Source organism: Gymnogyps californianus, chromosome 4 (assembly GCF_018139145.2).
Source record: "Gymnogyps californianus isolate 813 chromosome 4, ASM1813914v2, whole genome shotgun sequence".
In the NCBI taxonomy this organism is placed as follows: Eukaryota; Metazoa; Chordata; class Aves; order Accipitriformes; family Cathartidae; genus Gymnogyps; species Gymnogyps californianus.
In genome coordinates this window covers 66,457,756-66,601,934 of record NC_059474.1, presented here as the reverse complement: position 1 = coordinate 66,601,934, position 144,179 = coordinate 66,457,756, and the positions used below count along the sequence as shown (strand labels likewise).

Here is a 144,179-nt window from a genome sequence, read left to right as displayed (position 1 = left end):
GAGGAAGCCAAACCCTCACCTTGGTGTATTCTCTACTCAATCTGAGCTACTTCAGAGAAACATTAACTATATTGATCTCCTTTTATAAAGAAAGATCACAATTTAAGACACTTATAGCTAGACGAAAAACATTTTTCCAAGTACATTATTTGCAATACACACACACCTCCTCTGCTTCCATTTATCTAAAAAAACCAAAAAAACACAAACCGAAAACCAAACATTCAGATCATCGTGTGTATTTGAAGCATATATATACACACACGTGCTTTACTTAAATAAAAATAGGTTATAGCTTTAGGTGGTTTAACTGATCAGTAGGCTATTCCAATTCACACCAAGAAATCGTACAAGTAACTAGGAAAAAAAAAAAATCCAGCTACTAATATAGCATATCCAGATTCCCATCTCCCTAAGTACAGGGACATCACCAGCGAAATTGCAAGGGATTTCAGAAAGCAAGGAAGCCTTCTTTCCCCCCCCCCCCCCCCGCCCCGATCCAACACTGCTAGGAACATGGTTATGTTCCTGGTAAGAAACTGAAAGCAAAATATTTCTGTCTCCAGAAGTTACTACGGTCAAAGTAAGAAGTGTTGCTACTGTGCCTTTACACTCTCTAATAATGAAAAGCTTGAAGACATACTCCCTGGTTACTTCATGACCCACTCAAAACCTAAATTAAATATTCTTCACTAGCTTACTCTCACCGCTCAGAACTGTGAAAAAGAAACTTTTGCAAACCTAATTAACAAGCAAATTCGCATCCTCTTAGATCATATCCACAGAGACTTTGTTTTTACACTTCTGTTGTGGCTCACTGCTCAACTGCTACTGACTCAAGTATTAGCATTTAATTTGCGATGCAATACCAAAACTGTTTCTATGTCTATTCCACATCACTGCTTATAAAGAATGTTTACTTCTGCGTGTTCAGAGATGCATTCTTTCTTCTGCACGTGTAAAGAAACTCCCAAATAAAATGAATTTCACTCCTCTTCAGTCACTTTATCAGACAGGAAACCAGTGATGACTAGAGTATCGCCAGCTCTGACCACATCCTTCTCAATCTCATCATATTTGTAGCATCCCAACTCCGAGCATTTTGCCATGTGAAGATTCCAAAAATGTTGTAGCCCTCACAGTTATGGGAAAAATTTGACAACTGCAGGCTCAAGGCTCAAAAATCCAAAAGGAAATCCATTTATTTCATGCTTTTAATGCTTTAAAAGCTGTAACTTGAGTCAATCTCACAACTGAGGGCCTGCACAGTGACATTTCAACTCTTAGGTTAGCAACCCTGGGAATATCAAAATGAACTTTTACATTAACAAACACACTCGTTATCTGCTTTGTCTGTCATTCTACCATGCGATACATTCTGTACTCTGTGCACCCATGCAAATAAAAAGCAAGGCCTTGATCTCATCTCTGGCTCTCACATGAAGACCCAAGGACCTCCATAAAACCCCATTACAAGTAAGTCTTGGCAAGAATACAACTGCAGAGACAAGTCCCAAGACCATCAATGGCACTCTGAATGCTATGGAGGTGGTGAATCTTAGCGCAAAAAGAGTAGACAGCGGTCCTATTATCATCAGCCTGCAGCGAAATCACTCTTCTCTCCTGTTCCAAAGTCAGAGCACCAAAGCCCACCCTTTCCCATTCAATGGGGATTCAAAAGCTTCTGGCATTAAAACAAACACGCACAGAAAAACCCAAAGTTCTGTAAGTTTCTTTCACTGTCAGAACAGTAAGGCCCTGGTTCTACAGCAAGACAATTTTGACAGATACACAGCCTTACAGCATTAAACCTGAAGGAGCTGGGAATTCCCAGCTCTTGGTTCTCATTACTCCTTTGGCTGTCCTCAGATAACTCTTTTGTTCCTTTTTTTCAAAAATTAAGGATCATTTCTGAGCTTGCTGCAGTAATTCCATACAACACTTGTCCCCTGCTCTCCACAGTTTGGGTGCAGGAACCGCTTAAACTAGTATTGCCACTGAAGCCTCCATATCATCCAGCCAAAGCAAAAAAAAGCTTTCACTGGTACAGTCCACCTACTATGAACAACTCAAAGGCCAATACTCTACGCCAGTCTAATAAACCTCAGACAAAAGCTGAGGCTGATTATGCCAAGCAAGCGCTCTTCTATCTGATTAACCTTCTTTACCCTCCCCTAAGGCATTCTGCACAGTCTTTCCCCCTTTTGGGATTGTCCATCATCCAAGCACTTGAAAACCCTTTTACAAGTTTTGTTACCAAGCCAAGCTGATATTTTGTCATATTTTTAATGAAAAAGCACATGCATTCTCTCTGTGTGCATTTTTACTTTTTTAAACAGCATACCTTCTGGACACCCTAACCGTTTTCCTAGCCCTGCAACTTCTCTTTCTATTCCCCTAATCTCAAATTATACAAAAAAGGATATACTTACAGTGCCAAGTAACCAAACACAAACTTTAGGAAGCCCCTGGTGTACAAACCCCTTCTTTCTATTAAAGCTCGTCTGCAAGTTAAGATTTTGGTTCTCAGCAAGAGCTAGGGGCAGCAAGCAACACTAGTTATCACCACAGCATTCAAATACAGTCCACTTTCTGAAGCAACATCCCATCAGCTACTAGTTTACACAAATCAAACCACCCTGCTTTGAATTATACTGAGATTTTTACCATGTCTTCACTTGAAAATAATAAATCATCTGGTAATGTAAGAACATAAAACATGGTTCACTTGCACCTGCACTCCATCTGGCAGAATGATACTGAGAAAAGTAACAGCAAGACTATTCAGGTAGAGTTACCTTCTAATACCCAATGCATGGTGATGCCTCTGACAAAACCAGCAGTGAAACAGAAAGCCAGATGAACATTTCTCTCGAGAGCTCCTGATCCACATTCTCACTGAAGTCACACCGTTCCAAAAACGAAGGACCCTAAAAAACATCTAAAGAACATGCAGGAATATCTTCCCTTTCTAGCCATGTGTCTATCTCATCACTACCAAATTGTCAGCTCTGAAGGTTTTGCTTTTCTCCATTTGCTTATTTGACACAGCTGCTTTAAGTTAAGCATCGATTTTGGTAACTCCCCCACTACTCTGAAACCCTTCACTAGAAAGCCTCAAACACACATCCAAAACCAAAATTGGCGTGGCCATTAGAAAGAAAATGGATTATTCAAGAGAGGGAATAACTTCTTTCACCAACTAGGAAGTTTGTAGAAAAAGTTGCCGGAAAAAAGTAGGCAAAAGCCAACTATAAAGGGTCTGACTTCTCTAGGATAGGTGTCTTAGAATTGGGATAATAAGCTTAAGTTAGGCATGTAACTGATGAACATCCACCCAACCTGAAAAAGTATGAGTTTAACTCTTACGTACTTTCAGTGTAATATGCGATTTCTGTAGAGCAAGAGAGAAAGGGATGAAATAAGCCATCTGGAAAATCCACTTCTTCCATGTGTTTTCAAATTTACTATCGTCTGTACACTAAGTTAGCCAACCTGCTTAAAGCTTTTTCCTTGTAGTATTGTAATAAAATGCATGACATGGAAATAACAATATTTGTGAAGGTATAAGAACTAAACACTATTTTCATGCATATCTGATTGTTATAATTCAGATGCATCCATCTTATCTTTCTCCTACATTTCTTAATGTTTACCCAAAAATATGAAGCCATGTGCCTTCGTACCATTCAACATTCTTTATCGTTCATTTCTTCCACACAATTCACTCTTTCCTAGCATAACACAGTTCTATTGCTTTCGAAATTTTAGAAGATACTCTTTTTACATGTGCTACAGTAAGTTCTGCAAATCTGTTTCTATTCTGCAATATGACAGAAGCATTAGAAGTCACATGCTTAAGACAGGCAGAAATCCATCACAGGAGATTGAAGAAACACCAAAACCAGCAAAGCAATCAAAACCGTTTTCCCTCAAAAGGGAAAGATCCCAAAAGATGACATGTAGCTCTCACTGGAATAATCCAATTCCAAAGAAACGTCAAATAATTTTTTTCCCAAATCTCAATACAGACAATTCTACTTCCACACTCACAGCTTTGCTCAACAGGTGGGGAGAAAAAAAAGAAAAAGGAAAAAGCACACCATAAAAAAAGCCAAAAAGATTCCCTGCTGTTATTCAAAATTCCAAAACCATCAGCACAATTGTCAAAAATTACATCAATTGCACATTTCCACACAGAACAGAAATCAGAAAATTTTGCCCCAGAGCTGTTCATGGGAAAAAACAAAAGATGTCATCTTCACTCACAAAAGACTTAAGGAAAAAAAAATACCTCCTGCACATTTAGAGCAAAGCAAATAGAAAAGGAACAAGACCTATTCTTCCTTCTTTGCAGCTACTAGACAAAGCTGCACTTCACACCTGTTTTGAAAGCCTCAGAGCTGGCCAAGAGCTCCTAGGAGGTTTAAGCCAGTTCCCCCAACACTGACACCAGCACCTGAGACCGAAGCCATGGCCTCTTCACCAGGCTGCTGCTATCTAGTCCTCATGGCAGTCACCAAGTCCCTTTTTGTTGCAGCTTCTGGAGAGAGAGGAAAAAAAAGGTGCCCAATGTGTGAAAACCTATTTCAGTTGAGTACTTCGCAATCTTGGATACCTTCTGACTAACCCTCATGAAAAAGGAGGTATGTTGAGCTGGGCAAGGGGCATGGGGAATAACCACAAATTCCCCAATACCCTTCAGCTACCTTAAAGACCAAGTAGAAAAGCCAAGTTCCTGCGACCCTTACAGTTATGTATTTAAATGCTTTATAGGCATGTATACTACAATCGAATTAGCTAAAGATTGTTCCCCCTTCACCGTTCATACAAAAATTCCTTTTAATTACAGGTGAGTATCAAATCAACATAGAGGGTTTAAACAAGCCACTTTGAGTCAGAAAATGCTACACAATACTAACTCAACAGTTTTATACAGTATTTCCTATTCCTCCTTCACCTGTTAAGCTCTGACACAGTATTAGCATAAAGATCAAGCAAGATATGCAACAACTGTGCTACAGATCATCTAACTTTGCTTAAATAATCATCCCCATCATCTGATAGGTGACCTAAACACAAAGAGTCTGTAGGTACTGTGTTATCTTTCACTGTCAAAAAAAGGAAGGTGCTGTATGCACTTACCTGTAGTATCACAGAAGAACAGGGGATGCAACAAGCAAAAGCTTGCACTACTGCATCACGAAACACGGGTTGCTTGCCAAACAGATGCTCTCAAGGCTGGATCACCAATAATGCATATGCAGTCTTGCAAAGTTTGCAGTGCTATCACCTGAGCCAAGATTCTGCTCTCACGTCCACACCAACAACTTCAGTTAAAATGTTACAAGCCACTAGCAGAATTTTGTGCATAACATCAGAAGCTTTGGCAATGAGAGTGCAAACAGGAATATAGGATACAGCAACACTTTCTATACTGTCTGTGGCACAGCTGGTTAAAACAAATGTGCATAGGGGACTTATAATTATGTCCTGTCTTCTCCTACCCAGCCTGAACAAGGTGTGAACAGCCCAGTAGCAGGATGTAAAGTCTCCAATAGAAGATAACAGGAGCTACACAAGAGTGAAACTGTTTATTACAAGATGAAAACTGTAAACCAAATTACAAAGTTAAAGAAGCAAGCTGTTCAAGGAGATGTGACAATCTTACGTCAGCACACCTCAGTCCCTTCAACACTGAAGGGTGTGTGAAGGCTTACAGTTATAACTCAAATTGTAGGTCCCTCAGGACACATAAGTAACAAAAAAAAAAAGTATTTTTAAAAACAATCAGCATTGCCAATAACTCAAAGAAACTAATAGTGTAAGTATTTGTCACAACTTGGGCATTTTAAATGCTGTACTATTGCAATTAGCAACGTCACCAACAACAACGAGAAGAATCACGGAGGAAACCAGTAAAGTTAAAAGCTTCAGTATTAAAGCCATGAAGAAATCATTTGGTTTCCCCCTACACACATACCCAAAAATTGTACTATGGACCAACAAAAGATTCTATTTCCCATTTCAAAATGCAAGTTTCATTCCAGTAACTTATCATAAGAATAGACTTCCACAGTTCTAATCATCAGAAAGGCAAGCACTAGGGGGTAAAATGTGATTAAGATGTATGGTTTCTCACAGCATACCGTATCCGCCCTCTCCAAAATCTGTTTATTTTGGACAAATGATACAAGACTTCCTTATAGCAGGAAGTCCTGCAAGTCAAAGGCCACTGCTGAAACAGTGTTTCCACTATTTTGCAATAGGAACTTAAAATCACTTACAAACATGAACGAAACTGTTAATGAACATCAGCAGATTTGTCCTTCAGCAATCTAACCATCAGAGAGGGAACTACTGGCTTTTCTTTACATTCTTCAGCTTAGCACATCTTCAGAAACCCAAGCAAATCCCCACAACCCAATGCTACAAAACAGTTAACATCAACATTCAGGAAGTGAAACACTATGTTCCAACACCAAAGTTTCCAAACAATCTCATGACAGTCCTGAGCATTTCAAAGGGTAAGCAGAACATCTGCCCACACTCACCCCATACTCCGCACGTGAAGCATCCCAGAAGTTTTCTGTATGCTAAAAAATCCAACTGAACACTTGCAGAAAACTATGAAATAGTTAAAGACCAGCAGATGTGAAACACGTTGCTGAATTCCTCTAACAGCAACATACATCAGTACATCCTGAAGACCTGCTTGCCTTATATACTACTTCTGGCAGTTTAGCTCCAGTAAACCAGAGCTAAATACCAAGGTTTTCATACCCACCCCAGATGGCTGTTAGCATACCTTCTCAGCCGATTCATGTAGCAAGATGCAACAAGATAATGTTAGCCTTCTGAACTAAGTTTCTTCTTTCCAGGTTGAAAATATTAAGAATTATAATAATTTCGTTACTTAGCATCTTTCTGTTCCTGTTTTGAAAGCAAGAAATGAGAGGTCCTTTCCCATAGTACTGATACCACACAATACTATGAAGTAGCTGATCTTGATGCACCAAACTGCAAATAAACAAACAATCGACTGGATGTACTAACCCTTACTTAAACCTTGATATAAAAATGTTGTAATACATTTTTAAATGGGTGCTGAAGACATTAAAAATCACAGCAGCATTGTGCTTAACTTGCTTCAATTTGAATCAAATAGATAATCAGCTGGCTAAGACCTGCAATATAATTGTAACTGTATAACCCAAAACATACTACATTTTTATTCTAAGTCTAGCAGCCTAAAACTGCCCAGCAAATTGGAAAAGCAAACAAACATGTCCAGTTCCTAGCAAACACATACCAAACTGAAGAACACCATTCACTGATCTCTAGTCTACCACCACTGATATTTCAGGCATTCAACATTGCTGTCAACGGTGCTGAGTATTCCAGAGCTGGCTCCAATTGAGCTCAACAGACCCACACCACATAGTGCGGAGATACACATTCATAGTCCAAATATGCAGCCAAAGTTAGATTACCAGCACTTCTTGACCAGGATCATGGAGCAAAGGCACAATGCCATATTAACATGGATGCACGTTTCCAGCACCCAATGCATTCTGCTTCATAAACATGCCTGCCTATAACCTAAAAGCATAGAGAAGGATTTGGTTGACTTACTGCAATTGACCAATTCACAAAGCAGTAAGTTTCATATTTGTAAAAGCTGTGAGTCTACCAACATTGCATAGGACGAGCGAAACACTGCAGAAACGCCAGTTCACGCAAACTGTACAGTTTGTTCACATAGCCTACTTCAAGATACCACTAGCTTGTCACCAAAATGTGCCAAGGATGCAATCAAGCTGGCTCTCTGCAGAACCAGCCTGGATCCATGGGAGTCTGTGAGCTCAGGAACATCACACAGCTGTATGTCCATAACTGGGCACAGGGGCACGCACAGGCACCACGTAGCAACAGTTCTGGTGCAGTTTATGACTTAGACGGTCATTTCTGTTTGCTACAACATGCAAAATTTACTTTTCTTAACAGGAAACCTACCATTTGTTTTCCATAGTAAAATGTCATGGTCCAATACACGGACACGCACAGACCTTGTCACAAATCTACACTGCCAAGTAACCAAAATTCAATCACTAAATTAAGGCCAAGACTCGCAGGTCTACACTGAAATCTTGGGAGTTACTCTAGTTAACCAAGAAATTTCAGTTAGGTTATTCATGAAACTACAGGTCAAAATAGATACATTTAGTCCTCTGCACTATGTCTTCCATAAGTCTCTCTCTATGCAGGCATACGTAAGCACAGCTAGAAATTATGGTCCTAATCTTTCAAGGTGAACATCACACAGGGTCTCAGCACCCAGCACTACTGACTGGCCTCTACGACAACATCTATGCGGATCATCTCCCAGAACTACAGGGCAAAAAATCACGTTGAAGACAACCAGCAGGTACCTCAGCACCTCCGCAAATCCCCCCACACCATGCTCCAGACCCCCCGGGAGCCACAACCGCGCCGTCCCCGGGGAGAAACCCGCCGAGTACTTCAACTTGAGTGTCCCTGCCGCACCACGGGGTCGATAGCTCGCGGACTACCGCCAAAATAACTAACTACATAAAAAATAAAAATAAAATTGAGGGGAAAAAAGCGACCCCGCGCTGGCCCGGGGCGGCGGGCGCCCCCCCCTCCTCCGCAGCCCGGCTCCCCGCCGGCCCTCCCGTGCACCCAAGGGCTGGGGCCGGCGGGCCCCCTCCCGTAACCCCGCCGGGGCCGGGGCTCCCGAGGGAAAACCGCCCTCCCCGGCCACAACAAAGGCCGCCGGAGCGGCCCAGCGCCGCCGCAGCGCCCGCGGAGCTCCACCGTCCCCTCCGGGCTCCCCCCCCCCCGCGGCCGCGCCAGGCCGGGGCCGGGGCCCCGGCACAGCCCCTGCCCGCCAGGGCGGCCGAGCCACCCGCCCCGCAGGCAGCCCTGCCCCGGGGGCAGAAATAAAACACTAAAAAAACCGGGGGGGGGTCGCCCGCGCAGTGACAATGATCCATCACCCGAGGCACCTGCGCCGCCACCGCCCCCTCCTCCAATCCGGCGGCGGCGGGAGGCGGCCGCCCCCACGGCATCCCCGGGGAGCGGGGCGGCCGCCGCGGCCTGCGGCCGGGCCGAGCCAAGCGGGGCCAGCACCCCGGCAGGGACGGGGGCCGCAGCCCGCCGCGCCGGGCCCGCGGGGCGGCGGCGGGTCTCCCCGCGGCGCAGCGGCGGGTCTCCCCGCGGCGCAGCCGGGCCCGGCGGCGGTGCAACAAAGCGCCGGGGCCCGGGGAGCGGCGGGCCGGGCCGCCAGGCACTCACCGGGAGGCGGCGGGGGTCTCCGTCGGTGCCGCCGTACCCGGCCCGGCCCGCCGGGCCGGGGAGGGGGCAGCGAGCGGTCTCTCTTCTCGTCTCCTCTCCTCCTCTCTCCGCTCCTTTCCGCAGGCACAGCTCAGCCTGGGGGGGGGGGGGGGTTACGCGACGGGGTGGCCGCGGCCGGGCGGTGCGGGCCGGGCCGGGAGGGCGGCTCCCCCGCTGCGGCCCGGGCGGGCTCCGGCGGGAGGCGCCGCCGCCGCTGCAGCGTCCGGGCGCTGGGGTCGTTCCGGCCCCATCAAGGCCGGGCCGGGCCGAGGGGGCCGCGCGAGGCGGGGCGGTGGGAGCGGGGCCGCTCCCCGCGGCAGCTGGTGGCCATCTTAGTCCTCCTCCTCCTCCTCCTCCGCGGCGCCGAATGCCCCCTCCCCGCCCGGCTGCCAGCGCTGCCTCCTCCCTCCGCTCCTCCTCCCGGCTGGCTGCGGTTGCCGCCGCTCCCGCGGCCCGGGAAGGCGGCCTGAGGAGACCCGGACCGTAATGGCGGGCCGCGGGAGCAACCCCTCAGGCACCGGCCCGCCGCCCCCTCCCCTCAGCGTGAAGGCAGCGCGCCGAGGGGCTCCTCTCCTCACCCAGACCGGGTCGGCTCGACAGACACACAGGCCCCCTTCGTAGTTCTGGAGCTTCTTACAATTATCTTAGTTTTTTGAGCGGTGGGTTTCCTGGGCAGACACTTGGTGGGTTTGGTTTCTCCCCGTTCTCTGACAGAAATCCCGCTCCTCTAGCCCTGAAAGCCGGTGTCCTCTCCTCTCTGTCCCGGCCGCCAGCCCTGACACCAGAGGCCCCAGCAGCTGACATGCTACCCAGCCTGCCGAGAGGAGAAGCCGTCCCAGCCAGGAGCCTGCGTGTGGGATGAGGGGAAGGAAATGCAGGTCAACGCAGGAGCAAAGAAGCCACCTTCGGGTTGGGGTTGAGGTGCTTTCCCTTAGCTTTTCGTCAGGTGTACATCTAGGGAAAGTCCACTGGATATCCCTAGAATTGACCACAAAGAGGATTGTACACCTGTACTGGCCAACCGATCTCATCCATACGATCCCAATGTTTAAACACAGAAATAGTTACTCTTTTCCTAATTAATCCAGAAGTTCAGTTAAATTCCCAACGGCCAAAGGACTCCTTTTTGTCAGCAGGACAAAGCATCAGTTTAGCCACGTGCTGGGCACACAGCGCAGGGGGTCACTGCAACCCTGGGGCAAGCTTCATCCGCTCGGATACTCCTGGGGAATGGTGCAAAGGTGCGTCCGCACACGTGTGACCAGATAGCCTTCTGCCTTTTCCAGTCACTTACAAACTTACCTGCTTCAAGAAATCAGCTGCTAACAGCCATTCACCCCCTAGCAGTTTTGTTTGGGGTATTTTTTCATTTACACAATCCCTTCTGAAGTCTTCACTGGAAAGACTAAATAGCAGTTTGGAGAATCTGGCTGCAGGGGTAAAAGCTGCAATAAACAATGCACAAACCATCCGACACCTCTGTGTTTCATTGGTAAATTATGACAAGCACCAGGAACCAGGACCATTGCCTCTTGCCTCTGCTAGGGGGTCTTATTAAATGAAGCTGTGTACTCTGTTGTACTTGAGGACAAATGGAGTAAACACCATTTATCCAGTCTTCCTCCTCTGGCCGTTAGCATCAAACATGTAAATCCACTTAATGTTTTTAGTGGCTGATGTACTGCTGTTCAGCTGGCAATGGAAATCATCCCATTCCCATTTAGGTGGAGGAGGCCTCCGCTTAAGACTCATGGATGTCTGGAGTGAGGCTAACATTCAGCTGCTAAGGAGCACTCACTGAAGACAAAAGTGTAAATCCAAACAAACAAACCCTACTTCTCCCAACTGAAAAACAAAATAAGCAAGGACAAGTTTATAACCTCCTTGTCTACACAATACAATGCTGCCTTTACTTGTTAAAGGTGTCTTCAGACATCCCTAAATTCACTATATTAACAGGAGCAAGATTTAGCCCGACTCAGGAGAACAGCCCGGGCTATAGTTTGGGTTGGAATGGGGCCGACTGGCCCTTTACAATACCTGTATTTTTTTCTGTGAAGGATAATCAGTGAAGAATAGGCACCGAGAGAGAAATCATGCACAGTATGTCAGCCATACTCCTATCACGGCAGCTGTAATATGATCAGTGGCAGAAGGTCTTAGACAGTTGGTATCCTTGTGTCCCTGGAAAAAACTTAAATTCTATGCCATGTGTATCTTGTTTTGTCCCTCCTAACTGAATGCCTACTTTTCCCCACTTTTTGGACACAGAGCATTTTAACAACCTCTTCCCCAACCACTTTCTCTCTGCCCTATCGCTCTTTGCAGCCTCCTCTTCCCGCATCATATGCTAACAGAAGTAATTGTCTCTGTCTGCTATGGAAAAAAAATATGATTGTCTACAGCTAATGCCATATGAGAAATGTTACAAGAACAGGAAGGGAAAATGAGGAGGGTCAAAATGTGAAACTATAGATTTGCTTTCAGGGGATGCCTTTTGAGGGCACTCACCATGTTTTCTACACATCATGGAGTAATGTATACACAGAAGCAAAAGTATGTGTGTTGAGTTACATTCTATCACATACCAGACTGAAAAGATTTGCACCTGGAGTGAAGGCTAAGCTTGAAGTCAGTGGAGAGTGTGTTTGTGCTACAAAACAACCAAGGTCTGTATCTGAGTCCATCCAAAGCTAACATGGACGTTTCTTTGCACACCTAAATTTTTACAAGTGCATTCTGCTTACTTAGTAAGCCATACCAGTCTAGAAGCAAAAACATGATGCATGCTACTAGGCAGAATTTGGCCCCATTTGGTATATTTTCATTCTGGACTGCAGCAAGGGGAAGCACTGATTTCATCAGCTTGTTCCTACAGTTATTTCACTCGCTGTGCAAGATGCAGTCTGTGAATGGTACATAGCAGTTACACTTGACAAAACAAACAAACCTTCTCTCTGTAATTTACGTGTAGGAGGATACTTGCATCTTTCATATGTAAAGGATTAACAAGATCTATCTTAGCCAGCTCTGCTGAGTAAGAATCAAAGCTTACAGAGATGGTGCTGTTCCGAATTCTTTATCGGTAGAGGTAAACTTAGTGGGAAATCACAAAAATCCTGCAGGATAGCAGTGGGAGTTGCACGGACAGCTGTACACCAGATACAAGTTTTGCTGCTTGCCAGGTTATGTTGCTTTTTTCTTCTTGCGCAGTTAATGCTAATTGCATTCCTATTTACAGTCCCCATGTTCCGGTCAGTTGTCACAGTTCCAAAATAAATAATGGCAAGCTGTAATGATCCATACTGAGTGACACCAGACACTCTTTTTACCTTCTCAACATCTCCTCTCCTCCTGCAAAGCTCATCACGGGTCTTATCTTTCTCAGAGAAGATGGTAGTTAGTAATTACAGTGCTATAGTTAGACAAAAAAGTATTTACATTAAATTTTTCTTCCACTTTGCAAAGCAACTGTGCACAAGGGATTGCATCAATCATTAAAAACTGTGGTGATATATTTAAAATTCTTTGCCTCCTTTATTAGAAGGTAAGGTGAAACCAACACAATTCTTTTTCAGTGGTGCAATGCTGCTCAGCTTTCAAGTAAGATGCTTGCATACGTCCATTGCATTTAGTTCATACATCTTGGGCAGTAAAGCTACTTCTGTCTTGTTTGCATATATTAGCTAATACCAAAGTACAGGCAAATCCAGAACTGGAAAGAAATTGCTAGAAGAGAGTGAAAGAAAATTGAGGGAATTTTAGCCTTTTTTCTCATTAGAATATTTTTAACAGGAGAAAATAGCACTGTTTTCCAAATTTACACAGCCTAACATTTTCATCATACAAGATTCTTATGACTTCCTTTGAGAAGTGCTCTTCCCTCCCTCCTTCCTGCTTGCTTATAGATAACTTTTGGTATTAAATAAGAGGAAGGGTGGAGTTGTGGAGGGTCTAGTGTCCCTGTCCTGTGACGCTCACGTTGAATTTGGCTGAAATTTGAAAAATTGAAAAAAACAAAACCCTTGTCACATATGTTCTTCAGAAAAATGATGGGCAGCTTCTCAGAAGTTAATAAATTAAACAATCCACAAATAGTCTACTGCTGAGCTCATAGCATTTGTAAAGCATTAACAGTGTCACCACAGCAGAATCCAGCCCCATTTTGGATAAACAGCCTTTCTTCTGCTGTCTGTTGATGTTAGTCACATAGTTCAAGTAAATAAACATTTGCATCCCAGTGCTGCAGGTTCAGAGTTCAAAGGTGGATGATTTATGATTAGTTTGTTACAGCTGAACATAATGTGGGGTTTTTTTTCTTCTGACAGAACTACTGATAAAGCAGTGTTGGATTTATAAGCAAGAACACGAGGATGAGGGGAGGAAGCAGGACAGAGGATGGTGCGACAACAGAATTCCCAGCCCACAAAGCTTTAGGCCACATCCGTAACTGTAAAAGAAACCATAGCTTGCAAAGTTAACTTCTCAAAATCCCTGCCCTTCCTCGGATTATTTGTGCAGAACAGAGTTCTTGCTACAGAGGTTAGTAGCCTAGTTGCACATAACTAGTCATAGATAACTGGTGTACAATGAAATATTATTACAACGTTCAAAGAATAAAGTGTTGATAGAAAAGAACATACACAAAACTTGCTTGTAACAAGAATTACATTGTGCATGCATGTACACAGGAAAGAGCAGGTAGTCAAAAAGAAAATCAAATAAACTGTATGCTACTTAATATTTAGAGGATATGGAAAATTTAAAGCTCAGAGCCATATTCACTGGCTCTAAATTTTTACATGCCTGTATGCTCATGATTCTTATGGACTCTCAGACCTGCACAGGCAAAAGGCAAACTATGATTTCAAGGGCCTGGATTGCGTTCAGGCCACCTGAATGTGACTCCGCACGTTCAATGGAAGTGGGAAAAAGAGCAGGTGGCGACAGAGAAGGTGCAGTTCAGCTGAGGTCGTTGTGGCTTACGCAGCCTCAAAGCCTGATGATCCCAGGAGTGAATCCGAGCGGATGAGATCACGCTCGGAGTGAGGGAAAATGCTGCCATCTGGTGCCTCTGGAGAAATTAAGGAGAAGGGGAAAAAAAAAAAAAAAAAGGCGAAAAAGAGGGTTATCTTGGTGGCATGCTTCACCTGCAGTGGTGTCAATGCTGCTGGTTCAGTTCTACAGACCTCCGGTTGTCTTTTTGTTGTTCAAAGGTGTTACCGTTCTGCATGGCATATGAAAGACTACCCTGTGAAGGCATACGTTGAATCTCAAAACAAACAGGCCGAAAAAGTGCATTTTACGGTGGTTTGCCCAGAAGAGAAATACCTTTAAGTATTAATGTAGTCTTTAAGGCAGGTGATTTTAGGAAAGATGGTTTTAAACAAAGTCCCTTAGGTCAGAGAATAACACACACCTTGTTTATTTTGTTGTAGTTGTGCATGTTCACACCAAGAGATTGCAAAATGCTCTTCTATGACAAATCCTATATGTACGTATTTTACTACTGTGTATCAGAAGAAACTTGAAATCTGTACAGTACATCTGAAAAAGAACCAAGAAGCTGCTCTTTGCTATCAGGTTTTGTGAAAAAGTTTAACACAACAAGGATTCAACGCGTTTCTTTTGCAGAACTGACTTTGACCTTGACAGTCACTGCACAACCTCTAGTACTCACTATTTTATCCTATGAGCATTGTAGATTATCCTTAGTACGTCAGAAGCCTCAGAGGATACAGGACAAGACACTAAACACCGCTTATTTTTATGATTCGCCTTTTACAGCAGCCTATTTCAGATTGTTGTTGATACAGCCTTAGAGGATGTGCCAAATATGTAGTGAGACATTCCATGGTGTTAGAATGAGGGAGTGCTATTTTTGTCTAAGATATTTTTATTTTTACAGGCTTTCACAGAAAGCCATAATGGTAACTTGGAGAGATTGAAATGACTGACCAAATAAAAGCCCATACATTGCTCGATTTTAGAGGTAGCAGTAATAGATAGCTCCTTCTGTAAACTTAAATTTGTTTGTCCCTTCACCAAGGCATAGGAAAAAATCCAAGGCCCACAGCTCAGCTTCCCACTGGAAGAAAACTGAGTGAAGTAGGTTACACACCTTATTTATTTTTAAACACATCATTTTTGGAATAAAGTGGTCACAAAACCTCAGGCACGCAATCCACTCTTGCAGATAAACAAACTCCTCCACCACCATTGATTTTGCAGGAAGATACTCTAATCCAAGAACAGATTCAAGCTCACAGAATAATCTAAGGACCAGAGAGTCTTCCACAGGGTTTCTTGTACAACTCTCCAGAGCAAAGAGAAGGAACATGTTTATAAGCAAAGGGATTTGTAAAGCTATAACTAAAAAAGCTTTCCCGTAACTGCCTTAGCATGTGCTTTCCCACTTCAGCTAAAGTATCTGATTTATCAAGATGCAAATTCAGTGCTAACTTTCTCTCTTCCAGTGAGCGACTGATGCAACCGAACAAAACTTTTGCCACCGCAGGTTTCCTTTATGCATACCTGCAGACAACCTGAGTCTGCCATGGCACAGACTTCAGCAAGTACAGAAAATGTGAGACCAAATAAATTTAGAACACCTTCATTTCCTAAATCACTAGGGGACTGCTTTTATTCCAGCTTTCAAGGAGTGGACAGATTAACAAGGAACATGTTAGTTAAAAATATTTATTATTACTTACTGTTTATTATTATTTACCATGCCCTTTGAAAACAACAAGCCAGGTTAACCCTTTGGCTAAATTACTAAAGTTCTATGGAAAAAAGGAAGAGTTACTAGATGAGCTGTATGAAGCCTGATGTCACTTCAGAAAGGCTGTTCCAAAAACTTACTGTTTCCGTGGTAAGATGCTTCTTCCATTTAATTCTTAGCCTTAATGTATTTACAACGACTTTGTACACATTTGTTCCTAAAAACCCTACGTTTTCATTCAAAATGGAGCTAGATCCTCCTATGACTAATGCTGCACTGGAAGAACTTGGAGTCCTTTCCTCTTCGACATCATTACAATTGCTTGTGGGTACATAGAGGGAGTCTGGAGCTTTTAGATGTGTATGTAGCTTACTGTAGAGAAGGAGTAATTTCTTTGACAGTCTCTTGCCCATGAACAAATCAGGCAACTTGAAGCACTTCTAATATTATTAGTCATGTAATATAAAACTAGTTTTAAGAAAAAACAAAAAAATCTTGTCAGTGCCTGTGGCAGCCTTGTTAACAGCAACTTCCACCATCAGTCACCCCTCAAGTTACAGTCTGGGAAGGGCATTTCATTTCAAACATAAAAGCATTTTCCGTGCATCCTCCATCTCCAAGCAGAATAATTGTATCACATTGGCTAGGTAATCCAAAGAGACTTCTTATTAGCCAAACTTTTGACTATTCCAAAAGTAGATGATGAGAATTTTCTGTAGTAGATTGCTAGGTGGCTAAGGGCTACTTCTGAGCAAGCCACGTGAAACATGACTGGAAAGAGCCCATGCCTTGTCAGTAGGCTTAAACCCAGTATAGAGGCTCCACATCTCCACTGGATCCTTCTTTAGGAGTCTGCCTATTGAGAAAAGTGGAAAAACACCAGGTTAAAATAAGCATGACATCCAGTGTCCAGAGAGGTGAAATTGTAGTAGAGATAAGCTACAGCCCTTGATATATTTGTGTGGTCTCGAGGATAATAAAGCACAGTTCATACCATCTATAATCAGAAGTTACCTGGTGCTTTTTAAATGGCTAGATGTGTTGGTCTCTGGGCCCATGTTACCACAATACCATGCGATTTCCTTACAACCCCACTTAGTTTCCCAGAATATGCTAGCTATCAGCCTACAATCATCGCTCAGTGTACTCGTGCATTGCAAAACCTCTACTGCAGGGTTAAGAAATAGATTTAATGTGTCTTAGCTTTTCATTGATTTATGCAGACTGGTACTGATAATTATCTGTCAGCAACATTGTCCATCTGTACATTAGCATGCGCTACTTTAAACATGTAAAAATGACACTTTACCTTGAGTCACAAGAGGAAAGAAGCAACTCCTGGCTTTGTATGGTTTCATCATTTTGGCCAACTAGTTTCTGCAAAAAGGTTTTTTGGATAGGCAAAATGAATGCTTAACTGAAAGTTCTGGAAGAAGCCATGCACGAATGTCCTATGGCAAAACTACCACCAGCTCAGACCTTGGGTGTCAGCTTCCTTATGCTCCTAATTTAAACTTTTCATACATAAATACTGCCTAAAAGAATGGGTTTTTCTCTCAACACCCAATTGCCACTATCAGACGTAAAATGTAGGCTTCTGAAAATGAACCGGAGCCCCAGCTGCAGTGTCCAGAACAGTACCTCCTGAGGCAGAAGAAGTGGTCGCGACTTGATGTAATCCACTGTCGTGGTTTAACCCCAGCCGGCAACTAAGCCCCACATAGCTGCAAGCTCACTCCCCCCGGTGGGATGGGGGAGAGAATTGGAAGAGTAAAAGTGAGAAAACTTGTGGATTGAGATAAAGACAGTTTAATAAGTAAAGCAAAAGACGCGCATGCAAGCAAAGCAAAACAAGGAATTCATTCACTACTTCCCATTGGCAGGCAGGTGTTCAGCCATCTCCAGGAAAGCAGGGCTCCATCACGCATAACGGTTACTTGGGAAGACAAATGCCATCACTCTGAACATCCCCCGCTCCTTCCTCCTCCTTCCCCCAGCTTTATATGCTGAGCATGACATCATATGGTATGGAATATCCCTTTGATCAGTTGGGGTCAGCTGTCCCAGCTGTGTCCCCTCCCAACTTCTTGTGCACCCCCAGCCTACTCGCTGGTGGGGTGGTGTGAGGAGCACAAAAGGCCTTGACTCTGTGTAAGCACTGCTCAGCAATAACGAAAACATCTCTGCATTATCAGCACTGTTTCCAACACAAATCCAAAACATAGCCCCATACTAGCTACTATGAAGAAAATTAACTCTGTCCCAGCCAAAACCAGCACATTCTCCACCCCTTATTCTGTACCATTTATGTCATGGTCAGGTCGCACACTATCCAATACAACCTCATTAGCCACTACCACCCTTCCCATCCTTTGATACAATACACAGATATCATTCCCTTAGTCTATGGACCACCCTTGTGAAATGTCTGTAAAATGTCCATGAGTGTCCACAAATGTCCACAAAATGTCCACTGAGTTCATTTAGTCCATGACTTTGGGCTCCATCTGTTATGATGGTCATTCAGGACAGGAGAGGTGGTGCGTTGCGTGGAGTTACTGGCCACCAAAGCCACCTCAGGTCGGGTTAATGCTGCACTTGCACTGTTTCCTGTAAGGCTTGTCCTCCATTGGTTCAGGTGGTTCCTGCTATAGTAATTCCCATAACATGCAACTCAAGTCCCAGGTTACAACAATTTAAAGGTATTTCCATTACAATCTCCACCCCTGGTCCCTTTGGACCAGACCACAGGGTTTAACATTGCAATGAACTCCTCCCCTTGCCCCTGCTCCGGCTTGGATTTATCCACAGACTGCAGTCCCTTAAGGGTGTACTTGTTCCAAGTGGAGCCTTATCTATGAGCCACAGTTTCTTCAGGAGTATACCTGCTGCAGCATGGACTTATCCACAGCCACAGCTGCTTTGAGGTGCACCTGTTCCCACATGGCCTTATCCATGGGCCACAATGCCTTCAGAGATGTACCTGCTCCAGCGTGGCCTTACCCTCAGCCACAGTCTCTTCAGAAGTAAACCTGCTCCAGCATGGCCTTACCCATGGCTGCAGTCTCTCCAGCGGTGTACCTGCTCTGTCATGGGCTGGTCCATGGCCACACACTTTGAGGTGCTCCAGCATGACCTTGTGCACAGCCACTAATGCTTCAAGGTGTACCTGCTGCAGCATGGACTTATCCACAGCCACAGATGCTTTGAGGTATACCTTCTCCAACGTGGACTTATCCTTGGGCCCCAATCCCTTCAGAGGTATACCTGCTGCAGCACAGACATAACTACGGCCACAGACACTTTGAGATATACCTGCTCTGGTGTGGACTTATTCATGGCCACAGACACTTTGGGGTGTCCTGCTCCCACATGGACTCATCCACAGGTCACAGTCCCTTTGACTCGAGTTCAGACTGGAGTTCCAGCCTGTCCAGTAGAGCAGCACAGAAACAGCAGTGATGCCCTGGCCATCTGCCAGCCCAGGCGCATCGTCATTGCTGTTATCAAAATGTTCCCAGGCACAGCACACTAAGATGATAAGCAGTACAGCAAGCAGCAAAAGCAAAAAGCAGCCACTAACGAGCACTAGACTCTAATATACAGTGAGGCAAGCAAGCCCCATGGCAAGCACAGGAGCCTGCCAATTAAAAGCTAAACAGCAATAACAGCTATAAATTCGATCTAGCACATTCTAATCAAATCTGTCGTTATCTTGAACCCTTCAAGCCCCACGCTGGGCGCCAAAAAGGACTGTCGTGGTATAACCCCAGCCGGCAACTAAGCCCCACACAGCCGCTCGCTCACTCCTCCACAGTGGGACGGGTAAGAGAGTCGGAAGGGTAAAAGTGAGAAAACTCGTGGGTTGAAATAAACACAGTTTAATAGGTAAAGCAAAAGCCACATGCGCAAGCAAAGCAAAAAAAGGAATTCATTCATCACTTCCCATCAGCAGGCAGGTGTTCAGCCATCTCCAGGAAAGCAGGGCTCCATCACACGTAACGGTTACTTGGGAAGACAAATGCCATCACTCTGAATGTCCCCCGCTCCTTCCTCCTTCTTCCCCCAGCTTTATATGCTGAGCATGACATCATATGGTATGGAATATCCCTTTGATCAGTTGGGGTCAGCTGTCCCAGCTGTGTCCCCTCCCAACTTCTTGTGCACCCCCAGCCTACTCGCTGGTGGGGTGGTGTGAGGAGCACAAAAGGCCTTGACTCTGTGTAAGCACTGCTCAGCAATAACGAAAACATCTCTGCATTATCAGCACTGTTGCCAGCCCAGATCCAAAACATAGCCCCATACTAGCTACTATGAAGAAAATTAACTCTGTCCCAGCCAAAACCAGCACATCTACTTCTGAAGTTCAAGCCAGCCACACGGGTCAGTCAGACAGGATGGGGTTTGAACACTACTTTGCCAGATGTGCATTCACCCCAACAACGTTCATAGCTAACACGTGGATTTATTTTATTGCTAATGGATAACATGTCTGAAAATAAGACTTGGGTATGAAAGGCAGCAGTTTCCCTGCATGATTTTAAGCTTACTTATTTTTTTTTCCTTAAATCAGCTGATCAAAAAGCACACAAACTAGCTTGCATATTCATTTTAATCCTCCCATTTATTCTCCTGCCTCCTTCTCCTCCATCATGTGATCCTTTCTTCCTCAAAACACCAGATAGTTTTGTACATTGTCAGCAGTAAGAAACCAAGTGCAGGACTCTGGAATTTTATAGGCCTCTGACAGAAGAGAGTCTTGAGTGTTATTATACACACGTTGTCACTGCATGAGCCACCCTCCTCTCTCAAAACATCCAGCAAAGGCTTCTAGAAAACAGTCCTTTCCCACAAACTCCTCCTGCTGGTGTTCCCTCATGTGGAGTGCAAATCTTTCCTCTCAACAGATTAGCTTTCTCTCCCCATCATTTCCTCTTGTCCCCCTGAAAAGAAAAACCACAAACCCTGCAACTGATTTTATTTCCGCATTCAGGTACCGATCAGAAAGGTGTGGGGATATACTTTTGTCAAGTCATCAGCAGAAAACGCTGACTATCACTACTGAGCAAATAGAGGGCAGTTCCTGCAAAATCTGTGTTCTGGGAACTGGGAAGTGGCCAACAGAGCTTGAAAAACCTCTTTTAGCTGGTTAATAGGAATATTCACTACATGTGTCTAAAACATTACATTTTCCATCAGATGCTACAGGAAGTAAATCAAGGTAAAGGAGTGGTATCTGTAAGGAAAATAATCCCATATTCAACTGCTTCTAAATGTTACAGAGATGGACCTGTGCAGACAACACTTCAGCTGTTCCTTTTCCATGTCACCTAATGAGAGAACACGCAAGGAGATTTTTCTTCCCCGTTTGAAGGAAAGCCACAAACCACCTTTTTAGGAGAATAGGACTGCCCTGCTTAGCTCTTCTTGTCAAAGCCAAAGAGGTAAGAGGTAATGCTTGCAGAAACAGTCGCTGCAGTAATTCCATTCTCCAGCATTTTCAAGAGGTGCCAATCTTCAGCCACCCAAAGCCTCAGTTATCCCTCATAAGGAGGTCTTTGATCTAGATTTTTCTATGATTTGTGACACAATGCTGAATTATTACCAAAATGACTCACCTTCGGTCAGAGATAAGGACTGCAGGAGAAAACATGCTGGACTTCAGCCTCTGTGATACAGACTTGCCAGTTACAGATGCTTATCTTCTCATTCCCCTCAACTGGGAATCACAGCTCGTTCTCAAACATACCTATTACAAGTTTGAGGATAAGACTCCCATGGAAGCAGTCTTTGGTCCAGATTATACTAGAACAACTAATGCAAAGGAAAAAATGAAGCAAATTTAAACAAGTACCGGGACTAAAGCATAGAACATCCTGAATTCACAGCACAATTCATAGTAAGAACCGAATTTGTGGTAGACTGGCAGTATTGGATTAATTTAGGGCACTTTAACCTTTATAAATGATGCAACCTTAAACAGGAAATATTAATTGGGGGAAAAAGAATCAATATAATTTTAAGTTACAGGATTTGTCTTTTCCTCCATGACTGTCTAAAGACTGGGGGAAGACAAGACAAAACAAAAAACTCAAATTATGTTGGCTCACATACCTCCTAATACTCTGAGAAAGGAATCACACTTCTGTGACAATTTTCCAGTAGCAAAATAGCTTCTAAATTCAAGGTGAGATTGCTTTGTCAACAGGACTTGACAGTATAGTTGTACCTGCTGTAGGGGATTGCATTACACGACCTATGAATGCTATTCTATTCCCGTTTCTCTGTCGCACAAACCGCCCGTCAGATTTACCTAAAATTGAAAGGTGACTCAATCTCCCTATCCAGAAATAACGTTGATATTTTTTGCATGAGTGTAAGCTCTAGCTTGCACTGTGATGATAAACTCCTTCCTGAGACACCCAAGGAAGATCTCTACCACGTAGGAGTTTCCATCGCTGTTCCTAGAGGCTTACTGAGCAATTCACATGCTTCCCACGTACCACATTTCCACCATCTGCAGCTTTCACATGGTTTCCAGATGTCCTATTGCCACTAGCAGCCATTTGTAAAGCAGCCTCCAGAGCAGGGCTTTCTCACTGTTTCCAGGGCAATGCCGAGACGGCCACATCATAGCCCCAGCACACCAAAACACCATGTCCAGCCTAGGCAGCATCTCAGCACCTTCTCACCACCAGCCAGAAGGCTAAACTCAGGCCAGACTCATCTTGCTTTAGTTGCACAAAGCTGCTTGGCTTCTGATTTACAGTCACACCCTGCTTTTCTGCCTTTTGCCAGTCCATTTGGCAAATTCGACCTTTCCCAGTACCACCCCAGGATTTTCAGAGCTGAGTCTGCCCTGCCCCGCGGCAGCAGCAGGCAATCACACACACCGGGCCTGGAGAGACTTTCCCTAATTGCCCTCCTGCAGGTGCTATAGGGGTGGGAGTGCCCTGCTGCTGCACACACACTCCAGCTTATGGGTTTTTCTGCATGGGAGTGATGATTTGGAGCAAAAGGAATTGTGTCTAACAGGCTGCAAAGGGGATTTTTTTAGAGGTAGGAGCAAAGGGAGAGAGCTGTTTGAAAGAGCTAGGTGCAGGGAAGGGCACAGAGCTTTTGGGGGAGGGGAATGTTTTGTAAGTTGAGAAAAAAAATGGAGATGGCCTGAAGAGTTTCATTTGTGTGCTTGAATAGGTCCAACTAGGCTAGCCAGCTTCTGTTGGGAAAGACCGTGTGCTCCTTTCCGGGGCCAGATGCAGCACACTGGTGCATGTGGGCAGCACAGATCAGGGGAACAGATCTCCAAGTTGGCTATTTTGCACAGCTGCTTTCATTTTGGGTCATCTCAATCCATATAGAAAAACCTCACCCCCTTCCCAAAATACACAAAAGGCTATTTTTTTGTCTCAATGAGCAGGTGAGAAGCAAAAGTGGCCAATTCAGAAAGACGGTCTGCCCAAAATTGCAGGAGACATTTGCATGCTATTGTGAAAAAGATGTGGCGCCTGGATAGATTACTTTATTTTCAAGTTGTTGTGCCTAGACGAGTCATAAGTCAGAAATTTACTTTGTATTTTAAATAGCTAATTCCGGGAAAATATCATCTTTCCCTCAGGTTTGGGTTTTTGGTCTGTGAATACAGCTTATTTAGGCATTACACTTCAGTCTCTCGACTAGGTGGGTGTTGGATCAGGTGGCTCTGTGGGACCACCACGCGGGTGCACTCTGCAAGGCCACCCTCTGTGCCATGGGCTGCAGGCTTGCCTTCAGGGCAGCTGGAACCTGGGAGTGGCACCTCCAGCACCTGACACCCTAAAAAAAACAACAAACCACCAAAAAAACCCAAAACAACATTTTCAAGCTACTGGCTCCACTTTGAAGCTTTTTTTTTTTTTTTTACAAAGCCTTGCAGAGGAGATGCCTGCCACAGTCTGTGTTTCACAACTGAACAGGTGGATGCTGCAGCAGGGCTGCAGGTTGCAGACAGTTTGCAAGGGGGGAGCTGACTGCATGTAGGAGGAGGGAATTGGTATCTGCTCTGAAGCTGCAAGTAGCTTCTTCTGAAGGCAGCTACACAACCAAACTCCCTCCTCTCCTTTCTTCTTGTACTTGCAAAATCAGGCAGCGTTCAAAAAAAACTAGCCTGGGTTTTGTGGAATGAAGGGCCATACTCTAAAGACATTGGGAGGAGGTATAGCATCTAACTTGGTCCTTTCAGTCAGAAAAAAGGCGATAGGTTTCATTTGAACTACCAAAATATATTCCAATTTGTTAGTCCCAGGCAAAAGTACTGTTTTTCAAAATATTGCATTCAGCTGTCAGTCTCTCAGGATCCATGTGAATGCACTTCATTTCTAAGTTTCTCCTTAACTTGTCTCTCAAAAGTAGGGATTTTCGCTTTAGTGTTTTGTGTATTTGTTTTAAAATAAAAATAACAACCCCCCCGACAGACAGCTATCTTTACAGCCTATCTGAAAAGGCATACAAGTATAAAATAACCCATTTACTAAGTGTTAGAGAACAAAGCTTAACGCTGATAAGATTGATTTATAATGCATTTTCCCAAAAAACAATCACTGAAACAAGAATGTGAGAACCAGGCATAAGCAATGGAGAAGTTGCTATATTAATCCTCAGTAAAACAATAGTTTAGTCCTTCTGCACTCTAAAAGTATACTGGAACTACAGTCTGAGCAAATGTGATATTGTTAACCCAACTGTATTCTCACTTAGGTCAAGGTTAATTAAGGCTTGTCTTAATTCAAACAGTAATATTGCATCTCTGATAAAGAGCAAGTTAAAACCCCCCTTGCATTGAATACCATCATGTTCCCAAGAGTTTCAGTGTTAGCTCAAGTTAATTATGTTTAAATTATTTCCTTTGGTGTACTGATGTAAAGATCATCATCTGACCCCTTAGAACAAAAGCAGCAAATCAAAGCTTTCTGCCACTTACAGCGAAGCCTGCCTTACTACTGCACTGTCGTGGTGGAGTTTCCCTGCCTTAAATTTTAACACTGAAGGACTACATCATTAAAAAAAAAATCATTGCTTAGTTACATTGCTTGGCTTCCTACCTCTTAAAATTCTTCCAGGGAGGTTTTTAAAGTCCTCACCTTCCAAATACCTTTGTCTGGCAATGGCATGAAAACAAAAATCACTGCAGCCTTCCTTTATGCTTTTGCTCATGGCTCATCACACTGAACTTACAAGCCACTGCAAGTCCTCAAGCTTTTAAATCTAGAAAACACATTAACTGTGTTGCTAGCTTTCACTATGATGCCGGTGATTTGCAATCACTGCTTACTCAAACTTAGTAGTGTAGCAGCAGCAAGCTTAAAGGCAGTAGCAAAGGGGTCAGCTGGTTTTCCTCACTGCCTTGATGGACATAAGTGCAGACAATCTCCAGTGAGCAGTCGTACTTGGGCATCACAACTACAACTCTGCGTAAATGCTCGCCTGTGGAAGTTTTCAAGCATAGGCATAAGTGTGTAAATGGAAGTAATTTCTGGCTACAGCACAGTTAAAGACAGATAGCTTCCAAGTGAGGCAATTAAGAAAAAATCCTGCATTTCTTGGGTAGCATTCAATTTTGCTTATGTGTTTTTAGATGAGCCCTTCAAAAAGGGAAGGGTCAGGAGTGGAAGAGACTGGGCAAAATTGCTCTCAATTAAATCTGTCTTACAAGGAAGTTTTCAAAGTTTCTAGTCTAGGAGCATTCAACTTATCAGGCAATTGGGACCTTTTCCACATACTGGGATTATACAGATGCTCCAGCCACAAAATCAAACCACCATGAACCAGAAGAATTTGTCTGAAGTTAGTGCGTTATTGAGCCACTGTGAATAAATCACCCTTGTGTTAAAGACATGCCAAATCTCTGCACAAATTAAAAAGCAACCATGAAGTATACAAAGGGACCTTGTCCTATTCTGACAAATGCTCTCTTCTGAACTTTTGCAGTATGTGAGTTTCTACAGACTGTAAATAAATTTAAAAACGCATTTAAAGCTTGCTCCTAGAGATTTACAGTTTGTGATCTAGTGGCTAGAGATGATGCCACCTGCAGCAGACAGGCCATTCTGTTGTCATGCTGTACACGGGTCTTCACAGAAAAAGCTCATAGGCAGCAGAAGTATACAAGCTATTTTTTTCTATCTTACAGCCTCTGTTCAAAAGGAGTGGTATTACATTTGCTGTATACCAGATGAGATAAATATGATAACCTCGATGCTGACAAATTATTTAGAAGGTAGAAGACATACCACGTTGTTTTCTAGCCAGAGCTTCGGAGGACATTGTCCTCGGTTTGAAGTGAGGTCAAATACAGCAACGCCTACAGATTAGCACTCTTTTCAATGCCACCCTAGCAGAAGCAGGGTTATCTACTGAGTCTTACAGTGATTTATTAGATTAGTAAAGATCTTTTGGTTTAATGGTTAGTGCAGTGGAGGTTTGTGTCCCCACTCAGCGACATTCTCGGCCTTAAGAGCTGCTCTGAATGTAAGTCTCTGGGCTTCTTTTATAGCTATGCCTTCTGTTTCTCTTTGGATAGGAAGTGTTTGTAAACATGTATTTTTGCAATGCGAAATTACTTTGGTTGCGTAATGACTATAATTTGTCAGTTTACAACAGAGCAGGCTAAGGTCAAAATTACACTCTGCTTTTGAAAGTACGTCTGGCATTAGAAGAGGTGAGGATGCTGCAAGCTGAAGGAAAAGCTTCCCCTGACCTCCATTCGCTTTGCCGAGTGGCCTCCCTAGTTTTTGTTTGAGGCTGAAATTAGCTAGCTTGGGACTGGTTTGGAAATGTGTCTTTGCTGAAGAGAGGAGGGTCATTCAAGTGTTGGAAAAGCTGTTTAATAACAAGGTGTCAGATCACTTTGAGCCCAAGTTGAAAATCTAAATTTTTCCTTTCTATTTACTAAGTGTATTTAGCCTTGAAGTACTACTGATTGCATGGGGGCAATTTGGTCACTTTGCTCAAGTGTCTGGGCATAAAAGCCCTTAGGAGAAAATCTGTCAAGGTAAACCGAAGGCTTTCAGATCAACATGATGTGTTTTGATTAAGCCTATTCCAGTTAATGTGAAAGCTAGAGTTAGCAGCCTTTGCTGCATTTTGGGAAGCCATATTCTCAAAATACATTTGAAGTTACTTTTGCTCAGACAAACAAAAAGGTTGTGGGGGATTTAAATACCCAAATCCAGATTTGTGCTCTGCAGGATTCCTGTTCGGCTGCTAACTAACCCTGAAGGTTTTTGAAAACGTAAATGCCTACGCACTTTCAAATTAAATCTCCCCAGGTTCACCAGCTTCTTCTTCTGGGACTACTCAAAACATGGGTCTCCTTCAGCCTGAGGATTAGCCTGCAGATCCACGCTCATGCCGAACACACCAAGCCTGCATACATGGCCTTCCACATCCTCTCCTCTGGAGGTGCTTGGCATGCAGCATCTGCCAATGCCAACTTTTTCCAGAAGGGAGTGGGAAGACATGTTTGCTTCCCAGCACAGAAATGGCACTGGGAGCTGGGACTGAGAGCTGCAGCTTTGGAGGTGAATGCCTTGCCCTTTAGGATAACTAAACATGCATTTTCCTCCTCAGACAATCTCTGCATCAAAGATTTGTGCCACAAACAGCCACCATGGGAGATAAGGAGGGTCTCATTCCTGACATAGCACAGAGGTGCTCTCAAAGACAGCAAGGAGACCAAACCCTGAGCTGAGCAACTACTTTTCTACTGCTGTATGCTGGAGTAGACATGGAGGGGTGACGGCTGCGCCCCTGCACCTTTCCTGGGTGTGGGGGGAATTATGGTCCTTGCTTGGCTCGAGAGAGAGAAGAATTTGTTCTCTTCAGCAGCAGGCACCTCACTATAAATCACAGTAGCAAAAGACACTGTATTCTGACCAGAAATTTAAGGGTCTCTAGGATGTAAAGAAAGTTTTCTGCAGCTAGCTTTGCCAGTCCCCCCATTCTGAAACACCTAATTCTTACAAACATTTCAAAAATTACCTGATGCCAAGATTATCCTGAAGTCCCCGAATACATCTGGACATCCAGCCTTCTAGCTCCAAAGCGGTGTACCCGTGGTGAAACTGAGAGTCTGCTGAGACACAGCTTGCTGAGTAGAAGCTGTCCTTTCTGCCTGTGACCTGTGCCATGGCTGGCTGTCCCTTGCTGCGCTTGCCAAGGAAAGCCCACGGCAGGGCAGTCTTCTCCCCCAGGGAAGGCTGGTCTCCTGGGGAAGCGAGCACCGGGGAAGCGAGTACCAGGGAAGCAACCTGGGTGGAGATGCTGAACTTGAGCAGGGCTTGTTTGCTTGGGTGTGGACCCTCCAGCCCAGACAGTCTGCGTATCTGCTGAAGCCAGCATACTTGGTCAGCTGTTTTTATCTGCTCTGGTTTCCTCCACGCGATAGCCATTCTTCAGCTTCCATGTTCTCCTGTTTGTTTTGAGAAAAGCACTCGGGGAAAACTGTACAAATGACGGCTCTAAGGGGTGGCGAAGATCCTGTGACACAAAGGCTTGTTATATCCTGGCCAGGAAATTGAACTCATTTTCCCTTCTGCTGCTGCTCAAACATCTGGCTTCAAGACTTTGAGCGTTAACAGAAAAATTGACATGTGGCTCACTTTGTTGATGTTTGCAGCTGTTCCACATCAGGTCTGGGAATAAAATTAATAGCATGTAATTGAGCCAGTCACAAATTTTATAAAGCATTTCTCCTGATGAGAGAGGGTTAAACACACTCTTCGAAGTACCGTAAAAGACTCATCTTCAACCTGAGTTTCAGCTAGCTTCAAATGCCACCATACTCAATGTTTTGAAAACCTAGTGGTTGGAGTACCTGAAGCAAGCCCTTCTAATCCCCAAAAGACTGATGTGTTAGCACCTCCCCTCCCAGTCAAACATGGGTGATAGGGAAGCTCCTCTTTTAAAGCACAGCCAAGGTGCTTTCTGCTGCTCACATCAATGAAGTAAAACCGAGTGGTCACCTAATGAACAGCAAACAGGCCCCAGGTGGAGACCATCCAATGCCAGGAGCTTTGTCTTCTGTGAAAGAGCTCAGCCTTCGATATTTGATCAGCTCCATATACGTATCCTCTGTCCAGAAAGCAACTATTTCTTCAAATTTGATTTGGAAAACTGCCTCACAAAAAACAAATCACTATAAGCAACTGCTTGTAAAGCTACTTGCTGCTAGAGGGTTTATCAACAAGTCACCTCATGCACACACCACCCATAGCACTCAGAGCAGGCTTGCTGATGAGGAGCAGTGCCTCCCACATTTAACCAAGGCACAAACTGGACACTCTGAGGGCTTAAAACTATTAAAAACTTACAAGTATTTTCCTTATGGAAAACCAAACTAGACATTGTCTCCTCTTACTACCCCCCACCTCCCACTTCCCCCCCTACCACAGCCACACCGTTCTGGTTTGGTCTTCCTGTCTGGTCTTGCAGGCGACCCTACGTTCACTGCAGCTTGCACCGCAGGCTACAGTTGTGTGAAGTCATGACATGGGAAGCAGGGAAAGGATATCACACACGTCTGAGCACCGCAAAAAAGTGCAGTGCGCTGCACATTCTCCAGGACTTACAGCAGGGTTTGCACCGCAGGCTTGCATGTCTGGAGGACAGCCGGCAGTTAAATAGGCAGTTCCTGTCAGCACATCCCCTTTCGCCAGTCTTTTTGCACCTCTTCCTTTGCTTAAGCAAGGCAGAAACCTTGTGGGCAACTACAAAAATGTAACAGGAAAAAATCTGGGTGAAACTTTGTTCTGTTCAGGTCTCAGGGCCAGAAGGCAGCTACACAAGCAGCAGGTTTTCAGGGTCAACATGCATAGCACTGACTGTGAAAATTGGCTGAGGGTCCTCGGGCTGGCAGTCAGTGGCTCCAGCACATGGTGTGGAGGAGAAGGGCATGAGGAAGAGAGATTGCGGTAGCGATAGAAATGTCAGTCTAAGGATACCTGCTAATGCACAGATCGTCCGCGTCACCTCTTTTCAGATCATGGAAATGGATCATAATGCTAGAAACTGCTGACTAGCTTTTAGTGGATTACTCTGCACTACTGAATTAGGGTTTCCGGAACACCGCCCGTTTTAACAGCTTACCTTGTTGTCTTGGGTTTTTCCTGAAGCCCACACCCAGAAAAAATAAATGGTAGCAGGACATGCTGTTGCAAACTGGTTCAATCTTAACTCTTAACTCAAGGTAATAAATCAGTAAGAAAATGTGGAGTAAAACAAACTCAGGGCAAGCTTTGCAATGGGCAGCACCAAGCATCAGCTAGAGTACTTGTTCCCGTGCTCTGCAATTCAGCTGCACAGTCAGCTAGCTGACCGTGTGGTCCTTGCTCCTGTTGGTATTAATAGGAGACTGGCTGGCATGACAGATGCCATAACTCTCCAGACTGTTACAGCTTCTCTATTTTTAAGCTGGTTATACGAGGGTTTTTTTTTCCATCAGAGTGATCATAATCTAAGATTGCCTCAGCTAAAGGGCTGTAGCTCTCTTCAGCACTGAGCAGCAGGAGGCTGCAGCATCTCTCTTAAGGCCACCTGTCCTGGTTTTGGCTGGGACAGAGTTAACTTTCTTTTTAGTAGCTGGTACAGTGCTGTGTTTTGGGTTTAGTGTGAGAATGATGTTGATAACACTCTGATGTTTTAGTTGTTGCTAAGTAGCGCTTATCTTAAGCCAAGGACTTTTCAGTTTCCCATGCTCTGCCAGCAAGCAGGTGTGCAAGAAGCTGGGAGGGAGCAGAGCCAGGGCGGCTGACCTGAACTAGCCAAAGGGATATTCCATACCATGGAACGTCATGCCCAGTATATAAACAGGGGGGAGTTGGCCAGGAGGTGCGGATCGCGGCTCGGGAACTCACTGGGCATCGGTCAGTGGGTGGTGAGCAGTTGCATTGTGCATCACTGGTTTTTTTTCTTCCCCCCCCTTCCTTTTTTTTGTTATATTCCTTTTCATTACTATTATTATTATATTTCATTATTACAATTCTTAGTATTATATTTTACTTTAGTTATTAAACTGTTCTTATCTCAACCCACTAGTTTTACTTTTTTTTTTTTCCCTTTCCTCCTCCCCACCCCACTGGGAGGGGGGAGGGGGAAGCGGCTGCGTGGTGCTGAGTTGCTGGCTGGGGTTAAACCACGACACCACCATTGGTTGTGCAGTCCCAGCCCTCAGCGTTTCCACATCCCCTGGCAGGGGAGGGCCCTGTGTCTGCCTGGAAGCCACAGTGCTCTGCAGAGCTGGTTTACACCTGGTGTATTCTCCCTGGTGTTCCCTGTTCACCAGCTGCTTGCTTTTTGGCTACTGAAACCTCAGGAGGCTTCAGTGCAATAAATCATCTTTTCTGTGACCATAACCACTTTGCCTACTAGAAACGTGAATTCTGTTACACGCTGATAAGCATGCTGCTAGCTGGGCAAGGAGGTGCTCTCTGCAAGGAGTCAGTGCTCTGTAGCAGGTGTCTCTGCAGAGCCGGTCCTTCCAGGTGTGTCCATTTGCAAGGAGGCTGGAGGTAGAGGCTGAAGGGAGGATGTGGAAGAGTGAGGAGGAAAAGAAATGTGTGGTTGGAAGCGTGGCAGGGTGTAGTATTGCTTTTGTCAGTCATTGCAGGAGTTACGGGCAGAGGTACTATTTTGTGCCTTGTAAAATCATGGGGGATATTAGTAGAAGGGCTTTGGTCCCTGAAATCTTCACATTTACATTAGCAACCTCTGCATTTAATCCCCATGAAGTCAAATATGTCCTTTTCCTGAAGAGCTCAAGTGTTTGGGATTACAGACTTCATAAACATCCCTCTGTGTGAACACGAGCAGTTGTTTGAGAAGCCGGCCACTGAAGCCCTGATGCAGGTGCGGCAAAGGCATTGGTTTTACTGTACCCGGCAGGGCTCCCCCTCACAGCTCTGGCCCTCCTGCTGCGGTGCCTCTCACCAAAGCTGCTTTCACGGTCCAGGCTGGTCAGTTCTTTTTCCAAACCGTGACCGCATTACTATTTTTGCTGAGTTGGCAGTCTTGTCCTATCTAACCATAGAATCATAGACTCATTTAGGTTGGAAAAGACCTTTAAGATCATTGAGTCCAACTGTTAACCTAGCACTCCCAAGTCCACCACTAGACCATGTCCCCAAGCGCCATGTCTATGCGTCTTTTAAATACCTCCAGGGATGGTGACTCAACCACTTCCCTGGGCAGCCTGTTCTAATGCTTGACAACCCTTTCTGTGAAGAAATTTTTCCTAATGTCCAATCAAAACCTCCCCTGGTGCAACTTGAGGCCGTTTCCTCTCGTCCTATTGCTCGTTACTTGGGAAAAGAGACCGACACCCACCTCGCTACAACCTGCTTTCAGGTAGCTGTAGAGAGCGATAAGGTCTCCCCTCAGCCTCCTTTCCTCCAGGCTAAACAACCCCAGTTCCCTCAGCCGCTCCTCACAGGACTTGTGCTCTAGACCCTTCCCCAGCTTCATTGCTCCTCTCTGGACACGCTCCAGCACCTCAATGTCTTTCTTGTAGTGAGGGGCCCAAAACCAAACACAGTATTCGAGGTGAGGCCTCACCAACACCAATTACAGGGGGACGATCGCTTCCCTAGTCCTGCTGGCCACACTAGTTCTGATACAAGCCAGGATGCTGTTGGCCTTCTTGGCCACCTGGGCACACTGCCAGCTCATATTCACCCGGCTGTTGACCAACACCCCCAGGTCCTTTTCTGCTGGGCAGCTTTCCAGCCACTCTTCCCCAAGCCTGTAGCGTTGCATGGGGTTGTTGTGACCCAAGTGCAGGACCCGGCACTTAGCCTTGTTGACTCTCACACAGTTGGCCTCGGCCCATCGATCCAGCCTGTCCGGATCCCTCTGTAGAGCCTTCCTACCCTCAAGCAGAGCAACACTCCCGCCCAACTTGGTGTCATCTGCAAACTTACTCGCTCAATGCCCTCATCCAGATCATAACAGAAAAATAAACGCATTTTTCTCCTCCAGTACAGGAAAACCAAGTTAATTTGCCTGGTGTATGCTACGAGCTCCCTGGGTGCAACGGTTCCAGAAAAAAAAGTCGTTTATGCTCCTTGACTAGAAGTCTGAGGTCCAGCCAGGTTTACAGCCTGGTCACTCACCCAGGTGGGGGCTTAGGAAGACACGTACCAAGGGAAAGCCCTGACTTCTCCAGTGACCCGGCACAGGCGGGCAGCTCATGACCAGACTCACGCTGACACAAGGCTTCTGCAAGACAGGCAGCGAGAGGGATCAGGCCTCCCCTGCCAGGCCTTAAATGTTCTGGGGCAGGTGTCTGACAAAACCAGGCAGCAGGTAGCACACTGTCTGCTAGGCTCAGGTAAAATTCAGGTGGATTGCAATGTGGTAGATGAGATACCTCAAAGCATTGCTAGTGCCAGTTGCGCAGGAGCTGAAAGTTAGCCTGAAGGACACTGTACAAAGAAAAGGTTGTGCACAATTAGATAAATGCAGACATGTTGGTTTTCACATTGATTTTCTTCTTCAAAACAAGTATGAGTCAACTGTCCAGAGGTTTGCCTGCATCTTAGTTGCTACAAGAAGAAAGGACCTGGCCTGTAGTTTTACAGAGGTTCCATCTGAATTTGAAGTCAGAAACTTGTTTTGGTGCAGCTGGACATGGCACAGCACGGAGTCTGGCAGAGCTTGCTTCTCACTGTCTCAGGATAGCCTACATTTGGCGGGTATGACAGTTTGTCACCTCAGAAACAAGGTCAAAGTACACAGAGCTGCACACACCCTTCAAGTACATACAAACCCCAATGATTAGCCACAGTTAGGTAGTTAATATAAGCCACTATTGGGCAATTAGAGCTCTCGCTATGTTTTCTTTAGAGGTGTGCACGATTCCTGCCAGATAGCACAAGTATTTAATTTCCTGTGATCAAAGAGCAGGGTCCTAACAGCAGAAGTAAAAAGCTATCCTCTTGCTCTGAAAGCTGCACGTCGGATTAGCTCAAAACTTGAGTCCCTGCTGAGCTGGGGGCAGCTAGCCTGATCGCTTTGCACGGGAGCAGCAACTGCTTGAGGAAGCAAACTGCTGCTATTGCACCTCGACTTAGGCAAGTGCAAGTGAACTGGTGGCAATTAAATGGGGCTGAAGCTTTATAACTTGACTTCCCTATGAGAATATGTTGCTTTTTCATACTCACTTGCAAAGGATACGTCTGTGCTAATGAAATCCTAATAATACCAGTCTTTCTCACCTGTTCTTTTAGAGATCAAAACGTGTCCCTGTAAATCGCAGAACAAGCATCAGTATTGGGAAGTCAGGGTGCAATATATATGCAATGAACAAATCACTGTAGTATTCAGTGGTACATTAATGGTGGACTTGGCAGTGTTAAGTTAACAGCTGGACTTGATCTCAAGGTTCTTTTCCAACCTAAATGATTCTATGATTCTATAGTTCTATGATTCTGTGATTCTATGTTTATGGGTGACACTTACATTACTGCCTCTTTCTGGAATCCTGTCAGATACAGGACTTACGTCTAAGTTTATGCAATTTGAAATTGCTAAACCATGGAACTGACTATCCATTTTATAATTGAGAAACTATTTGCAAGAGAAAGAGCAATTATACCTTAGCTATGTGCAGGTTCTACTACAAGCTGGACAAAGGGACTTGGCAGTCTGGCTTAAATGTTATGTAGGACAACTGAAGTCAACATAAAAAAAAAAGTCACTAATTCCCTCTGCTGCAACTGCACAAACAAGGATTACTTTGGCTGTCAGGCCAAACATGCTATGCTACTATCCCTGAAAGCAGCTCCTTCCACCCGCCTCAGCGAGCATGCCTTGAAAGGGTTTTGTCTGGTGAAGGTAAAAATTTCCTGTTTCTGTGCAAATAACAGTCCAAAACATTATCTGTCTAGCAGGGGAAAACTCACCACTAGCTTGCCGCTGCCTTTCCTCAGGAGAGCATCAGGAAGGGGATGCAGACCATGGGAAAGCTCCCTCTGTGCTTGTCCAGTAGTTTTCTAAAGTCCGAGGAGGCGCGCAGCGCAGACATGATTTGCTGATGGTGAGTGTTTAACAGATGTTACAGTCTTCTCTGTAATTTAGAAATGAGGTGCGTTTGTTACCTGGCTTGTTTGAGGCTGCAGGAGGTGAAGGGCCCAGATCCAAGACTTAAAAGGGAAGGAACAGGAAAGCAGGGGAGAGGCAGCTGGCAGCTGCCGCCCCATCATCCCCACGCACAGTGAATACTGACAGGCCTGTGCCGGCAGCGCCAGGAATAACGAACAGGAAGTGGGGTTCCAAAGCAAGAAAATTTCACAACCTGTGACACCAAGAAAACTGAAAGGTTACTAGTGTTTCCAGAGACAAAATGTGGCAGGGTGGGAAGAGGAGTCACTGAGTCCTCCCTGAGCAGGAGCTTTAGTCTTGGCGTTGCCACACCCTCCTCTCTCTGCCATTTCTTTGCAGATACCTGGAGTGGAAGCAAGAGGGACCAGTGGCGGCCGGGAGCAGCACTGCCATCCTTGTGACACAGCCAGGGCCCGGACGCCAGAGGAAGTCCCGCCTGGCCGTCCCAGGAAGTGCCCCTACGAATGGAGCTCGCCCGTTGAGCAAGTGCCGCGCTCACTGCAGCACTTCGGTTGTTCGGTCTAGCCCAAGTGAGTGACCTCTCTTACTGGTTGCGAACCACGGGGAGAACCAGGAGAGCCAGGATCAGGCCTTGACGCCTGTGGCAGCCTCTTCCAGCCTCTCACTGGCGTGCTGTAGAGGCCGCAGGCAGCAGTATTTCCTACACGGAGGGAAGTAATTGCAGCAGGCAATGAAAGCGTCGCTTTTCCATTCTGTCAGCTCCAGGTAACTGCAGTAGCCACGCTGCATTGCACACTGTGCACCATCCACTTGGGGGGAAAAGCACACGATGTTGAAGTGAGCACCTTTTGGAAAAGGTGGCAAGTTTGCATGTCTTTGGAGATGAGGCACATCGTACAAGTTGCTTGCAGCAACAGTCAAGGATGGCCTGAAGTCTTGAGGGGCAAGAGGTAGGAAACGAATAGCAGGCTTTGCTATTAAGAACACAACTTTAACGAATAATATAAAGGAATATATATTCTTGTTAAGAAATCTCCACCCATTGTGCATGCTATAGGAAATAAAAGACAGGAGGATTTCTGTCCCAGTTTTATTTTTTTTTTTTTTTTTTTTACAATGCCTGCTTCAATGAAAGATTGAAACAGTCAAACTAAAACAGACATTATATGCTCATACCATTTACAATATTTACATAATATACATTTTTTTTGCTCAACAAGTAATTATAGCTACTTGGAACAAAAGTGCAAGTGAAAAGAATCACTGGTGTAAAAAGTTAAACTTTCCTGTTGATGATGTTGCAATGCTTGAACTAACAGAAGTAACAAGTCGGGTAAATGCACTTCAGAGTAGGCAAGCGTAGTTGTCACTTCACAGTCACAGGTCCTGCTGAGCTTTATTTACACCAAGCCTAAGCCAGCAGGAAGCTATTACTCTATCCAGAAAACTGATGAGTGAGTTCACAAGTGATCCCTTCTTCATTTTAACATTGAACAGCAGAATCGCAGTGTTGAACTTTCTATTGTGCAAATAGATAGCAATTAATTTCAGATGCTCTGTTGTATTAAATGCTAAAATATATTGTAACTTCCGTATTATACATGCTATAAAATTACACAAAAAAGTTCAAGTTTCCAAAGTAACAGTTACTTTTCTATATATATATTTTATGTATAATTTTTAAATTTTTGATTTATTTTTTTTTTAAACACCCAGGATAAAGATATACCTGCTCCAGTATGGCTGTGTTTTTTCATAAGCATCTACCAAAGTCCCGTACATAACCAAAGCCTCATCTAAAAGTAAATTTTCCAGGTATGCTACTTTGGTCACCCTCTCATTTTCCCTTCCCTTCTTTTTAAAGCACCTTTCCACCTATCCCACTCCCTGGCTGTGCTACCTTTTAACCTCCGCCTATGCTGCCCTTCTGGTGGAAGGGCTGAAATTCAGTCCCCTCCAATTAATAAGCCAAGTCGCATGGCCACTGATGGACAAGCAGCTGGCGACATTTTTCACCTCTTGGAGTGTTCCTTCAATAGAGTACTGCAGTCTCCAGGTCAGACACAATTTAATTCTGTCAAATACCTGACATCAACAGGAATTGCTTTAGACCTGGATTTCGTTTCATAGCCATGTACAGGGGTGCTTTTCCATACACAAGCTGTACATACGCTACCATGGCCTAAGTGCAAAACAGAGTGCACGGTGGTCTCAGCTGCATGGTGTTCAACAAAAAGCAGTCTGAATTTTACAGCTTATCAGCCACCCTAGTGATTTTCTCCATGGTTTTATCCTCAAGTAGCACCAACCATTTAAAATTTTCACCTTTAAATATATACATACATACACCTTTTAATATTTTATATATACACACACACATATATGTGGCATCGGTATGTTCACCGCAGGAGAAACGTATTTACAATTAGTTGGAAAAATTAAATTTTATCAAGTTACAGTATACCAAAACAAAACCGGCATTTGTGCTTTCTGTCTGTACAGGAGTCATTTTTGTCATTTCAAAAAAAGTTTATATTTTTATTTGCATCAAGACATGTCACATGATGAAAAAAGTTAGAAAACTGCTAGGATTGAGAATTACAGAGCATCAGCCTTCCTCATATGCCCCACTAAGTCTACAGAATAGCTGCTTTCTATAAAAATTCTCCATTCAAACACCTATGTGGTTACCCAAGCTTGCTTGAGGATCTTCTTAATCTATAACAACACACAGCAGAAGAACCATGCATCCTGTCTTGCACTGAGCGCATTCATGAGATAAAAGTTTCTACCTTCACTGAGTAACACGTTAATAAAACAGCACTTAAACTTCACTTTTTACTTGGGAACTCAAAGTGCTTTTCAAAAGAAGGAAATACCCCCAAATTCTGCATGGTAGTTAAGAGGCACAAGGAATAAGGCTTGAATTACTGTCTTCAGACACTGACCAGGCCGTGGAAACCAAGAGCTTAAACTCCAGATTCTCCCCAATCTGTTTACTGGGTTGGAGAATCCAATTTTCTCAGGTAATCTCTACTCTTGGATGTAGACACTTGTTTATAATCTGTAACATCAATCAAAAAAATAGCAGCTCCACAGCCCAAACAGCCCAGCTATACTTCAGTAAAAGTACTTTTCTCTTGAAAGCATGAAATAGTTTCATAAGAAAGCTACTTAATTAAAAACAGAGCTAAGTTTAACCTTCATAGCGACTTAGTAAATACAGGTAGTCTGATACAGCAGGCTGCAAGTACCTCTTTGACTGGGCTAACAAGTATTTTCTGGCCAATTGTAACTTCAGCACTGGGCTACATAAAAGTGACCACCTGCCTCATCTGTTTATGCTTCAGTAACCACTGGAGACCAAAAAAGTATTGCTAAGATATACAATATTAAATAACTCATTAAAAGCTAACGGTGAATTTTATTTTTTTGTTTTTTTAAATACAAAGCCTGTCAGGCTGGGTGCTGGAGGAAGTCTGCTGCCGTCTGCTTCAGGAACTAAAATATACAGCACGTGTACTGTTACCTTGCAAGCATTTTAATTATTTTAGGAGTAAGAGATCTTCTGTGTCCTAATAGGAAGTCATAGCATTCACATTCATTTCAGGAAACATTCACCTCTTCCAGGCCACAAACTACTCTTCTTTTAGCTATTATCTATGTGCACATTTGCAATGTTTTTCCACGGGCTTCTTGTAAATGGAGCTATCTTCTAGTCCTCTGTTTTGACAAACTACCCTCTCAGAGATGGCTGCAGGATCCCTTTTTCGACAAGGTGAGATTTCAGGGTTTTATACACGCTTAGCTGTTGCTCAGGTTGAAGTATTAATAGCTGCTTCAGTAATTTGCTGGGATTTGGACCCCTGTCAATGAAAAAAGAAAATTTTTTTTGTGAGCAGCAGCTCTAAAGAAACTTTTCAGCAGTTTTCCATTTTCCTCTTGCTGCACAAACAATGCCTTCCCTTTTTTGGGAACACCAAGCTGTGGATTTCTCCCAGTCTATCTCCTCAGGATGCATGGGCGAGCATTACTGGCAAAGCATAATCCTTAGCTCAATCTGAACAGAAACTAAAAAGCATTTCTTGTACTTTCTGTCAAATGGGGATATTAAGAAGGCTTATGACAAATAAGATTCACTGATTCATCCTTAATCACTGTAATCAAAATTTTTCATCAACAGATCTTTTTTAGTTTAGTATCTGTTGCCAGATAAGCTGTGTACTACTGAACTAAACGGAAAGTTGTCCAAGTCGGTAAAGAAAGCCGCAAATTAAACCAAGCTTTTCTAAATAACATTTCTAGCTAGTCACTTATTTACAGTCTGCTTCTAAGATGGACCGAATACAAGGCAAAGAATCTGTTGCTGATTAGGTATCTAATAATTATTTAGCCATATGCATTTACAAAACTAAGGGCATGTACCAGTTTGGACACCGACAGCTCCTTGATCCCCCCGCCCCAGGAACTAAAATGACTGTAAGAGAATTGTCATTCCCATGATTTCTTCTTGAAAGCTGGTGTGGTTCAGGGAAGATGAGCAGTATTTTTAAGAAGTTGTCTCCTCTCTTTAACCATAGTGTCTTCATCTTAAACAGAAAATCCCAAGCCAAGCGACTGAGAAATACTGAAACTTACAGGAAGAACTGCAGTCTCGCAACCTACAGGCTCTTCAGGAACCACACAGGGAAAGCAGATGCTACAGCAAGCCTCCTGCCCAAAACCCCATCCTCATACCTCCCTGTAATCAGTAAATTCTAGTAAAACTTCTAAGAGGCTGCTACATAAAACTTTCTGGTATTTAGGGTACAGAGGTTACCTTTAACAGCAGTCACAGAAACATTACAGCACAGCTTGAACCTGACAAAAATCCTAGGCAGTGACATATGTTTTCTTGCTAGTTCGGTATTTGAAATCATTGCATAAATCAGATTTAGAAACCTGCAATCTCCGCTATGCTAACAGTGCGGAACATAACTCGTATGAAGTAACTATGGTACAGCTCCTATGCAAGCTTAAGTAGTTAATACTGTAAAAAGCCCATACCTTATGAAACTGGTGATGTAGACATGAACAAAAGTAGCCATCAAGTACTGACAATCAAAGCGATCCATTATCCCACCATGCCCAGGGATTGTGTCTGCAAAATCCTTTTGGGTGTGAAGGACAGGGAGGGGGGAAAAAAGAAAAATCATGGTCAGTGATTCCGATGAAGCACACTACGACGTATCACTTGACAGCAGCACATTAAGGCTGCAATTAAGCTACGGTTTCACTGCACTGAGCCAAAAGTGCAAGAGCTTCCTTTGCTAAAGGAGTTTTTAACTGCAAAGGTGAGTCAAGGGGTGAGAAGAAAAAGAAGAGATGAAGCAACTTGTCCACAGTATCACACAAGAGGACAGCGGTAGGTCAGGTGCAGGTTTGCCAGTATTGAGTACACTTGCGTGCCTATACATACTTCATTTTGTAGCAAGCCTCTTAAGCTAATGGCTGTCATTTCTTGCCTCTGCAGTATCTAATTCTCCTCTTTAATACTTTTATTGCTTTATCCTCTACTGGTAGCTGCTGCTGAAGAACTTGTTACCAGGGCATATATATTTGTTACAAAAGAAGCAGTAACCTGAGGACTCTTTCTACTGTCTAACACTGGCTTTGCAAGTCATACTGCCCATTCAGCTGCTGTTTTTTTCACTGGGTTCTTGGTAACCATAGTTAAAAACCATAATGTGTGCATACAATATAAATATATTTAACAGAATCAAAAAACCCTGTAGTGAAAAAATTATCACTACTCAAAAAAAAATAATTCTGATGCAAACAAAGCTTGATACACTACCTTTATATTACCCAATCTTGTCTGTAGAACAGCTTTATCAGTCAAACTACCCTCATATATCCTTTTTGTCATCCACACTCACTTGTGTACTCGCTGGGTGAAAACCCTGACCTTAGTCATGTGGCGTGACTGCCAGCAAGTTAAACCAGTCCCGTGCCAGTGCCACTCCAGTCCTCCAGCGCTGGGCAGCCGTGGAGTGTCTAACCTAACCTACGTGCTGCCTTCAGTGACAATTCCACAATATCCCTGTCTTCCCGACAGTCCTTTGGTCACCAACTTGGGGCCCAGAAGTATTAAAAAAAAAATCTACTTTTTAATGTTCTACTTTAAGAATAAGTGCTGCTTTTCAGCAGCATTTTTTTCCCCCAAAGGCCCTTCTTCACACAAACAGCCTTTTGGTACCTGGACATACAGGTACGACAGTGCACAAGGCTGTAGCTAGCAAAGTGCCGGACAAGCTGCTCGGACCGGCATAAGAAAGAGGGGTAAGTACAAGCACATGTATGGGAGTTCAGCACAGAGAGGTTTATATGCTTCTGTGCAAAGCACATGCCAAAACTGGTGGACATAGGGAACAACAACAAGAACAACAAGCAACAGGATAAGAATTACAGCAGTCCTACCAAGGCATAGAGAAGGTCGGGAGAAAATTTGGGGCTGCCCTCTTCCCATACTCCTGCTGCCACTTAATACCAGCCAGGGACAACACTGCCACAAGCAACAGCGCACACCTTGCAATAAACAGAGGTTAGCACGTCACATCATTTGCCAATACACGCTCTTGTTACAAGGCGGCACTGTATTGGCAAAGGCAGCCAAACATCTTATGCTTTGGTGAACCTGACACGTCAGCATCTGTGTACGACACAAATACTATCGGTAAAACACAGCCAGCCACAATCTGAAGGGTAAACCACTGTTGGTGCTTCTTAGGCATCTACAGATTGCCTTTCATGTCAAGTATAATATCTCACATCTTGCTTGTCTAAACCACTTCTGCAACATGACTTGGAAGAGTAATTATAAACCAAAATATGAAACCAAATTATTCTTAGATTTCCAACACGAAAGTCACATGTTGATTACGCAAAGTTTTAAGAACAACACATACATATATCTGATAAAACTAAGTACTGCTGCTGATGCTAAAAAACAGCTCAAACATCATTGCACCTTAGTAGAAACACTAGGTACTCCAATGAACGATTAAAAAACAAACAAACCCAATCCACCAATTTATCTAATTCAAAGAGAAAATCAAAATGAAACTGGTTTACAGGAGTCATTACACACCTTGATTTTGAAAGCTCTTTTAAATCCACTAGCGAAGAATCCTCCAAATGGCCCAATTAATGAGGCAAATGTTGACAGTGCAATGCTGTGCATCTGAAATGGGTACATATTCACCGTTTCCTACAAGAAAAATAATTAGCACTGTATTTCAATATGTTTGATTGTAGGCATTTTAAGCTCAAATATTTTAAAATGGCGCTGTTACAGAACAGATTTCAACAAAGCTCCAGTTTTCCTGACACAAAGCAATACTGTAAAGAAAGAAAAAGTACACACACTGTAGAAAGCTGCTGAAAAGTCTGGTCATGTGAACAGGATGAAGTATTTGGGATTGCTAGAGCAGTTAACTTTAACAAATGGTGTGGTTTTCATCCAATCCTTTAGTTGATCATAAGGAATATAACTACTAATTCCATAACGTACGATGGGACTCTTTAGTCTTTCCTGGCTCTGCTTTTCCAGCTCCACTTCCTGTAAATAAAGGAGCTTTCCACAAATTCCTAGTATTGCTCTAGTAAGTGGTCCAATGCTCTCCACAAACTTGTCACCTTCACGCAATTCATTGTCACTTCTTTCAAGTGCTCTCACAAGACAGATAGGAATTTTGCACTAGTCCGCCATACTGTCACCTTTGTGTACATACAGCAATAAGAGGAGATAGAAGGTTTACCCCCATTAATACTTTTTGGTTTGCATTTAAACAGATATTGTTCCCCTCAGCCTGTTCACAGACTTGAAATTTGTTTTGATTCATTCAAGTTCTTACAGATAAGAGAGACTTCACTGGCAACAGGTACCTATTTTCCTTCCTGACACAGATTAGAAAAAAGAGGGTTTTTTGGTTGGCTGGGGTGTATTGGGTTTGTTGGGTTTTTTGATTGGGGTTCTTTTGTTTGTTTGGGTTTTCTGGTTTTGGGGGTTTTGGAGTTTGAGTTTGGGGTTTTTTTTTTGTAACTTAGCTTTGAGCACTTTCAAGTCAATGGTACAAGCTCCAGTCTTTGAGGGAATGCTATGCTGGCCTCATCGCTGAGAGCAGAGCACACCTCACCTGGCAAGTCTTGATAAACACCATCTGTAGCTGAAAACTCCTGTACCTTGTGTTTATGATTTGCATCACAGCTGGCCAACACCAATTAACTTCTTGACTACTTTGTGCAATTATCTTAAGACACCTTTCTTTTAGGCTAAACTATTCAGTTGGTCAAACAGAAAAGTTTATGAGTTGGAATTATTAGGTCAGTTTTGTTGGGAGAACACAAAGCTCGACATCTTTTGACACCAAACAAAATGTCTTCCAAACATAACATCTGGTCATATTTCTGAGAGAGAACACCAGAAATTGAGTAACAGAGGGAAAACCAAAAATAGGCTGTTGCCCAAACAAGTAGGTTCAATTTGACTTTCTATGAAGAGTGCTAAAACTAATTCTCTCCTCAAAAGGCTTGTTAGAGCCTGGCAAAAGTACTCCAGAAGTGCACGTGGAACTACCTTCTCTTTTTAGGGTTAACTGATAGCTCTCTATTAGACTGGCACAGAGCTGGGTGTTCCCATCTCCTTGCCCTTTACCAAAATACAGAATATAGCTGGACACAGTAAGTTTTCTCTCTGCTCAGTCCACATCATGTTTTTGTGCAGAAAAATCCTTATTAAAGTTGCAATCAACCCCACAGTCCCTGAAGCAACAGTACATACATTTGGTATGAAAATATCTGAGCTCCTTCTAGATGTAATCTTGCTTTTCTAAGTACCAACTGTAGCCATTAATTACTTTTAGTCTTATGTTTGGTTGCTAGTTTCCAGTTTGTGCTTCTTGTAACCACATCAACTTTTCTCTTTCAGTGTTACACCCATGTAACCACAGGTAAAGCCCACTACCTTCCCTAGTGCTGTGCACTCACTCTCTGTGCTGAGCCACTGCACAGGAGAGGGGAGCGCTGCAGAACCCATTTGTTCTGCGTTTATCCCAGTCACCTCCTCTTTGCCTTAAAGGAAAGATAATGACAGACTGCTTTGTTTCTATTTGGTATTCTCTTCCTATTGGAGTGCCTCTGGAGCCTGTGACTTCGGAAGCACTGCTTTGTATAGTAGGATAATTGACTACCTATTTCCTGACAGGTAAAGATACAACAGCTCACTTAAAAGTATTTGCAGGCTGGGTGCGAGGAAAATGGTCGGTAACTACATTACATGGAACTATTACTGGTACTCCTTTCACTCAGCACAGAAGTAATGGCACTAACGCACAAGATGGTATGTAGTGAAGAAAGTACAAGTCCAATCCTAACAGCAGTTACTAGCTGAAAATGGAATGAAGTTCTACAAGATTACTTAAGCTTGCTCCTAATTTGGGCCGTAACAACTTTGTCCACTTTCCACAAAAATTTAAAGATTGCTCTTCAAAAATACGTTTGCAAAATGCTTAAGTGACATCCATTTCCAGCACAAAGAGAATACAGGCCACAAGAACACAGGTGTGTTTTCTCAGATGACTCCAGCAATGCATTTCAATTCTGCTTAGGTGACCACCTCCCCCATCCGAGCAACGGAGAGGCTTATGGTATTGATTCAGTTCTTACCCTTTAAGCCTTACCAACATTCATATACCTTTCTAAAAAGGTTTAGAAAACCATTCAAGCTGTGAAGTACAATTTCAATTTTAACCAAAGCCTTGGTTTTTTCCTTACCCATCCCAACACAGCCTGAAGCAATGGTGGCACAGAGTACTTCTTCATCTGAAAGAGCTCTGAAGGTTCACACTCTGTCACAAATCTGTTGGTTTCACTGTTATATTCCACAGGGCAGACAAAGTACTGATGTTGAGCCAAAAAATAGGAAAACTGAAAAGCAAAACAAGGACTCCTGAAATAGGCATTTGTTGTTACAGTCAAAAATCATACTGTAATGAATGGCTTTGTCATCGCAAGCTGAGGATAATGAAAACCTTTTTAATAACAGAGACACCCAGAACAGAGTAAAATTGGCCTGTTTAAGTTGGAGAATGCCTCAAGAAAGCAGACAAATGTGCTTAGTGATGATTTCCCAACTTGTTTTCCTTTTCATATCTCTCAGATTCATATCTACTGGATGTTTCTGCATTATAAAATCCCAAAACATTAGCCACTCATCATTTCCTTGCAGTTCACTTCTCCATTAAAACTTGAACTATTGCTTCTGCCAAGTTTGGCAGTTACGAGTTCTGCTGACCTTGGTGATAAATTACTTATCAGAACCGTTACTGTATGCTGTTATTATCTTCTATGCATATTGTCAGTGTAAACTACTGCTCAGGAGAAATGTCATTAGAAAGTATGTAATACAAAAGAACTACTTTACAAAGCATAAATAATGTTATCAATAAACTTCAGTTTCAAAATAGGGATGCAACTATGTCGTGGTTTAACCCCAGCCAGCAACTAAGCACCACGCAGCCACTCACTCACTCCTCCCCCTGCCCCCGGTGGGATGGGGAGGAGAATCGAAAACAAGTAAAAGTTGTGGGTTGAGATAAGAACAGTTTAATAATTGAAATTTAAAAAAAATTATTATTATTATAATTGTAATGAAAAGAAAGATAACAAAAAGAAAGTTAAATATAACCTAAGAAAGACAAGTGATGCACAATGCAATTGTTCACCACCTGCTGACCGATGCTCAGCCAGTCTGTGAGCAGCAATCCGCCCCTCCCGGCCAACTCCCCCCAGTTTATATACTGCACATGACATCATATGGTATGGAATAGCTCTTTGGCCAATTTGGGTCAGCTGTCCTGGCTGTGTCCCCTCCCAGCTTCTTGTGCCCCTCCAGCCTTCTTGCTGGCTGGGCATGAGAAGCTGAAAAATCCTTGACTTAGTATAAACACTACTTAGCAACAACTGAAAACATTAGTATGTTATCAACATTATTCTCATACTAAATCCAAACCACAACATTATACCAGCTACTAGGAAGAAAATTAACTCTATCCCACCTGAAACCAGGACAAACTAATAGATAAAACAATTCCAGATATAGTAACAGTAATGGCAAAAATGGTCAACATAACCTATTCAGGAGAGGTGCAAGGCTTGCCTAGCCTTTCCAGCTCGTTACGAATTGGCAGAATTCTCTAGCCAAAAAACCCCTAACTCTTAGGCTTTCAGCAGTTTGAGATGACCAAATTTGTCAGTAATTTTACTTCAAGTAAAAACAGGAATTTGAAGACTGAACCTGTACAAGGAAAGTCCTGTGGTTACTTACAATAAATCCAAATACAACTGTGGAAAAGAAGCCTCCAATGAACCCTTCCCAGGTCTTCTTGGGAGACAGCTAGGCACAAAAGAGATAGCGTTAGTCTCATCAGTTGCATCACTGAACCCTTTTTTACTCTATTTCTGGACCTTGTTTGTGAAAATTAAGCTTCTACTTGGTTTTTCAAAGGTATGTGTGAAATACTGAATGTCAGCAGCTGCAGCCACTGAACATGATAAATAGAGGAGTATGGCTAGGACCTGTCCCAGAAAAAGGAGGGAAAGCACCACAGTTTGGTTGGTGCCACTGGGCAGCTTGAGGGAATGGAGAGCTCCCTTCCCATCTGCTGCTGCTGTCCGGAGGCTGCTGCCGTCCGGCGGCTGCTGCCTGCCTCTGGCCACAGCGGACCCTGAATAAGCAGCTGAGCTCCTTCAAGCAGAAGACTTGGAAACCGGCACGAGTGCGCTATGGCTCTGTTGGAGACCTCTGCTAGCAAGTACGCATGTAGATAGCGACAGAAGCCTGGGTGTTAGACAACTACTGCTGGGGACGCTCCTCGGGAGACACTAGCTTCCTACATATAGACTGGCAAACTAATACAGCAAATAACTGCAGGCCTAGAGAGACCAGTGTAGCAAGCTATTTTCTTCATCAAATTCTATCATGTTTTCAATTTAGGAGCAGTTTACTAGCAGAACCAACTAAATACCCAAAAGTTAACATGGCAACATCATGAAAATAGTAGTTCATGGCTTTCTGTGGAGTCCTGCATATTCTACCAGAATAGCAAGATTACTACTTGAGCCCTTCTCAGCGCTACGTTAACGAGACCAAATGAGGAACAGGTATATATGACCTAGCAGCTTATTTCAAATCACAGTTTCTGCACAGTAAGCATGCAGTTAAACCTGCATATGAAATCCAAAAAGGAAGCAATTATAAATAATGATGCAATAGACTCGAACTGTATTATACTGTAATGTCAGTATTACATTCACATTAATCCCAGTTTCCACTTACAAATCTTCAGACACAGGATAGTTGATTTGTTTTTTTAGCAAAGATGTGTATCATGCAGTACAGCGGAAAGTATTTTTTCCATGAACATGTTTTTGAACAACTATCAAAAATACTATAAATTGCAAAAGCTTGTTAGTGAGGAAGTGCCTATGTACATACCTTAATTAATGGAGTTCTGCCAAAGAAGAATCCAAAAATGTAAGCGGTAATATCATTGCAGATAACACTTGAAATTGGAACCAGAAACCTAAAAGTTTCATGGAGAAAAAGAAAAGCTGTCTGAACCTAAACACAGGACAGAAATTGAAACAGCAGCATTTCTTTTTGGGAAATTTTTCTATAGTATTTAGAAGGAATTATGTTTCATAACTTGTTCACCTAGTTCCCCCATGAGCAGCATATTTAGCTACACTGGTTTTAGTCTTCAGCCAATCAAGACCATTACAGATCCATGTTAGTTCAAGTTAAAATATGATTTTAGTGCATGAGCTTAAAGCATGAACAGGCTGGATTTTTCCTGTCAGGTTTGAAGACTGGTACCACAGTTAAGAAGAAATCAACAGATATAAACATGTTAATGTTATTGGTAACATCAAAGCAAGCAAATTCCTTGTAAAGTTTAATGATATCTAAATTAAAAAAAAAAGTTTTCCTTTTTTTCATCTTGTCAGTTTGGAGCAGCCTGTGTTAACTTTCTAAGTGTTCTTTGCATGCAGACAGCACCTGAATTTGTTACTCAAGCCTGTTAACCTCTTTTTTTTCCCATTTCAAAGCAGGGGTGTCAGCTTTTGTGACCATCTACCAAATTGCCTAGCACCAGTGGAAATAAGAAATAGTAGGCTAGCAAGGCAACTAGGTTCAGTTTTTGGCACACGTACATGATCACTATAAAAAGAATTTGCTTATACAAACTTTGTGAAAGGCTTTGGGTTTTCTTTCTAACTATGAGCACATCTCTTCTGCAATAATCTCCCCAGTTGTACATGTATCAGGAAGAGAAAAAGGAGAACATGCAGTATTATGTCCTTGGAAGAACACAAATCATCTTCCACGTGCTTCTTCCTTCTTTCTCAACTTGTCATTTACCCTGCCCCTAAAGAAATGGGGGATGGGAAAACACGCCCTCTTTTTGAGGAGTGGTTTTAAGTAATCGTTTAACTGCATCATCAGAATTTAATATATCACTGGAAATGAGGCATTAAGATGACCCAACAATATCCAAGCTGTAAATTCTTAAAATATTTTAAGTAATCTGAATTTATCTGAACAGGGAAGGTGGCAGGGAAGGCAGCCAGATTGGGGATTTCAAATTAAATGGTCCAACTTCAATAGCTCTGAGCAACCTGAAGCTCCCAAGTAATTGAAAAAGAATTGCTGGATATTCATCCATTCCGTAAAATGCTATGGAAACTATTTCACCAAGCATGCAAGGAATCCTATTCCTTGCAAATAAATGAAGTGGTTGTTCAAAACTATCATCCTTGTGGCCGCCAATCTAGTTAAAGAGGTTTCTGCCTCCTCTCCTGTATCCTTTACCTCATCGCTCCCAATTCCTGACTCCCCTTCCAACTAGACATTAATGCTCCTTTAATTTGTGCTGCTTTAACTCTTCCCACGACTATTCCCTAACCAGATCTATGTAAAAGAACCAACCTTTCAATGCAATAGAGTTACAAATCAGTTTATTACTGTCCCCTTACCAGATCATGCCTTCAAAGAGATTTTGGATGACAAGATGAGATTGAGTTACAGTGATCAGCAAAGTGACATGAGTCCATGCGAACTGTTAACAATGCAACAACACAACAGTTAGTGAAAACACCGATCCGTACACCTTGATAAATACTGGCGTGTCAGCTAGAGGAGCTACTTCGGAGCTCACAGGAAAGACCAGTTCTAGTGGTAATGCAAGAGATGTGTGCACACAGTATATCACAAGTTAGCTGGCTTTCTGAAGCAAGTACTGAAACTTTAACAGGTTTCCCCATCACTTACCTCCTCCCAGAATTTTTTAATGTGCAGCTTAACATCCGATTTAATAAGACATACACCTTCAGCATGAAAGCAGCAAAGAAACGTAAGCAATGTGATATTCTGTATATGCATATAACAGACATGTTAGAACTGTAACAATAAAATGGCAATGAACTACTCATGAAAGAGTCATGTTACACAGATGTGGATATCCCTCATAACAGAATACCAGTCCTCTTACGAAACGTGAAAATTCTCAGGATTAGCGAAAACAAAGTGTTAATTTTTATGCACGTGATCATTTAAACTGTCATTTTCCTCAGTATTACTGTACGTACTTGGTGCTTATTCTGTAGTGCCAGTGTAGATTAAAGTGGTTTCCAAACAGTTTACCAGTAAAGATTCTACAATAGATTTTATTTTCCAAAAACTTTTAAATCAAGAACCGGTAGTTTTTCCATGAAACACCAAATTTAAGCACTCTAAATGTAAGGGCAATTTAACACTTGGAATGTCCTACCTCTTTAATTCTCTTATCACATGTGTTTTCCTATGGCAGCCAGCATCTACCTCCAGTTAAGACAACTCAAGAAGGCTGAAAGGAGGGGTGCAAGAACTGACTAAAGGTTTCTGAAAGTATTACCTCCTGGTTAATTAAAGCATCTCTGCAGAAAAATTTTTAGTATTTGTGCAGTGATATTGGAACACCACCTAAAACCAAATGGCTACTCTCCTTGGCTGTCCAAACACTGTGTTGCCACACAGTGGATACACAGCTTCCCTCTGTTTTACTGCAATTCTTAGGTAGTCACACCTTAATATTTTCTGGGCAGGCACCAAGTCATATGACTGACACCACATTTTTTCTGCCTACTTTCCAGAAGGGGAAAAAGAATGAAAAATTAATATATTTACCTTGTGCCAATCTGAAGATGAGGACTTTTTTTGCAGATGAGAAGATAAAGACTATGTCTCCTAGAAAAGCTGCATCTCCCTGTCAGGCAAGTTCTCCCACAAACAGGGTAAATTTTTTTGAGTAAAAGATTTTTTTACATGCTCATACAGGGCTCAGCTAAGTCCTAGTCCAGAATTAGGGAACCTCAATGGTAAAGTGCTACCTAAAGCATTGTAGAAACAGAGGGGTTAACTGCATCCCCAGAGCTTTAGGAAATCTTTTAGGTTGTGCAATGCCCTGACTGCTCAAGTTCTTTAAAGATAGGAGCTGTACTGCATTATTGTTTACTGTTGCTTCTAATCATTCCTATATAGAAGTGGGGGGGGTTCAGTGGGGGTTTTTGGGTTTGGTTCAGGGTGGTTTTTTGTTTTGGTTTGGTTTTTTTTACCTGTGATGTTACAAAATTAGTTTTCGACCTATAAGATACATAAAATAAAAAGGTTCATGCTCTAGATTAGCTACTATGCTGTTCATTAGGTGGACAAATACAAGAGATTGGTTTGTTTTAACAGATTAATGATCTATTGAGGCACAGCAGAGCAGAAGACCAGAACTGCTGTGAAGTGTCACAGAATAAATCTTGCACATAGGGGTTAACATCAAGTTCCCTTCATAGTACTTCAGTGGGGCCTCTACAAAGTAACACTTGAGTCACAAGAACCACTTCCCATGCTATGCTGAACTATTTGGCTTCAGACCTGGGAGGGAGACGCACACCCCTTTCTCCAGGAATCTCTTTCGTATCAGCCTATCACTAAGGGAAACGTATCACGTTGTATACGCACAAGGCCTCACCAATGACAGTTGTATTGACTGAAAGGCCACATCTCGTGATATAAGAATAATAAGCTGCAAGGTGAACAGATACTGAACAGCCCAACGCCACTCAATTTCATGTTACTGTCGGTTTAAGCACATTTTCCACACCCCTCTTCCCAGCTATTTTATGAACATAGGGACATGACTGTTTCTAGCAACATTCATAACATGAGTGACCACAGCAAAGTGGGTAATACACACCATGTAAAACTGCAGACGATAATGTTTCTTCACTAAACTCAAAACAAACATGCAGAAACCTGTAAAACAAAGCAAGTGTAGTTTGTACCATCTTATATAATTACATTGAACTGTGATATACCAGTAATTATCTTCCCTTGAAGCAGCTTTTAATCCCTCTGCTGCTAGGAGCGTTTGCTTGTATTCAGTTAAGTGTACATATAGAATCATTCTCATTAGAGCACAAGATTTAGTTAACATCAGTAAAGAGCATCCATTTCATTACTTAGAAGGTCCCATCATAGACAGCAATTTTTAGGGGAGGAGACCATCACCTTTAAAAAGCAGGTCAACAAGCTGGTTTTGAAAAATAAACAGAAATAATGGAAAGGAAGAGACTAGCTTGGCCCTTTCCCCCAGACAGGCATACGGCTGCCTGCAACGCCAAGCATGAAGTGCAGGCGTTGGAGAATTCAACTGACTGAAAGAAACATTCTGGGTGGCTAACAGAGCACCTCTTCTCCCCTAGGGCATCTTCCTGCGCCAGCAGGGGTCAGAGGCCCTCAAAAGACCCTTAACCCTGGGGACAGCCCCTCAGTGACCCTGCGATCCCAACGCGACAGCCGCCAAGGGGCTCTGCTGTGCTCTGCCTCCTGCTTTTGCTCATGACTGCCTTGTCTCATCTCTCCCCTCACTGCCCTTCAGCGGTCATGAGGCATTAGTTAAGTTAGTTTCCTCAAGCCAAAGCCAGCTGAAAAAGGTCAAGTCTTGCTAAGGTGGTTTCAAGTTTGTGATCTAAGCACCGAGTAGAATTTTTTTCTGGTTTACAAAAAAAATTAACAGTAGACAGACTGACAGTTCATCATGAAGATCAGGTTTCTTAATATATTTTACAAGTATTTGTAGCATGGCAGTCTCCTGTCCCTTAGGCCAATCTGATTCTTCAATTGATTTAATTTTAGGCTAAAGTAATATTAACTGCATTGCTGAAAATACTGTGGACTATGCTTACATGTTCAGAAAGCAATACCCCACAAGACTGCCAGCTTATGTCTCTTCTTGCTAGAGAAGAGGCTTTTAAAAAGTCTTTCTTTGGATAGGGAGGAAAATCTACCCATGAGGCAAGCATCTGAATATCTTGCAGAAAAAATAAAGCCTCAGGCATTTTGAATAACCGGTTTAAAATATATTGGTAAATCTTTTGCTGTAGACCTAGTAGAACACTTGCACAATAAAACATCAACCCAGCACAGCAATTACACATACAAGTCATCTCCACAGACTGCCAAAATAGCATTCATGTATTCAGGTACTGAGCCCCAGTTCTTCCGCGATCAAAATTACTTCATGTCAACTTCTCTTAAGTGCTATTAGCTCAACTTTCTCAAGATCATCTACTTGTTTAGGCTGATTTCTTCTTCTCAGTGAATGCAAAATTTATATTCATCTTTTCACAGGAAAAATGGAACTGCAAACACCTAATTTCCTCGCACATCAAGAGGAAAAAGAAACTGAAAGTGCATAAAGCTGAGGAACAATTATTTTTTTAAAAAAAGAAATAAGCACAGAAACAAATGCAGCACAAAGTTCTTTCATTTTTGCAATTTCCTACACTTACCCGTTAAATAGAGCGCAAAAGATATAAACCTGTGGTAACGAATTAGGAATTGAAGCTGTTCTCTTCTCTGAACAAACGTAGCGAAGTAATCAGCTACAGTCTCTCCATAAAAGAAGTAGTTTACACACAGCAAAAAGTACCTACAACATACAAGAGCTAGCAGTTATTTTAACAAGATAATATATATTTAGGTGTCATTCTTAAAACCAAAACAAACAAAAAACCACAACAAAAAACACCACACAAAAGGAAAACCAGAAGGATAGAAAAGACATGTGATAAAAATAAAATTGAAGTATAAATCCAGTCTTATACTTCTGGGTCAGTGTCTCCTCTGACAAGCCAATTTTTGTAATTTACTTCTTCTAAAGCAACCGCACTAGAAAAACAAACAGGATATTTTGCAGGATACGGTTGGAAAATTCATTTCATCCTTAACTACAGTATTGAATACTCCACACCTATGCAAGTCCTTTTCAGATATTCTAAAAGTACAGAACAAGTATCTGCTATCATTGATACTGACACAAGCAATTTTGCATATTCTTTTCCTGTATCCTAATAAGGGTAGTTTGTGATTTCTGCCTTACAAACAGGAAAAAAGGTACTTGCGTAACGAATCCTCTGAGGTTATAGGACAGTGAATGTGACATGGGGCTTGAGGATCTGAATTTAACTGTACTTTTGCCATCCGGCCTGAAGATTCTCATCTGAAGGAGTTACTGCTGCACCTCCTGCTCCACTCCACCTTGCACTTTCCCTTTTAGCTTTCCTGACCGAGCAATAACCTTACAGGGTTAAATCCATCAACTAACTACTAAATGCAGCTATTACTACAACTTTTTCAAAACAATTTTGTGCGAGTATGTCCACACCCAAGGTTCAACTGAGGTGAAATGTCACCTTCAGCCATCTCTTTTTGAAGGATCTTCAAAGAAATTCCTTTCAGTCAAAACAGTCAGTACGCAAGTAATTCTGTCACAGGTTTTCATTCAAGTTCAGTTACTCAGCTTTCTAGAGTTAAGTCACAATGGGATCCTCAAATGCTAAGGCAGCACTCAATAAAAACCAATAAATAGCAAATCCAAAACCACTAAGAGATGCAGCTCTCTAGGCAACATACTCTTCAGCTTATTACCAAAGTCAGCTACAGAAGATAAAAACTTGTGATTCAAGACTGGATCTCCGGATAGTCTCGAAGCGATCAGTACTCATTCTCTTCCCTCCGATAGATGTTAACACTCACTTTGCAAGGCTTCACATCTCTAAATAAGCCAAATAGTTGATGTTCAGACTACTAACAGGATTCTCTCATCTCATTGAAATGTCTTAATATTTAGTCTCAGTGGCAATATGTTGGACTGAAAGGAGCTTTGATGTTAACTAACTAGTGTGGCAACGCAGAGGAGCTGATTTTGAGCTCCACATATGAAAGTGATGGTGGTCAACTGCCAAAGCAGACTAAGTGGTACAGTGCACATCTCCTCCTCCAAAAATTCTGGCAAGACCGCAGAATCATTCATGTATGAGTCTGCTCTAGCTGTAGTTCCAAAAGCCATGGAATAAAGCAGACAATAGATCAGTCCCCTGGGTAATCCAGGAGTGACCAGAGGGGAACTGAATAGCATTTACAGAAGAGCCGACAGGAGGAATCCACCACATTACACAGTAAAGTTGCTTCTAGAAGTGAAGAAGCAATGTGACAAGAGACAGGGAATAACCTAGATATTTCAATTCCTTAAAAAAACAAACCCAACACAAAACCAAAAAACCACAACATAGGTCATGTCTGAAGAATTATGTCCTTAAGCACCTTAGAGACTGCACGTGCCCAACACCTTCCCATAACGCTGACTCTCATTGAAAGCCTTTATTTTTCCTCCCAGAAGAAGAGTTGATTTCCCCAGTTCTATCCAGCCCTGTATAAGCTGGACTTTGTCACAAGCATCCAGGATTTGCCAGAAAAATTAATCTCATCTTTTGGCTTTCAGAAGATCCTCCAACACTATATTTATGCAGTCCCATGATTAAGTGCATGATCAGAAATGGTTTAAAACTTGTATGTTATTATTTTAATTCTCTGTGTGTGTGAAGAGGAGCCTTTAAGGTACCTGTTCTATTTATTTCTTGAGCAAGGTTAACAGCCAAAAAAAAAAAAAATCAAAGCAGTTCAGGTAATACATATCAGGTGATTATTTAGCTATGCACAGTTTTAGATAGCTTACATATGCTCATTTCTGACTTAAAGCATATATGCATGCATACATATCTGTGTACATATATAAATACTTATAACAAGGAAAAAAATTGAAGTAGTAAAAGGCCAACTGACTTGTCCAAGTTCACAGGTGGAACACAACTACAGAATCCTGTATTAGAGACAGATGTCAAGTTTTATGTCCGCACATGACCTACAAAGCTATCATCCCACCATGACAGGATATGAAGAACATGAAGATTTAAGTTTCACATCCCTACTTATTGATGTTCTTTCTTGCTACTCACCAGCTGAGGGATCTAAACCATGGTAAATCATACGAGTGGTAGACTCTGTAACCTATAGTAATGATTTCGTGGTAACACTTCACTTGGATGCTTAAGACCTAAAATAAGAGAAATAAAAAACTATGTAAATATGCTGCAGTTGTTTCTTAAAGGCATTAAGTAGTACTGCAACCTGCATTAAGGGGAGAAATTATTCTGAATTTGAATTCCACACAGAAAACAGACAGCTTCAAAACAAGTTCAAGGAAAACTAAAGCTCCATTTAAAACCCCTCCAAAACCTCAAAACCACTAGGCATGCTGAGAAAAAACACATTGCGCTAGCTGCAAGAATACCCTCATGTCCTAGTTTCGGCTGGGACAGAGTTAATTTTCTTCTTAGTAGCTGGTACAGTGCTGTGTTTTGGATTTAGTCTGAGAATAATGTTGATAACACGCTGATGTTTTAGCTGTTGCTAAGTAGCGCTTATCTTAAGGACTTTTCAGTTTCCCATGCTCTGCCAGCAAGCAGGTGTACAAGAAGCTGGGAGGAAGCACAGCCAGGACAGCTGACCCGAACTAGTCAAAGGGATATTCCATACCATAGAACATCATGCCCAGTATATAAACTGGGGGCAGTTGGCCAGGAGGGGCGGATCGCTGCTGGGGCATCAGTCAGCGGGTGGTGAGCAATTGCACTGTGCATCACTTGTCTTTTCTTGGGTTTTATTTCTCTTTTTTTTATATATATTCCTTTTCATTACAATTATTATTATTATTATTATATTATTATTATTCTTAGTTAGTAGTATATTTTATTTTACTTTAGTTATTAAACTGCTCTTATCTCAACCCATGAGTTTTACTTTTTTTCCGATCCTCCTCCCTATCCCACTGGGAGGGGGAAGGGTGAGCAGCTGCGTGGTGCTTAGTTGCTGGCTGGGGTTAAACCACAACAGCTCGTGAAACAAGGGAAAGCTCCTGATTTTTCTTCATTAAAACAGTTTGGCAGCAGCAGGTCGAAAGTACTTTCTGTAAAGAAGCTCTTCTATTTCTTTTGGCTAAGTTTTATCTTTAAATTTAGTTTAAGAAATATTTTCTAGGCCCAATGAAAAAAACTAGCTATGCAACACAACTTGGGCACTCAGGTCTTCCACTTGCAAGCATCTCATTAAGGGCAATTAGCATTGATGATTAGAAGCAAAGCTCATCTAACCCAGGTCTGAATGTCACACCCTCCACGGCCTTCATTTTGTTTTGCTGATCTCACTTCAGTGCTTGCCCGTGCAAGTCTGGCAGTATGTCCTGTCAGTCTTTGGGCTCCAAAGGACTCTCTGCCCGTTTTGTCTAATCCACAGTCACCAAGCAGATCACCCTGCCCAGGTATCAAGTATTGCTAAACACAGGTCATCAGTAATCCCACGCACAGGCAGGAGTAAGAACCTACCCACACCAATTGCGCATGTCAGCATGCTAGGCTTTGCAGTATTCTCTTACCACCTGCATTCATGAATAAATTTCATCTTGCACAACGTGTGAACCCAGTTTAAAACAGTCTTACACCACTTCAGTGAGTTGATTTTGAAGCTCCCCTGTCTCGCGCTCTTTGTTCTGCTTGGCCTACGTTATAAAACTTGCTATACACAAGGGCAACATTAAAGGATTGCACCTTACAGTCGAAAAGAACACTGGGGTCCAAAGGCATGGAAACTTCTGCCTGTTACCTTAGTAGAAGGCAAATGTAAAACATGCCTCCCAACTTTTTAGAGCAGTCTTGGGGCTTGTCCTCTAAACTTCACTGGATTACCCTTCCTACAAGTCTTTGGGCATTTTCAGTCTCAGTATTAAGATTTTGTTTTAGCATGACAACTCTTGTTTAAATGTAAGCTATTTGATTCCAGTGAAATGAAATAATTCATGAACAAAACTAGTTTTTCCCTCCATTCTTCTTTTTACATAGTCTCAAATGTCAACTTTATGAACAGTTTATTATATTAGAAGACAGGGTTTTTGCTTTGTGGTACAACAGAGGAAGAACTCTATTCCAATTCTATACTAACTTTAATTACTTTTTGGTTCATCTCTTGATAGCTTTGCCCATGATTGCAATCTCAGAGTATACCACAAATATACCGAATCATGCTCCAAACTGCTTAGTTCCTTTTTGTTCGCTATCATCATTCCCAAATGCAACAGACTACTAAAGGAAGGATTGCGAAAAAAATATCTCTCTACAATGACCTATACTTTAAAGGGGCTTTTTTTGTTGTTTCTTCACACACAAAAAGGAAAATCCTCCACCAATGAAACAATGAATTACTAGTTTGTTATGTCATTCACCTGAAAACAGGAAATATAAACCAGACTAATTCAGACGTAGAGACTGTAATGCAGACCATAATACTGGTGAAACAGCATTCCAGTCTCTCAAGGCAATACAGGAAAAAAAAAGAGAGTTTATGACCTTTGGAAGAAGGGGCAGGCAACTCAGGAGGACTACAAGTATGTCATGAGGTTATGCAGGGAGAAAACTAGAAGGGCCAAAGCCCAACTAGAACTTAATCTGGCTACTGCTGTAAAAGACAATAAAAAATGTTTCTATAAATACATTAGCAACAAAAGGAGGGCTAAAGAGAATCTCCATCCTTTATTGGATGCGGGGGGAAACAGTGACAAAGGATGAGGAAAAGGCTGAAGTACTTAATGCCTTCTTTGCCTCAGTCTTTAATAGTAAGACTGGTTGTTCTCAGGGTACCCAGCCCCCTGAGCTGGAAGACAGGGACGGGGAGCAGAATGAAGCCCCCATAATCCACGGGGAAATGGTTAGCGACCTGCTACACCACTTAGACACACACAAGTCTATGGGGCCGGATGGGATCCACCCAAAGGTACTGAGGGAGCTGGCAGAAGTGCTCACCAAGCCACTTTCAATCATTTATCAGCAGTCCTGGCTAACCGGGGAGGTCCCAATTGACTGGAGGTTAGCAAATGTGACAACCATCCACAAAGAAGGGCTGGAAGGAGGATCTGGGGAACTACAGGCCTGTCAGTCTGACCTTGGTGCCAGGGAAGGTTATGGAGCAGATCATCTTGAGTGCCATCACGTGGCACATACAGGACAACCAGGTGATCAGGCCCCGTCAGCCTGGGTTTATGAAGGGCAGGTCCTGCTTGACTAACCTGATCTCCTTCTATGACAAAGCGACCCGCTTAGTGGACAAGGGAAAGGCTGTGGATGTTGTTTACCTGGACTTTAGTAAAGCCTTTGACACAGTTTCCCACAGCATTCTCCTGGAGAAACTGGCTGCTCGTGGCTTGGATGGGTGCACTCTTTGCTGGGTAAAAAACTGGCTGGATGGCTGGGCCTAAAGAGGGTGGTGAATGGAGTTAAATCCAGTTGGCGGCCGGTCACAAGTGGTGTTCCCCAGGGCTCCATATAAGGGCCAGTTCTGTTTAATATCTTTATCAATGATCTGGACGAGGAGATGGAGTGCACCCTGAGTAAGTCTGCAGAAAACACCAAGTTGGGCAGGAGTGTTGCTCTGCTTGAGGGTAGGAAGGCTCTACAGAGGGATGCGGACAGGCTGGATCGATGGGCCGAGGCCAACTGTGTGAGAGTCAACAAGGCTAAGTGCCGGGTCCTGCACTTGGGTCACAACAACCCCATGCAACACTACAGGCTTGGGGAAGAGTGGCTGGAAAGCTGCCCAGCGGAAAAGGACCTGGGGGTGTTGGTCAACAGCCGGGTGAATATGAGCTGGCAGTGTGCCCAGGTGGCCAAGAAGGCCAACAGCATCCTGGCTTGTATCAGAACTAGTGCGGCCAGCAGGACTAGGGAAGTGATTGTCCCCCTGTACTCGGCACTGGTGAGGCCTCACCTCGAATACTGTGTTTGGTTTTGGGCCCCTCACTACAAGAAAGACCTTGAGGTGCTGGAGCGTGTCCAGAGAGGAGCAATGAAGCTGGGGAAGGGTCGAGAGCACAAGTCCTATGAGGAGCGGCTGAGGGAACTGGGGTTGTTTAGCCTGGAGGAAAGGAGGCTGAGGGGAGACCTTATCGCTCTCTACAGCTACCTGAAAGGAGGTTGTAGCGAGGTGGGTGTCGGTCTCTTTTCCCAAGTAACGAGCAATAGGACGAGAGGAAACGGCCTCAAGTTGCACCAGGGGAGGTTTTGATTGGACATTAGGAAAAATTTCTTCACCGAAAGGGTTGTCAAGCACTGGAACAGGCTGCCCAGGGAAGTGGTTGAGTCACCGTCCCTGGAGGTATTTAAAAGACGAGTAGATGTGGCACTTAAGGACATGGTTTAGTGGTGGACTTGGGAGTGCTAGGTTAACAGTTGGACTCAATGATCTTAAAGGTCTTTTCCAACCTAAATGATTCTATGAATACAATCCAAAAGGTGTTTCACAGGAGGCCATGAAAAAAGTAAAAGCACATTTTGACAGTTAAACAAACTTAAGAGTCAAAAATCAAAGCAGTTACCCAGAAGTACCAATTTTGGTATTTTAGAAGCCACATCCCTGCCTGTTGCTTGCCATGACTGGGAAAGATAGTTAAGCCATTATTCAATAAAAATACCAGGAATAAAAATGATGGAAAGAATCAGTAAAGGTGGACCGGGTATGCAGGGTGTATGATGATGATGATGATGATGATGATTATTTCACTTCATGACCTAAAAATGCACTTTATCTCTGTACCTTGGAACGGGATCTAGCTCCATTCTACAGATAAACCCAAGGCCACAAGGCAGCCCTGTAGAGAAGGAGGGAATTAATGGACCATGCCTGAGGAAAGCCTTTCAGTGCCGGTCACAGACAGCAGACCAGAGCTGCCTGCTTTCCTCAGCCTTGAAAATGAAACTCTTGTGTCTTCGTTTTTTGGGCGGTTTTGGGGGGTTTTGGGTTTTGTTGTCATTGTTTTAAAACAAACCTCAAAGAATGTAACAGTAGGTGATGGGAACTGGACAAGGAAATGGATGACAGTAGTTTAGTAAACTTCAAGGCAACAATCGTTCAACTTTAGAGTTACTTTAATTCCTACTTAAAAAAAAAAATTAATTACAGTATATAAGTCCTTAATCCACAAGGCCCAGTTGTGAATCTGTCCAGTGTTTTTCAAAAGCATTTACATTTACACAAATAAGAGACAAATTGCTCTGAATTGTCTGTGCAGTTTGCTTCCAGCTGTCTTAGGCACAATGAGCTCAAATAACTCTTGCATGGCAGAATGTATTTAAACAAACTTACCAAAAGCATCAGCATAAATGATCCCAGGTATATGATCAGAAAAAACACAGAAATCATAGCTAGAGTGAGAATTCCACGAATCCACCAATTTTTCCATCTATTTAAAAAAAGAGAATAAACAGCAAGCAGTTATAAATGAAAATAAATGCCACTTCCTTTACTAACTAGAAATTAAAGTGTATTAGAAACAGTGGGAGTTCCAGAAATTTTCGTGCTTAATAAAACACATAGCAAGAAACACAGAATCAACCAACTATCCAACTAAACAGGATACACAGTAAAAGAAATTAAAGTTAGCCACCTTTCTTCTTCCCCCATGCTCCCCCCGCCCCAAACATCATTTGCAATTAAATGGATCAATCCCATCCTGAAGCTGCTGTGAAAATACATCAGGACCCTCAAAAGGCATCACATAATCAGAAAGATTGATGGGGGCCCAGCCATGTAAAGGCTTATGTAGGAAAGAAAGGCTGCCAGGTAAAAAGCATACTATTCTTTGAGGAATAATAGACAAAAAAACCCAGGCAATCACCAACTTTCTGTAGTGGCAAAGTAGCTATATTGCCAGGTAGAGGGTTATCTGTTGAAAGCAGCCCTGTGCTCTTGTAAGCACTGGAACCAGGACAGGAAAACATGTGACAATGAGGGGTGATGGGTCAAACTAGCTGTACTCTTTTGCCCTTGTAGACCTTTGCAGCTGCTTGTGGCTACCTAAGGAAAGCAGAATAGGAATTCCTGTTACCACAGAATCATAGAATCATTTAGGTTGGAAAAGACCTTTAAGATCATTGAGTCCAACTGTTAACCTAGCACTCCCAAGTCCACCACTAAACCATGTCCTTAAGTGCCACATCTACTCGTCTTTTAAATACCTCCAGGGACGGTGACTCAACCACTTCCCTGGGCAGCCTGTTCCAGTGCTTGATAACCCTTTCGGTGAAGAAATTTTTCCTAATATCCAATCTAAACCTCCCCTGGAGCAACTTGAGGCCCTTTCCTCTCATCCTATCACTTGTTACTTGGGAAAAGAGACTGACACCCACCTCGCTACAACCTCCTTTCAGGTAGTTGTAGAGAGCGATAAGGTCTCCCCTCAGCCTCCTTTTCTCCAGGCTAAACAACCCCAGTTCCCTCAGCTGCTCCTCATAAGACTTGTGCTCTAGACCCTTCACCAGCTTTGTTGCTCTTCAGACACGCTCCAGCACCTCAATGTCTTTCTTGTAGTGAGGGGCCCAAAACTGAACACAGTACTGGAGGTATGGAATGCCTTCTTTGAAAAAATAAGTTCTTTTTAAAAAAATCCAAACAACTGGGAAGTTTTTGCTGGTTTTTTTGTTTTGTTTTGTAATTTCTGGAGTAACCAAAAAGTTATTTCCCACACCCCCCACACCCCCAACTCCCTGCCCCCAAAGGCCAGTATCAGGAAAAATCAAGAGCCCAGTTAATTTAAAAAAAAAAAAAATTAAAAAACCTCATCACATGCTCCACTCTGCCATGAAAACTTTTCTAGTTATCAGTAGTCTGTATTTTACTGTTCATATTACTTTTCAGTAAGTTTTTCTCCTCTTTTGCCTGTGTTTTTCCCTTCAGGAATTTTGCCTCTAAAAGTACACTGAACCAACTAATCATAAGTTACTGCTAAACACAAAAAACCCTACTATAGCTTAAAGAAATTCTTTCTAATGTTTTGCTTTGTATCAGTCTTGTGTTTCATTGCTGCATCAGGAGATACAGCCGATTCAGGGGACACTGTTAGTTTTGCATCACACTCCAGTTTTAATGTAAATTTCAACTATATTAATTTGATTTTCAAGGATGTTATTCATCGGCAGGTTAATGGCAGCTAAAGCCACTAATTGGATTTGCCTTAAGTATCAGAACAAAGACACAACAGGCTTTATCGCAACAGATGCTTTATGTTCCTCTATGATGTGGGCTAGAGAGTAGCAGCTTGCTCCTAGTGGCACATCTATAGTGAGCAAGACTCCTTTAGAAGAATTCAACTTCCCTTAAGAATAATGTTAAAATACCACATAGTATCTTGAGGGTGTTGACAAGAGCAGCACTGGAAAGACAGCTTCAGTAAGACAACAAGCTCCAGAATCTAGGAAGCCACTTGACAAGTTTATTGTATCCTAACTCTCCAGTGGAGAGTTACAGATACTATTTCCTCTAAAGGCCAAATACAAAGAGAAACTATTTCTGAGAGTTACAGTGCAACTCACTCATTTCACACATTATGGCAACGGCTCTGGTTGAACTGCCAGTTACTAAACTAGCAGGTAATTTTGAATCTAGCCTTCATAAAGCATCAAGAATTTAATTTTGCACTCAAAGCACCTTTGTGCACCTTTGTGCAAACACTCCAATAAAGAATTTCGAGCATGTGAAACAGGAAAGGTTTCGCCCGCGCCTCTTAGTTGCAGGCTTTAAGGTATTGCCATGCAAGTGCCCTTTGGAACAGGTCTGATTTGGAGACCTAAGACTTCCACAACATTTAACATGGTAGGAGAACTCTGAAAGTGATATGAACTAGATACTCCTTGCAGTGTGATGGCAGTAGAGAACATCACATTCTGCTCGCAGCTGGTGCAGTTTAGAAACATGCTTTTTGAAACCTGGGAACAATATGTTTGTTTATAGCTCCCAGACGTCACAACAGAAACAGACAACAGATTAGAAAAGGAGCAAATCAAAAAACTGTAGTTTCACACTGCTATTGGAGATACCTACTGGAGATCATGTTTTTTAAAAGGACTTGGAAGTTTTTAATCATAGTCTGGATTGGAGGTCTTTCTTCTGACTCTTGCAAGACCTAAGTTGTGTCTAAAATATACATTGTATATTGCTTGGTTTGTTATGTTGAGCATAAGGTATATATGATACATACATTCATTTTACTAGGTAGTTTTTTGGTATACGATCTATCACACACCTAAATGCTTTCATTGCATTAGTGAAAAAAATGTAATGCAAATTGCCACCTCCAAAATGGTTTGACTGATCAAGTGTTGTAAAGGGACTGTATAAAAAATTATACTAGGAACTTTATTTGTTAGCCTCCATGAATATGCAGGTCCCCACGATTATCTGTCTATCTATACACATACACAGCCCCTTGCATTTGCTAGCCCTTAAGCTCCTGCAAACAGAGGTTGGAGGCAAAAACCTAGGTTTGAAAAGAGACAGCAGGAAAAAATTAAATATTGCTTTAAAAGGTATGAAAATAAAAGCTATGTTGCATTTAACTGTAAAGAAAAATTATTTAGAAGTGGAAATGCTGTCACAAAAAGCTAGCAAAGCTCACCCATAGAATTTACATTTCTTCCCTTTTTGTTTATACACAAACACTGACCCCCCTTAACCTTGGATGTAAGAAATCAGTTTATTATAACCCCCAGAAATAGTTATTCTGGATATCAAACCCAATGACTATTCTTTAGCCCATTTTATTGCAATGCTCAGACTGAGCAATGGTAAACATTTACATAAACTGTAGCTAGATGTTGCAACAGTTAACTTAGAAATGCATGCAACGGGCAATCTTCAGGTATATGCAAAAAATATTACACTGAAAGGACTATCAAAACATAAATAAATCAATGATATCCAGTAAAAAATTATCCTTGAATTTTCATGTGTATCATATGAAATTTAAAACTGCAGTACAATCTGTAAGAATTAAAACTGCAACATAATCTGTAAGAATTTTAGCCAGCAGCTACTAAATTTGAGAGCTGTTTCTTTTACTATACCTGGCAGACAAGCCTGACAAAGCCCTTTTGAGGATTTCTGGAGTGCTGTCTGTTGGTGGAGGAACATCAGGAACATCTGAATCACTTCTAAGATCCAACTCGACAAGTCTTTCTTCCAAATCCACTTCCTATGACCAAAAAAAAAACCAAAACCAAAAAATCCAACACAACACTCAAGATTATTAGTTATTATGTCAGAAAACAGTATTCAGAGTTATAAACATTACTTTAGGAACTGATAATATCTACATTACCTTCTAAAAAGACAACAATGGTGTACTAGTGAAACTGTAGATGTTGTAGGAAACAAATGTATCCCAATAAATGTTTGTAAGATGGCCAGTACTCAGATGTTGTGACATTACCTGCTGTGCTCAAGAAACTTCACATTCTAGGCACTTTTTCATCCCACGTACATAAGCATGAGGATATATGTTTCCAGAAATACTACAGCTGACATAGAACACCTGAGTTTAACAGAAATCCCCAACCCTCTAACACATTCCCTCACCTACATCTCAAACTAACCTTTTATGGAGTAAGGAGAAGGGTCTTCTGGTGGTTTAATGTCACGTTAAGAAAAACAAAGGAAACGGAATGTGTGAAAAAAACGTCCCTTTGTACAATGAAAAGAGATTGCTGGCACAGTCTTATACATACATACGCTAGGACTTGAACCCTCCGGCTTGAAAAGAACAATCCAAAACCAAACTGTGAAGTGACCAAGTATCCTATGGACACAGTATTACTCAGAATAATTTCTTGTATGACTCCACCACTGCAGTTGTTTCTTCAGTATTCACTAACGACCACTCAGGAAGACATCATCTAGACAGACCATGTGTCTAACCCAAATGCAAAATAGGCAGTACATATTTTGGTGACAATGTACAAGCTGTCACCAACAGTCAGAGTAAACCGTCAAGACTATTTTCCCCCCAGTTAAAGCCAATATTAAGGGTGCTGATGATCTAATTCACTCATTCTAATGTAACAAACACCACAGCTCTGGGAAGTCAGAAGGCTGCACTCAGCCCTGGTGCAGCAGTAAGGCAGAGAGCTGTCTTTAACTCCGTGTCTGGCTCTCTTGAGACCTGAGCTTCCTTCTGACCTCCCTGACTTGCCTCACCTCCTTACAATCCCAAACAGCTTCCAGCCTGCCCTGCTGCCTCACGTTCATCAGTTCTTAACAGCTCTGGGGACTGTGAAGTAACTGTGCTTGAAAACTTTTTTCACCGCTGCTATACTGCTATTTATCAGTCTCCCCCTCCTTCCAACTTCCTCATTGCAGATCACGTTTCTTTCTCCTTAATCTATTTCCATGAATGTGACTGCTTTTCTTTCCTACTTTTCCTTAATAACATTATTTTCTTCCCTTGTTCTGAGTATTTTTGGCATTTTGGAAGACACCAGAGGTATATCCTCCTTCTCACCCCTCCATAAAACACCACAGAATTAAGGTGGCCTACAATCCCAGTCATCACATGGTTACTCCATTGATAGGCTATCGCCTTTTCCTCTCAATCCGTTGGCCTTTTCCAAGAAGTTACACTTCAGCGTAACCATTGCCTCAGTGACCGACCTCTGTAAACAACACAGGTGGAAAAGATAAAGCTTTTCAAACCTCACCGTCCAAAGTCAAGGACTAAGCCTATCCGCGAAAGCTGCGCAGAAGCGGCTGTGGGGAGGGGCTGAGGGTCCGGCCCCGGCCCCCGGGCGGCCGGGAGCTGACCAGGGTGCTGCAGGCGGGCTCTCCCCGCAGCCCCGGGCGGCGCCAGGCTCGCACCTCGGACCCTCCCCAGGCCCCAGTCACCGTCCACGGCGCTCTCTCCAGGGACACTAGTCCGAGGGAGAACACCATCCTTTTCGTTTTGAAATTGTTTTTATCATTTTAGAACCCGAGACCGTGAGCTGGCACTATACACATGCACAAGGGAAACAGGTAACAACAGGAAGAGTCATTCTCTTTTTTAACATTAGGCCTGTGTTTTTCTCCTTCACTTTATGTACCACCCACATCCCCAAGATGAAACTCCTGAATGGATTTTACATCATTTACTTCTCTGAAAAACATGATCAATGCTTTCCCTATTCCTTGAAACCCCACAGCTTTAGACAGACATTAGACAATTATTAGACAGACATTGTCTATAATTAATACAAGTAAAAAGAGCAAAAATGCTAACTGTGGTCCAGACTTCAGAAAGTCTGTAGAACACCTGAAAAAGCACATAAATAAATAAAAAATTACTGTGCTTGCAACCTTGTTATTCAGAGATGTTTCTCACAGTGTTGTACCATAGCTTAGGAAATCAACTATAGATGCAATTGCAGGGGGATCACAGGTCTCTCCCAAAGCCATGTTCCAACTACTGTGACCTGCACTGGAGCGCAGCAACCTATCTGCACAGTTCTAGAAGACACTACTCGCTGTGCAGATGACAGGCAGTAATCCTGGCCCTAAGACCACGACTTAGTGTCTCTAATATTAATCCCTACTTGCACATGGAAGAGATGTTCTCTCTTTTAAGCACTCAGAACTAAGAATACCCCCAAACTTTTTTGTTCCATATTTGGGCTTTTGGTATTGCAGAGAACGTTTCCATACTCAACTGGTGTTTAAACATGTATTGGGTTTGCGTGGCAAGGTTTTGGTAGCAGGGGGGGCTACAGGGGTGGCTTCTGTGAGAAGCTGCTGGAAGCTTCCCCTGTGTCTGATAAAGTTAATGCCAGTGGGTTCCAAGACGGACCCGCTGCTGGCCAAGGCCGAGCCAATCAGCAACACTGGTAGCACCTCTGTGATAACATATTTTAAAAGGCAAAAGAAGTTACAGGGGCGTAGCAGTTGCAGCCAGAGAGCGCAGAGTGAGAAGATGTGAGAGAAACAACTCCGCAGACACCAAGGTCAGTGAAGAAGGAGGGGGAGGAGGTGCTCCAGGCACCGGAGCAGAGAGAGATTCCCCTGCAGCCTGTGGTGAAGACCATGGTGAGGCAGGCTGTCCCCCTGCAGCCCATGGAGGTCCACGGTGGAGCAGATATCCACCTGCAGCCCATGGAGGACCCCACGCCAGAGCAGGTGGATGCCCGAAGGACGCTGTGACCCCGTGGGAAGCCCGCGCTGGAGCAGGCTCCTGGCAGGACCTGCGGACCCGTGGCCCCATGGAGAGAGGAGCCCACGCTGAAGCAGGTTTGCTGGCAGGACTTGTGACCCCGCGGGGGACCCACACTGGAGCAGTCTGTTCCTGAAGGACTGCACCCCATGGATGGGACCCATGCTGGAGCAGTTAGTGAAGAACTGTAGCCCGTAGGAAGGACTCACGTTGGAGAAGTTCATGAAGGACTGTCTCCCGTGGGAGGGACCCCACGCTGGAGCAGGGGAAGAGCGTGAGTCCTTCTCCCCCTGAGGAGGAAGGAGCGGCAGAAACAACATGTGATGAACTGACCCAAACCCCCATTCTCCGTCCCCCTGCGCCGCTCAGGAGGGGAGGAGGTAGAGAAAATCAGGAGTAAAGTTAAGCCTGGGAAGAAGGGAGGGGTGGGGGGAAGGTGTTTCAAGATTTGGTTCTATTTCTCATTATCCTGCTCTAATTTGACTAGCAATAAATTAAACTAATTTTCCCCCAAGTCGAGTCTGTTTTGCCCGTGACGGTAATTGGTGAGTGATCTCCCCGTCCTTATCTCGACCCACGAGCCTTTTGTTTTATTTTCTCTCCCCCTGTCCAGTTGAGGAGGGGGAGTGATAGAGCGGCTTTGGTGGGCACCTGGCATCCAGCCAGGGTCAACCCACTACAAAACATTAAAAAAAACCCCAACCCAAAAAACCCCCTCATACTTAGTTTTATCCCTCTGATATTTAACACACAACTGTCACTTATGTACCTCATTAGAAGCAATGTTTTAGATTTGCTGTTTCCAACATCTAAATTCACAGGTGCATGGTACTTTTCAGAGTATCTGAACACCTTGAAGAAGGAGTCTGTGTTTATCTGATGTGTTTTTCAGTAGCTTGTGCTTCATACTGCCACCACTGGGAGCTTGCAACCTGCAAGTTGCATAGAACTTGGTGCATTTGGTCATTTTGTCGCTTTACATTGCTACAATAACCAGTGGGAGACAAACCCCCAACTATCTTCAACTTCCCTTTGTAACATACCTCAAAAATTACCTTGAATACTTTATTTTCCAGTTAATTGCTATAATGGCCACAACCATTTCCTGAATAAGGCATTTAATTTGCAAATTCAGAAGCCAAAGAGGAAGTTGTTCACTAAAAGCTACTTAATTGTCTTCTGCATCATGAAGTGCTTAGAGAACCCCATCACTGGGGGACAAGTCTAATTGTTTTCTTAATTATTTTACATGATTGATTATAAACATTCCAGTTTATAGCCACGAATAACAACAACCATTATGGAAGGAAACACTAACTTAATCACTATCAAAGCCCTCAAAAAAAAAAAAAAAAATCAAGAGTCTTGCTACTTCAGCTTGACCTTGTAGAAGCAGTTTTGGAATTCAGTATAAAACCAAGCAGCCCTTTCTTCTCCTGCTCTTCAGGTTTGGGATTTGGCCAAGCTGAACACACAGTAACAACAAGGACCTGCGAGGGATATTAATTGAAATGCCATGGGTTTCATACCGTGAGCAGGTATTTACAAGGTTTTCAAAGGTTAATTGAAAACAGCAGAAGCTGTACTGTCCTAAGTGACTAAGACACCTTTCAACCCCAACTCCAAATTAAATGTTTGATCCGAGGTGTTTTCGTTTTTTTCTAGAGTTCTCAAACTGCAGGTGACAGAGCCTTTTACATGCAGAACACGTGCCACTCCTGTCTCCTTGATTCACATCCCAAGTGTCTGTAACGGATAGATGTTGCAATGAGGTCGTTGTCTTGCTTCTCTTCATTTGAAGGCACATGTTCCTTCAAGACAGCCTATCTGATCAGCTCATAGAATACAAGTCCAACAAGGCTGATATGTTGCAGGCCTAACAAGTACAGAGAAGGCAAACATGACAGTTATTCACACACTACAAACAGCTCAGCGCATAATAAACATGCCTATCTGACACACTATGATGCTCATTGGTTTTCATCATTTCCGAAGCACCCAAAGACAAAAGTTTATTTAATTGTAGGGTTTTGTTTTGTTTTAATTTTGGTGTTCTTAAAGACAAGACTTTCATCCTCAAGCTAAATCTTCTGTACAAGACCACTAATACTTGGAGGAACAAATACAAAGGAGGAACTCAAACAGTTAAGAGCCTGAGCCTCCCTAACAGGAGTTCAAAACATGTGACATCTTGCCACAAATTAAGCTTCCATGTGGATTTGTGTTGGTTACTTCGCAACAGCTACCAGAATACAGCTGTGTGTCATGCAGAAAAAAATAGGCATGTCAACCTTTCATCATCTAAAAGGACATACGCATTTGAATTGCTGTTTTGTACCACATGCCCTCCATTACAATTAACACGTGCCGAGTGAACCATGCATAAGAATTATTCTAGTTACAAAGGCACTTGCAATATTTTGCTTGTGCTGCATTTTTTCCAGGACACAATAAGGAACTCCCAAGTAGACAGCAAATATGTTTTTCTTGGAGAATGCAGCATCTACATGAAGAGCAACTGAGAAAACGAAGACATTTTCCAACAGCTGATGTGAAAAAAGTTAGCAAGCAAAAGAATTTAATTATTGTCATTTTAGCTGCATGTTACTTAAAGTTTTCTCCTCCAGCTTTGACCTTTCTGCAGTCTCTCTCACAAGTTTTACAATGATGTCAATAGTTCAGTTAGATCACATTGTAGCATATTTAATTAGTTGTACCTTGATACCTTCCTCTGAAGTGAAGCTATCAAAGTGTCAGAAGATCCTGAATAATGAAACCTTTTTTTCCAAACTGTTAAAGCCTGACATATGCAGAAACACAAGCAAGAGAACTGCACACACTGAATCAAAGACTGAAACCTACAAATCCTTTACTATCTGCATTAGTACTAATTCACCACCACTTCGAAGAAAACAGAGGTTTGGAAAGAGTCAGCCCTTATTATTATCACCACACTTGTAGCAGACAGCATAGAGGTCAGACTTCTCTGTGAAAATAAAACAGATCCATTTTCTGGATATTCCAGAAGTAGGTCAAATGAAGTAACTAAGTGATCCATGACAGACTCTATTGTTCCACCATATCCCATACTGCCATCAGGAATTTCATTTCTCTCCAAGCGGGTTTGGGAGGTTTTGGGCATCAAAGACCCAAGTCCCAAACCCAGCTTCACAGGTAGGTCCAAGCAACTTATCTAGCAATTGATTCCCTGGAAGGCCTGCCTCACGGAACAGAAACAGCTTTTTCAATACCATAGGAGAAACAGTGGTCAGGGATTCCGGGCTTGTTTTAATCACAAATAATTAACAATGACCCCAGGCAAACATGCACTTGTTCCCACGGCCAGCAATGCAACATGATTCCGCTACCCCCTCCCCATCCTACTCTGACAACTCTGCACAGTACAAAGAGGAATAACTGTGTGATTACCTCCAGGATACGCTAATTTTTTTTGAAGCATTTGAAAGCAGTGCCACTTGCTTTTTAGTAAAGAATGCAAACAACTGGAATTTTAAAAGAAGCATGAACACACGCAGATCAATCTGTAAAACTTTAACTGACTTACACATATTAAGTATTTGAATGCCAAATCCTTCCTCTTGCTCCCAAGGGCCGCAGAGTATTTATGAAGGCACTTTGACAAGACATTCTTAGGAAAAGAGCGTCCAGGGCAAGCAGCAGCAAATAAGAAAGAGACAATTGAAAAAATCACTCCTGCATACCACAGGACAAAGCAAAGAAACAACAAACTCATGAAACTGCAAAGCCCTACAGGGCAAAGGCATGTTCATGGGAATTTTGCAAAAAGTCATCAGCTCAACAAGCTAGTGAGCAACTGAAAACACTGAGACTTGCAGAGCTTGGGAACTTCAGGAGGAAGCTTCACAAAGGGCATACCATATTCCTTCATACAAAAACAAGGAAGTTAACTTTTATTTGAGACGATATGGACATAGAAATGGCTACCAGTTGTTTCCAGTCAGTGGTAAAAAAACATGCAAATGAGAAAAAAAAACAGCTTCACTTAAATTCAGTAGGAAATTAGCATCTATGGACATAGTAGATGTAACATGAAAAGTATCAGATTACATACCGAAAACTGGACTAAAAGTACATAAGATAAAACCCTCCAGACATATTTAGTGTTTGTGGAGTTCTTCAGCAAACACAGAGTGCTTCTCTACTTCGGCAAACAAGGTGTTTTAAAGCATGTCGCCTTTACGTATCTGGAAGTCTGAATTAATTGGGTCAACAAGAGCAGAAGCAGCACAAAGCAGTTACCATATGAAAGGAGACAACCAAGTTTGCTCCTGCCTTACAAGTGAGGAAGAGGGTGATGTTTCTGAGCTGCATACTAGGAAGCAGTGGAAACCCACTGCATCATGGCCATTCTGAGTAGTTATGAACAGAAGAACAAGTTTTGGGTGCAAATACACAATTATGAGGCCAAATAGGTCATCTCAAGATAGCCAAAGGACAATAAGCTATGCATTTCTTGTAAAGATCAGGCAAGAGGTAGAGTAGAAAAATAACCATCTGAGAAGGTGTATAATGTGGCATCTGTGAATCCAGACGACCTGATGCTTCCCATCAAATCACCTACAGCAGACATTACCTGCGTACTCTTATTCAAAACAGAGACCCAAACTGTGACCCACTGATAGAAAACTCAGTACAAAATGCTGGTTTATCTTTACAGTTACCAACGGCACTAAAGACAGCTTAATATGTAAAATCAATCCTTAATGTCGCTGTCATTAGTCACACTAAGTCACACATTAGCACTAGTCACCGGTGCTGTGCACATCGCAGATAGGTTGAACAACTCTAATGGGAACAAGGAGGGTCCCCCAAATAATCCATCAAAAAGTCTTCTGTCTGGTAGAAAAGGCTTTCCATATCTAACAGTTCAAGCAATCATCACAAACATATGCATATTGAAATTCATCTCCTGTAACCAACATCCTAGCTGCATACACAGCAGCAGAGTCCGTTCTGTTCAACATCAGCTGAAACCAGATGAAACACTAGACTGTTGAGCAGCTAAAGCAAAAGTGCAGTAGGCCTATAGGCAAGAAGAGTGTTTTCCTCTCTGGAAGTCACGCAGGTAAACCAAAAATAATATTAGCAAGTTTTAGGTGCACCCTTTTGAGGTGCAGAGTAGAGGCTTTGAATGGGAAGAATTCTTTGAAGGCAGCTCACTGTGCACTTCAGAAAAGAACTTAGCCTACAAAATAAAGCAAACCTGAACAACTCCACAGAAAAACAGCTTTTGAACACACTGCTACAAGAAATCATGTTTAAAAGTTAATTCTCATCTACAGAGACATACTCTCTGCACAGCTATAGTCTAAACGTTACCTTATTTGATCACAGCCCTCAATGCAGCACAGTACTGCAAATTTTCAAGTTCATTGGCTTTGACTTCACGCAATCAAAGCACAGAATAAAAAACTATTGAGTTTCACTTTCCGATTCCTTGCCACAACGCCTGAGGGAGACTGCACACTCTGCAACTTTGACGTCCATGCAGGTTTAAATAGTCACTGATTCAGGAGCCCTCCACCATGTATTGCAAACTCAATTTAGCAATCAGAAAGCTTTTTTTTTTTTTTCCTCCAATTACCAAAATGAGAACATCTCTTTCATTTTATTCAGACAATTAGCAACCGTGATGTGCTTAGCTTTTGTAGAGATAAGCCTTAACTCCGCGGCAAACAAAAGAACAGCACTGTGGCTGTTTTGCCACTATAATGAACCTGATGCATAGACGTAGTATTTCAAAAATCTCTTGCCTTAGCAGAAACGTCATACTGTAAGTCCTTTCCGGGCCAGAGGTGAATGCCTATCACTTAAAAGGCCATAAAACAGAAACAGTTGCTGGGGAAGCGCTGACACAGCCTTTAACCGGAGCAGATCACCATTCCGCGCTTGTTTCTGTGCTGCCACACTGGCCCAACCACGCTGAAGCGCGCTCTTTGCCTGGCCCAGCTACTTCGGCAAAGGGGTCAGCTACAACACGCAGCCTGACAGGTCAGCGGCGTTGAGGTTTTGCTGCGGGCCCGGAGAGGAAACCGGACGCTGCCATTTCAGCCTCGCCAGGGGGGGATGGCAGTGGGGCAGGACACGCGTGGGCCCCTAACCCCCGCGCACCGGGCGGCTGAGGCCGCTTGGCACGTCGCCCTCTCCCTGCTCCCGCCGCGGAGAACGAACAGCAGTGTTACAGCACGGGGAGGGGCCGGGCAAGATTTCTTTCCGAGGCAGGGGGCGCAGCGTGGCGCCCCACGCGCGTCGCAGTCAGGGCCCGGCGATCCGTGGGGGAGGCAGCGCCGCTTCCCGGCCCCCGCCCCTCCCCTCGCCGCGCGGAGACGAGAGGGAGCGGCGCGCGCCCGCACACCTGCCCCAACGGCCGCCAACGGTCCCCGGCCGCGCGCCCTCACCTTGTCGCTACCCGTCGCCGCCTCCTCCTCCTCCGCCGCCGCCTCCTCCTCCTCCTCCTCCTCCTCCTCCTCCTCCTCGGCGGCCGCCCTCCGCCGCCGCCGCGCCGACATCGCGCCGCGGGAGCCCAACGCCCACCCGGCGGCGAGCAGGCGGGGCCGGGCCGATCGCGACGGGGAGGGCGCGGAGGCCGCGCCGCGGAGCCCGGCCGCCGCCGCCGCCTCCTCCTTCTCCTCTGAGGAGCCTGGCGCTATACCCCCCCCGGGGGAGGGGGGCGCTCTCGCTGCGGACACCGCCGCCGCCACGGCTCGGGGGCGCGGCCGGACCCCACCGCCCCGGGAGCGGAGAAGCGCCCGCGTCCCCGCGGCGGCGGCTAGGGCGGAGAGGGCGGGGCGCTGTCGCCCAGGTGCGCCTGGTGCTCCGCCCCCGACACTGGCCCCGCCCCCGGCCGGCGCAGGGGGCGGGGAGGGGCGGGGCCGCGCCCGACGGCTGGTAGCGGAGGGGGGGCAGTGACCGGCGCGGCCCGGTGTTGGCCCGGGCCGCCGTTCTCCCGGCCCGGTCCCGCCCGCGGCGGCGCTTCCCGTCGGCCAGGGGCCGGATGGCTGGTGCGGTGGGCACCCGCAACAGCGGCGCACGCCCGGGCCGCCACCCCCTCGCGTGCCTCCTCCCGTGCCTCCCCGCAAACCCCTGCACCACGGGCGTGGACCTCAAGGCTGTTTTCTCCCGGGTGTCCGAGTGGCCTCGGCACGCTGCGTGCCTGCAGTCCATCGGTGACATCCCCAGGGAGACGGGGGCAGGCAGCTCTGCACAGCCGTGGTACCAGCTCTGTGTTGACACCTGTGGATGCTGATGCTGCAGCCCACACAGGCACCACTGGTTGTCTGTGGAGTGCTTTGCTTTCCTGTGGGATACTTATGCCCACCTGCTGTATGTCCATTTAAAAAGGCAGGTTTGGTGCTTGCCCCGTTCCTGCCCCACCGATGCCACGCGCCCTGCCAAGCATTGTGCCACCGGCCTGTACAGAAACGTAATGCATCTGCCTAAAAACTCACAGTCAAGAAAAATGCTCTGCAAGGGCAGTTACACATGCTCTGTAGCAGATGTTACACTGTCAGCTCTACCTCCCTCTCAAAATAGCCACTGTTTACTAGACAGTCTACCCCAAGAGCTGTGCAGAGGGTGGGTGTGAAAGGCACATAGTACCTTCTTCACCCGAGCTGCACCTGTGTGGGAGACATGGGGGGCAGGCCTGGGTGTGCAGCAAAGCGGGACACATCCCTGTGCAGGGACAAGCAGACCCTGCTGAACATGGTGACCTGACGAGCTGTCCAGAAATCACTCGTCTGCTGTGACTTGCTACAATTTGGTGTTATCCTGGCCCTCTGTCCAGTTCAGATGACTGTGTTGGAGTGCCTCTCAGCTCTAGCATCCTGCTGTCGGGTGATCAGGAGAGCAAACACTACCTTCACTTTCCAAAGCCTGCTGAATTCCTCCTGCTGCCCTGTTGGAGTGCCCGTCCAGCTCCACCATGTTTGTATGGCTACTGACAGTCTGGCCATGGCAACAGCCGGCTACCCCAGAGCATTCCCATGAAGACATTCAGTCTAGATGTCACCTTGGTGTCCGCATGCTGGCTTACTGTGTCTGAAAACACAGGGCCAGCACCTCTTGCAAGGCAGTGTCTAGCCACGTCTGCTGTCATTTACGTTATCCCTATGGTGACCGGTTTCACTGAGCTTGATTGGGTTTATTTCATGACTTAGTTTTGTCATGTAAACAACATTATTATTATGTCCTTCCAAAGGTATGCTCGGCATGTTTTTAATGACAACGCTGCGGTTCAGGAAGTTAGAGCGAGCTGCTGTGAGTGGACATGTATTATGGCGTTGATAAACCGACTCCAACCTCACTGCCAAGAAGCGCGGACCCTCCGGTGTTCAGGAAGAACAGCCGTTTCTGTGAAATGTTTTACCCGTGCACTGGTGACAGTGTCAGGAGGTAGCATGCCTGCAGCGTCCCCAAGCACGTGCAAAAATCTGGTGTGCTAAGAGCAGGGCTGCTCCAGCAGAGGGCAAACCAGAGACCCAACGCCAGACCAGACAGGCCAGAGAGGCACAGTTTCTGCCGTCGGGTCTTTTATGGACAAAGGTGACAGCGGCAGCCTACTGCAAATCAGTGATACAGCCATATGGCCTGGATTCTCCAACATTTCAGTCTTACTAAGTATAATTTAAAATTTATTTCTCCATAAGTGAAATATTATGGGGGAAAATGGAGTCAAAACTCAGCTCTCCTTCCTCAGAATATGCAGGGGTGGGAAACAGTTCCCCAGCAGGGAACAAACCTAAATCATACAGGGTGAGCTGGGTGCAGAGTGGATCCCAATGGGTAACAAGGCATCCTTTCCACTCTCTCTTCTTTCAGTATGTTTCTACTACTGAGTTTTCCCTTGCGAGTGTTTTTCCAGCAAAGCTTTCAGAAGAAACCACAGTTTCCCTTACTTCAAGCGCAAGACGTGCATTTACTCTGTTGGCCCTGCAATGGGACTAGCTGTCTACAGGAAAGCATAAAAATTTATTTTCTCTGCACAGAGAAAAAAAGAAGTGGTTTGTCTGATCTGTGCAGCTTTGCCACCCGTGGTGGCTGTGGTGCATAGAGCGAGCAGACATCCAGGCTGTTTCCCCTGACGCACAAATCCCACAAGCAGGTCAGTAGCCTGGGGTGGGGTGGACACCAACTGCCCTACAGCCACCATAGAGCAGCTGGGTCTAGCTGAAGAAGTACATGCCTTGTTATAGACCTTCCTGGTAAACCTGGCCTAACAAATATAGGGCTGAGAATGACTAGATGCTAAGCTTTTGCCACAGAAAAGGCCCTTCTGTGGTCGACAAGACAGAGACAATGCTTCAATACCTGCATAAAGATCATTAAGCAGATCTTTATGTCCCATCCAGGAGAGGAGTAAGAGCCTCCATTTGTCCTACATCTTTGCTCCATCCTTAACCTAAACAGTGAGGGGGGAAAGAATTCACCTAGAAAAGCTCAGAGGAAAAAACATTTGTTTAGCAAATGGTGTGATGGAAGAAAGTAATGATAATGGCAAAGGAGGAAAAGGTGAAGTACTGGAAACATATTAATGAGCAGAGGCAAGGCGAGTGCAAGAAGATGAGTCACTGCATTTCGCGAATAAGAAAGAGAGCAAGCAATGAACAACTGGTGACAGTGGGGTGTGGGAATGAGCAATCTTCTGGGCAGGGCCACCAGGAGAGACAGAATTAAAAACAAGGACCAGGCTCTGGCGGGATCAGGCGGGAACCCAGCCACAGCTTCGCTCCTTCTCTCTCCCAGCCGGCTGCTCCTGCTGCTGCCACGCACCTTTTCACCCGTGGAGCACTCAGAAATGTGAGGAGGCCCAGCAAAACAGCTGTATCGCAGCAAACTGTTTCAAGTCTCTCCAACCCAGAGGAAAGAGGCAAGCAGAGCGTGGGAGCGTGGTTGTCCCGCTTCTCGGTCGCAGCCCCTTGCAGTCATGGGAGCCCAGTGTGTCTCTTGAATCACAGCTGGTTAGACTGGTCGGATGGGAATTTTCCAAGTCGACACTCTGTTACTCAGGTTCCTTTGGGGCAAGTAACTACACTGGCTGGAATGTAACATCACTTGTCCAATCGTTGTGACCCTGCGTGGTGTGGCAGAAACCTCCACATCCTCTGCACACAAAGGTAGGCATGTCAGCCGCTGACTTTTCTGATACGCAAATATTATCACCTCTCTTGTATGGAAGTTCAGTATCTTGATGTGTGAGGCCTTGGAGGTTTTTGTTGCTCTGTCTTGCCTTTGCCTTCTCCTTGTATTCCCACATGAATTTAGTGGCTCAAAGCTGCCAGCAAACAACCCAAACCTCAGCGACCTGGCCCAACATTTTCTGCAGCGCGGGAAAGCCCCTAACAAGCACATCCCTGCACTTTCCCCAGGTGCCCAAAGTTAAGACACATCACCTGCCACGGCCACGCTCCCCCCTGCCCCGCACTCCAGTTATCCACAGCAGGCAGATCTGCCTTGCCTGCTTAGCCAGGAGCTGCCTCTCTGCTGTGTGCCTCGACCTACGTACAGAAGGGGGAGTTCTCCGCAGGCAGACACAAAACTAAAGCCCTGACATTAAAACAGTTATATAAGCCCTGCGTTAAAGCACTTACATAACCTGCATACAGCCTCCCAACAGAAAGGCAGCCGGCTAGGGGCTGCTGTTGTCTCCCCTGACCAACAGAAAGCTCCTTGTGCAGGAGAGAAGCAAAGCAGGGCTGCTTCGTTGCTGCTGCAGCAGAAGCAAAGGGAAGGAACTGGTCCCCTGTCCGCTCAGAGGCTGAGGAGCAGAAGGTACCTGGCTGAAAACGCGTGCTGGAAAGAACGGCACGTCTGCAGACATAACACTGAGGAGCCCTATTACTGGCAGTCTCAGAATCAGAAGTTGTTTGCAGCTTTTGGGTTTTTAAAATGGATTCCTACAAATGTGCAGAACAAGTGAGACAAGCGGAAAATATTGATACCTACCGGTCAGCATAGACAGCAATGTCAAACGATGTCAAAAACGGCTCGGTACCCCCTCAGATAATATTAATTATGAATGATATTGTAATGTGCTGCATTTAATCAATTTATAATCTTTTCACATCCCTAGATCATTATAAAGAGGATAACCCCAAGCCAGAAAGAAGCAGAGAACAGCGATACAACAGCCTCAGATCATGCTGAGTGTTTGTTCTCCAAAGCACAAGATGAGCTATTAATAGCCTGTGCTCCCCTGACAAAACCGAGAGCTGCAAACCCTGCCTGGCGCTGCCTTGAGGCGGTGCGTGGGAGCAGGGTGCTGGAGCCCAGGTGCTCGGGATACGCTTGAAGCTGAAATTCCAGGTCAGAAGCTCATTATTACACAACCTGTGCGCTCTGAGATGAATCCTCCTCCAGCTCTAAGCACTAGACTCAGATGCTAAAAAAAAGCAAAGCTGCACTGGAATATAGGAGTGTATGAGTCAGTCAAGAGGCTGGTTTTCCCCCTCTAAATGAATACAGCATGAGCTCTAATACAGTCTTGCTGGCTTTAACATGGGTCGAAAGCCAATGATGCTTTGCCAGGGCATCCTGAATAGAGAATACATATCTATATTTTAGTAATTTAAATCCACTGTCAGCACTGAATTGTTCTTTTGTGTTTAGTTAACATGTCATGTAATCTGTTTACATTTGCTAGTCTGGCATAAAAACATCATAGTCCATGGTATTCATGGTTGAGAATTATTTGCTTACTACTCGCACGTTTGAACTTTATAAAGTAGGCCACTTGTATGCCAGAAAAAACAAAACAACAAAACAAACTGACCTCATTATTTCCAAATTAAGCACCAAAGTCTGAGGAACATAATCTAGCGACCACTGTGAAAGGTCTGGCTGCAGAAACCTTTGCCCCAGGCAGCTGTCACCTTCTGTTTGGTCCAAGCGGCTGAGTATTGCACAGCTACTAAGTTATTCTTGATCCTTCCTTCCTACCATAATCCCTGGGATGCTCTTGCTTTTTCCCAAAAAAGGGTTCATACACGGTGAGGGTTTGGCAAGCTGCTGTTGTTTTCATATAAGAGGTGAAATTAGTTCTTGAATTTACTTGTTGCGGCTGTCTGAACATGCCATAAATCTGCAACACACACTTTCTGTGCAATCTCACAGGCACTATATGTTATATTATCCATGTAGATCCTTTTTTTTAATACAAACCTCTGTTTGGAATACCATAATCTATCAGCTTGCAACTCTTTGCTGGCAGGGGTACCTTTTGCAAGGAGTGTGTGGGCATGGAAAAAGATGGGGACAAGCCTGATGAGGAAACAGACTGGCTAATGCCAGGGGTAGAGACTATACCTTTGCAACTCCAGCTGGGTAAGGCTGAAGGGGTAATCACTGGATCATTTAAAGGGACTGACGGCACCGCTCTGTCAAAACACAAGTGACTGCCAGAGAGAGAAGAGGACCTGGCTCCATTCTAGACAAGTCCCACGAAAAGTAGCACTGACAGGATCAGCTGTTCCCCACCAAATTCAGTCTAAAGTCTTTGGAGAAATTAGCTTACTCTCTGGGTGTTTTGGGCAGGACTGAAGAGCAAACCACTCTCCGTAAAGTTTTATAAGATGCTTTTAAAAAGGCCTCACTAGATATACAATAGTTCTTTCGGGTGACCCCATATCTGGGGCTGCCGCGCGGCAGCTCACCAGCACCTTCAGAGTGGTACCAGCCTGATGGAGACTCAGGGGGTGCTGGGACACCTGGTCCGTCACAGGACAAGGTCAGGAACCCTAACCCACAGCCTGCAGCGGGCAGGGCAGGAGGGAAGAAGAGGAGACCTATTGCCTCCTGCACAGCCCCCAGCACTCTGTTTGGCAAAACCTCCTTGACAGGAGAAACTTGGCCAACCAAACTCATTGTGCCCAGTGCGCTTCCCAGCGGTTTCACTGGAGGTGGAGACCATTTATATTAACATATATATGGTTGGCACCAGCCTTAACACCACAAGTGCCTGCATCTAACAGCCTTCATCTGCAAGAGATAATCCCTTCTGCATGATCTCAAGGGGACTGTGCTTGTGCCCAAACTTTATTTTCCCTTTTCAGTCTCAGGTCATTCTTGTTCTTTCTATGTAACTAGCAGACCACAAAGCTCTCTGATGGCTGGGCTTTCAGGGAAGGGGCTTTCCTACCGCACTATGAGCAATCCCCATTTCATCCTGTTGTAACAGACACGTGCTCCCCCACATGCCAGGTACGAGGCCAAGCTTCAGTCCCCTCAGTGGGTATTTTGCCATCTTCTTACGCCGAGGCAAAAGCTGTTCTGTAGTTTCAGCAACATCTTCTCCCATTCGCAGGTCAGAGTAACACTTCCATGTGAAGTATTTACTGTTTACTCGATTTGTGGTACACGGAGCACAGCTTGCGCTTGTCTCTGCTTTCTGTCACTGCATTTGCTCCCCTCCTTTTTATACTGCTTTCAAGAAGTGTTATGTAATTTCCTTTAATTGAACTCTAGTATTACCCACCCTATTACTTTCCAGTTCATAAGAAAAGGTCATCTAAGGTATAAGCAGGCATATCACCATTGATTTTTAGCAATTTATGAAATATCACTCTGTTTTGCCAGCAATACCATCTTACTATCTTATCTCAAGGGACAGGCGGAGCATTATGGCACACTTGGAGTGTATTTTATAAGTGGCGAGCAGTTGGCAGGATGCAATTAAGCCAAATATTACAGTCACGATCTGGAAAGGTTGCCCTGTAAAGTCCTGGTTTGCTGCCATTTTGTTGTGGTAGTCTTCAGATGGAAGTACATTTTGTACTTTACAAAGGTGCTCCTACATATTCACTTAGGTGAATTCTCAGAGTTATCTTCCAGTGGTATAGTCATAAAAATACACTAGAAATTACTAACTGGTTATACCTTTGGCATCTTTGCCATCTTTCTCCAAACCCTGTGGACTGGAACTGTGTTACACGAAACCCTGAGCTCTTTACTAGGGGGATACAGGTTGAGAGAAGTGTCTTCCCCTCACCTAAAAAGAGCGAAGAAAACGTGAGCTACAAAAGACTCAAGGCCTCTTCTCTTTTTTACGTTTTCAGGATTGTGGTTGAAAGACCCTCAGCAATTCTCGACTAGTGACTTTTGGATGGATGCCACAGCACTCCTGTTCCTGATCTCGCTTCTCTCCTCCCTAAGTTGCCAGCACACACAGGGGCAGCTGTTGGCAAGCTCTTCTTATACCTCTTTTTCTTACCTGGAGGTACCAGATGTATTGGAAAAGCACTTGATCCTGAACAGACAGCTTCTTCTAGAGATATGCTCTGTGTGCTAAATGGGCCAAGGAAGCTGGGGTCAATCAGCCTGTTACCTGTCTCCCAAACCCCTCAGGTGGCTGCCTGCCTTGTGCTGAGATCATGGTGAAGGAGGGATCTGCAATACCAGAAGGATCGGGTACTGGTTGCCCAAAAGAGGCACCAGTTCTGCTTCCTAGCTTTTTTAGCTCACTCTGGGGCTCTGACCAAACTGGCTGGTCCTCAGTCAGGTACTGCCGGAAGAGCAAGAGCTGAAATGGGAATGAAGAGCAACCACAGCAAGTGGCTTTCTACTGCTTCTACTGTTGTGCCAGACGGCTGCTTGCTTACCCGAAGCCTGCAGTGCAAAGCCAAAACAAGAGAAAGAATTCTAGAACCATGTGTTCAGGCTCGCTCACTCACTCTTCGATCCAGGTTTTTTTCATGCAATTGCAAACTAAAGAAATGCCCTGTTTGCCAGTACAAGAAGACTCACTTTCAGCCAGCTGCTGTACCAACACACTTAGAAGGTGCTTTCTGAACAGCATCCTTCATGCCACCATGACAGCTAACCAAAGCTAGTACTGGAAGAAATTATTTCAAAATAGCAAAGCATCAAGAACACGCCTGGAGGTAGAAGAGACAAAAACCCTGGGTATCTTACTGCACCCAAGCATTCCCTGCTGCCCTCTCCCCAGTACCACTAGAAGTTCATGCAAGCTGCAGAATACAACTCCTCTTGACACCACTGGTTATGACAGACGAGAAGGAAAGCGTGAATGTGAAGAGGAGTGGGAGCCGGTAGAGATGACTGAGAAGCCTGTAGAAAAATTATAGTTTCCTCTGTGGGGCAAGAAATGGCAGCATGCTTTATCCCAGGAGTCCTTGGCAATGCCACTGCAAACTGAGGTGGGAAGTTGGATTCAAACTCTCACAGTAGGAAATTGCCCCTTCTGGCTGCAGGCTTTTTAGCAGTCTGCATCTCCTATCCTTCAGTAGAGAGAGGAAAGCACAGGGAAAAAAGAAAACCCTGAACAACCCTCCTCTCCTAAGGATTCAGCTTATTACAGAAAAATCTGACCATCAGTCTTCCTGCTTCCCTCAGCAGCTCCCAGGCTCTGCAGGATTCTCCCTGCCTTCCCCATCACACCTCTGGAGAGCAGATCCCGCCATCCTGCGCTTCCCTACGGCTGCAGGGCCAGCCTGGCATTCCTGAGCAGCTGTGGGCCAGCTGCCTCTGTCGCACAAGGCACTTCATCCTCTCCCTTGGAGAATGGGATTGAGCCTGGCAGAAGCCACCACATCCCCTGAGGCCTCTGAAGGTGCCCCCCAGCTCTGGATGGCATAGCACTCACAGCCCCTGTAACAAAACCCCATGCCGTTGTTGGGGCCAGTAAGGTGACCTGGAGTTTGCAGGGCTGGATGGTGCCACACATCGACGGGAGGGAAGTAACTCCTTCCTGCTGCTCATCCTGCTGCCAGGCTGCTCTCCTCCAGCAAATCCCAAGGAAAGCAATGTTGCACACCTAAAGCAATGGTGCAGTCTACAGCCCTGGCCCCATCCAGGAAGAGATGCTCCTGCCCCTTCCGTTATTGCACAGCAGCCTCTGCTGGCGTGGGGCAGGCAGAAGCATCATGTCCTTCACAATTACACAAATAGGTTTGTATCCTCCCTCATTATATTCTAATAAAGTTACAAAGCAAGCAGCCGGCCTCTGTGCAGGATGTGACATGGTAAGGTTTTACGGTGGTGAGAAGGAGAGCACAGGGTCTGCTCTGCTGCTCTGCTGGGGCAGAGGGACTGGACCAGGCAGCGCGTAGTGACTCCCCTCGATGTTTGTCCGCACACTGAGACTAACTGGCCGCTTGTCTTCTTGTCACTGGTTTGTGCCAGGCCAGGACCAGCATGGCCAAGACAGCAGGGCCTTGCTGAGCCCGCCTGGGTTCAGAGAAGACGTGAGGCAAGGGCTTGGAGCAAGGGAAACTCAGTGTGACCTGAGTGCGTTATGGTGATTCACAAGCAAAGAGCTTAGGGGTGGCAGTTCAGGTAAAGTTCATTATTGAGATAAACCCCCTGTAGACCAGTTGAGGTGGTTTTTCAGCAGGCTATAAGAGAGAGGCTGAAAGCATCAAGCTTCCACCTCGTTCCTCGTGCCTTTCCCTGAGAAGGGCTTCTCTCTTCCAGCCTTGCTCCTCGGGAGGCTCAGCCAGGAGAGCCGGGTGCTTGAGGTGGTCCTTGCCGCTGCGGGGCTGGAGGAGAGCTTGCCTCCGTCGGACCCCTGGCCTGGGTTGGTGGGACCAGGACTAGGGAGGATGGGGAAGACAGGGAGGACCTGCCTCGCCCTGTGGACACAGCGCTGTGGTTTCCAGCGCCGAAGAGCCGGCGGAGAGCCAGAACCGCCGGCCGGGGAGAGCGCTCCTCGCTAGGTGGAGCTGCCGGAGCGAGCACCGCGCTGGCCACCGGCTGCAGCCCCGGGAACCCGCCGGCTCCCGGGGAACCGCCTGGGGCTTCCCGAGACACGCCATGTCCCAGCCCTGCTCCCTGAGCGCTCCCTACGCCTGCACGCCGCTGATGCCTCTCGACGTGTTGTTACGCTGAAACTGAAACGAAGCAAGCAAGATCTTTTCTTAAACGAAGTCGTGTTACGAAGTATACCGCACTCCGTAATTTTCTCTATCATTTAGTCTGAATCTGCTAATCAATGCAGCCCTGTCAGCCTTTGAAGTGATGGAAAATGCTGAAATATGATTTTCTAAAAATCATAAAAATATGCACATAATGATAGCTACTGCCACTGCTTTCTCCCTCCTATCCCCATTTAGATCATCAATTTAACGATTTCCAGTTCCCTGACACTGGACCATCCTGTGCCAACAATTTCTAAGCAAAGCTCTCTCTGCTGATTTCCATGGGGGGCTGCTTAAAGATCGATAGCCAACGATGGCCTGCCGTACATATATTTGTCTCACAGAGTGAAAGAAACTATATAAAAGCTCCAGCTATGCCAGTTAAATTTCCATACATTTTTGCTGTTAATGTGAAACCGAAGTAAAGCCAGACATTAGTTTTAGCCTTACAGCATACCTGGTTATCCACATCAAGAAAGCACTCACGTAAATGCTAGGGTAGTGCCTGGACCCATACCCAACAACCGCAGCTGTGGGGACACTGACTGCCCTGCATGTGCTTGGGTGGCTCGACTGGCTGACCGGGACGAGGGGATGATGGGTGAACTTCTGTTGGGTCTAAACTGGTATCTTAATCCACACCTCATGTGCACATACACTGCACAATGGGGAAATTTCTGTGCAGCAATGCACAATGGAAAGAAAAAGGAAGGTAACTTTGGAAGGGTGGCACCTTCACAGCCCTCAGGCAAAGATAAATGAGGGAGATGGATCATCAGTGCTCCTTGTCCCTGCTGTTACACATCTGGCCTACGACATGTACATTTCAGCATGACTGTTAATAGCAGGTTCCTAAAATAGTTTCTTTGCCTGTGTCTGATCAGCCACAAACGTCCAGTCCTCATGGGGTTCCCCAAGCCCACCTGGAAATGAAGCGGGCCACTCAAAAGCAATCACGCTGCAGACTGAGGTGGGCAGAGGCGGCAGCAGTCCCTGGCGCTGCTGCTCCCATTTCCACTGGAAAGAAGGGCTATCCCTGCCGCAAGGACTGCAGTCCTCACAAGCATGTGGCTAGAGGGAAGTACCTTGTCTGAATGCCACATCACATCACGGGCACATCCGTGCCGGCTGCAGCTCTCGGTAGCACCACACAGGAAGAGACAAACATGGCAATGTTGAGAAATCTGTTGTGCACTAATTAGTTAGGATAAACGGAGACCTGGTAATCAGTAACGCCACACGGCTATTGCTAGCAGGGCTTCGGAGCCAGGATGCCAGCGGAGCACTGGGTGCACCTGCAGCGGACCTCTGTGGCCACATTAAATAGATATATGTCGCTTTCACACTGCAGCGTAACAACGGAGGTGGTGGGCAGTCTTTGGAGATGTAAGCTGGACAAACTTCAGGTAAGGCTTGTACTGCTGAGGTGGGAGCGTGCAGTGAGGGCAGAGCCTGAGCAGGGCATGGGCCTGGGGGTGGGAGAGGGGTTCGGAGCAGGGCTGCGCCAGGAATGGTCTCTGGTGGACTTGTGGATCCCAGACAGACGGACACTCTGTACTTGTAATCCTCTCCTGGCTTTCCCCCAGCAGGGGTCAGGCTGGACCGACGATCACAAATCAAAAGTAAAAGTAACTACTCTGCTCCAGCATCAAATATTTTCAGTGCTCCAGAAAGGAGAAAAATACTTTGCCTTACTGAGGATACAGAAAATGCTTGAACATCGCATTTACGAAAAGCAAAAGAAATATTGAAATGGCAACAGAGGTGACTGTAAGCAGCAGCCTGCAACACTGTCCTTGTCCTTGCAGCTGTTTTAAAAAGGAAATGACCAGGTCCTGTTTCCACTCAGTCTCATTACAGTCTCAGCCTCCGTTCCCAGTTATTCTGGATACACTTCAGTGTAAATGGAAACAGAAATTCGGCCAGGATGTGGGGACCACAGCGTTAGAGCAGCAAAGTGACACGGCTGTGTCCTCAGAAGTGACTGGAAGCCCCTGGAGAAGGCAGAGCTCCCGGCATCCACCACCGGCTGGGAAGGGGAAGCTGTTACCCACAGAAACCATTCCTGCATGGTCAGACCAAATAAGTAACACAAAGCGATATCAGTCCTAGGCTGACGTCTCCCCAGCTAGAGCTGGCAGCGTTTCATGGCCCTTGGCACTCTGAAGAGCAAACCAGGGGGTCCACAGTGGGGTCGCCCACGAAGTGATGCCTCTGCTTTTGGCTGTCACCAGAGGTCTGCAGGCAGACATTCTGGGACAAGAATGCTAAAAAGCAAGTGAGATGTATCCAAAGGCCTGGCTCCTGAAAAATTTTCTGGCCAGCTTTGCCCCCGTTTATCGCCTAGTGAGAGGACACAGAAGATGGCATTTCATGCGTGGAATTTTAATTATAACTTTATTATATTTTAGTGTATTATTGGCTTGCGATTTTGTAGTCTTACAAGAAATTTCCGTTTCCATATCTCCATTAAATGTCTGATTCATTTTCTTGGCTCGTGGTAATGCCTCAAAGCTACATCACTAAAGAATCAGTGCTCTGCATTAGATAAATATAAGACCGAGTCTGATTAACCTATTAACTATTTTTAATTAGCTTTTACTGTTCTTCAGATATTCCGTGTTTTTGAGGAAGCAGAAAGAGAATGAGAGCATGCTGGTACTATAGAGCTGTATAGAGCTAGCATATGGACCGGGATTATTCATCATCATTGGCAAGATCTCTGCTGTAGGGAATCTTGCAACAACATCACAATTTTCCTGCTAGAGTGAACGCCATAATGGACACATTTGTAGTGTGAATTATGGGCAAGATAGAAAAATTTTAAATCTTTATAGCATTTTTATGGTCTGTCTTCCTTTTTGGTAATCAGATCTTGATTAAGAGTTGGAATTAGCACCCAGAAGAACATTAGGCTTTTGTGGCTCAGTTCCTTTCCACCATGTAGGGCAGGCAACAAATGATTCAGTGGCTTCGCAGTGCTGCTACAACAAAAAGGTGCCTAAATACCTATCCATCACTTTAAGAAAGTAACCGACTGCTTGCTTGCAATGAAGAACATACGGTAATGGCAAAGCATTTTATTTGCTAAATAAGGCGATTACTTTATTTAGTTCAGACAGACCCCTCTCCCGGTCACGATGACTTCCCGGGGCAAAAGCTGGGCAAGGTGGGGTCCCTGGAATCTGTCCCCGCTGCTGGAGGGCTGAACGAGCCCCGGGCAGGGCAGGGCAGGGCAGAGCCAGCCCTTCCCTGGAGGCACCCCCCGGGGCACAGCTGGACACCGCAGGTGGCACGGTGCAGCAAGCTGCAGTTCGGGTCTCCGTCTCATCAGCTTGAAGAATATCTGACCCTGCTATGCCAAAGCACTTTGGACCTTTTAATTTTAGGTGTTCTCATGGTTTGGGTTTTTTTTTTTTTTTCCTTTCAAATATGCTGGGACCGTTCCAGCCGACGCGAATTTCAGAGGCGCAGCTGCTCTAGCACTCGTACTTCCTACGCCTCGAACGAGCAAACAACCAACTACGGCTTTTTCTGACAACGCTCCTTCCGTACACCTCTTAATTCATACCTCTTCTTCGCCTCCGCTCTGGGTGACCGGGGTCTCCGTCGCGACTTCAGCCCATCCCTGCCACCGCCCCTGCGCCGCCGCTGCCCCCTGCCCGCCGCCTCCTCTGGCACTTGGCCCCTCGCTGCCCGGGACCCCTCCGCACTCGCTGCCCCTGCCGCCCTCCGGGGGCTCCGCGGGCTCCCTCCCCGAGGCCCAGCGGGGTTTCCGCGGGAGCTGCTCTTCTCCCGCGGCTTTGCCTCCTTCGGGTGCCTGCTCGCTCCCTGCCCTCCGCTGCCCCGGCCCGCAGGCCGGCTGCTCGCCGCTCCTCTCCGACCGCATCCCCGCGCTGGCTCGGCGGCTACTCTCTCTTTTACTATTATTTAACTTGGTAGTCGCTTTATCTGCAACGAGGCGGTGAAGCGCTTGTGATGAGACCTAGTGAAACTGGTGAAACGCAGCCGGGTATTAACGAGCAGCCCCCGGCTGCAGCGTGTGCTCAAGGAGCAGTTTGGCTGAGGCGTTTTCAGGCTGCGGTTCGTTCACCCCGTTAGTGCGGTTTGTTATTGGGGTGGTTTTTACTCCCACCGCTGCCTAGGGTGCTCACGGTGCTCCCCGACCCGCTACTCAGCTGCTGAGCGGCACAGCACAGCCCCCGGTTGCCGTCTGAGTAACTTTGCCTGCCTACGGCTGTCCTTATGAAAAACAAAAACTGAGTATGAAAAAGGAACTAAATATCAATATTTTAAAATATTTCTGGGTGACAGTTATTGAAGACACAGAAAGGAGGTAATGTTGACGGCTGCTTTTGAATCCGAACTATTTCTCAATCACGGGTCAGCCCTGTTGGCGCCATCTCACCTGTGATGCTATTTTTAGGAAAGAAGTTGCACGAGGCGGCCCCCAAATAAACGCTCTTTTTCAAGATGCCATCCGTTCATTACAGAAGGAAGGAAGGAGAAGCGGTTTGTGCGGGAGGGATTGTTTTGTTTTGCTTTCCCTAGACAACAAACCCGGAGGTGCCGGGCGGTGAGTTCCCGCTTTGGCCGGGAAGGAAGCGCGGAGCGAGCGGAACAGCCGGTGCCGCCGCCTGCGAGCCGCCGGGCGAGAGAGGCTGAGCACGGCGCTGGCACCGCCGGCTGCCCGCAGCAGCCCCGAGCGGTACCGCAGCCCGCGGCTGGGGCGGGGGCCGGCAGGACCGCACTGCAGAAGCAGGCGCAGGGCGGCCGGATCCGTCCCTGCGGGCTCAGGCCCCGGTTCCCCCCGCGCCGGCGCGGACCCACGGCTGAAGCTGCCGCCGCTGCCGCCGGCCGCCCCTGGCAAAGCTCCCTCGGGGCGCTCCGAGGAAGGCAGCAGCGGGTCTGGGGCGGCGGCGGGAGCCCCTGTCCTTCCCCGCCCGAGCCACACCGGTGCAGACCCCGGCCCCCGCACCGTCCCCTCTGCAGGCGGGAGGACAAGTAGCTCCCCCGGATGCTGGCCCCCCAGCGGGGCCGCCCCGCGCTTGCCTCTACGCTTCCAAACCCGGGTTAATTTTTCTCCCCCCCAATTAAAATGCAAATCGGTCACTTTCAGAGGCAGGCTGCCCCCTCCCCACGCCCGCTGCCCGAGCCGAGCCCCGGGGCTGCGGGGCCGCCGCGGCCGAGAGCTCCCTGGCTCCGCTGAAACCGGCGGGAAAGGACTGTTTTGGTTTTACTTTTAGAATATTTGACAAGTGACCCAAGGACTAACAAACAAACAAACAAACAAAATTAAACCCGGAGACTTAAACTCGAGCTTTTCGGAGGCGCAGTTTGTGTGGCTGTGCAAAAGTTACGGAGAGGCAAGACCCTGCTCTACGCGCCCTTTCTCCAAGTGTATTTTGTCGTGGCTTTGTAAATTAAACTAAAACAATTCCGAGCGACAAGGGATATTTAGAGATAGAAGGAAACACCGTCGCAGGTCGAGGATCAACATGCTTCTGCTTTATCTAAGATCCGTAATTACAAAAAAAAACCAAACCAAAAAAACGTGAATTCCACACCAGCCCTTTTTTCCACGCTCGAGGAAATAGAGTTCCCCACAGGCACACGCACTCGGGCACAGACGGCACAGCGTAAAAAATGTTTAGGGTGATTTTGCACCGCTTTTCTCTCCGTGGGACGCTCTTTAGGGGCCATAGGGGATTTTTTCCCTTCCAGCCCCAGGCGACGGGAGAAGAGCCGGGAGCAGCCGGGGGCGCTGGGGACAAGGGTCGAGGGGGTCGTTACCGCAGGCCTCGGGTGTACAACATCGGCCAGTGGCCGGGGGCCCGGCGGGACGAACACGCGGTTCCGACGTGTAGCGGGTACAGAGAGTACCCAAGCGGGTCCAGAAGCGTGCGGGGAGGGTCGGGTCGGGCCGCGCCGCCCGCGACCGGCTCGCTGCGGCCGCACGGGGGAGGTGCCGGGGCAGGCCCGGCCGGACTCGAGCAGCTCCGCTCCCCGGAGTCGTTCCCGGGGCACAGAGACGGAGGGAGGGAGAGAGAGAAAGGAAAAAGGAAGGAAGGAAGGAAGGAAAAAGGAAGGAAAAAGGAAGGAAGGAAGGAAGGAAGGAGGGAAGGAAGGAAGGAAGGAAGGAAGGAAGAGGAAAAAAAAGAGAGGGAGCGGGGGTGTGAATAGATAAAGAGAGACAAAAAAGAGAGAGAGGAGGAAAAAAGAGAGGAAGAGAGAGAGAGAAAAGGAAAAAGGAAAAGGAAACGAAAAATAAAAAGGAAAAGGAAAAGGAAAAGGAAAAGAAAAAGAAAAAGAAAAAGAAAAAGAAAAAGGAAAAGGAAAAGAAAAAGAAAAAGGAAAAGGAAAAGGAAGCCTGAAAGGAAAAAGGAAAAAGCAAAGGAAAAGGCAAAGAAATGGAAAAAGGAAAGGAAAAAGGAGAGGAAAAAGGGAAAGGAAAAAGGAGAGGAAAAAGGGAAAGAAAAAAGGAGAGGGAAAAGGGAGGAAAAAGAGAAAGCAAAAAGGAGAGGAAAAAGGAGAGAAGAAGGGAGAAGAGGGGAAAATAGAAGAAAAGCGGGGGAGGCAAGAGGAGACCGAAGTTGGCGGCAAGGCGGGCGCGGCGCGGGTGGGCAGGGCCGCCCGCCGCCCCGCCCCCGCCCGCCGCCGCCGCCGCCGCGCCCGCTGCCGGCCGTGCCCCCGCTAAAGGAGGCAGGGAGCGGGGCGGCGCGGCAGTGCGCCCCGAGCCTCGCCCGCGCCCGCAGCCCCGACAGCCGCGCCGGCAGCCAGCCAGCCGGAACAGCGCCGGGAGGGATGCGGGGCGCCGGGGAGGAGGCAGGGGCAGCCAGCGCGGCCCCCGCGCCGCTGTGAGCCCCCGGCTCCTCGCAGGCACAGAGAGAGGAGATATATACGCGTATACGCACGGGCCCTGCGCATATACACGTATATATACACTCGCCGACAGCAGCACCGCTTTTCTCCCCCGGAGCGGCCGCCGAGGCGCAGCCCTGATGCCCGGCGGGGCGGCGGGGCCGCCGCTCGGGCGCGCAGCTCCCCGCTAGAGGCGGCGGCCCCCGCGGGCTGGATGCGCGGCGCCGGTGCGGGCGGCACCCCCGGGCCGGCCGCCGGGGCCCCGCGGCGCTAGGGGCCGGCCGGGCCCCCCGCCCCGGCCCGGCGGCGGCGGCGGCGGCGCGGGGATGCTGGCGCTGGGGCAGATGGACGGCGCGCCCCGGCAGGGCGCCTTCCTGCTGGGCAGCCCGCCGCTGGCCGCCCTGCACAGCATGGCCGAGATGAAGGCGCCGCTGTACCCCGCGTACCCCTGCCCGCCGGGCCCGCCTCCTCGTCCTCCGCCTCCGCCTCGCCCGCCTCCGCCTCGCCCTCGCCGCCGCTCGGCTCCCCCGGCCTCAAGGCGCCCGCCGCCTCCGCCGCGGGCGGGCTCTCGGCGCTGGGCTCGGCCCCGCCGCAGCTCTCGGCCGCCACCCCGCACGGCATCAACGACATCCTCAGCCGGCCCTCCATGCCCCTGCCGGGCGCTGCGCTCGCCTCCGCCTCGCCCTCCGCCTCCTCGGCGGCGCCCGCCGGGCTGCTGGCCGGGCTGCCCCGCTTCGGCAGCCTCAGCCCCCCGCCGCCGCCGCCGCCCGCCCTCTACTTCAGCCCCGGTGCCGCCGCCGCTGCCGCCGCCGTGGCCGCCGGGCGCTACCCCAAGCCGCTGGCCGAGCTGCCCGGCCGGACGCCCATCTTCTGGCCGGGGGTGATGCAGAGCCCGCCCTGGAGGGACGCCCGCCTCGCCTGCGCCCCCCGTGAGTACCCAGCGTCGCGGGGCAGCGGGGGGAGCGGGCCCGGGGAGCCCCGCCGGGAGTCCGCTCCCGGTGCTGGGGAGCCCCCACGCCCCGCCATCGCGGCGAGACCCTCCCGGGCCTCCCCACCCCCGGGCCCGGCCGTGGCCGAGGGGGCTGGCGTTGCCTCGCTTTCTTTTGTTTTTTGTTTCTTAAGTTTGCTTTACTTTCTCCCTCCCCCCTCGATCGGCGCGAAACCCTGTAAAATGTCGGTTGCCGCCGGCGAAAAGAGGAGTCCTCTTGGGGGATGGCGGCCGCGCTGCCGCCCGCTTTCACCGTCCCCGCTGGGGACTCTCGGGGCCGGGGCTGGTTTTAGGGGCGCGCACAAACTTTCCGCGAGCAGGACGCTCCGTTACCGTCCGCTTGCCCCGGCTGCAGCTTTTCTAGAAAACAATATCGTTTGCCCGCTCAGATTTTCGATCCTGAAAGGAAAAATAAGCGGGGGGAGCCGGGAGGCTGGCGCCACCGCGTTGTCCAGGCAGCAGTTTTGTTGCAGACCCCCCCGCGGAGAGAAACCCCCCGTCCCCCAGGGCCGCTTGAGAGCGAAGCGCTTTCCCAAATCCGTAGATTAACGTGTCTGTCCGTGCCTTCCCTTTCTCTCCCCCCCCGCCAGATCAAGGCTCAATTTTGCTGGATAAGGACGGAAAGAGAAAACATACCAGACCCACTTTTTCTGGCCAGCAGATTTTCGCCCTGGAAAAGACTTTCGAGCAGACGAAATACCTGGCGGGCCCGGAGCGAGCCCGGCTGGCCTATTCGCTGGGGATGACGGAGAGCCAAGTCAAGGTGAGAGGATCGGCTCACGCACGGAGCGGTGCGGGGCTGGGGGAGCGCGAAGCGCCCGGCTCGGACCGGGGAACAAAAGGGCCCCGCCGCGGAAACCGGGTCCGTCGCGGGCGGCCGGCGATGCTGCGGGCCGGGGCGGCCGAGCCCCCGGGCACACGGCGAGGGCTTCCCCGGCAGCTACCAGCAATTCGCCCTCCATTACCTTACTGGCGGGGCTGAGAAGGATTTTTTAAAGCTTATCTTATTTAAAAAACAAACCCAAGCAAGACCGAGAAGCCCGGTGCGTTCAGCCTGAACGCCGCGGGGGTGGCCGCCGTGCTGGGAAAGCGCGGGGAGTGGGGTGTCAGGGCGTAGCGTCCCCGGCCCGCACCCCACGCAAAACCGCCTGGCCCCTTCAGCGCCGGCCGCGCTCCGCGGCCCCGGGCGGTCGGGCAGGGACCGCGCACCCCGCTCGCACTGTCCCGCCCCAAGCTCTCCGCTTTAGTTAAACTCCGAGCCGCGGGCAAAGCGGAGGTGTGAGGGGCTGGGAGACCGGGCTGAGCCCTCCGGGGACATGCGGGGAGGCGTTTGCTCCGTGGGCGCAGGGACACGAGGCGGGCTCGGCCAGAGGGGCCTCTCGGCGATGCTCACGCTTTTAGACTGATCTGGAGACCCTCCTTTGTCACTGCAAATATGTCCCGATGGCTGCGAATAAATTATTGCAGCCTCTACAATGAAAATAACCCCCTCCTCTGGCAGCGCCCTGCCAGAGAATAAATACATCTGGCGGGGCAGGGGCGGCTGGGGAAGGATTCAGACCGAAATGTGTGTTTCCCCCCGCCGGGCAGGAGGGCAGGGAGGGCCCCGGGCCCGTCGCGGACCTCGGGGGGGGGGGGGGGGGGGGGGGGGGGGGGGGGGGGGGGGGGGGGGGGGGGGGGGGGGGGCTGGGGGCGGCTGTTCGCCCGCGCTGGGCGGGACCCGTGCCGGGACGGGTGGCTGCGGCTGCGGGGAGCGCGGTGCCGCGGGGCTCGGCTGCTTTTCGTTGACGGGGAAATTGTCTGATCGCTGGCGAAGCGGGAGTCACTACCGCACGCTAGGGACGGGGAAGCGTAGGGCAGCGGGGCGGGGGCGGCCCGGCCCGGCCCGGCGGCGCCGGCGGGGGGCGAGCGGCCGCGGGTGGCGGTGCCGGTGATGGTGACGGTGGCGGCGGGGGCAGGTCTGGTTCCAGAACCGACGGACCAAGTGGCGGAAGAAGCACGCGGCGGAGATGGCGACGGCCAAGAAGAAGCAGGACTCGGAGACGGAGCGGCTGAAGGGCGCCTCGGAGAACGAGGAGGAGGACGACGACTACAACAAGCCCCTGGACCCCAACTCGGACGACGAGAAGATCACGCAGCTGCTGAAGAAACACAAGCCGGGGGGCGGCGGGCTGCTGCTGCACCCCCCCGAGGGGGAGGCCTCCGCCTAGCCCGCTCCGCCCGCCGCCGCTTTCGGAGATGTACAGATCTATTTTTCTAGACTCTACGCGCCCGGGAGGAGGAGGAGGAGGAGAAGCCGGAGGGGGAGCAGAGAGGACTGCGGCAGAGCGGGCCCCCAGCGGGCGCGCCCCTTCCCCCCGGCGCCGCGTGTTATTGTAGGGTCGCGGGCGGCGGGGAGCGGCGGTGGCTGCCCCGGCCCGGGTCCCGCTCCCGGCGGTGCGGCGGCCGCCTGTTGCCGGCTCTTTGTAAATAAACCGTGAGTCACCGCGACCATAGGCGTTCTTTACTGTGAATATTTAAAATGTAAAATACCTTCTTTTTTTGTACAGCGGGGGCCGGGGGCGCCGCCCCCCCCCCCCCCCCCCCGCCCGGTCCGCGCCGCCCCGCACTCCCCGCCGCCGGGCGGCACCGGGGCCACCCCCGGAGCCCCGAGACGGGCGGCAGCAGGGCCGCCGAGGCAAAAGGCGCCGTGGCTGCCCACCGGCCCCTCCCTCGGGCCGAAACGGCAGCGGCCCCGCGTGCTATTTATTAGTATTTTTGAAACACTTTCTGTTGCGGTCGTCGTGCAGAGGGAGGGGGGAGAGGGCGAAGGGACAGAGTTTGCTTTCACTTACACCGTTTCCAATCAACCGCGTGTTGAAAAAGTAGCTGGTGGGAATTGTCACAACCACTTTCAGTCAAAATATAAAATTCATTTAGTTGCTGTAATTGAATTTAAAGTGTGTTTTCTTTTGTATCATACGGAATACTATAGAATGTAAATTGTTTTTTTTTAAGCTAATAACGATGATATATCGTGATATAGCATCTTAACATTTATTAATTTATATTAAAAATAATTCGGTTTGTAAAGAGAAGAAAAGCCCTTTGCAAGACCAGTTAAATGTAATGCACTTTCTGTTTAAAAAAGACGATAAATCAATTAAACCAGTTTAAAGACGTCTGCTGCCTTCACTAAAGGGTACAGATAATCTGATCTCATCAGAGATTAAATAATGAAACCACGGTACAGGAGGAGAAAAAAAAAAGGAGAATTTTCAGGATCTTTTGTTCAATCTCAGTAGCAGTTTTTTGGGGGGGTAGTTTTGTTTGTCGTTCTTTTGTTTGTTTTTTGTTTTGGTTTTTTTTTTTAACGATGGAAGCTGTCCACTTTGTTGTGGGGGTTGAAGAAGGATACCAATAAAATAGCTGGCGGCTTGTTTGGGGACAGGGCTGGCGGCTTGTTTGGGGACAGGGCTGGCAGCTCATGCCCGCCCCGGTCCCTTCGTGAGCGGGCAGGCAGAGTTTCCACCCGGCCCCCGGAGGGGTTCGTCTTAGCCTAAATTAGGCTGTATTAACTTTTTAAGCGGCGGGTAGCGCTAGCTGTTATCGAGGGCAAAGTGTTACCATTATTATGGGAAAGAAACTGCTTTCCGAGAAGAAAACGGCAAATAAAATAAGAGCCCGGCTAAGGGTGTAGAGTAAATAGTTAGACCCAATACCGAAACAACTGGTTTAAATTGAAACTCATTATCTAGACGCGATCATTTCCATATCTAAACAGACCAGAAACAATCGCTTTTTTTCATGGCTGCAGCAGAGCAAACAGAAGCACTGACATGAGAGAGAAAAGGGCCAGCTATTCTGGAGGAAAAAATAAATAAATTAGTATTCTTCCGTAAATTTGTGAATCATTTTCTACGGGGGGGGGGGGGGGGGGGGGGGGGGGGGGGGGGGGGGGGGGGAGGGGAGTGGAGCAGGGTTTTATTCCGCTTTCGGCTTAGACAATGCCGGGGCCGGGAGGAGGGAGCGATCCCCGGCGCTGTGCGGCTGCCTCGGCGCGGCTGCCCGGGCTCTCCCGGGCCGGGATGCCGGCGGCTGCCCATCGCCCACCGACCCCCACCCCCCGAAATCTTTCCCGACGCGTTGTAAAGGCAGGAAGGGAAAGGTCGGGCGGTTTCCAGAGTGCCGACCCGACCGTGCCAGCTCTCGCCGTTAGCATTTCCCCGCGGGTTTTGCGGGGCCACGGGAAAGAAATGGAAATACCGCGGGGCCCGGACCGCCGGGGCGGGGACCGGCCGCTGCCGGCTTGAGCCCGGCCCGCGGCAGCGGAGCCCGGCCGGGCGGCGGCGGCCGGTGGTCCCCGCCGGGCCGGGGCCGCCAGCACGCCCGCAGCGCCTTCCGCCGGCGGCCGCTCCGCCGCCCCCGCTCCCGGCGCCCGGCTCGGGGAGCGCCCGCTCCCCCGCCGCCCGGCGGGCATCAGCGCCCTCCCGGGGGGCAGAGCCCGGCCCCGGCCCGCGCCCTCCCGTGTGCCCCCGGGGCTGCCGTGAGTACCGCCCGGCCCGGCGCACCCCGTCCCCTTTTCCAGTTGACTGCAGCACCGACTGAGGCTTTCCAGTTAATTTACTTCTGCACAGAGACCCAGCTGGCCACCAGTTGAAGTTGGCACCGTCCAAGTGGAATCGCAGGGAAAAAAAAAGCCCAGCTCTGATCGCTTGGTTAGGCTGGTTTTGTCTGGGGCGCTGGAGAAAAGAGCAGGTTATTCACATGAGCTCACTGGCCCCCCTTTTCGGGGCAGGTTTTGGAAACCAAACCCGGCTCGGCGGAGAGGCGCAGCCTCCCTCTCCTCCAGGAGAGGACTTTTTAGGAGGAGATCCAATAACTAACGGCGGGATTGCTGCCATGGACATCGCATTAGGAGACAAAATGTCAGCGGGCTTCACGGGGCGTGAAGCTCCCCCCGTGCGTGGGGCCCGGCCGCGATCAGCCCCAGTTTCAGTTCAATCCTTCAAACACGCAGGAGTTTGTTGCGTGACGGTATAAACTCACGGATAACGACATTTAAAAAGTACTGCACAACCACATCTATAGAGACAGGCGGGCCAGCAGAGCCGCTCCCCGGCAGCCGTCCTGCACTCGGGCCCGGGCCGAAATCTCCGCGGGGAGTAAGCGGCCACGCACACGCGTGGGGAGCGACGGGCGCCCGCTGCGCGGCCGCGTAGCGAGGCGGGCGGTCCTTGGCTAAGCGGTGAGAGACCACCGCGGGCTGGTCCCGCCAACTCCCTTCGCATACAGCTTTTGGTTTTCCTTCCTTTCTGTAATAGAGCCCTTGGGTTTAAACCCCGCTCCCTTCCTCGTGCGTGTGCGGGATTTCCCGGCTCAGGGGAAATAAAAGTAGCTGTCTCTGGGTTTACCCTGCCTCGGTCCCTGCCATGTGCCTTCTCTGGGGCTCAGGAGATACCGCGGCAGAAATTCCTGGCTGTACAATCCCAGGGTGCCGAAAGCATCCTCCCTGCTTTTCCAGCGCCACTGCTTTGCCGAGCTACTTCGCAACGGGAACCCGCTGCGGTCCCTCTCCAGCCCCAACGAGCATCACCGCGGGCAGAGGAAACTTTTTTTTGCCCACAGAAACGCACCAGGAGCAGGTCCCCGCTCCGCGCCCTGCAACAGCCGTCGGAGAGGGATGGAGGGAGGGAGGGACAGGGTGGGGGCACGGGAAGGGAAAAGGGGGCCGGGGGCCAGCACCGCCGCCCGTACCCCGCTCCCGGCCGGCAGCTGCTGCCCGCGGGAGACATGCATATGGATGCGGGACATATGGACGCGGGCAGTATTCGCACCGCCGTGCCACAGGGCCCCGAGGCCGGCAGCCCGGGCTTCGCCCCGGGGGACGCGGGTTACAAGGGGAAGCCCGCGGCCGGACGGCGGGCCCGAGCGGCCGCGGGGGAGGAGGGAAGTGCTCTCCCCCCGCGGGGTAACGAAGTGGCCGCTCGCCTCGGGGCATGTGCGGGGGGGGGGGGGGGGGGGGGGGGGGGGTGTCCCAGTCCGTATGCCACTGTCACCGGGCCGCCGACGGGCCCTACACCAGCGCTGTCACAACCCCGAGGCCTTCGGGCTCTTCCATCCCGGCAGCAGCTCCCACCCAGAGCCCCAGCGCAGGCAGCAGGCGAGGCAATGCCTGTTACCCCTGCCAGAGGGACGCCCAGACCGAGAGCCACGTCGCGACAGCCCGACCATTTCAGCGAGTGCTGACCTCTCCCACCCTTCCCCTCACGCGTGTTCGCCTTTTATGAGCTCCTTTAATCCCGTTATCGTTCATCACTTCTCAGTGATATTAATTTGTAACGCTTCCCATATCAAGCACACGCCGTTTTCGCGCCCTGCTCTCCCGCTGTTTGCCACTGTGATGTCGTTTCGTGCAAGACTTTCGTTATATCCGTGCCACGCGCCCCGGGGCTTTGCTTTCGGCACCCCCTTCCTCGGGACGCGAGTCGTCCCGCACCCCAGAGAACCCGGGGTTTAAAATGCGGGTGGTGGGCTTTCACCCCCGGTCTGCCCCCCGCCCCCCGAGCTCCCTTCCCGTATCGGGGCCGCTGGGAGAGAGAGACAGGCGCCTGCGGGGTGATCCCGCGTTCAGAGCCGGCGTCGCTGCATGCAAATTAAAAAGTAAGATGAACTGCTTCCCTCCTAATTGCGGCTCCGCGTTTACCTTCTGCACCGATAGGTATTTCCCAGATATATGTTTCTAGCAGCGTTTACCAGCTGTCTCGAACAGCGGTTACAAGTCTCCGGGAGGGACGCAAACATCTGCCGGGGAGCGGGAGGCGGGCGGCGGCGCTGCCGTAGGGAGCGGCGGGCACCCCGCACCGCACCCGCACCCGCCGGCCGCCCGGCAGCGGCTCCGCGCTCCAGCAAACAAGATTTATAAGAACAAAGTTATTTACACCACAACGACACGGGCAGGCAGCACCGCACCGCTCCGCTCCGCATCCCCCGGGGATTTAACCCCTGCCCAGCGGCCCGGGGCTGCGGGAGGAGCTCGGCGGGGGCAGCGCCGGGGGGCCGGTCGGTGCCCGCGCTGCCCTCCGGGGCCGGCGGGCTGCGGGGAGCGGCTGGCGCTGGCCCTGCGGCAATAACCCGCTGCCGCACACCCAAGTGCATCCCTGTAATAACGTCCTCGATCATTTATTAAAAGTCGTGTCAAGCGAGCCCATATAATTCATCTTTATGCAAATACATCAATGTCAAGCCATTAGTGTATTGCTCGGGTTTTTTATTAAAGTGCATTCTTTTTAATTCAGCTCAGTAAAATACGAGCCCTATTGCTCAAGAATTATAGCAACTATTAGAGTAACATATGGGCAACATGCACTCAGAAAATAAAAATCAACAGATAAAGTGGCAGGGTCACAACGGGGAGCAAACACTTAACAAAATGGCAGCGGGGTAATAGATTTTCCTCCCGCGCCCCTGGCGCTGGGGTGTCAGGAGGAGCCCGCCGGCGCGATCGCGGGGCGGCCCTGCCCGGAGCCATCCCCGCCCGGCCCCGGTCCCGGCCCGGCCCCTTCCCCGCGGGGGCTGCGGGAGCGCAGCCCGGCCCCACCGACACGCACCTCTGCGCCGCACCCCCCCTTCCCCGCAACGCTGTCCCGGATTTAATGAGAGAGTTGCCCACATCCTCATCACCCCAGCATGGTAATTGAGCAGATCTATTAACTTGTTACACTAGATTTGTTTAAAGAGACTATTACACAGTCATTTAATCAATTTGTTACACTGGAGGTCCTGACTTATGAGACACTTGCCGTATGATTCCTTAATGACTGAATTAATTTGTTTTAATAAAACCAACATTGTGTACAAGCACATTTCGAGAAATGTAATTTTGGAGACGGAACAGTCCAATGCTTCATCTGATTAGGTCTTTTCTATGGTTTATCAAAGTCGGGAGTTGCCGTCATAAACTGCATGTATGGGGTATTTTTCTTTTTTATAGCGTCATTAATTTAATATGGATCATTAGTTCTTTATACACATGCATGTTCTGACAAATGTACCCAATGAATAATGCACCTAATGTGTTTGGGCTCAAATGCATCACGCTATAAACAGAAAGTGCCGCAAAATAAATACTAATAATTAATAATAATTAATAATAATTATTAATAAATAATAATAAATAATAATGACAACAATTAATATCACAGCCGCCCTGTTCTCTCCCACCCCGCTGCGCTCAAGGCCGATTTTACAGCGGAGGAGCCGGGGCGCTCCCCCACCGCGGCGGCATCGTCAGACCGGGCTCACTACGACGGGAGCGCAAATAGATTTACGGTGAATTAAGGTTATCCCGAGAGCAGATGTAGGACAAGAAAATCGGTTTTGCTCCTGATGGAAACTGACGTGTGCGGAATAAATGTAAACAAACACGAGGGTCCCCAAGAAAAGGAACTTGATGGTATCGATTATGTAAAATAATCGCCACATTACAAATGTTAATGTACTATGTTAATGTACTACAAATAGCCGGCATTTAAGGTCCGACTTTGCGCAGAAGGAAGGAGCAGCCTCGAAAAACGCTTCGGGAACCGGGACGACAACAGCAGTACAGACAACGTTAACGACAATAATACCGCTAGTGATGCTAACAACGCCCCCCGCCACGGCCGCACGCCCGGTGCCCGGAGGCGGCGGGGCACCCACGGGCGCGGCGGGACACCCACGGGCGGGCTCGCCGAGGCGGCGCCCAGCCAGAACCGCTGCGGTCTGAGGGTTTGTGAAGGAGCGCAGCTCGGCTGTGGGCAGCGCGGAGAGCTGAGCCTCCGCCGGGCGAGGGGCCGGGAGAGCGGCAGCGCTGCTGCTGCTGCTTCTGCTGCTGCTGCTGCTGCTGCTGCTGCGGGCTGTGCATCCACACACGCCACACGCAGGGCAGCAGCCGGGCGTGCAGACGTTAAGAGCAAAAACGACTTCTGTACAGAACATCCCAGAGCCTTAATATCAATCAGAGGAGACGTCTGAACAGATTGTTTTCATCTAAACTCTTACATGTTGCCTTTGGAATTCTTTGCCCTGACAGTGTATTTTTTTAAGTAATTTCCATCAGTGACCTTGAGATTCAGGAATTCAACGGGGCATCTACTTTTTACACATGAGCATGTATTTCCAGGACCCCAGTGGAAGGTAAAGCTCAGCCCAAAACGTGACACTGCTGCTACAACGGGCACCTCCTGCCCCTGGGTGAGCAGCCGTGAGAGTAGCGACCGGCCTCACGCCTTCCTCCGAAAACGGGAACACCAGGTACAGAGCCCACCGAGCGGCGTTATTTTGCGCACTGTGGTATTTTGCACACAGCAGAACTGAAAATGAAAACCCGAAAAGGCTTACTGCTGAGAAAGTATAACGAGATGGTGAAAACACATTTTCAGAGCAGTTTTTCATCCTCCTCACACGGTTTCTCACAGATAGGGTGCCCTTTATCTTCAAAGCTACATCTCCTATCCCTTTTAAAAACGTAGGCAGCATGAACATGTATGCAGTAGGTGTATTTAAGTAAATGGATTCGACCTTTTGCCCATTTTAACAGATGCTGCTCCTGACCACCCCAAAAAGCTTGTTTAAAGTTAACAACATTAAGCATTGGAGGTCACAAGGCCAATTCAAGGTCATTTTAATTCTGGCTAAAGGTTAATTAGATCACTGCATTAAAGCAAGAATAGACTATACTCAACTTTACTCTAATGAGGATGGACAGGTTTTTTTATATACCTCTTAACTGCTCCCTTTATGATAAGGATATAGGGTATATATCAGGGAAGAAATCTTGCTGTCAGTTCCACAAATCGAGTTACAGGAGCTCCTCTGGCTTTACACTTGTAAGGCATAAATGCAGCGCTTGGTCCATTTTAATTCTTTTTTTGTTTGTGAGGTTGGGCATCTGGGTCTCCCGTGACTCTTTTCCCTGTCCCCCCCCCAGAGAGCCCGGGGCTGCTCTGCTCCGCTTTGAGGAACACCGGCCTCAATGTCCAAACGTGCACGGTGGAGGCATGATCATCGGAGCCACCAGAACTCGTGGACGGCGAGGCACTTGCCCAGGAATGATATTCAGATGCCAACTCACAAAGCCAACAAGCCTCATTTGAAAAATATCACAATATTGTACTTACGAGCACTGAACCAAATGGGAAAGTAGTTTCCGATCCGGCAAGTGTTACTGAGCTTTCATAATACTTTGCGCTCTGCACCAGGGCAAATCCAGATTTTTTGGAAGAGTTTATTTACAACAAAAATCCAGATAGAAGAGACCATGGAAATGAGAGACCCTGGTTCAAGCCTGATTATCCCTTCTGAGGAAAAGCAAGGACCTCTACCTGTGTCTCCTTCCTCCCAAGCAAACCCCCTGCTGCTGGGCTGCAGGTTGCTCTGGTGTGGACTTCTCTCTGGATGGAGCTGTTCAGCTTTGAGTCAGTAACTACATCAGAGCTGAGCAGAGAGGCCAGACATCCCTTCTTTTTAGGTAAATACCCTCGCTGCTGGGCCTCTAGCTAAACATGACTTTTATCCCTCATCTCTTCCTGAAAGGGATGTATAATTCCAATCTCCTTCAGAGAAACTTCCTAGGGGAGAACTTAATCCAAATTACAGTTTCTAGAGGAAAGATGTGGCTTGACAGATAGATATTTTTCCAGCAAAAATCTTTTTTGTAATGAAAATGCCTAATCAGTTTAACATTTAAAATTGTGCCATAACATCAGGCTGGAAATAAGGGTTTGTACTGATTATTAGACTACAGGTATTGGATGAATCACTGACACATGGGCATAATGGTCTGATTTACATTCCCAATACTATCAGTCCACCAGAACAATTGCCCAAGACCACCAGGGTTGGACACGCTCTAAATCTCCCACTCTGACTTGCCATGGGAGCATGACTGGAGTCACTGGGAAAGGCGAGTCATTCCAGGGCTGAGAGATACGGAGACACAGCAAGGTGTTGGCACACCAGGCAAGTCACTGGAGTGAAAGAAACGAAGAAGAGGGAGCTGGAGAGCTCATGTGCCAGACAGAACAACAGACAACATGAATTTCTGGTTCGCAGCACCCGGTCACTAACGTTATTTGCAGCTTAACAGCAGGGACTATGAACAGTACAATAATATCTAGTGAGTTACCCACAAAAGCAACAGCCTGAAAACAGCTCCTTCTTCACATACTTCTGGATACCAAAGACATCTACTGAAATCAGGATTGGGTTGTTGGCTATTTATGATCAGCGAAAGGGCTACATTTATTGGATAATTTATTTATAATGAATAATTCAACCAGTTTTTTATGGAAGAGTTTCATTTGCTTGGGCTGTTCACTTGGGAGTCAGTGAGACTGCATCACCACACATTTTTCAGAGAGCCTTCACTTCCTAAATTCGGTTGTTCTGCTACTGAAGTTACAACGCAATCACCAAGTTCAAAGCTATTTATCTCTTTTTTTTGTCTCGATACAGTGATTTCAGACACTCATGGCTTCCAGACCACAGCATAAAGCATCAATAGGAGAGAGAATTGATCTTGCAGCACTTTGGGGTTTTGCCCTGTATTTTTAAATGTATTTCTTTATTAAAACAGTATTATTCTCGGTACAGGCTGATGGCCTCCTGCTACCACTGCATGCTACATCACTGTTTCCTTGCGCTCTCCTCCCACAACCACCCATTGGATCTCACCCCGAGACTGCCTGCACAGCCTGCAACTGTCTGTGTGTAGACCCTTTGCAGAGCAGGGTGTCGTGGTTTAACCCCAGCCAGCAACTAGGCCCCACACAGCCACTTGTTCACTCCTCCACAGTGGGGCGGGTAAGAGAATCAGAAGACTAAAGTGAGAAAACTCGTGGGTTGAGATAAAGACAGTTTAATAAGTAAAGCAAAAGCTGCATGCACAAGCAAAGCAAAACAAGGAATTCATTCACCACTTCCCATCGGCAGGCAGGTGTTCAGCCATCTCCAGGAAAGCAGGGCTCCATCACACATAACGGTTACTTGGGAAGACAAAACGCCATCACTCCGAATGTCCCCCCCTTCCTTCTTCTTCCCCAAGCTTTATATGCTGAGCATGATGTCATATGATATGGAATATCCCTTTGGTCAGTTGGGGTCAGCTGTCCCAGCTGTGTCCCCTCCCAACTTCTTGTGCACCCCCAGCCTACTCGCTGGTGGGGTGGTGTGAGAGGCAGAAAAGGCCTTGACTCTGTATAAGCACTGCTCAGCCGTAACTAAAACATCCCTGTATTATCAACACTGTTTTCAGCACAAATCCAAAACATAGCCCCATACTAGCTACTATGAAGAAAATTGACCCTATCCCAGCCAAAACCAGCACAGCAGGGTTAGCTCCTGACTGCTCCAGCCACCTTTTCCCCCAATACTTCCATCAGGACTAATTCAAAGAAGCACTTGCCCCACTTTCTACTTTCCCTATAGTGCAGGTGATTCAGACACAAGCCACAGATTACGCCTTCACTGGACTTTCCCTTCCCAGTCGCCTTAGCTTATCAAGACTCTCACTTCAGTATTTATTTTTTTAGTGATATGATGTTCCTAGGCAATGGCCCTCTGGAAGAGAAGCTCTATGGATCACCATCTTGCTCATGTCCTGAGGAGGTATTTACAGAAGACTATTCCTTGGTTTCTCTCTTGGTTTTAAGCATTTTTTTTCACAGTACAAGGTTTTCCAAAATCTCACTAACTCCCATACTTAAAAAAAAAAAGATAAAATTAATATTTGTAATGGACAAGTGTGCAATAAATAAATGAATAAGCTGAGCAGTTGTGAACCTGATTCTCTGCTAGGAGAAACTACCCTTATTCTGTCAAGTCACCCACGGAGGACCTTGGCAAGTGTCTTCTCTCTGGGACTGACAAGCTCCTCACCAGATACTCCCACAATATCTTTCTAATTCTGGCAGAACTGTGTCTTCCATTGGAAAAAAAAATGCCCAGGTATTATATATATATAAAAATATATATCTATAAAATAGATGTGTATGAAAATAAACCTTTACCTAGGCATATCCCTGTATGCATCTTTATTTGAATAGCTGTTAATCGCTGACATTCCCCACAGAGGCCACCAGAAAGAATGTCAGGGGCCCTGCTCATAACCCAGCTGAATACCTGACTATTTAAGGTACTCTGGAGCTGCATGAATCAGAAAGAAAACAGCTCCCCCTACCCGTTTTATTAGAAGGCAATAAAACCTGGTGGTGTCTCATTAAATTTAATGAGCCTTCATAAAATAACCATTACACTGTGGAGGTAATGAAAAGAATAACTATGATGGTTAGTAAATAAACCAGCAAGGGTGATACTATTAGATGTCCCAGATACGTACCAGGTATCAAACAGGTAAATGACTCTCAGAATGCTACCTTACACCCCTTTGCACCCATCTTCTTCTATATCAGTTTTGAGGAATTTCTTTCCCCTCTTCCCATATGACATCAGCATGCTCGATGCAATGCCATTTGTTTTTATAGCACTAGACTGTACGTGTAAAACCCTGAACAAATCAGTGCACAGATAACCTTAAAAACTAGATGCAAATTTCCATGAATGGCCACGGGTTCTGTGCCTCCCCGTTTCTGAAGTTTCTTTTAAACTAGCCATCACTTCTGAAAATGTCACTACTGAAGTTTCCGGGACAAAATCCTCATTTGGTATAAATCAGTGCAATCCCATTCTGCACATTCTCTAATCACGGCGACAGCTCCAGGCACTCAGATTTAAAAAGGTGGCCCAAAGTCCAAGTCTTTCCTACCTGGCTCGTGCATGCCACAGAAATAAAAGAGTTAAGCTAATTATGGGATCAACTTTACCGAGAGTTTATGACTACCCATAAAAAAGCAAGAAGAGGGGCTGAGTAGAGGCTAGCATAAAACTCCGGAAGCTTGTTGTGGCAAATGTGACTTTTGCATTTCCCATTTCACCTGAAACAGCACAAGGAAAGATTTCAGCACAGTGGGACTATGCATGGGAGCAAATGAGGAGGATCTGATCTGCAGGCTTATTTCTATACCCGTGCTTCCTTCTGAGACTCTTCTTGCTCCTGTAGAGGTCAACTGCAGGATTATTACTACTTCAGTTGCTAAACAGATATTACGTATGGGTGCGATGTGTCAGAGCTATGTTACACTATCATCTGCAGTGTTTGTTTCTGGATTTAATTGTGGAACCCAAATACAAATACTGAAGCCTAATCTTTGTCTATGTTTTCTTTTAACATGCATGCATCACACAGGGTCCGAAAGAGGCTGAGTAATAACAGGGCATAAATTGTACTCTTCCATGTAGACCATTTATCGAGAGATGACTGTTTTCCTGAAACTCATAACTTTCACCTCCTGAAAGGACTTAAAACATGTGTGTGTGCTTCTCTTTTGGGACATGCCATGTACAAAACTGGACTGTGAGATTAGTAATTTTTGTTTATCGCTATATTTTTTTTCCTGAAACAAGCACAGTGGCCAACTTCCCAGATCTCTCCTAATCCAGAGATCTTGTACTGCCCTATGCAAACCAGGGGCAGCAGAAGTCTAACCTAAAAACTTCTTGAGGAGGCAATGTCTGAAACACTCCACTGGATCTTTTTGCCCACCCCTGCCTGGCTGCTTCTTTCCTGCCCCAGCTGAAGGGGATACAAACCTTCCCTCAGTTGCTGTTCTGCCGCTCCCTTATCCAAGAGAAAGATGAGCAGAGCTGGACCGGCCCGTGGTCCTGCTCTCTCTGCACTCTTGCGTGCGCACTTCTCGCTCGCTTGCTCTAGGATGGGACTCAACACGGGAGCACAGCACCATGCACCTCTGGGCACAGACTTCTTTGTGGGAGGACACCTTTGTAACAATGTAGTGGCACGGAAAGTGGTCTTAACAGCGAGCCCTTTGGCTAACCCAGAAGACATTTCTTATCAATTCAGAGTCATTATTGTTATTTTATGGTAGAGGCAGTGCAATTTTTGTTGAATTATAAATATTGCAGATCTATTTTTCCCTCCCCCCCCCCCCCCAGCCGTTCCCAAAGACATGTAAACCCATAGTGTGATTGCTCCCTAATCTAGTTGAGGTGATGAAACGGTGCCAAAACTCTCATTGCAATTTCATTAGCATATTCATGAGTCGCACTTTTGCAGTGTTGCAGAAACAACACAAATTGGTTTGTGAATTGTGAACTCCCCCTTCTTTGCTGTCGTCGTCGTCTTTTTCTTTGGAATCACAAATTGCGGATTAGCAAGGCAAGTGTGCTTGGGTGACTTTGGGACCCGACCACTGAAGTTTGTTAATGTACTTCTCTGGTTTTCACTGTAGTTTTCCCCCTTGCCTGGTGTTTGTGTGTGTGTTCTCTGTTAACGAAGAAGCGAGAAGCAGGGCAGCCGCAGGGTTGCTAGCTCTGCTATCCTGGCCAATGCGCTTCACTACCACAGCTCCGTTTCCTCACCAGTAACAGTGATAACCATGTTACTTGCAAAAAGGATTAAATGCAACGGGCATAGGCAGTTCCAATTTTCGGATGAAAGGTCCTAAAGAACACAAATTGTTCTTATCCAGTTTAAAAGCAAATGTGTCCTGCGTAAGGGTGTAGCAGGATCGGCAGAACCCTCCCACAGCAAGGTCTCCCTGCCCTCCCTTGCCAGCTACTACAAATCTCCGAAGCTGCTGTCAAAAATGGTGTCAGCTTACTGGGGGAAATCCCACCCTTCAAGGTTGAAAGGCAGGTGGGTACAGGCCGGTTGCAAAGATGGCAGTTGTTGTGGAAAAGGCGGCAGCATGTATAGGGCTATTGCTGGGCTCCTTGGAGGGATTACTCGGCACAGCCGCCACGTAGCCTCGGCAGCTGTAGATGTCTGTACTGGCCATCCGTTCACTATATGGGTGGTAGGATGCCATGAGGGGACATGATCTGAAATGCAAGTTACCTGAAGCAATGGGAAATGTTATTCCATTTCACTCTAGGATGGCATAAAACAGTAATGAAAAAACTACGTTGTAAGAGCACCCAGAGAGGTTGCATCAGATGAGGATGACTATGTATGCAACGCGATGGTAGTGACACAGGAGATCCTGACTGGAACGAGAGCTTGAGAACCACGCAGGGCACTGGGTGTTGCACACCCCTCTGCCCCGGCACTGGGCACCTGTGACCGGCCCATCCCGAGAGCCTGGCACCAGCTGGGGCTACCAGTGCTCAGCAGCTGGGACACGCTCCTGAAAGGTCTTCTCTGACCCACCAGCAAGGTGTCTGACACTTACGGGGGACACCTGCAGGTCACAGCTCATGGGACCGTTTGTCTTCACAAACTGCAACAGAGTTTGAGGTATGGGTCTCCCTGCGGCTTGACGGTAGGTTTGGATGCTGTAAGCTAAACACTACGGATTAAAGGGGGAAACATGTTTGCAGATGACACACCAGCCCCTGCCTCACGCCGAGTCGCTCCAGCAGTACAGTCATTAAAGCACATTGGAGTACGGTACCCACTCCCTGAGCACACGTGCCTGCAGCTGAATTTCACAATAAGCCAGCAGCTTTTAAATACGTTCCATTCTAACTAAACATCCAAAGAGATCTATTCATTAACTTAGCAGAGGCTGTAATTAGTCTCTTACAGGGAAATTGCTCTTGTATCCATGAGATGTTATTCTGGTACCGCGTTTGGAAAGCCCGAGGAGCTCCTGAGCTCCACGGTGGGCACCGGTGAGAAGGGGAGGTGGGAACGCTGTTTCTGGGGGCTTCTCACAGCTAATGGTCCTCTTCTGTGCAACCCAAACCTGTTACAAACCCTGGATGTGAAATACATTTGAAATGGCAGACTTTCACATGGAGCTTGATTTAATTTTTCTGTGGAAAGATCACTTCAGACTCGCATTGTTCACATGAAATAATGAAACATTACTGATTTAATTAGAGCTCAGTTTTTCAGTCTGTGCTTTCTGTATTGTTGAAATTGCATTTAGCATGGGACAAAACTATCAATAGATAAAGCAATTTAAAAGACACAGCTATAGAATATATTCTCTTCCCCTTTTCCTTTGCCAGTTTCAATTCATTGCTCAATTCAAGTATGGAAATAATGTTTGTCAAAGATCTCCTGACACATAAATTCCACCGCCCCCCAAAAAAAAAGGCAGAGAAAGAAAGAAAAAAAAAAAGATCAGGGCATCTCCTGCTTGTACTCCTAACCCATTTATGGTACAATATACAGATAATCCAATCTACCGCTGAAAACAAGGTTTGTGCAGTTATGCTCCGCTACTTCACAATGCTTCACTTAAAACTTGATAGTTTTCTCATATTTTCTTTCTCCTTGAACTGACAAAGTGGATTGGGCAGGTCCTAGCTGACGGAAATAACAGTTGACTCCTGAGCATTAGCTCTCCGAGGTTTTACATGGGGGCTGTGGATTAAATTTAGGGAAAACAGGGGGTCGGCTTGTGAGATCGCCACATGTCCCTGAGGGCAGGGCAGGGCAGGGCAGCAAGTCCCACTGCTGGGCCCCAGAGTGGGACAGGAACGGGTCAGGGGTCTGACAGCCAGGGTCAGGCAACGCTCCCACCAAAAAGCCAAACGAACACAACCAGAATCGTGACATCCGTTTTTTGCCCATTCAGGAAAAAAGCCTGAAATATAGTTTTTGCCATTCTATTAACGGATAGTTCTTTCATTGCTAGTGCAGATGGGAAATAACTACAGCGCACTAGCAACCCGGGAATGGATGCTCAGCTCTTCGGTAAGACAGCTGGCGGCAGGGCCAGTGATTTTGACTTGCAAGCCCTACCAGACAACCAAGGCAATTCTCTGAATTTTCTAGCACATATTCAGGCACAAAGTGCATTACATCCCAATTCGAGGCACATAGTGTGAAAACTGAAATAATCCCACTAACTTCACTAGCGTAATGTGAATAGCAAAGTGAGTCCAAATGAGGGAAAAAACCCCAAGATGTAAAATCCTTGAAAACTTACACCCTTGATTCGAGGGTATAATCTGGTCATATAGCACCTCATCTATAGTGTCACTGCGGGCAGTCAGCTCGTTTAGACAATAATCTATATTGATACCAATATTTGTGCAAGAATGACAGCACTAGTTGTTTTTCACTGCCACAGCCAAGGATATTTCTGTTGGCACCTGCAGGGACTAAGGGGAACTTTCCCTAAAGTAAGGTTTTTTCATTGTCTTGTTCACAGTAAAGAAGCCTTTCCAAGCAAGCTGACATCCACCCTTAAATTACTTCCCCGTGTAGAGTGTCTGTGTCTGTGCTGTATAGTAGGAGACTGCTCATTTCTCATATTGATTTACACAAGGCAGGGTAGTGAACATACAATTAATAGTTGACTTCATTGGAAGCCAGCTGTTAGCCCCATAATTTACAATGGGAACAGTTTAAGCTTAAGAAGAATTATACTTGTAGAAACTGTATTTCTGGGTTTTAAAGGTCAAATCCAGCTTCCGCTAAGGTTCTTAGAGACCCTAATGGTCTGAAAATGATGCTATTGCTGATGCATACAACCACAAGTTTCACATCGTACTGCAAGAATCACTTTTATGGGACACATGATCCTTAGCATAGGAACAGGTATTTTCCCCAGGCCAAATCAGAAATGGTGCTGTTAAATCTGTGCATCTGTCTCCAGCTGGCTCCTGAAATAGGTCTGAATTCCTGTGCCACCAATCCAACAAAGTTTTCTTTCAGAAAAACACTGATGCCTACGTCTAAATCCTACTGGAGTTCGGCATCTGCTTAGCTGCTTCTGCTTTTCTGCAAAGAGGGCATTCAGGGGCATACCAGAGGAATGGTAACGGGAAACTCAGCAGTGCCAATCTCTAGCCAGCCTGAGTTTCAAACACGCAACTTTCTGCGAGAACAAACTTGCAGAGACTTAAATAAGCGCCCTTCTGTTCAGAGACAATGAGTGACTGCAAACAAGCAAAGCTTCTTCTTTTAACTTTTACTTTTACAGGATCTAAGGAGCTAAGGGAAATATTTTTAAGAACACCCAGGTCTTGATGTAAACCACAGCCTCCCCAGTTCTTCAGTGCAGCTGAAAACCCTCTGCCTGGCTCCAGACTCCAGGCCAGGGTGTGATGGTCTGGGATGCAGCATTGCTCCCTGCACCACCTTTTCCATAGGAAGGAACTGGACATATGGGCCAGAAAGGTGCTCACAGGCAGTCTGGTCAGACCCCAGCGCTGAGGCTTCGTTGCCCAGCACCGCTCAGGTGCCCCCTGTAAAAGCAGCATAGTGACTTTTCAGCGACCTGCCTGTTAGAGTTATCTGTCCTTGGGTATAACTGAAATTCCACCCAGATGTGATATAGGTACTGTACTTTTGTGAAGAAACATAAGTACTAAGTACTGCATTTCATTATTTTTACATGTATTTTCCCATATATGAAAAGAAATAATGAAATGTATCTTACGTACAGCAGAAGCTATATGTGTGTGCTTACGCACACGTGCATTTGTATGCTAACAAAGATATTTACATTCATATATGCACACCTACATACACATATGCACAAGAAACAAAGGGAGAAAATTTCAGGAAATTATTAGCAAGCACAGTAGAAAGAGCTGGTTGAACACAGAATAGTGCCACGTGCTATGTCGCCATGCTGATCCCAAACCAAGACACAAGGTCAGGCTTTGCAAATATCAGCTATTAACTGTAAAAATACCTACTGCAATAGGTAACTGGTATTATATTATGGTTTAGACAGATGCAGGTAGATGAAATGAGATTAAGCACAATGCTTTCAAAGTGTGTATGTGAAGGTATGCTCTTCAAACCCTCTCTTCAAGCTCTGCTTAAAGGAGGAGGCAAGTCGGAGGCCTTGCTGGAAATGCTGGGTATTCCTCTGCTATCTGCACAATGTAAACAAATACTCATTTCCCAGCTATTAAACCAAGCTGTGTTGAGCGGTTCATTTCTGGGCTACTAAGCTAAAAGAATGCATACTTTGTATTGCTTCTGTTTAAACATTTTTTGTGTGTATGTGCAGAAATAAACCCATTCAACACAGCTTAGCTTCGCAGCCGACAGACTAATTTATGGACAGAGCCTTCCTCAATATATCGGGTCAAATATTAAACAGCATTTAATTCGCTGATGCCCTTGAAGCTAAAACATTATTTCCACGTGTCGTCATATCAGGAATTCATCCTAGAGGGTTATGCGTTAATACTTTGTATATGTTTTGAACATGCTTTCCTCAGCCTCTGTAAACATAAGTGTTAGAAAGTTAAATGCTCTGCACTGCAAATAAACTGGCCTCCGTTCCCAGGTCTGATAATCTAAAGGGTGCCATTACTTCACACATTCTTTTTCCTGGTGTCACATATACCACAGGGAACATTGAAAAGAAGATAAGAGAAGAATGCACCTTTTTGCAGGACTGAAGGCCGATACCCTACATCTAGGAAATGAAACCTGGGAGAGTTTCAGGGTTTGGCAAAGAAAATCCAACAATCCCAAGTTACCTAACATACAAGCCTGTTCCTACACAACTTTTCACTCCAGGATTTTTAACGCGAAAGATAAGATGCCTGCACCCTCCGGAAGGATGTGTCACGCGCAGCAGTGAATCAAGGCCAGGCTTATTTGAAGCAGCTGGTTTAAACAATTTCTTCATGTGGCTCTTTCTGGAGGTGGGTTGGGAAGAAGATGAAGTCCTGCCAAGGAGGACTGAGGAGCACCTGAAGATTTTTAGCCTTATGTGGTAGACTCAAAAGCACTGGAAATCTTGCAGGAGGTTGGGATCAGTGTCTGTGCTTCGTGGCTCACCCCAGCTAGGTTTGAACCCAGGGGACATTGTCCAGCTCGTCGGCGGGCAGGCTGCCTCCAAGGGCAGCATTCATTAGCAGTGTTGAGGGAGATGTCTACTCCGTTTGTCTGCGCTTACCATCAGCTGTTTTCAGTACTAAACTGACTGCAGCGTTTTCCATCCGTTCAGACTGTTCTGGCCAGGTGCACAGGGATGTGATCAGAGCATTCGCTAATGTCCCTGGTTTGCACAGGAGAATTATGATCTCATTAGGGAAAATTCCATCTTAACGTCACTTACACAGGGTTTATGGCAGGTGGTGCCAAGATTCATGGCAGCCAAACCTTTAGGGCCAGATTCAAATTGTAGACGTCTACAGTTCCCCTGCCTTCAGTAAGGCTCGCCCACAAGCCAGCTGGGGCTCTGAACACGCAGCGCCGCTGAGCTTTGCGATGACTAACGCAGGGCTGGGAGGGTAACCCGGCCTCACAATTTATGCGCTAGAAAATGCGAAACTAGTAACAGTGGTGCTTGTTCTGTACTTGCCTGTTGTTCTGGTTTTATTTTTACAAACACAGACCACTCTTCACACAGCACCCAACCCAAGCCACCCAACTCCTTTGCCATGGAGCACCCCACCATTATCAGGCAGTGCTAAGTTTTGGCAGCAGCCTGAACCGCATCAGTGACCCACAGCAGAGGAAAACGCTTTGTGGGAATGACTTCTCTCCAATAGGTTTACTATTTCTGTAGCAGACTGAGAAATCCCTCCATTGCCCTTAGCCTGCAGTACAGCTCAGACAGGCGTTTAAAAACTGAAGCAGAACAAACCCTGCAAAACCCCTTTGGCTCTGGGGAGGGGTGACTGGGTGTTTACATGGGTGCTCTCCGCTGCTAACCGCCAGCATCCCGCGAGGCTGTGGGACGGCCAACGGAGCCAAGTGCAACAGTCAGAATAACAAACAGAGATTCCACATGATTAAAAGAAAAGTTTCTCAGAGTTAATATTAGGATGAGCAGCACACTGGGTCACAGGCTGAATTAACCCAGATTTTAAATAACTTTTCCAGTGCCTGACTACAGCTGAATGCCCCTGCTATTCGGGGAAAACACGTATGTTCTTGTCATCTATGTCATTATTTTTGCATGTTTAACAGTGTTGCTCATTAAAGAGTTTCAACCTTGAGGCAACAGGGAAAGTCAGTCTCTCCATTGACTTTGGTGGACTTTGTATCAGCCCAGTTTGATGACAAAAGGTGCTGCTTGCTCACTAGCCCCATGCTTACAGTGTCAGCCTCCAGGAAAGAGCACCATTATAGGATTACCTGTTAGGCTGCAGGGTCTGGTTGGAGAATGGGGAGGGATGCAGCTGGATCCTTACCCTTCTGCTTTGACCTACAGCCCTAAAAAATTCAGCCCTAGTTCTGCTTGCCAGATAGTAAGAACATGAGAAGAAATTATCTTTCATTGCCATGAAAGATTTCTGTCAAGAAGAGGAAGCTGGACAGAAAAACAACCAGGTCTAGAAAGACACTTTTCAATCCTTCTGTCCCCCTTTTCAGAGGTGCTTGATTTGAGGCACTGGGAAGAGATGGCAGAGGTGCTGCGTCAACAGAGATTTCTTGCTGCGTCCGATGGATGATGAACCAACTTCTGTTTGTGGGTTCATCTCAGAGAGGCTTCCCTTCGAGCAAGAAAATAAGAGATGCTGTGGTTTTGTCTCTCCAAGCCAGCTGAAAGACTTTGCATGGGTTTTATAATCACAATGATTATTTTATAATCATTAGTAATCATGATAATCATGATTATTTTATAATCATTAACAGTGAGAATGGGGGATTAGCAAAGGAAAGGAAGTTCCTTGCAAATGAGATTAATAACATCCAGTCAAAACAAGAATTCCTGCACTCCAGTTCAAAGCCTGTGGCTCATTCTTTGGATGTATTCATCCAGCTAATGCAAAGCAGACTTTTGTTTAGAAAAATATGAGCCAAAAGCCAAAGTTTTGGTGCTTATGTTGTTATCCTTTATTTCGTGATTAGGTCTTTTTTCTGGCGCTGGAATCATGTTACTTGCTCTTTTTGCTGATTGTTTTAGGTTCTTTAACGATCTTACTCCAGAACCTATTTTGGGGCTTCTGCATGATTTAAAGAAACAAGCAAGTGATGTAAGACTGCTTCCTCTCAGAAGTCCAACCTAGCGTAGGATGCATGGCTCTATTGGATAAGTCCTGCAATGGTTAAACCGCCATTTTTTTGTACAGAAGCAATGACAATTCACAGTAGCACAAGGCTCATCGCTGAAAGTCTCCCAGGTGCACAACATTAGGGTATAAGGTAAAATTGCTCCAGTCACCCCCTTACCTATACTGACAAGAGACACACCTCTGCTCCAGTACTGGTTATTTGATTCCAGTGGATAAATTTTACCAGCCTGAAAGAAATTTTAGTTTCTGTGGCCATCATTCAGACAGTTGCACGATCACCTCCTAGCACTCCCTGATCTTGGCAGTGTTGTAAGGACCATATGTTCAACAGACAAACTGTTCTTAAATAGTTTTCCCAACTGTATTAGGCACAAAGAGTATTTGCTTCTATCCTGGGCTTGCTAACCCTCACGGAAAGGCCTGCGTGATTTTGTCTGGATGCGACCAGAAGAGTTGCACAAGGACTTTAAAGGACTCCACAGAAAGCACTCGACAGGACAGGATATCTGATTTTTCAAACCCGCCCCGTGATACGGTGGAGGGGGAAAAACTTTACAGATTTCGTCTACCCACATGCTGCATCCTCCTCTGCTCCTCCCAGGGCTTGCCTTGTGTGTCGGAGAGCAGAGCCCACAACCCTGGCCACAGGCTTGCTAGCTCTGTTCACGTGCTCTCCAGACCTATGCTCTCTTTGCCAGGCCATGGGAAAGCAGGGCAAGATGAAGCAGAAAAGGCAAAGATATCCAAATAAAGCCAAATCCTCTTAAAATCACCGTACATCCTGAATTAGAGGAACGAGAAGAATTCTGTAAGTGAAAACGGAGAGCTGGACCCTGCCCTAGTGCAAGGTGATGCAGTGTTGGGGAGTGCAGCCAAGCAACACTGACTCACCACATTGGTGGGGAACCTGGTCTAGAACAGGGACTGGGAAACAACCCCAGGCAGAGGGAGAAGTGAGGCAACCCAGTGAGGGCCCCCACAGACAGGGCAGTTCCTAAACTGGAGTCAGACAGGCATCTGAGAGGAATTTCCTTCACTAGACCAAAGCAGATTTTGGGGACCCCCCGGTGAACAGATGAGAGGCGACAGACACGGGTAGCAGCAAGGGCAATCCCTATTAGGTATAAGGAGAAAACGCTTCATGATGGCTGGGGTCAAACGCGGGAAGAGGGCCCAGAGAGGCTGCGGGATGTCCACCCGTGGAGAGGCTACTGGACAGGATGAGGCCCTGAGCAGCTCAGCCTGACTTTGATGGTAGCCCCACTCTGAGCACAGGGCTCAACTGGATGACCCTCAAAGATCCCTTTGACTAAATTGCTCCCTGATTCCAGCCAAATATTTCCTGAATCCATGTCAAGCTCACAGAAAAATTTTGGTTAACATTTGGTTAATATTTTTCAACATGCTCACATTTTTTTAATTGGAAATATTTATTTCTTTAAAGCGTATTTGATTTGATTACAAAAAGCCTGATAATGAATGAAATTAATTTTTGGTCAACAAAAACATTCTGTTCAATCCCACAAGACTTTTGATGGATCTTTTCTCATCTGCTGAAAAATAGAGTACCTTTGTTTTTGACTAATCCAAAATACACTTTTAATACTCTACAGCACAGGGGAATTGAAGGAAGGCTAGGTGCATAGTTTACCTACAATATTTACTCCTGCAAACAGCCCTTCTGGAAGAGAAGCTGAAGAGAGAAGTATTTTGCCGAAAACTTTGTATTGCACTATGTTAGATTCATTGGGCTTCCTTGAATTATTTTTTAACGTGAGTTTGAACTGCTTGCATGTGTACCTGCACATACCCACATATGCACCACCAACACCCTTCACACAGCCAAAATAATTTATGGTGGCTCCCTGTGCGCAGCTGGTAGAGGACTAAATCCAAGTCACCTGCTGTGTAAAGAAAACTAAATGCAAACAACCTGACAAACGCAAAAATTACAGCAGGGTGTTGGAGAGAAGTGAGATTAGCATGGCCATCAACCCCTTTTGGGAGCGTGCCATAAAGAGACGCTGAGCGCTCACATCCCTCGTCGCTAAGACAAAGGGCAGCGCAGGCAGGGGCGCAGGCAGGACATACTAACGAGGGCAGTAATGACCAGGGAGCCACTGGCTGCGAACTGAGCCGTGGATCACACCGACAACACGGGAGTTTTCCCTGTCTCTCTCTTCCTTTTCAAGATTGATTTTCTTCTGATCGTTCAATTGTTGTTCGTATTACAGCATCAATGCTTCCCCCACTGACTTACAATTGATCAGGGAGTACACTCCTTCCTAATCCGGTGTTTTCTTTCTCCTCGGCATCCAACCTTTATCTTTGCGTAACGGAAGAGAAATATCAAAAAAATTTATCCGGGGTTTTGTTAATCTTGTTTGCTTGTTTTGCTTTCTCCCCCGGCAACAAAAGAGTTGTCAAAAGCAATGTTTATAATAATTTAACGGATTATTTGCTTATTAGATATTAATCATTCTGCTGCGGCCAGGGTCCATGCTGGTGCTCCTCTACTAGAACAGCGATTCTGATCTCAATTAGATTATGTCGCTCTCCTTTACCTCCCCATAAATCATTCCAGCAAACTGAAATTAACAGCTACTGGAGCGCATTAATAATCTGCCTCACACATTGGAAAATGCATTAGCCGGAACCCTCCCATCACTCTGACTGTTAAGCACATCATTTTGTTTATGAAATATAAACATTTCATGGAAGAGCTCTCCCACATTTCTCTGGGCCTTGTGACAGCTAAAATGATTGCCCACAATTGCCAGTCAGTCAAGCGCCCAAATAAAGTTTGTTTAAAGCCATGGCTCTGTGACTGCCCTATTTTCTCAGGCATTAAGAACTCCACATTTAAAATAAAATTCCTCTTTATCTGGGGAGAAAGGAAAAAGAATAGCTGTGTATCTGTCGGAGTTGTATGGAGACGGATGTACAGTTTGCAAAGGCTCTGGGGTTTCAATATTTGGTTTTGCTTCACGTAGGAGGAAGCGCTGCCAAATTCTTTGCAAAATAAAGCTCCAGAATAATTATTTTAAGGATGTTCTAATCAAAATGGTTTCATTTCTGACAAACTCACATTTCGATCAGCACGCTGAGTAACGTTTCAACTTGCATTTTAAAAGCTCAGTATCATATTATAAAGCATGTTAAAATAAAACAAAAAAACCCAAGAGTTTCGTTACAAAATGAAATATGAAAATGCAGCATGCAAAGAACATCGCAGCGGCATGTTATGACAACACTGGGCTTTCTGGTGGTTTTCTTGCAAAGCAAAAATCAGCCGATAATTAAATTGCTTCCAAGCCTGCTAGCTGCACAGCTCAGCAGCAACACTTCCACTGCAGTGCCTCTTCCACCCAGCTCCAGTTTTCAGATTTGCCACCAGCTGGGAGTTTGGGATTTTATATCTCTCTTACATGTGCATCTGGCACCTCAGGAACACAGGCAGACCCGCAGTGATGGCATTTCTCCCTTTCTGGGAAGTGGTAAGTCCAAGTCTTTTTCAGATTGTAGATTGTTTTCGTTTGATCTTGGATGAGTTTGCCCATGAATACAGTGTCTTGAACATACTGATAACGGCACTACCTTAACCCAAAAGGTCTGATGCTTAGCTACTGCTAGGGTGAAGACCATATAGACTAAATTAAGCAGCAAAAACCAGAGAGTGTACCATTGAAATATAACATTAAGTCTTCCAGGGGCTTGAAATCGGTATATGTAGTTTATAAGGAATTTATGTCCGTCTACTTGCAACAACAAAACCAGGATAGCACCTGCTGTATAAATGAAAACTTCACACCTGACTCTACCTAGCAGTCAGAGATAATACTTGAAGATAAGCAAACTAATGGTACTGGCACCACCTTCACTTCCACCTTTGCCAAACTCTTGATCTGAAAATGAGCATTAATACTATAATTAAAGCTCTGTATTAAAATAATTAGGCACCTGTGGCCACCTTTACTGGCTGGGAGGACTGCTGTCCACATCTTCTCTCATCTGCATCTGGGAAAGAAGTATTCAAGGCTCAGACTGAGCAAGCTTCTTGAAAGGTGTGCCTGCTCTAAGCTTGGGCTTCTGGGAGCATGCTGCCCTCCCGAAAGCCAGACACGTGCTCACATCCTTTGCTGAATCAGAGCTCATGTGAGTGCAGCTGCTCAGGTATTGGTATGAGAATGGAGTTTGCGGCTGTAAATTCCTGGGGGTAGAGGCCAGGTCGTTCTTGCCAGGCTGCAGTCGTCTGTGCACTGATAAACAATAAATAATTGTAATGAACGGCAGTATTTTTTAAATACAGGAATGAGCCCATTTAAGATTTAGCTGAGTTTTGTTTATTATTCTCAAAATGCATTCGCAGCATATAGAGTAATGTCTCCAGAGGGCTGTTCTGCCATGGAATATTATGCGACTCTCTATCAATAAATGACACAGCTTTTTACATGTTTTAAGTAAAAGAAATAATTGCTGCTCCTTGTGGAGTTAGGCAATTAATTGCCTAATTATTTTGTTAAGTGTCACTACTAAAAGAAAAACATTACTGGAGCTTTATGGGCAAATTCTCATCTGAACTGAGGGTGAAATTCTGGGAAAGAGCATATATGCTGTATATCTGCACCATACCGAAGTACTAAACTCCTAATAAAAATGTCTTTGACTTGGGGAAAACTAAATTTGTTTCTTTATCAGTAGCTTGGTCTAATTTTTCCATACTTATATTTTTGCTGCCTCATCATTTCTGATCTCTCCCAGGCTTCCTCCACGGTGCTGACATGCATCTCAGCAGAGCCAGGCTAGGAGAAAGGGAACGGTGACTTCTGCCGCTCGCAGTGTGCATTGAGCTTTTGTAAAGCACGGGGCCTTGGAGCCCCGCAGTTGTGTGCACACACTGTAAAACATGTGTTGTGATGAGGAGCAGGAATTGTAGCATCTGCAAGGTAAATAAGCGTACAGTATCCTTCTTAGCACAGATTTAATGCTGGAATCCGGAATTTGGGGTGCTCAATACCTCAGTGCAAGTCATAGTACTGCTATCACCTATTCACTCCCTCTAGTGATGCTGTCTCACAGATCTCTCCCAAGTTACCAAACTTCCTATAATTAGGGATAAAAACAAAGGCATGATCTGATCCCTCGCGATTGCTGCCAGCAATAGCAGCAGGGGCCCGTCAGCCTCCAGGCACATAATCGCAAGTGCAAGCCCAGACTACAAACTCCTGCTTCCAGTGCGGCTGTTGTTCTTTCAGAAAGCACAAGTGACCCTGCTCGCCCAACAAAAAAGGCTGGGATGAAGAAAAACAGAGGGGAATAATGCTACCTTGACTTAAAGTTCGAGTCCCAGAGTAGCAAACCATGCCTCTCATGGCGGTACAAGCCCCTCCAGACGGCCCCGACTGGCCCTGCCTGGGACAGGAGCCTGGGCAAGGACCTCCAGCATCCCTGCCCACCTGCCTCCTTCTGCGGCAGGATTTTTCAATTGCTGCGAGAAGGGATCCCAGAGGCTTTTGCCTCCTTTGTCAGAAATCACAGTGTCAGGGTCACTTTGCATGGCCAGAGCAGTAGGTGTCTCCCCATCTGCTGAGGATGATAGAGACGAGGGTCTTGGGTTAACAGGACCATGCCCGCAAGCCATGGCTGCCCATGTGTTTGTCCACTGATGCCTGCGGCTATGTGCAAAATGTCTCCAAGGAATTCATGAGGTTCATCTCTTGAGCAAGAAAGGGGAGTAGGAAAGCAGGGCTGAGAGAAATGGGGATGCCTGTGAAGCTTTTCTGCAGCCCTCCTGTGAGAGCTCCTGGGAGCACCAACCTGAATTTCACACCTCACCTACAGGCTCCATCAAAACAAACTTTTCCCTGTGGGCGTGCATCGGGCTGGAAGAGGCAGACGGGCCCATAAACCCAGCCTGCAGCTATCAAGAGGGCTATGGAGGACTCAGTCATATAATTATCTTCATAAACCCATCAAGCTTCATCTTAAAGCTGGCCGGGCTCAGTTCCTTCTTTTCCTATTAGAAGGCTCTTCCAGAGTCTCGTTCCTCTGCTGGTTAGAAATAATGTAATTGCCTAAATTTATTCACGGTCAGTTCAAAGCCATTTGTTCCTCTGCCAATATTGTTCTTTAGCTCAAACAGCTCTTCTCTGTTGTGCAATGGGCAGCAAATTTCAGTGTCTCTGAACCCAGCGTTTGGGACGCATAGGGATTAGGCAGAGGCCAACTGCAGCAGATTCGGAGGTTACACAAACTGACAGATCTGGTTTGCTGTACTATTACGACTGTTAGCCCATGTTACCAGGTGCTGCCTTATAACTTGAGTAAAGTTGGCTTAGCTCTATTTCCTAAAAGCCTCCAAGGAAACAAGTTTCACCTGAAATTCTGGAGGAAATTTTAAGTTTGATGTTAGTGCAACAAGAGACTACCACCTGTAGCATTTTATCTGAAGCCCCACACTTTAAACAACATAATATGGTTAGACGTGACAGACTTCAGTGCTTTATTCCATCTCCACCTAAACTGAAGCAAAATGATTTTTTCCACAGCCTCCTACATGCTGGATGTAAGACAGGCAGAGGCACGGCTTGCTGCAGTCTGTCCCCTCTAATGTCTACTCCCATCTACTCCTTCCTATAGTCAGCTTATAGTTTAGCAAGTAGCGCTTGCGTAGTATTTATTTTCCTTCTCCTTCTCTGAGATCTGTAGGAAGCTTTTGAGAAATGGCTGGCACTTGATGTTTATCAATGTTTTTCTCTCACTATGTAGGAGAAAGTATGAGGGACATATTTCATGATGAAGTGGGTTTCTAGTTAACAGGACAAAATGAAAGCCAAGCCATAGATCAGTGTAATATGTCAAAAGAGAAAAGAGTTCGATTTATGGTAAATGATATCCAAGTTAGAAAAAAGCACAATGCTAGAAATCAAGATCTTGATTTAGGAAAGTACTCCAAGATGTGCTTAAAAATCAAGCATATACTTAAGTCCTACTGAAGCTAAAGGATATAAATGTTTTCTTCCATTAAAAAGATTACAAAAAATATCTTTTATTTAGATGCTTCTTTGGTGTTGCACTTATTGCTATGCACATTATGTTAACAGAGACAGTGTGGCATTTTATCCCCCTTGCAAAATATTCTGGAAACATCTAGGACAAAATGCAACTTCACAAATATTTTCTGGGCTGCATTAACATTAGGATAGTAGGAGATGGGCTGTAGGGCTGCAACATGCACAAGGAGCAGGGCTGAAACCCCAGCGTGTAGTCGGGTTTTTATTGCCTGATTTGACCCTGAAAGGTTGAGGAGAGCTTTGTGCATTCTGAAGTGAGCAAACACCAGGGTCACAGAAGAACCGTGGTCATTGTGTTAGTTTTTACAAGGTAAGGGGTTTTTCCCACAGGAAAAATTTCGCCTGGAAGTTTCGCACTTCATCACTGCGCACGTCGTCTTTGTCAACCTGGGTATTTACTGCAGAAAACGCAGAGCACAATCTTCACAAACTGTGTGTTGTATCACTTCAGCTATTTTTCATATCTGCTGTGGGACTGAAGGTGTGGAAGACTTTGGTGAGTCTCCAACTAAAGACAACAGCTACCGAGAGCACACAGTAAACTTTTACTTGCTATTCGTAAACAAATGCAATGATAAGCCTATGGACAGCAGCTTTAATTTAAAGGGAGTCTACTGCTAACTGCATATACCAAAGCAGCTACATCTGCCATAGAAATAAATAGGATTTGATATAACTGCATCAGGAGGGCGAATTCATAACAGTTTATCAGCAAACAGCAATATTATTTTAATTTACAATAAGAAGATAACTGAAGTAGGAAATAATTCTTCTAGCTCTACATAGTACCCCAGCCCAGGATGGAGAACATCATTTGACATTGGATTTCAAGAAACAAAACAAGTTGCAGGCAGCCTTCTCTTGTCAGGCAAGACTCTGAGCTATGGGGTCATGTTTTCCAAGAGGACATTGGTCAGTGGATGAAGGTGAATAGATAAAAAGGAATGGAAATGACTGACTTATAGCAGCTTCCCACAGCACACACACAAAAAATTTAAAAATCTACAAATCTTTTCACCACCTCTGTGGCAGCAGTAAAGGGTGTGATTCACACCCGCTGATTTTTCATCTAAGTTGGACCCATATATAGGCATCGGCTGCTATCTCCCTATCACAGCAGGATCTCCTCCAAATAATATACTCTCTCCCTTTAACACTGCTTGACAGCCATGGAGCTGAATAGGATGGAAGAGACAATATCTGCCCCAGGCTTAGATTGGTAAGGAAGGATCACACACGACTGCATCTTCCCCTGCAGCACGTTAGAGGAGAACAGCCCATACTCACAGCACAGACCAGAAGAGAGCACCACTGCAGTGATTCATGTATCTAACGTGCAAATATCTTCCCTACACTAGTTTCTGAGCTTTATACAACAGAGAGCTACAAAGCAAGATAAAAAAATTCATACCTGCATCCTCCAAAGTGGATGCTCTCATGTGATGGGACTTGTGTGTGGCCTAGGCTTCGCTAGAGAGGTGAATCTAGCAAGGTGTTTGCACAGAGACATGGCAGAGGCATTTCCCCAGCTGTTGGGGACTCACACCACCTCCTGCCCAGCCCCAGGCGTTCAGCAGGCCTCTTCCTCTAACTGTTCCCCCCAAAACGAAGTACCATCAAAGCCTTCACTGCAGGATGGTTTTAGCAACGGAACAACTTTGGGAGACCTCTCTAGGACTCTGTGCTTCTTCAGACCTCCTCTCCCACTCCTTCCCCCACAACTGCTCTGATTTATAGGCCTAGTTTGGCCTCATATGATTTAATAGGTTGGATTTTTTTTTTTTTTTTTTTTTAATTGTCAGTGAGTAGATATCTGCCGATGTTCAGCCAAACAGTCCACATGCAGTCTGGGGTGGTGAAATAAGCTTGCTAAGACGGAACCACACTTTAGCACAGGAGTTCATTTAAAGCAAAGCAAGAAATCCATATTCCTACAGACATAATTACACCAGCAATTACAATCACTACTGCAGTTCTGGCTCAGGAGATCTCCCTGAGATCTGGGAACACAAGAACAGATTTGGGGCTTGTGACTTTGTGTGCAGTTGTGGAAGAGACTAGGCAACCCAGGAGCTCCAGGGTTGCACTCAAAGTATTTCCTTATGGAAGGGCAATCGGATATGTTCCGTTTAACCTGCAGGCATTAGCTGATACGGACACAGATAACTCTACCACTGGGCACTGATAAATAACCTGACTTTGCTGTTAGTAGAAGCACTAGTGGTCTAACTGCTATGGAAACTATCAGCCCACCTACGCCTAGGTCCATCAGTGCTTAGTGGGTGCAGCTGCAAAATTTCAATAGTGTTGGGAAACCATAGCTTTGTCACAGGCTGCGTGTGTGTGTGTGCAGGCACAGCAAGCAGCGCAGGGAGGTGTGCAATTGCACCAGCAGCTGTGCTCTGTGCCGTCCCGCTACGCTTATTTTAGCTGCCATAAATAAAAACATGAGCAGAACAGCGCTGCGGAAGTATTTACAGAATAATTTTCAATTGCTGACACTGCCAGGCTAAGCACTGAATGCTAAAGTTTATGATGTGTAATGCCTTGGGCTACCACGGCCCCAATTTGGACAAACCTGCCATTAACACCCGTGTGGCAGTTATTTTACTGGGGGTGACAGATTGTGAGGTAGGGAGAGTAATTCAGACTATTACCCAGGTGAAGGCATGAAAGCTCAGTGATATATGAAGACCACTTAAATTCATTGTATCTTGTACATCACATCTTTGATAGATTATAGCTGTGGCATTAAAATGGAAATGGTTTCTCTGAGGCCTGACAGGGGCTGGGGTGACCTGTGACCTCCCTCTGAGGAATGTGACTGACCGAATTATCAGTTAAGAGAAAAATCTATGGGGAATAGACTCACAGTGATGGAGAATCCACCATGCATATATATTTTTTTTAACTTTTGCTTTGATTGAAGGCTGCGGTACTCAAGCATCCCCCCCCACCTCCCCCTCTCCCTGTCTCCCTGCTCCCCCCCAGCCAATCCCAGACTCCTCCGCTCTGATTCCAGATCAGCCGGGCCCCCGATATTGATTGAAAAATTGTTATTAGAGATAGTAGGTCTTCCTGCATGCTGCCTACTGATTTAATTTGGAAAACATTTAATTTTATGAAGCGGTAAATGATAGTGGCACGCTCTCTCGTGTTAGGGAGCAGCTGGCTCTTTAGCTGTTCGCCGTCACTACTCCCAGGTGTCCTCTTTGCAATCATGTGTTCCCTTCCCCTTTGCTTAACAAGTTATTTCAATTTCTAAACGAATGCTGAACAAGAGAAAGACAACATGCAAATTGAGATCCCAGCCGCCATTCACACATGAAAAAGTTCCCCTGGAATTCCCTCAACTCTGCCCGTCCCTCCCGCCCTCCCTCTGCATCTGTCAGGAAAAAACAGAGCCCTTGTTCTCATCAGATTGTTTTTACCAATGACCTGACACCACCATCTATAATTAATTACATCATTTACATTAGACTATTGACTAAACAAATACATAAATCATAGGCAGAGTCAATAGACGCAGACATATTTAATCATGTTCTAAATAATGATTACTGCTCCCATAATGCAATAATTATTTTCAGCAGCTGACTTGAATTAATCTTCTGTCAAAGTGCCATCTGAAAAAAGAGAGCGGACCACGACGAAGATGAAGGCGGCAGCCCTGGTGATGGAGAAGATATCTAGCACTTCACCTTCACTCTCCCCGTCTCCCTGCCTGCCTCTCTGTCCCCACGAGGTCTGCAGGTGGTGGGTCCCAGAGGATGCTCAGCACTGCCCAGTCAGCCCCCCCACCTCCCGGCCCCACCCACTGCTGGGCCCCCAACAGCACACTGAACGTCCCATGGGGCCGGCCCTGGCCCCCTGCTTGATTCCCACATGACTCAAAGCTCCCGGCAGGCAAAAGATGACCTCCCATTTACTCCAGCGGGTGCCCGGCACTGTCCCTCTGCACCTTGCAGGATCGGGGCTCTGCTCGGGCACCCTTGCATCCATCCTCCCTCCTCTCCGTACAGAGAAGCCTGGTTTGCAAGGTGCCGAACGCATCTGTAAACCAGACCGACGTGACCCTGAATAGACACTGTTCTCCATAGAGGCTAATGCAATTAGGGTGAATTTAACTCTCATTTACTTAAAAGCATTTCAAAAGACATTTCATTAATTTGCAAAACACACATCTGGTCTATCGTGCCGATCCGCCTGGCACGCTTCGACCATGGCATGTTTTCAAAGGGCCTTGAGAATGGTGCTGCGCTCCTCCCCCTCGTTTCCGCAGCAGCCGAAAGCCTCCTCCCAGCAAAGTCCATTGGAGCATCGACGTGAACAGCAGGAGGACAGAGCCCCAGCTCCCCACAGGATCCCGTCCCCAATGGTTAGCTTATGGTGCCATGATAATGGAAGCACAGTATTTTACTGGAGAGAGAGGCTTAATCATTACAAGGGATGCTACAGCTCTCAGTAGGTATCCTCAGAGGAGAAGAAGAAGGGAAAATTCCCCATGCAGGATAAGTATCATCAGAAAAGGATACCCCAGGTTTAGGGTTGGAAATCCCCCAAGGAGGAGTTGAGCCTGTCTCGACCATGGTTCCTGCTTGAAAACTCACACCTTGTGAGATGACGGCTCTATGTGAGACCAGCAGGGAAAAGGATTTCTAGCCGGGAGAAATTTGGGTAATTTAGGGGGTTCTTTATGTTGCAGCAGGCACAGCAGTGGTTTCGGGGAGGGAAAAGAAACCTTTTAACAACTTTCTTCCTCTTTCTCCAACTATTGACTAGACTAACAGCCTTTTGGTTAACGAGCTATTTTGATAACCTGTGGCTTGATAAAGCAGGATTGCACTGCAGATAACTGCAGCTGCTACAATCATTTTGCCATATTGCTGTGCACTCGGACAGAAATTATTCTGCACTCAATGCTGGATGAGGGTTTAACAGTTCTGGAAGAGACAAACTCTTCCACTTCAAGCGCTATTCAGCTTCTAACAGAAAGGAGTTACCACCTCTCTAAACTGCCCACTGCATAGTTTTTTCCTGTCTTTTTGCATTGTCAAGATACCACACCCAGTAAGTTTGATCCAGCAAAGCCCTTCTTCTGTTCCTGAGGGTGAAGGAAGCGCAATAGTGAACACCAGATAATTTCAGATATGGAACTGTCTAGGAAATTCAACTGTAAAATCAAAGCCTATAAAATAAAATAAAAATAAAATTTAAAAAAAAAAAAGGCAAACTTCAGCTTTCAGCTTTTAATCTCCCAAGTAGGAGGTAATTATACCATAGGCTACTTAATAACACCATCATTATACATGTATGGCCGATTCTTCCTATCAGTACACATTTGTCATAACACAAATCTAAATCAGCCTGAGGAGATGTAATGAATGGCATTTGGATGTATAGCTTAGTATTCATAGGACTTCACAACACAGCACTTTTGAACGCTTTTCTAAAATAGAAGAATTGGGCAGACTACACTGAAATATTCATGAAGGATAATGAAAAAACAGCCGTCAATGACAGTGTTATAGGTTGGTTAATATTGTATGATGAGTGTGTTATAACCATAAATAAACAATAAGTATAAATGATAGTGAATATAAATAATCATTAATACAAATAATAAATAATAAAACATAAGCTCAAGAGGGTGATGTGCTAGAATCAGGACAGGCATCAACTACTGAATGGTTTTCCTTCCTACTCCTTGGTCTCTCAAAAAGCTTTCAGAGCCAATATTGTTATTCTCTGCTATCAAAACCAGAACAATACAGTATGCTGTGCTTCTTTCTCTTTCTACATGCACTGATAGCATTTCAACAATATGCTATTGTAATAAAAAATAGCAATCTTGACCTTCTAGAGGGTACAAATCTGAAATGGGCCATGGGCACAAAAGGAATGAACCAGAAGAATGTATTGCCAATAATGTTATTTTCTTCCCTGGAACTGAAAGGAAGGAACTTGTGCGAGCCATCTATAATTGCAGTTTGCTTAAATGCAACCTTCAGCCTCAGACTTTAATCATTTGGAAAAAAATGCTAAAATCATTTTATTGGTTGTACATGTAAAACATTAAATGCAGAGACGAGGGTGAGAAATCTTCCAAAGAGAAAACAAACAAAGAAAACAAGAGATAAAAACGTTCCTGTGGCTAAGAGCCTGAGCTGGATGGGGACATAAGAGGTGCAGATGCACCCTCTGGGTTTGGTACGGGTCTTACACGAGAGAGGGGGCAAGTCAACCAACTCTCCAAATCTTTTTTTCCAGTAGTATAATAGGAACAGAAAATTCCTGATGCCTATCTTGTCTCTCTACGTTACAAGCTTTAATAAGAAACAATTTAGCATCGATGAAGACAGCAAAACCCAGCAGAAATGTTGCGCACAGCAGCAGTCACACAATGCTGGATCACAGTGGCAAAAATCAGCTTCAATGCTGTAACCTGACGGAACTGATCTAACACCCTCCCCCCGAAAACTCTCTCACCCCTAGCATGCACAGAAACCAGGGTCACCCTTGGGAAACTTTCTGGAGGCACTCTCTCCTTCAACTGGTGCTCAGTATTAACTGGGCATCCTGACAGGCAACCCGCAGGACACTGGTGGAAGCTCACAAGTTGGAGAGCTTGAATGATTGCCCTAAGTCTGTGCAGGTGCCTGGACGTAGGAAAACGTGGAATACTCCCATCAAGGAATTCACATTCACTCCCTGTTTACGTGATGCCTTAGCCTTCTGGATTTATCTTATCTAAGTAACCTGCTGTGTCACATCTAAAGGCCAAACCTTAATTACCCCATTACACCTAGGCCTTTGAACCCATTTGTTATCTTGGCAAATCTTCTGGTCCCCCTACCAACCTGAACATATCTGTGAACAGTAGATGGTTGTTGAGAGGCTGCAGTGCAGATGGAGACTTTCTCAGGGAGATACCTTGTCTAAAGTAGCTGCTCAAAGGCTATTAATCAGAGCCATGACTGAATTCAGATGAGAATTGCCCCGCTTAGGAGCAAATTCTGCCACGGCGCCCCTGTCCCTCCTTGCTAGCAGGCTTTCCCATGCCAGAGGCAGGTAAAGCAGACAGCAGCACGTCAGTCACAGTTTCATGCAGCACTACAAGGCACTCGGGTGCTGTGTTAAAAAAATATTCTCTGCAGAACAGGAATCCCAGTCACACCAACTTCAACCACCTGTATGAGTCCTACTCATCTTTTTTGGCAGTTCCCTTCTGGTATCCCTTTTTTGCTATGTCAGGGTTAAAGCACTTATCTCTACTTTCCGAGTCCTGTGCATAGCCCTGCCCTGTTTCCGCACTAAGTTGCTATCTCAAGATGCCAGTGTGCCGGTCTGCCTGCCACACGCACCTGCCGTCACACCCCTGATTTCTTCCATGGTGATCCCTGAGCTGCCTGGAGTTGAATACTTTTATTATTTAATTTTGGAAGCACAGTTTTTATTTTACATGTGTTGTTGAAAGGATTGTCCACACTATCTTGAGACTTTTTTCCCCGTAAACAAATCCTTAGTCATTTCTTTATGAACCTGGCTCTGGAAGGACATTCATTAGGGACCACCTCTTGATTTGTTTGGCTTTACAACAACTAGATTTTTAAATGACTCCTCCATTGAGGTTTGGTTTTTCAAAGCCAGAAGTCATGGCCAAGCTCCTGTTATTGGAGATAGTGGCCAAGAGTTGGAGAAATCTTTTTGCTTCCTGTCACCTGAACGTGATCCTGGGGGAATGGTTGCCCGCTGGTGTAAACAGCAGCATGGATATGAGCTCATAGCCAGCCTCAAAATCTTTAATAAAGAAATAAGGCTCACTTATTATAGACAGAGGTAAGTAGCCAAGTGATATGGTTATTTATAAACTTTTGTTAAGTCTGTCATTTTTAGCTACACTTAAAAGCAACCTTTTAAAATGATGTTTCAGGAACACAGTCAACAGCAAGGCGAGCTGGTCTTTGGCTTGATTAGATTTTGCTCCCTTTACCTTGATGAAACGATGCCTTATTAGCATTCAAAAATGAGAGTGCGCTCTAAATGTAAGTGGATTTTAATACAATCTTTTTGAGGAAATGTCAAACTGCATTGGGTACGTCTTCTCCCTGCCCCCCTTCTCTTCCCTGAACAGCAGAGTTCAGCAAGGAACCGTGCCAAAATAATGAACGAGGGACAGGGGGAATTTCAGAGTCAAGGTAAAAGATGAGAAATAAGTTTTGCCAGCAGTAGCGTCGCTGTGGTTCTGCTGCCACCTTCTTAATTCGGTGCCTTTCCTTCGGTTTTGCACCAGTGTAACCAATAAGGTTTTGGCACCATGCATTTCTCATGACCACTCAATTAGTACTTAACACCACGCGCCAAAAGCTGGAGGCTTTGCTGGTGTAAAGTGGTACCAACTGGCACAGTTATTTATACTGTTATTTATACTGGAAAAGTCAACCCAAGCAGTTATCCTCTGTTGTGCACCCTGGTTTATCTGGGATTACTGGAGCTGTGCACGCATTGGCCTTAGGAGGTTAAAGGGCCCCTGAAAAATTGTTGCCCAAAGTTACCGAAGTCTGGAGTAAAAAAAAAAAAAACAAACCCAAACCTCAAACAGGCAAAGCATACCTGCTTAAATTAAATTAAATGTTAACATCCCCTGCTTTAGAGTTGCACTGTGAACGTAATATGTGCACTGTTAATGAACCGCAATTTATTTACACCTCAAACAAAGAGTATCCTCACTGCCCTAAAGTAGTTAAATTGCCCTCTTCCTAGTGAAATTTATTGCCATTTAAACATGCCAAAAGGCCATTCTGCTGGTCATTACAATAATCTATCATTTCTGCAACTGCTGGTATCCTGTTATGTGGTCAAATTCAATCTCAGAAGGGTCAACAGAATTTTTCCACCAAATGCTTCCCTCTTGCCTGTCATCAATTTACTTTTGTCAACAAAAAGGGCATTACTACCGAATGAAACAGAAGATCCTCTTAAGACCTCTGGCAAACAGCGAGAGCTTCTCTGATGTATCACATCTTTTCTGCTTGCAGATATGTGTGAGTGTGTGTGCTAGGACCGTAACTGTACTGAATGCATGAGCAGGAATTTTGTAGCTTGTCAAGCTCCTTCGGATAGTTGCACAATATTTTCAATTTTTCTCTATTAAAATAGTTTTAAGAATATGTTTTCCATTAGGAAATTATGACTACTAGTAACTCAGCTTTTTGTCACGCGGCTCTTCCGCTTTTCTTACATATCAGAGCACACACTGAGACTTCTTTCACCTCATGTCGTGTCCATCTGGCAGTGATACAGTTCCAGCTAGACACACAGACAAGGACAACAGAGCCACCACTTAGAAAAGCCATCAGATGACATCCAAAAGCGCACTCTGCTACTTCATGCTACTTCTCAAGTCGGAGTTGCTGCCATTTTAGCCCGTAAGGCAAAGTGAGTTACTCGCTGCACGTGGCTGAGGCCATTAAACAGTCACACACACACACAGGGTTAGGACCACTAGTTCATGAAGAGAAGTCCAACTTTGACCTGCCACTGACTTTTAAAATTTTAAATGGCTAATGTCCCTACTGGGAGCACCACACCAAAAACTGACTTCATTGTAAGTGCTGGGAACTCTTGATTCCATTGAGAGCACAGCTAGATTTTGGCTAGATATCTAAAAATCCTAGGGAACAGTCTAGTGCCATATAATAAAAATAATACTACTAATAAAACCACCACAGTGCCCTTAAATGATTTTTAATATACCAGTGTCAGGAAACACAAACCCAAATTAAGTCAATTAGGTCACTACAATTAATCAGCATCCTCTTTGTGTAGTTGAAGGACCTCAGCACTGTGCCCCTTTCTTCTAGCATACTGTTAAACACTTAGAAGGTATTATTATACCTAATCCTTGTCACAAAGAGCTGAGAGACTACATTTTTATATACATATAAAACAGAGGGAGAAATGAAAGGCAAGGAAGAGAGCTAAGTGTGTAGCTTTGAGGTTTCCGTGTAACAGGAATACTGTATTACCTTGGTCTGCAAGCATTTTGTCCCAGACCCTGCAAGGAGCTGAGCCTGGGAGAGAAGGCAGGGAAAGGGTTTGTGTGCTGGTTGGAAGAAAGGAGTCTGAAAGTGTTTCTCTGTGCAGGAGGCAAGTGATGGCTGGACACATGATTACCAGAATAAGGAAAAACACAAGTGGGTAATCAGAGTAAGCAGGAAAGAACAAACCACAAAGCCCCTGACAATATAGAGTATCTAAAGCATCGCCTACCGCACTGGCTTCAAGCAACGCTGCTCAACAAGCCATTTCAGGACACACTTTCAGTCTAGAGGTACTTGCTCAGCACCAGCGGTACTGCTGTATTTTCAGCTGAATCCAACTCTTTTTCACTGTGTTTTCAGTTTGTCACCATTTATCCGCAGGCATAACAGACATGACAGTTTATTCATACCATCTTATCTCTCCTCTGTTCTTTTTTGTGTGGACAACACGTAGGTATCAATCTGGAGTGAGTTTTGGTACTTTCTTCCCATCTTTGACCTCTCTAGGGTGATCACCCAGGAGAAATCCTGTTGGTAATGGTGTTGGTCCCTTTCCAATAGGAAACAGAAAGTGCCATTTCGTTTTCTATAACATCCCACAGAGCCTTATGTTTTGATGAACCTCTGTACAGATTCAAAGAGCCACTTTTTTCAGTGACTCAAGGAACTAAATTCACAGGTAGCAAAGAACATGGCTTCTCTTTCTCTCAGAGCAAAAAATAATCCCTGTACTCCGTCCTCTGTCTCCCACATCATTTCTGTGGCCAAATGATAGTGGATATTACTCGGAAAAGCTCTAACTTATGTAGTGTGTGGGCTTTTCCAAAGCCAAGCACTTTCCACATGCTATCACTAGAAGAGCATTCAGATAAAGCATTCAAGCTAACGTTCAGACCAACTAACAAAGAAGAGTTGGTGAGGACAAGAGGCAGAGAGAGAAACAATAACAAGACAACATTTTTTAGTGAAGAACTACCTGAGCTTTGTCCAGTTTTCTTCTTCAGACTGTTTTCCCGCATGTGGATACGCGATGATCAGACGCTCCTTCTCAGGAGTGTCAGCTGGATGACAGTGAGGATACTGCAGATTTGGAAAGCTAGTCTGTCTCATCATTTTGTTTTTGTACAGGAAGCCAGAGGTCTTGACAGGCACATTCAATTAAAAAAACATCCATGCTTGGAGCCAAAAATTCACTCAAACACTCTTGTTTGAGCTCTGAAGCAAAACCCCCTCTCAAAGAGCCTCCAAAATAATTGTGTCAAAGTTATACAAATGCTAACAATTTATTCCAAGAAAATGAAATCTGCTGAGGTGAGACTGGGAGGTGTTAAAACTTAATGAACATAAAAATATATAGCCTTGCTTAAACAGAGCTGAATTTTCTTGAGCTGGCTACAGTCCTCAGCATTCCCTTTTCTGATTTTTAATCACTTGGAAATATCCATATTATTTTTGCTGTGCTGGAAAGATGATGAAAGTTGTTCCCCGGTTTGAATACAATGTAGGTGAGGAGAACAGCCTGTGACAGCTTATAGCAATTACTTGTCTTGACTTTTAAGGAGAAGAGTTGGCCAGCAAAGCAACACAGAGGAGAATTAAGAGATGTGAGGTGCCCCTCTCTTCAAATGACCTACAAATATCCCTTGTCTCTGTGCTTAGGGGAACAGCTTGCATGTAGGCAGAGAAAAGGGGGAATGAGCAGAGCTTTATCTCCATTAGCCGCACTGCATCAACCAGGAAATCTGTACTAATAAGTAGCAGCAGGAGGAATAAATGAGCCTGTTCTTAGTATAGACAAATTTGTATTCTTTTCCAGTGTAAGAAGAGAGAAACCAGGAAAGGCACTGAGATTCTCTAAACATCTCTGTATGGCTATTGCCCTTCAAAGCATCAGGCAAAGCCATCATTTGGGCCTTCAGAAGCAACTGCTGCGACAACCAGTGTTTTACTGAGCAATATACAGATTCTCCACCTGGGATGGGGTAATCCTGCTTATACATACAAATTGGAGGACAAGAGGCTGGAGAACAGCCCTGCGGAAAGAGATCTGGGGGTTTGCGTTGATGGCAAGTTGAATACGAGTCAACAGTGTGCCCTGGCAGCCAAAAGGGCCAACTATGTCCTGGGGTGCATCAAGAACAGCATAGCTAGCTGGTCAAGGGAGGTGATCGTCCCACTCTGCACTGGTGCAGTCCCACCTCGAGTAGTGTGTGCAGTTTTAGGCACCTCAGTACAAGGACATCAAACTATTAGAGTATGTCCAGAGGAGGGATGACCAAGATAGTGAAAGGTCTCAAGGGCAAGACTTATGAGGAGCAGCTGAGGTCACTTGGCTTGTTCAGTTTGGAGAAGAGAAGGCTGAGGGATGACCTCATCGCAGTCTACAACTTCCTCAAGGGGGGCAGCGGAGGGGCAGGTGCTGACCTCCTCTCTCTGGTTACCAGCGACAGGACATGAGGAAATGGAATGAAGCTGCATCAGGGGAAGTTCAGATTGGACATTAGGAAAAGGTTCTTCACTCAGAGGGTGGTCAGTCACTGGAACAGGCTCCCCAGTGAAGTGGTCACGCCACCAAGCCTGTCAGAGTTCAACAAGCATCTGGATGACGCTCTTAGTCATGTAGTTTATTTTTAGGTAGTCATGTGAGGAGCAGGGAGTTGGACTTGATGATCCCTTCCAACTTGAGATATTCTACAATTCTATGAATATGCAGACCAGCCAGGTTGTCTGCTAAATCAGGGCCAGTACATGAAGTTTCCATGCTGACATCAATGAGAGGTGGGCCAGGGCCTGTGTGACATTCAGACTACACGCTGAGGTTGTAGACCTCGTAGCTGCGCAGAACCCCCAGCTCCCTTGTCTTATCAGCTACCAGTAGTTTTAATAAGAGGAACAGAAACTGTTATTACTTCCAGAAGTCCCACTGCAAAAGGGAAACAAACCAATGCAATAGCCTTTTTCATAGGAGAAACTTGCTGTAGCTTTCTGTATCTATGTGGCAAAATAAACTGGTACCATCTGCTTCCACCCAGGAAACATCCAACCTTGCAGAATATTGCTCTGCCCTTTTCCTTGCTCTGCCTGTCCACAGAGCAAACAGCTGCAACTACTGGCTGCCCTTGCAACCATTTGTTGCTACCTTCTGGAAGGGGTTGCAGCTCCACAGGAAGCTCAGCTAGAGCCCAACACGAGTCCCAGCTCCACAGTCAGGCATTCTAGCATGACCCATCTCCACCTCCCTGTGAGTCCTGTCCCCCAGAGTATCGGCTGGGGCTCAAGTCTGCTTCTATCAAATCAACTGGGGTAGATGCTCCTGGTGGAGCCAGAGTGGCTTTGCAGGGTTTTTCTGTACAGTTTTGCTACTCAGTACCAGGAATGTAACTTGGTTCTGGCTGGAGCTTTTGCTCAGCTCAATCTCTGCTGCAGTGGTTTGTATTGCATCTACATGACAAATTCTGAAACCTGAATTAATGTGAAAGGCAGAAAATTAAAGATATTATGAGAACTGAAGGTGAGCATGAAGAATTTTGTCTCTGTCAGATAGGAAGACCTCTTCCATGCTCGTCCTTGCTTTAGACACGAGGCATGAGATGAATTTGGAAAAGGATTTTCATGCCAGGAAAAATTCTCAAGTAAGAGCACTTCATCCAAGAAGCAATTTGCTTCACCAGTAATTTTTCAGTATTTCCTTTGTCGTTGAAGGTGCTTGTGTCTGAATACGAGTTTTGTTTTTCACACAGGTCAGATTTGGTTTTGTGGCTTACAACTCAAGTGAGACCCTCAATTGTACACATGTGGCATCATTCTTAAACTATGAAATGAACAGGAACCTCAGAAGTTGATACTGAAACAGAAACTACCGAGTCAGAGCAGGATGGAAAGATAGACTGTGTGGAAGGGGAAAAGCTTACAGTAACAGAAATACATATGATAACTGGTAGCACAGTTAAAATCATACAGCTCATTATGGCCTTATCCAAAACTCATTGAAATCAGTTGAGAACATCCTTGCACATTCAAGCGTTCTGGATCATGATTTGTGTCAATGAGTCTTATTTTACAAATTCTGTGGCTAAACAGATCTTGCATTATGTTTCATCTTTTTTTGCCCCCAGGAAGGTGGAGTGCTGAACAGTGTCTGCCAAACACAGCTCTTGGGCATTGATGTTGCAGGACAGTTTCCCAGCTGGAAGAATGATCCAGCAGTAGTACTGGGATTTCTTGTATACTGAGAGGAGCCAAGAGAAGGAAGTGAGACATTGTCACAGTCACACAGATCGTGACAGCCTTTCAGTTCTAATCCATTGAGTATGTTCAGTGTTGCCAGATGATATAGTCCATTCACAATGGTTATTTTACACAAGTCTGCTTGTTTCTCATAAAAAGCAAAAAGTCATGGCTTGGCCATAACAAAATTTAAAGAGGCAATAATTCCAGTTTTATCCAATAGGGAAGATAATGACCTATGTCTCTCTGCTTAATATCAAGATGCCTGACTTGAAAAACTGAGTCAGATAAACCTATCATATTTTGCAAGAAAATATTTGAAATTATTCATCTATGTTTAATAGTTTAAAAGCATCAAACTAACCTGCTCTAGCACATCAACTGAGCAGGGTTAAATCTATTAAAAATATCCTGGATCCAAGGGATTGACAAATAGCACCACTCTTGATGAAAATCCCATGCCTCATGTTTTTTGTCACTGCTGTCTAGGCCGTGACAAACATCAGGCCTCAAGCAAAAAGGCACAAAACATTTCATGTCATCAAAACATGAATCTGAGCTTTGCTTGACACTTTTCCAGGGAAGGACCAGGGCTGACAGCTTACGGGCATACAGAATTATTGCTTGCCTAATGTTGAATAACATAAGCCCTCACAAATCAAGTCTCACTTTCCAGGTACCCTAATAATTCACCATGTAGCAACTTTCTTCCAGTGACCGTATGCTAAGCCAGAGAAGCCAGCAGTAGCGCTTGGAAGTGCTTGGCATAAAAACACATCTGATACTGATCATATTAAATGTTTATTTTGTTTCTTAGGTGGATACTCAGCAGTTGTTAAGATCTTGATTCATAGCAGGCCTTGCAAGCAGACAAAGAATGGTCCAAAGGGGCACTTGAACAGTCAATCTCCAACTAACTCTGCCTATTATTTTCCTACCACTGAGCCAAGAGCTGAGAACTTCAGTACAATGCAGCACGGCATCGTAGCTTGTTACAATGCAAAAGACGCTATCTTATGCCTAAAAAAGTGCAGGGCTCTGAGGCCACCTGAAGTTCAAAAAGATGCTCTGGGCACATGTAGTGAGCACAGGATTAGCAACAGTTGTTCTCCAGGCAGCAGGTGTTTGCTGGGTTCAGTTTTTTGTTGATGCTTCTCATGGTGCATTGTGAAAGTGCGCACATCACGTAAACCCAATGGATTACTATCAACTCATTAAAAAAGCCATCCTACTCTTCTGTGTCTTCTTCAGTTGTGAAGTTAAGTAGGGAAATGTTTGTACTGCTTGTGATTCCTCAAGCTCCTCTCTACTTTCAGTACGTACCTGTTGGGAACTGCCTTGCAACAGCTTCACTTACAGATGGGATTTCCATCTCTTCACAGGCTGATAGATGACTTTGTTTACAGGCTGCATTACCACAATGCCAACAAAGATCAGAAATGGTGCCCCACATACATAGGGAGAGGAAAACAATGCAGGCTGAGCACCCATCCAAATGGATGGGTGAATGGAAAGATAGTTTGTGGGTCAGACATGGTGAAAGGTTATATTTCATCATATCTATACACTCCCTACACAGAAATTATCCAAGACAGACCACTGTACAAGATATAAAGCTTTGACTGTAGAAGCTTTTTTCCCTCCTCTCCCTCCAACTGGTATTTATTTTCTGTCTAGTGTTACCTGGCAAGCTCTCATTGACATTTACTCCTGGATTCCTCTAATGCAACTATCGTAATTTGAAGTTACACTTCTGAAGCCAGGTTTTGGGACTGAATTGCCATCCAAGAACAGATATCTAAACAAAGGTGGGATGAACTAGTTTTCTGGAGACACTTCTGTCCCTCTGCTCTGGCTAGAGGCAGCCTGAACAGCAAGGTAAGAGATGTAGAGCAGAGAGGCTCTGAAGATGTTAAAGAGCAGCAAGAGAAAAAACAACCCTTCCTTTACTTTTCAAGTAAGCTGGTGACAGGATAGGTGATCAGATGGACTGCCTGCTCTGATCAAGTCTGACAATTTCTACAGTTTTATCTTCCTGCAGAACAGAAACCCAGGCTGAACTGATACTGGCAGTCAAGACAGCTCCTTGAAACAGCCAAGGGAAACAAATCTCCAGTAACTGACACACCAATAAATTATTAAAAAAAAAAATATCAGACTATATTAATATTTTTCAAGAGGTAATTAAGTCAATCATTTAAAATATTCTGCTATTTACTTTAGCTCACAAGTAGACTTTCCCATGCCAGGTGCAACTGCTTTTTGTCTGGCAGTGAGTTACAACACAAGGAACCCCCTCCCCCTCTCTATTGGGAAAGCCAGGTTTTTCACATGTTTGATGAGGTTGTTCACTGAACTCCTCCTTTCTCTTTCTGTCTGCCACTATACTTGCTGTTGATGTGTCTGAAAGGTCACTCCTTTTCCTCCTTGCTGGGCTAAGCACAGCTTGAAACAGGTTCAGAAGCTCTACTATGGATGATTGTGATGCCCTTTCTCACCAATCCTTGTCCTGCCTTCTTCAGGGAATTACATTTTCTTGTAGCTGAGCAAGTTCCTGCAGTTCACTGTCTCAATTTCCCTGTGCATAGCTCTTAATTAAAAAAATGAATACATCACGTGATATCTATTGAGTTTAAGAGGTCAAGAACCTACTGACAGGACTTGATGGAAAGTGATAGCTAGCAAAACCTGAAAATATTTTGAGCTAAATTCTGCTGTTCTGAACACAGGGGCCTAGAAAGTTAAAAAATTTTTTTTCAAGGTAACGTTGGATCAACTCTAAGAAAAGAAATTTGAAAGAGTTTATTTTTCAACTCTGAAATCTTCCACTGGAAGGTGAACAGTAGAGCTCTGAACAGGAACAGTGGTGAATGGGGTTGATTCTCTGCGGGCCAGCAGGGAGGGCTGCACCCGGCTGAAAACCTGGACCTACACACAGGCACATGACTAGGTTTTTTTCCTTCAAAACGGGGTAGACCTAGAGCCTATTGGCCAGCTCACTGCTTGCAGTTGCACAGTATTGCTGTTACCCTTCTGTTTCTGTCATCTGCCAATACCCGTAGTTATCTGAAAGTTCGTTTTAAACCGTGGGGTATTTTGGCATTACATCTCACTGCCGCCACTGCTCCCCCTCCCATATCGAGTTCTGCTGCGGGCATTCACAGGTACAAGGAGAGAGAGTCTCATTATGTTTTGCAGTCCATTAAATGCCCAGAAACACCAAACATTTGCATGCATAAACAAAATCTGTTTTTCAATATGTGCTTCTAGGTACTGCTGCTAGATAAGCCTTATACTTGGAAACTAGCAGAAATGAAAACTCCATGTTGTTAACAAGGTACAGATCTCCTTATGAACGACATGATTTTGAAGAAAAGTGTTTTCAGGGTGAAAAAATAGCAAAAAAGAGACCAAGATTCACCCTTCAGTCTGTCCTGACTAAGGGGCAGGACTTGGCTATGTTGCCCTGAGAAGCGAGCAAGGAACAAATAAATCACATGCATGGATTAAAATTAGTTGACTAGAGCGAGTGTCAGACTGTCTGTCTGACAAAGCATCACCCTGCACAACAAAAATGATTGAACACTCGTGAAACAGCTCCTAAGTGTCCAATTTCAGCTTCAAGTTTTAAGGGGTCAGCGTGGCTTTGGCATAACACAATGGCCCATAAGCTGCAGCAGCTCAGAAGCCACTTCTCCAGCAGGTCGAACCCCTGCCATGTGGTGGCAACCTCTCCCTTCCTCTGTGGGTAGCAGCATTTGAATCATTCGAGTTTAATCCAGGATCACGGCACGAGAGCTCCAAATCACATGCTCTCCTTGCCTCCCTTCTGCTCTGCAATCAGAAGATGTTGCATTATGCCTCTGGGGAATGGGTTATGCCCAAGACCATATCGTGAAGCAATCATAAGTCAAAGCTGGGGATCTGCCCTGCCAACACCTGATAATGCCCCCAGCACCTCCTGCCCACTTGCACGAAGGGACCAACAGGCAAATGGCCAGCTTTTCTTCCCCAGGCCCAGCTCAGAGAGCTCTGAGAAGGTCCAGGAAGAACAGGAAACTTTTTCTTCTCCTGTTCCTCTGTGCAGCCAAAAAGAAATTCAGCTTCATGCAGAGACCCTCTTGTCCACAAAGGCACGAGGAAGTCACAGCTTAGCTGCAGAGCTAAACCCGGCTAGTGCAACCAGCTAGGACTGGCAAGGAGCCCTCCTCTGCTCACATGCCTGGGTTTCACCCCCACATCACTTGATCACTGAAGCACCAGTACCTTGGCTGACATGGCTGAGCACAGGCTAGACCTCCCGGCACTCGTGTACTGGAATGGGGACATGGTAGCAATGCTCAAAATACCTGTGAATGTACTCGTTCACATGCAGGAAGAATGCAAGCCACAGCAGCAAGGAGACCAGCAAGAGCTGCTGTACCCTGCTCTCACTGCACTGCCGTGTGTGCACAGGTACCCATCGACAGAAGCAGCAGCTTCCAGAATGGCTATGCAGAGACAACTCCTCTCTTGCTGCTGGGTTGAACATCATTATCATCTTGTTTCTCCACTGCCATTCACTCCTAGGAACCCACCAATTTACTATATATCCTTAGCAATGCTTGACAATCTGTATTTGATTTAGGAAAACAATATTTACTATGAAGCAGACACTTTGTCTTCAAAGCCAAAGATATTTGCTTTGAAGACTAGCTTACAAAATCTAATCACTTTTCAACACAGAAACAAATCCTAGAAACAACGTGTGCAAACGTAGTTCAAACCGTGAAAGCTTTCCACAAGACCTCTCACTGAAGTTCACAAACTCTTTGCTAACAAGACCAGCTGTCCGACTACACAGAACAACACTTGCCAAAGGGCAGAAAAATACTTATGGGATCCCCACTGACTTTCATAGCCCAGGATTTTCCTGCACACCATACTCAGGCTAGCCAGCTCGGCCAAGGCAGAGAACCTTCCCAAGCACACGAATGCCACCGTCTCTACCACCACATTATCAGAACAGTGCTGGTACGTAACCTGTTGAGTAATTAATACTTAATGAAATCTTTGTTGTCTAAAACATTTCTACTCCTTGCGTGAGTCAACCTTTGTGTGTCCTATCTTCAGGCCTTCTGGTATTGTACTCTTCCTTCAGTAACTGTTGGGCAAATGTTTCTATACTGACTAACAAGACCATAACTGTGCCCATAATTCGTGGTTTATGCACGTTACAAATTACATATGAAACCTTAAGTCCTGTAATTAATATCTGCAGCTTATTAGCTATATTTTAATCAAGTGCAACATACAATGAAATTACCCGTCAGTGTGGTTTTTGAACTTTTCATCCAGCTGTCACAACAAGGCTTTGTTTTGTAGGTTAATTTAGACACATTATTCAACAAAAGCAATAATTACAAGAGTAGATGAGGTATACAACTAATCCACTTAATTATCATTGCTTCATATACCATTCTGCATAGGCAAATACTTGATCTACTATACACTTTAATAAAGTAATGCATTTTCATTTTTTTCTAATAATGTTAATTTGGCTTTGTGGACAAATCTCTCAACATGGCAACATTGTTTCCTACACAATATTGATTTCCTCTGAGACACCTCTTTTTAACACTGTTGCAGTGATACTTACTGGAGTCTTTGCAGAAAACCCAGAAGCAGTCTGTGTAACGCGATGAGGCCGTAGTCAGCAGCCTCATCCTTATCTGCAGGAGGAAGCAGCTTTACACCTTCTGACTGCAGGTGTTCCTGCAAAATTATAAAGTGACTCCTGGCATTTAATATACTTGCCAATGACCCATGTGGTTGATTCTACCACATTCAGACACTTTTATAAACTAAAAGTGAGGATACTTGCCTAAATTAAAGCTGAAATTTGATTGCATCAAATATGATTGCCCTGTTTCCAGTTGTGTTTGATATGGCCGTCTCCAAGATCTGAACCCGCCTGTCATGAATACAAGCAGCAGTTAGAGGAAGCACCTCTGAAATGACGACTCCATTGTGTTTTAACAATGTCACCTTCCCTGCAGCACGCTATGTTCAGGGCACTGCTGCAAGTGCATGACAGATGGGGGGAATAGCATAGCATCACCCCAGTCGTCACATGGCTTTTGGATGAATGCTACTTGAGATGAGTAGTACGGGAAGATGAAGTGGAAAGAAGATGGGGTGATGGTAGCTGCAAATACTGACATATACTTGCACCCCTCATTTGGAACACTGGCTGCAATTATCAGAAGCGGACATAAAACTGCACTTGGATTGCTAATAAACAGCATCCAAAATGCAATCGTCATCTCAGCATTTTGCTATGCAGATAGGGTTGTGCCTTCTGAGCAAAGCAGCATGCTGCCCTCAACAGAAAGCCCTGTTTATCACTTGGAGACGCAATAAAAATAACAAATGTCCAGAGTAAACCTAATTCACTGTGCTACTTAGTATTTGAAATACATAAATATGTCAAGCAAGAGACCTCTAATAGACCCTTTTATCCTGGTAATAGTGTACATATAATTTTCCTCTCATTAGTACAAAAACTACCTAGGGAACTATCGGCCCATCCTTCATCCATTTAATCTGCATTAGTTTACTTTTACCTTGTGTTTAATCTGCTTTCCCTCAAGGTATTTTGAATAAATCAATAGGAATACATGATTGTTTAATGATTTTTAGAAGAGCTCCCTTCGACCACAGCTGCATGATTTAGAATGACTAATTCCACTTTTTACAATTGATCCCGCTGCGCACGGCCCATCCATTCCTGCCACGTCTGGCCGAAGGGACCAGGAGCTCCATGGTGAGGGGGGTCTTAAAGGGACCGAGGAGGGTCCCCAATGGCTTAGGGGGAAAAACAAGTGAGGCAACAAAATATTCAAAATAATTGCTCTTAATTCGTGGCAACAGGCTCCAGCTCCCTAAGGCAGCTCAGTGCTATAGCGTGATCATGCCTCTCATATACCTGGGCTCTGGGTGCACCACTGTGCCTTGCTCTACAAAGTGCCTGAGGGCAACAGAGGATTTCGCATGAGGCAACAAAGAGAAGGTCCAGTTTGAGCGCAGCAGGAGGGACTCCTGACACTGGGATTTTGGCCTCAAGTATGAATGCACTTGCTTGCTGAAGCTCAGTGTACAACCAGAGCTTGCTTGATGAACAACAGAGGCAAAGCCCTCCTGATTTGACATGCCAAGGTCCAGTCACTTCTAGCTTCCATCTCTTTTTAACATCAAAGTCATTTTGACAGTGTGAATACACCAGTGAAGAAGAAATATCATTGAAAAGAGGTGTTATACCTGTTTATCCCATTCTCCATAAAGGAGGTGTGGTGTAGTGTGTATAAAACTAGGGCTGGGATCAAGAGAGTTCATAGCTATATACATTTCT

General features: G+C 45.8%; 2 protein-coding genes across 2 annotated transcripts; one reads left to right on the top strand and one right to left on the bottom strand.

The window, feature by feature from the left end:
• Positions 1 to 37,153: 37,153 nt before the first annotated feature.
• CDS1 (CDP-diacylglycerol synthase 1) lies at positions 37,154 to 74,249 on the bottom strand. Its single transcript, XM_050895794.1, has 13 exons — positions 74,139 to 74,249; positions 64,589 to 64,716; positions 60,834 to 60,930; positions 55,604 to 55,701; positions 53,099 to 53,238; positions 51,502 to 51,560; positions 49,253 to 49,335; positions 47,712 to 47,799; positions 46,542 to 46,610; positions 44,990 to 45,142; positions 42,306 to 42,425; positions 40,223 to 40,326; positions 37,154 to 39,042 (listed from the first exon to the last, which is right to left on the bottom strand). Exons 1-13 carry the CDS (start codon positions 74,247 to 74,249, stop codon positions 38,913 to 38,915), a joined length of 1,380 nt encoding a protein of 459 aa, XP_050751751.1. The 3' UTR covers positions 37,154 to 38,912.
• Positions 74,250 to 91,798: 17,549 nt separating this feature from the next.
• Positions 91,799 to 94,681, top strand: NKX6-1 (NK6 homeobox 1). Its single transcript, XM_050896374.1, is given in 4 exon segments — positions 91,799 to 91,913; positions 91,916 to 92,401; positions 93,051 to 93,223; positions 94,419 to 94,681. Coding segments are annotated over 4 exon segments (1,026 nt in total). The 3' UTR covers positions 94,671 to 94,681.
• Positions 94,682 to 144,179: the final 49,498 nt, after the last annotated feature.

Bases quoted from the DNA above. Each gene is read 5' to 3' on its own strand.
- CDS1 (XM_050895794.1), bottom strand. From the start codon at position 74,249: ATGTCGGCGCGGCGGCGGCGGAGGGCGGCCGCCGAGGAGGAGGAGGAG. The intron at 53,239-55,603 runs GTGAGTAGCAAG...TGTATGTTGTAG, and splicing joins TGGTTTAGATCCCTCAGCTG to GTACTTTTTGCTGTGTGTAA. The intron at 40,327-42,305 runs GTGTGTAATGAC...CACACCCAAAAG, and splicing joins AAAGAGCTTTCAAAATCAAG to GATTTTGCAGACACAATCCC.